The sequence below is a fragment of the Micrasema longulum genome, unplaced genomic scaffold (assembly GCF_059751315.1).
Source record: "Micrasema longulum isolate JH-2025_06_02 unplaced genomic scaffold, ASM5975131v1 h1tg002281l, whole genome shotgun sequence".
Lineage (NCBI taxonomy): Eukaryota > Metazoa > Arthropoda > Insecta > Trichoptera > Brachycentridae > Micrasema > Micrasema longulum.
This window is the reverse complement of record NW_028279437.1, coordinates 153,588-256,066: the sequence shown is the minus strand read 5'-3', so window position 1 is coordinate 256,066 and position 102,479 is coordinate 153,588. Positions and strand designations below refer to the sequence as shown.

General features: G+C 33.4%; 6 protein-coding genes and 1 long non-coding RNA gene across 7 annotated transcripts; 4 read left to right on the top strand and 3 right to left on the bottom strand.

The window, feature by feature from the left end:
* Window positions 1–15,620: 15,620 nt before the first annotated feature.
* On the bottom strand, window positions 15,621–31,857 carry LOC148272593 ((Lyso)-N-acylphosphatidylethanolamine lipase-like). The gene is made up of 7 exons (XM_088239844.1): window positions 31,662–31,857; window positions 31,185–31,264; window positions 25,402–25,608; window positions 23,276–23,450; window positions 22,169–22,441; window positions 18,891–19,080; window positions 15,621–17,906 (listed from the first exon to the last, which is right to left on the bottom strand). Exons 1-7 carry the CDS (start codon window positions 31,697–31,699, stop codon window positions 17,712–17,714), a joined length of 1,158 nt encoding a protein of 385 aa, XP_088095970.1. The 5' UTR covers window positions 31,700–31,857; the 3' UTR covers window positions 15,621–17,711.
* Window positions 31,858–32,476: 619 nt separating this feature from the next.
* LOC148272591 (BBSome complex member BBS2-like) lies at window positions 32,477–42,844 on the top strand. The gene is made up of 11 exons (XM_088239843.1): window positions 32,477–32,538; window positions 32,608–32,791; window positions 33,543–33,772; window positions 35,905–36,087; window positions 36,172–36,394; window positions 36,483–36,742; window positions 37,543–37,725; window positions 37,982–38,389; window positions 41,113–41,276; window positions 41,707–41,855; window positions 42,602–42,844. The coding sequence occupies exons 2-11, from the start codon at window positions 32,656–32,658 to the stop codon at window positions 42,700–42,702; spliced, it is 2,037 nt and encodes a 678-aa protein (XP_088095969.1). The 5' UTR covers window positions 32,477–32,538; window positions 32,608–32,655; the 3' UTR covers window positions 42,703–42,844.
* On the top strand, window positions 38,707–39,246 carry LOC148272592 (uncharacterized). Its single transcript, XR_015824813.1, has 2 exons — window positions 38,707–38,769; window positions 39,099–39,246. It is a non-coding gene; the product is annotated as an uncharacterized LOC148272592 (long non-coding RNA).
* A 2-nt stretch (window positions 42,845–42,846) lies between the features above and the next one.
* Window positions 42,847–53,576, bottom strand: Orc1 (origin recognition complex subunit 1). The gene is made up of 10 exons (XM_088239842.1): window positions 53,352–53,576; window positions 51,455–51,698; window positions 49,235–50,222; window positions 49,019–49,148; window positions 48,735–48,916; window positions 48,543–48,640; window positions 47,675–47,835; window positions 46,267–46,371; window positions 44,926–45,133; window positions 42,847–43,139 (listed from the first exon to the last, which is right to left on the bottom strand). Exons 1-10 carry the CDS (start codon window positions 53,456–53,458, stop codon window positions 42,897–42,899), a joined length of 2,466 nt encoding a protein of 821 aa, XP_088095968.1. The 5' UTR covers window positions 53,459–53,576; the 3' UTR covers window positions 42,847–42,896.
* A 1,089-nt stretch (window positions 53,577–54,665) lies between these two features.
* On the bottom strand, window positions 54,666–62,320 carry LOC148272589 (peptidyl-prolyl cis-trans isomerase 5). Its single transcript, XM_088239852.1, has 4 exons — window positions 61,997–62,320; window positions 56,695–56,902; window positions 55,943–56,127; window positions 54,666–54,965 (listed from the first exon to the last, which is right to left on the bottom strand). The coding sequence occupies exons 1-4, from the start codon at window positions 62,105–62,107 to the stop codon at window positions 54,831–54,833; spliced, it is 639 nt and encodes a 212-aa protein (XP_088095978.1). The 5' UTR covers window positions 62,108–62,320; the 3' UTR covers window positions 54,666–54,830.
* Window positions 62,321–62,421: 101 nt separating this feature from the next.
* On the top strand, window positions 62,422–73,308 carry LOC148272588 (transmembrane protein adipocyte-associated 1-like). The gene is made up of 7 exons (XM_088239851.1): window positions 62,422–62,610; window positions 62,998–63,118; window positions 64,421–64,716; window positions 68,404–68,661; window positions 70,456–70,639; window positions 71,647–71,776; window positions 72,525–73,308. The coding sequence occupies exons 2-7, from the start codon at window positions 63,012–63,014 to the stop codon at window positions 72,693–72,695; spliced, it is 1,146 nt and encodes a 381-aa protein (XP_088095977.1). The 5' UTR covers window positions 62,422–62,610; window positions 62,998–63,011; the 3' UTR covers window positions 72,696–73,308.
* A 10,544-nt stretch (window positions 73,309–83,852) lies between these two features.
* On the top strand, window positions 83,853–96,022 carry LOC148272587 (BOS complex subunit NCLN). The gene is made up of 9 exons (XM_088239850.1): window positions 83,853–84,116; window positions 84,207–84,394; window positions 87,260–87,446; window positions 90,935–91,092; window positions 91,553–91,762; window positions 92,203–92,457; window positions 93,158–93,316; window positions 94,841–95,061; window positions 95,414–96,022. Exons 1-9 carry the CDS (start codon window positions 83,942–83,944, stop codon window positions 95,565–95,567), a joined length of 1,707 nt encoding a protein of 568 aa, XP_088095976.1. The 5' UTR covers window positions 83,853–83,941; the 3' UTR covers window positions 95,568–96,022.
* The last annotated feature ends 6,457 nt before the right edge of the window (window positions 96,023–102,479 follow it).

Below are 102,479 nucleotides of genomic sequence, written 5' to 3'. Positions count from 1 at the left end.
TCTATGTTTCATAGAACGCAAGCGATGTTGGTTTGTTAGTTTGTTTGCTAGCAACCAATTGGTGGCCGTTTTATTTGACAACATAAACATAACGGTTCGACCGGATGCTTTTGTAGCTGTGCTTGGCATTGTTTGTAAATAACTTGGATATTTACGTTATAATAAATAAAAATCGACTATGGTGAATTGCAGTATGTTTGGTTGCAGCAGTAGGAGCGTCAAAGGTGTTAAAGGAGTCAGTTTTCACAGGTAACTGATTCCGAATATTTTCCCATGATTTACATTGATATTTGGCATATGGCATATTGTCCCGACACGTGTATTATGTTGCTTAAAAACTTTCCTTCTATCAACATATTTACTTCAGATACTATTTTTTCTCAATCTGGGAGATAAATTTGTGAATTAAAGTATGGTTACCTTTGGTAATGACAGTTGATTATGGGCAATATGTCAGGGCCGCACTAGGCGTCCATATAAAGTTTTTTTTATCGAGTAAAGGTCGATTAAAATTTTACTCGAAAATAGCAACGTTAACCTTGAAATCGCATCTAAAATGACGTGTCCAAATTTCAGTCCGCTACGACTAGAGATGTAAGGCCGGTAGTATACCATTGGTAGTTTATTGTAAGAAACGTATTCTACCGTAGAATACGGTAGTTTTGGTAGAAAACGCTTTTTTAAATAAAATGGATGTATAATCACTTGATTGGTAATATTTTATTATAAGGCCTGATTTATACCATTGGTATTTTATAATAAAAAAAGTATTTTACCGTGCAATACGGTAGGCAGTATTGGTAGAAAACGTTTTTCTTAATAAAATGGCTGTATAATCATTTGATCAGTAATATTTTATGTAAGGCCTGTATTTACACCATTGGTATTTTATAGTAAGAAACCGTATAATACGGTATTTTTCTGAAGTTTTCATGTTCGGCCTCGCGGTGTAGTGGTCAGCGCGTTTGCCTACCATCCAAGAAGTCTCGGTTTTGATTCCCGACATGGTTGACATGAAATATTTATTTAAAAGGGTATTTTTACACAATAATATTTTTCATAGTCCCTGGACTGGTACCTGAAGCGTAAGACTGATTATCTTACCTACGTATAACAAAAATTATCAAGATACACTGTAGTGTACCAATGCAGTGCCCTATACAACATAAGGTGTGGAAAAGGAATAATGACGATTTCATAGAAAACATTTCATTTTTGTAAATGGCCGTTAAATCACTTTATGGGTAATATTTTATTATTTTCGTCCATAGCGCACCACCTCATTTCAATCCATAGGGCACTATTGAGTTTTTTTTTTCACCCTTCTCACATAAATTTTCCTTTTAGCATCACAGGTCGAAAATTTTGGTCCATAAGGCACTGCCTCATATTTTGAATAAAACAATATTTTCTTATTAAGATATTACTAATTTTTGTTGTAGTTTGTGCTTTTTGTCGTCTCTTAGGTGATTATTTTTCATGCTTTGTAATCAAACTCAATATTTATTACTGCGCTTGGCATGGCGTATATCAACGTTACGTGTGTACGAGGGGGGACAAAAAAACGGGAATTTCATCATAACTTCTTTATTTTTAATATTTTTCACCAAATTTTGATCACTTTCCAAATATTCTCTCCTGACCACAACGCACTCCTGCAAAAGATCCTGCCATTGTTCAAAAAATTTTTTTAATTCACTTATCGGGATGTTCTTTAGGCCTTCCAGCGATTTTTGTTTTACCTCCTTCACAGTGGCAAAACGCTTTCCTCTTATAATAATAATTATTATTGATAACTTATATAGCGTCATTTTCGTAATATAATACCTCAAGGGCGCTATATAAAGGTATAAATTTAATTTTAACTTTTTAATTTAAGAAAAATAATGTGCTTTTTCATATTACTTTTCCACCACATGCTAAGAATTTATTCTAATGATTTAGAGAACAAGTGGGTTTTAAGTTTCTTCCGAAATATCACTTCACTCTCACAGTTTCGGATTTCTGCTGGGAGAGCATTCCATGCCGTAGGGCCTGCGACCGCAAATGCACGTTCGCCGAAGTAAGTGCGCTGTTTGCGTAGAGGTATAATGACTTATGTCCCTTTTGAGTCTGGGGATCAAAAAGAAATCACAGGGGGCTAGATCCGGTGAGCAGGGGGGGCTGAAAAATTGGTGTCATGCCGTTTTTGGTTAAAAACAGCTTTACGGAGAGAGCGGTGTGGGCCGGCGCGTTGTCATGATGGAAGAACCAGTTGCTTGTGCGCCAAAGATCTGCCCTTTTCTTCTGGATACTTTCCCTCAATCTTTTCGAAACCTCTGAATTGAACTCCACGATATTCCAGACATCTCACAGAGTTGATCAATGGTTTGGCGACAGTCTTCACGAACGAGAACATTGATTTTGTCGATGTTTTCGTCAGTTCTTGACGTTGAGGGGCGTCCTAAACGGGGTTGGCCTTCAATTGACATTTCTCTATTTTTAAAATGTAAAAAACCACTCGTAGACTCTGGTTTTACTTGGGGCAGAATCCTCATAAGCAGTCTTAAGCATTAGTTTCCGCGGCCGATTTCCCCAACAGGAAACAAAATTTCACAGCCGCGCGTTGCTCTCGACAATCGGCCATCACGTTTTCGGCAACATGGAAAAAGTTGTTTCAATAAAAAAATTCCCACAGACGAACTGATACACTCACAGCGACAGAACTTCGCACACTAACTAAAAAGACGTGTCCCTAACGGACATCGGATCCAAAAATGGGTATCCTCACTCTCCCTCCCCACCACAACGTTATCATTAGTCATTTCAGTACCTAAATATTTAAAGGAGTTGACATTGTCTATGTGTTTTGACCCAACGTCAAATGCCTGCTGTGCATAGTTAATTTGTGACTTTCTTGCTAACTTCATGCTAAAATCATAACTATAGAATTTCATGACATTATTGAAAAATGCATATATATCTTTGTTTATCTCACGAGGAGAAATGAAAGGAACCTTTCATATAAAAATGATAGAAATGGTTTTTCTTCAGTTATTTATCTATTTAAATTTAGTTGAATCATTTTTTTAAGCAATGTTTTCAGTACTTCAGCAGTTAAAAGTTTTACATTTAAAGAACTTTAAAATATGAATTATTTCTTTGTTTGGCAATTTTGTTTGACAACAAAGTTTGACTGATGATTGTAAAAATGACCAGGACATAGAGAGATAGAGAATCCCATCAATTTCAGGGCCTCTATGCTGCAAGACGCTTCTACCTGCACAAAAAAAAACTATTTATACCGATTCATTGATAGGCTTACAATACACAATACTTGAATTTCCACAGAACGGTATTAATATACATCATTGAATGATGAATCTTTGTGCATAAAAAAAATTGCATACATAGGTGTGATTAGTGTGATTTCATTCATATTTATGCCTTCAACACTTGAAGAGTTTGTATGGTTACACAAAATACAGTATTGTTGAAATATAAATTAAAATATCAACATAACCTCAAAGTAATAAACTAAGATTCACCTGAATTCTGGGCCAGTTTTGCAAGCGGAAATCAATATATTTTGGTGATTCACGAATTGCAGTCCTTTTGGTTTCCATTTATCAAGCGTTTTCGACAATTTAAAGCAACGGCCTTAGGTGAAACGGCGCTTTAATTTTTTTATTTTTTTATTTATTTACAATTTTAAAAAACCCGTTAGGGTTACATTAGAAATTTTATACTGTCTAGTCATTTTATGTCTCGTCTAGTCTAATTAGTTCAGTCATCATGTGCTTTTTCAGATTGATTTTAAATTTGTCTCCATTAAAAGTTTTCAAGTAGTAAGGTAGGTCGTTGTAGTGTTTAAGTCCATTATGTAGTATTTTTGACTGTCCTGTGTTTGTCTTTGCTTTTTCAATATGATAGTGTTTTTGTTGTCTGGTGTTATATTTATGTATGTCAGCATTTTTGACTAATATTATGTCGTCGTCTTGTATGTTTCCCAGTGTTATTTTGTGCACAATTTTTAAGGTCTCAATTTTAGTCAAGTAGTTTATGTCAAACTGGTGTGTTTTTTTGTACAGTTCAGTCGTAGAGGTCAGGTAGGGTAGGTTGTATGTTAGTTTAAGAATTTGAATTTGAACTGTCAAATCCTCCCCCCCCCCTCCTCACCCCCTTGAATCTACCGATTTATTTTTCTGAATATACCTATTTTCGCTTGATCCGAGTCTGGCAACTCTGAATTCCATACATCATTTCTGCGGCCAGCGTTGCCAGATTCTACCGAATTTTCGTTAGATCTACCGATTTTGGGAGCAATCTACCGATCTATCGAATTCGATTGAAATTCTACCGATTTTTATACATTTCCTTGTTTTTTCCACAGAACAAAATTTAAATGCAAATAAAACGAATTCGTATTATAATAATTTATTGCTTGTTTGCTCACTTCTATTGCTATCAGTTGCTTATTTAAAAAAACTGCTTATCTATCGTACATAAGTATACAATGAATGATATATTAATTATAGAATTGGCTATTATTGTTGAATATAATATGGTAAAATAAATCATGGCAGAGAATTACATGACATTATTGAAAAATGTATATATGTCTATTTTATGAAGTGAAATGTAGAGGGATCACTTTTCATATTGAAAATAATATAAATGGTTTTATCTTCAGTTGAATATCTGTTTAAATTTAGTTGATCATTGTTTTAATAATTTGTTCAGTACTTCAGCGGTAAGCAGTTTTTATTAAGTTTTAAGTTGCACTGAAAGAACTTTAAAAGGTTAATTATTTCTATGTTTGACAATAAAAATACTATACATTTTAATAAAATTCATTCAATAAAATAATATTTTGAATTTTAATCTATGTATTATTTTTTATAAGAACCAACTCAAATATTCCTTTTCTTAAATGAATATTTGAGTATTGAAATGAAATAGTGTAATTTACATTTTTTTGTAAGAAAAAGAAGACATTATAAATCACTATATTTTGGTGATTCACATATTGCAGTCCTTTTGGTTTTCAATTGTTCATTTACCAAGCGTTTTCAACTATTTAAAGCAACGGCCTTAGGCAAAACGGCGCTTTAATTTCGAACAACTGTCAAATTTATTTTTGCCTCCCTCCTCCCCTCCTACTCCATCTCCCGAATCTACCGATTTATTTTTCTGAATCTACCTTTTTTCGCTTGATCGGGTCTGGCAACGCTGTCTGCGGCCATCGTTGTGTCTGTGACAGTTGTGTGACTGTGGTGTGAAACAGAGATAATTGAAAGTGTGAAATCTGTGATGTGACCGTTGTTTCGTCTGGTTCACAGACTACAGATATCTTGTCTGGTTAATAGTTTGACGGTTGACGGCGGACTTGCAACTTGTTATTATAGTTCTACATTATCTTTGACTTATAATTGTTGAGTCTTGTGACTTGTGACGGGCGTTTTCGTCGCTGTGCTTGACTTTACTCCTAAAGCGAGTGGAAATTTCCTCATATAAAAAAAACAACAATGGTGAATTGCTGCGTATCGGGCTGCTATAGCAAAAGCGTCAAAGGTGTTAAAGTCACCTTTCACAGGTAAAATTCAAATAAGAGACCCAATTAATTTGCTTTGATTTTACACTAATTTTCGGCATCATAATATGATACCATTATTGGTATCTATTTAAGTAAAAATCTTCATTATGTCAACATGTCTTTTTGATATATGGGCTGGTATTCCGAATGCAATTATAGCGTGGTATAGCGCGTTTTTACGTACTGAATACGCGTTATAGCGCGCTGTAAATGCGTTCAGAATACCAGCCCTGATGTGGGAGGAAGCGAGAGTGCTGGCTAGCTATAGGACCTCTCGGGGTGCTATTCTGAACCACCCGAGGCACGAGAAAACAGTTTTTCTCGTATATTTTGTATGTAAATACACTAAATAATACGGCCGCGAGAGCGTTTGGAATACCAGCCCTGGAGGTGTTTGGTGACGTCCACATGCTCCTCTTTAGTAGCGGATAATCCACATAATCCAGAGAAATTTAATAAAAAAATAGGCAGTAGATTAAAAAAATGTTATGTTTGTTTCTCCTTTAAATATTTAGGTACTGAAATGACTAATGATAACAATTATAGTACCGAGATTAGAGCACGGCTATCGGCAGCAAACAGATGTTATTATGGCTTGTTTAAACATCTGGGATCCAAATTGCTTACAAGAAAAACTAAGACCATAATTTACAAAACTCTCCTCAGACCGGGCATTGCATATGGTGCCGAATGCTAGGTTATGACCAAAAGAGATGAAAACATGGTATTAGTATTTGAAAGAAAAATATTAAGGAAGATATTTGGTGCTGTCAACCAAAACGAAGTGTGGAGGAGACGGTTTAATCGTGAATTAGAGGCGCTGTATGGCAAACCCAACATTGCACAATTCATAAAAATAAGAAGATACAATGGTTGGGCCATGTGCACAGAATGAATGAACCGTACCCCAAAAAAGATTCTTCATACCACTCCGGAAGGCGGACGAAGCAGAGGCAGACCAAAATTAAGATGGCTGGATAATGTGGAAAGTGACATTAGAGCAATTGGCCTGACGAACTGGAGAAGAGCCGCAGGGTGCAGGGAGGAATGGAGGCAGATTCCGGAGGAGGCCAGGCCCCACAACGCTACTGATGATGATTTATTTGTTTATAGACTATCAAACTAAGCCAAAAAAACAATATATTTTTGTGTTTTTTACTATTTTTATATCAAATTTCCCATAGCACTGAATTTCCTCATTTCAAATCAAGTAAAAATAAAATTGTTAATATTTTTTAGTTTTCCCAAAGATGACCATATGCTGCAATTATGGATCAATTTTATTGGCCGAAAAAACTGGTGTCCAACTGCATTCTCGAAGATTTGCTCATTGCACTTTAATCCAGATGACTTTGACAAATCCGGGGCTTTGACTCGCTTGAAAAAATCTACAATACCGTCCAAATGTAATCCCAAGGTAACTATTAAATTAAAATATCGTCAGCCTCGTGGTATAGTGGTCCTCCCGTTTTCCTGCCGTGCAAGAGGTCTCAGATTCGATCCCCAACATCGTTGACATGAAACATTTATTTAAAAAGGTGTTTTTACACCAGAATATTTCATAGTCCCTGGACTGGAATCTGAAGTGCAAGACTGATCATTTTACCTTCATGTAGTAGTACCTACGGTTGATGGATCAATGCAGTGCCCTATGCTTGATCAGATGCGGAAATGGAATTAGTATTATTAGTAAAATAATAATATAGAAAAACTTTTTATGTGTAATATTATTTAATATCTGTTTTTCATTTAACCCTTCCGGGCCTAAGGAGGGTCCCCCAGGTAGCATATTTTTTCAATAACTTTAAAAAAAAATTATGTGGATATTATTTTTTTTGGATAATTCTATCCCACAATGTTAAGAATGTATTAAAATATTTTTCTGCTGAATTCTTTGAATAATAATTTACATTTGTCTTTGCTTTCCCCCCGTGCAAATGGCAAACATTATTCCTCGCTTTACAGTTTAATAATCTTTGATATGTTGGTCAGTTTGCACATGTGCATTTTGTTGTGGAGGGTAACACTAAAGCCGTGAGATTGACAGGTCCTAACGCATAGCGCGATACAACGTCAGACGGACAAGACATTAAACGTCGTGCTTCGGAAGAACATTCACATTTCATCTTGGCATTTCGTGCGAGGATCACTTACGAGTTTATTAATCTATTAGGGGATAGTTATGCTAAAAATCTACTGTGTTATAATTGATTTGTTGTATATAATTGGTATGTTTTTTTACCATTTAAAACAATAAAAAAATATGTAATGTGCAATTATTATTATTATTTTATTATCTTTCAGATGAACAACAGTTTTAAACCTTCGACATCTACGGTGAAAGTCGATAAACCGACTTCTGTAATGAAAGCCACACTGCCAAGAGAAAGTCAATTGATAAGAAAGAATTCTTTACTTCATGCGAAGCTATCCGTATTTAAACAGAAAAATTACCGACAGGCTCGAAAAATCGTCGCTTTGAAGTCCCTTATCAAGGCGTTAAAACAACAAATCATGTGGCTTGGATCTAAAAGAGCCAGTGTCGATAATTGCGATTTAACAGAAGAATAATTTATTAATTTGAATCTATGAGGGATGGTTTGAAAATTCGCAGAATGGAAGGGTTGAAGTGTGACTCATCTCTAGTATATATATACCAAGTAAAGACATAAATAAGTCAATAGTTTCCATGTTACGTAACTTCGCTGCGCCTGTCCTATGTTCCTAAATGTGAAATCAAGAGGTTTCCAACATGGATACTGATGCGTTAGGTAAGTCCTTTAATCAAAAAATATTTATAACATAACAGTTGTACGTAGTACAGATAAAATATACCACACCGCTAGAACTACAGGGCCGTAACCGCAAATAACATTATTTTGAGTAATTTGTGACTTAAGCCCTACGGGAAATTGGATTCACTGAATGTTTTCTTACGTGCGGTAAAAATAAGAGCTTTTAATTGTACAGCAAAGCTTCTAAAAAATGTATGAAAAAAAAAAAAATATATATTTTATGAAAACAAACTACTTCGAACGACATCACTAGTTCATATGAATCAACCAGTGATGAGAGAGCTGTGAAAGATATCCGGTTTACTTACCGTCAACGGACCAATCGGCAGAACTGACTGAAAATAAGCGGAAGAAAACCTCTGACGTCACATGCGGAGTAATTTCAGAAATACAAAGCTTTAAAAAATCATAGCGCTGATAATACGATATATAAAAATATTAAAAAAACATTTTTTGGCTTAGTTTAAAAGTCTATTAACAAATTAATTTAAAAAAACAAACTTCCTCATTCAAATATTTGCTGCAGATAACAAAACTGTTTATTACTAGGATAATTTAGAGTTTTCTGTAAAATAAATAAAAATGCGTTTTTTTAAATTTAAAGTATGGTTTTACGTGAAAATATTTTGAATAGCAATTTTTTTTTCGATGATTGTGTAATTTTAGTAATATCTGAATTATGTATTTTATTAATCAGAATTCTCCTTAAAGCCAAATTGTAAATAATTCAATGTATATTAATTGAATAAAAAAAAAACTGCATAATATGCATTAATAAAAACAACTTACAGCGCAATCACGACAGTCTAGAACAGAAAGTTTTGTTCCACATACAAAATGTTTTTATATCAAAAGGCCAGATTGTGCCATGTAGTTGTAATTTATTTTTCAGATATAAAGTTGCTGATGGAACGATTATTGCCTCCAGAAATCTAGTTTTATTAAATAAATTAAAGTGGATAGATACATAATTATGTTAATTTGATTAATTTATTATTTTAAAAGTACTTGTAATAAAATAAGTATGTTTTTTAATACAGAATGTCACCTTATACATTTTATGTTTGAATGAGGTATCATTCAATATCAGATCTGGCTGTTTTCTGCAAAATCCATATTTTAGGTTGTGTGGGACTTTAAAAAATCGCCAAAAATCTTTTAACACATAATGAAATTATTTTAAAAGTTATTATAACTAATGAATTTAAGTGATTCTTTACAATTGAGAACCCTTATATAAACATAAAATAATACGTTCAATACATAATGACACAACATACTTCAGAGTTTTACTAGGGCTGGCTGTTTTCTGCAAAATGCACATCTTAGTTTGTGCGGTCAGCCAGATTTTAAAAATTGTTAAAACTGGTCAAATACATAATTATTTTTTTTTTGTATTAAAAAAGACAAATGTATGCAATACTTATCATTTGTCAAAGTAAAAAAACTGTTGTGTAGATTTGATTATTCACACTTTTCACAAAAATGCTATTATTCTACAGTTTCACTTTTCTATGGCTGCCTGCTTTCTGCATAACTACGTTCAATTGATGCCACATAGCATTAAAAAAAAAAATCTTTACACACATTTATAAGTCATTTTTGGATTGATTTTTTTAACTTTAGCTAAGGTTACAAAGAGTTCCATGACTTTTGTTTAGTTATTTGAACAAATATCGTATTATAATTTGTATAAAAAAGTAAAAAACATATTAATTTCTTTCCCCTATTGGTTAATGGAGCATGTCGTTCTTTTCAGGTAGCCGCAGCGACTTTACTCCAAAGGAAATTAAGATGAAGAGAAAAACGGTGTATAGTGTCGAAAAATTATTAAAATTAAAAAATGGCAACAGTAATGACAGTTACACAGCGTGAATTTAAAAAAATCTTTTCCATCGCCAGTTGGCCAACTGTCGGAAGATGCAACAGAGGCAGACCACAAAAATTAAGGCAATGAACTCCAGAAAAACACCAATAGTGACATATTTAACCAGATGCTGTTATTCTCGGACCATGCTATCACAAAAAAGCCAAACAAAGTTGTATTACGCATGCTAAGAGGACGTTCTTTAATAGTGATAAGGAGTCTGATGGTGATGTGGATATAGAATAATATTTTAATCAAAATTGTGTAGGTAATTTATTCAAAATACAGAAATCATTTTATAAAATTACTCTTTTTTAAATTAAAATAAGAATTCAAACTAACCTTAATCAAGTATTTTTATGAAATGTAATGAAGAAGTTCAGTGCTATGGGAAATTGGATATAAAACATGTTTTGACGCAATGAAAACACGCATCGACATGTCGATAGATCAAAATTTGCCATACTGAGGAAAATATAGATAGTAGAAAAGTTAAGTATACCATCTCAATATGTACCGATGAAGATATCGTTTGTAATTGCAACCCAGATCAAATAAAAAGACAACATTTATGTTAAGTTTTATTAATTTTATTTATAAAAATATTTTTTGTATGCATACAAATCTTTTCAATATATTTATGATACTCAATATATTTAAACAAATTTTACAATCACATAACAGAAGTATGCAATAGTGAAAACTCACTTATGCACATGGGAAGTCCATAAAAACACAACATCTTTTAACTCTTTAACACTTATAGCAACCGTAGAAACATTCTCAATATACAATTTTAATTTGAAGCACTAACTTTGTGGTTATTCATTATAATAAAATAAATATGTACAAAACAACTTTGTTTACAACCACTTACTTTTTTCCTTCTACTAATAAAATGAATATAAAACAAAGTTGTTTCAATTAAAAAATACACATTTAAACAATTTGTATACACATAAATATGTGGTAGTGTTTTTTACTCTAAATAATTTCAAATACCTCAAACAGTTTATTATAATGTCACAAAATAGCTGTAAAATTATTCTGCCGATATGTTGTGGTTTATGAAATTGGCCCTTTCAGACCCAAGCCACAGAAATAATAAAAATGACGCAGTTCTTAAAGAAGTGCCATAACATTATGTCTCCTTTGCCGCTCCGGAGGTTGGCAACCATCATTCTGCATTCATAACGATCCAGTAGCTCAATCACAAATAAGTATCGACGTGTTAATAAGCGACGTGATAACAATTTCTCACCTTGAACATCCGTAAACACCTAATATGAATTATGGAAAATATTCCAAAAATGCTGTTTTTACTCATTTATTTATTATATATCATGCTCTTCATTGCATTTAGCCAGCGTGGCGGTTGGCAAGCCAAATGTCAGGAAAAGCAGTCGCCATAGTAATTGTAATTTAATTTTCACTTTATATTAGATACTCCTTACTATTTTGCAATTAATTAATTAATTAATTATGGATAACTTATATAGCACCATTTTCGTAATAAAATACCTCAAGGGCGCTTTACATGGTGTTTCTATTGTTAAGTTAATTTAATTGAAGCTTTTAAATTTGTAATTTAATTTAAATAATTTATTTTGTTGTCACGTGCTACGGATTTATTCAAATGATTTAGAGAACAAGTGGGTTTTAAGTTTTTTCCGAAACATCACTTCACTTTCACAGCCTCGCACCTCTGCTGGGAGAGCATTCCATGCCATAGGGCCTGTGACCGCAAATGCGCGTTGACCAAATTTAGTGCGCTGTTTGCGTAGAGGTATAATAACTTTTCCTCTCGCCGTAGACGTAGCTGATCTAAGCGTGAGACGCCTGTCAGCTAGTTCATCTGGAATGCATAGTTCCCTTAGATATTCCGGAGCCGAGTTGTGCAGTGACTTATACATAAGCCAACAGAGTTTGTATTCGACCCTCTGTGGAAAACGTAGCCAGTGTAGTTCCCGAAGTAGTGGAGTGATATGACTGAACTTAGATATTCCGAAAATAAGTCTCGCTGCGGCATTCAATACAGATTGTAGGCGAGTCATTTTGTTCATTGGTAGACCTGCATAGATACTATTACAATAATCGACTCTAGACACTACAAACGCATTTATTAATTGACGGGCGGCATCAACCGGCAAATTTTTGCGTATGCATTTAATTTGTCTCAGCTGGTAGAAGCATGAACTTATCGTTCTACTAATTTGAGCGTCAAGAGATAGGTCAGAATTGAGTAAAACTCCCCGTAGTTTGTATTATTGTATTGTATTTAAGTACTAGTATTGTATTTAATTAGCAAATGCAATATATTGTATTATTTTTTATAGTAAATGCTGATTTTTCACCAGTGAACTGTATTTATTTACGAGGAAAAAAAACAAACTGACACGAGTGATTACACACGCGTTGACTTATGACTATGATAACTTAGGCACGTTCATTGTGATCGCTCAAATGCTTAGCATGTTTTTAAGCACGTCGATAGTTATTTGTGATTGAGCTACTGGGCCAGTCTAATCAGCACACCGAACCACTGTCTGAGATTTCTGAGCCATGATGCTCTTTTCCGTCCCATACCACACCTGCGCTCTATCTTTCCTAACATAATAAGTTGAAGAAGGGCATACTTCTCATTGCGGAATATGTGACCAAAGTATGGGGCTTTTCTTTTGACAGTGGTCAGTAACTCACTCTCTTTGTTCATAGTGCTTAAAACCGCTTCATTATGTAAACATATTAAATATTAAGATAATACTCAGTTTCGAATCCCGATCCTCAGTAATTTATTAAAGCTGTGATCTTATGAATTATTTTTTTTTTTCTAAAATAACAAGAAGTTATTTTTTTACTTAACCTTTACTGTAAAAAAACATTTGTAGATATGTATTTATGAATTAGGGATATATTAATATCCTTGTGTCAAACAACATTGGCTAAAAAAATACAATATTACGGCAAAAAAATGAATTATTCATGTACATATAAGTTATTAATTAAAAAAATACTTAGTACACTTCCACTTATTTATTTTGACCAATAAGCGCTTCCACCCTCTAATGGGCATCTTCAGACTGGTGAAAAATATGCAGTGTAAGGATAATTTATATAAAACTAAATATTATCTTAAGTGTAGGTACATTTAAAAATAAGTTGAAAAACATACAATACGCAATATTTCAATGGAACAGAGTGAGACAAATTATTGAAACATGTGTTAGCGGTGTACTTTAAGAGAATGTTCTATTATATGAAAAATATTTATTGTTTTATTTTATTTCATACAATAGAATATTCTCTTAAAGTACACCGCCAACACATATTTCAATAATTTGTCTCACTCAGTTCCATTGAAATACTCGTATTGCATATTGTATCTTTTTCAACTTATTTTTAAATGTACCTACACTTAAGATAATATTTAGTTTTGTATAAATTATCCTTACTTTGTAGATTATTATTATTCACCAGTCTGAAGATGCCCATTAGAGGGTGAAAGCGCTAATTGGTCAAAATAAATAAGTGGAAGTGTACCAAGTATGTTTTTAATTAATAACTTATATGTAAATATAAGTTATTACATCATTACAATGGAATTCCATCAAGAATTGTCAATAAATAATTTAAATGAAATACATATTTTTTGACATAAAATCATATAGCTCGTAACTGTATGTATTCATATTAATAAAAAATATTTACAAGTGAAGTGTTACTGTTAGTGAAAACATTTTTTTTAAACATTACTCTTTAAGATTTAGTATGGTTTTAAAAAAAACATTTTTAATATTGATTTTGACAATCTTAAATCTAAAAAAATTAACAATGCAATTTGAATGGAAAAATAGTAAAATAAAAGTACGCTTATGTACTTTTATTTTACCGGTCCTTTAAGATACAAGCCAGAGAATTATTATTTTAAAGAAACTATGGTATTGTTTTGTACAAAATGCAATTGGTCATCTCATTAAGCGTTATTCAATTAGTTCAATCGATATCTTTAATTTGTGCTAACAATAATTATATCCTGACTTCCACATTTCATGTTAGTGTCTTTGAGTTGCTCAATCTCATGTTTATTGACGTGGTAATAATCGATAGAATAAAAATTAATCACCGTGATTGATTATCGTTCAAGCGATTCCAATAAAACATTTATTTCCTTCATTTTTATTTAAAATTTATCGATCGGGGGATTATTGTATTTTTTAATATTGCCACACTTCAACCTCATGCGTGGCAACACTAATATTCAATGTCATCACTCGAAATATTTTCATTTTCCAAATTATGTTATTAGGCACTGTTTAATTAATATATTAATTAAAGAATGGAAAATACTGCAAACAAATTTGTTTTATGATGTTGTAATTGTTTGTGAGCAATTTTTCATGCTATATATATTTTTTAAACTCAATTTGAGCAGAAATAAAATGAAACATGGTCATAATATTACGACGACAATGTCGTGTATAACAAAATCGCAAATGAATTAATCAAGACAAAACAAACAAGCTAAACATTTTCGTAATTAAAAACTATATATATATTATATCGGGTTGTAGTCCCGTGGGTAGTATCTCAGACTCACGGACCAAAAGTCCGTGGTTCGAATCCCACTAGAGTGGGATTCCCCAACTTGACTTGGGTAGACCCCAACTTGATTTCATTTTCTAATAGTAAGGCCCTCAAAATTAAATATTTAGGTAAATCATAAGAACGCAAATATTTATTTTTTCTAAAAAAAGAAAAAAAACAGTCGTAATTAAGTTCCTTTAGAAAAAAAACCTTGCAATGCGCAAAAAAAATGACAAACTGAAACTCGCATAGATCAACAATATTTTGAGTTTGTCCAAATTTTTGTAGACAAGGACTGGATTCAACTCCCTGGGGAGCTGTTTATATTAACATATTACAACAGAGATGAAGAGCATTTACCTTCTCTTAAATGCTCTTCATCTCTGTTGTAATATGTTCGCATAGATCATACGAAACTTGACTTGCGTTAACTTTGACGTTTGGTATTAGACCATGATAAACTAATCCACTTTCACTGTGATCAGTCAAGCTGGTGAAGGACTTTTTATCGACATTGTTCACATCTCTAATTGAGCTACAAGAATGACGTTTGGTGTTTGGATAAGGCTTTTTTAGTTAAGGATTACAAAAGCCACACATTCTCTTTTTTAATGTGTTTAGTAAAGAGTAGAACTAATTACTAGCAAATTATTGTCAGTTTTATAATTTTTCACTCAATTTGACTCACATTTCAGTTGTTAACATTTTTGGGAAAATAAAAATACATAATTACAAACGAAGTATAAATAACCCTATAATTAATCTTATAAGTAAATTAATAACTACCATAAGAAGATGTGGAAAAAGGGCTTTAAGTGGTTAATTTTCACCCTAGCTACATCTCTACTAATAATTAAAACAATCCGGCCTGAACATGACGTGTAATTAATGCTACGTGAAATTGGATGTAAAAATGTTTTGGATATAAAAATTTAAGCATTTAATTGTACGGCGAAGTTTCTCGAAAATGTATGAGAAATTAATAAAAATGAACTACTTTGCAATGACAAAGGTTTTAGTGACCACGTGTCAGTGGCGAACGGTGATTTTATTTACAGGTAAGCTGTAAAAAAATATCATTTATTTGAACTTACACAGTAAGTACACATTGGCGGCCTCCGTGGTGTAGTGGTCAAGATGCTTGACTCACACACGGAAGGTTCCGGGTTCGATTCCCGGAGAGAACACAAAAAATTAAATGAGATTTTTCTTAAGCCTGGGTGTTCTGTGATGTAATTCACCACTGTAATTGGGCCCCCTGGCCTGTTGTGGTGAAAAAAAAAACGTATAAGGTAAGTGATATACGAGTATACTATAAATTGATATATTTTGTAGCTATATTATCCATTAATTTAAAAGTTTATAAAAAAAATAGCACAATGAATTCGGTCAGTATTAGGTATTTTCATTACGATTGAAATGTCAACTGGCCGATTTGTTCTAGAGATGAATAATGCCAAAAATGGCCGCGTCGAGCGCCACATGTGTTGAGAGTCATATGTCAAAAGTATTATCTCAAAGAAAATTAGTCTTTAAGAAATAATGTTTGAAATACTGTTTTCCAAATCAAGAATCTTCAAAGAATTTGTGTAATCTGCAAGTTTACTCTAGGAGAAAAATCCCGCTACTGAGTTTAAGATGTTCGAAATATAGTACACTTGTTTGTATGAAGAAATAAGCTGGAGTAATCGATTAGTTCCTTGGCGCATTGCTGGCGCTGGGTGCGCTTTATTAATATTTTCATTTATACTTGGAGAAAAATACAAACGGTGGCCATGATTTATAAGAAATAGTCATTATTTGTTGATAGTCAAATATAATTATGAGCTGCGCATAATCGCTTCCATACACGGTTCGCCCCTACCACGTGTTTATAATAACCTACAAATTATTGCATTGTTATGTTGTTGCGGCAATGGATTTCTGGTTTCCGGGGTAGCCATGTTTTTTATTATTATTCGCTATAAGCAGGCAGCCTGTTTACATTCTTCTTCTTTCAAAAAAGCACCGAAACGGCTTTTGAACTGGTTGACCGAAATGGAACGGACAATAACGGCTTGGCAATTTATTCAAGTCCGAAACCACCCTGCTGGAAAGGAAGTTTTTCTTGGGATACTTAATTTTTAGCTGGCACATTAGTATGGAGATTCAACTTTTAAATGTCAGAAACACTCTAGGCGGTGTAATTTCAACATTTCAGTGGGGATTTTCAAAATTACAAAACCTAAAAATATCATAGCAATGATAATACGATACACAAAAAATATATATATTTTTTGGCTTAGTTGATGGTCTATTAACAAAAAATTTTGTTTTTTAAAAACCACTACTTACTTTCTAACTTTCTCATTCTTTGCCTTCATTCGTTAATGGACTTTTGTCTAGTCAGACATGACAATAAAAGGAAAATGGCATTGAGTGTTGCGGGTGACTCACCCGTGAGTCGCCGTGTACTTGTCCTGCACGCGGGCGACTCATAAGTTTCTCCTGCGATAAATAAGTGAAAGCATATTAAAAGATAACGAAATTTGTATGTAAAAAATCTCCCATATTTACGCTACTGACCATGGAAAAAGAAAGAAAAGAAACTGCCCGTTATCTGTCATGGTATCAAAAACATCTACGTACTGTGCATACTTATGAGGAAATTTCAACCCCAGAAACAGCCTCATGTAAAACAGAGTCCCAAGATTCGGAACAATAATTATTGTGTAAGAAACTGCTCAAGATCTCGTACGATTTTCTGACGCATGTAACACGAGCTTTAGACATTTTTCTCTCAGGTTCTGCAATGAAAATTCAATTTGCTTTTCTTTCTACCCCTTTTTGCACATCTTCTTACAACAATATAACTGAAAATGTAACGAACAGTTTAAGTTTGATGGTGAGGTTAGCTTCTGTGTTGTACACCGCCCGGTGGGCAAGGCTTCTCCCGGTCACACTCCTGATCAGATTCTGTTTCCTCGGCAGCAATAGGAGTGGGGGGTTTGCGCTCGACATCCGAATACTCGCAGGCGTCCCTCACATACCTGTTGAATATGTCCGGCTTGTCGAGGTACACGTGATGGCCGGCGCCGTTGATAATCTGAAAAGAAGGGTGATGCATGAATCCAGATTTGAACACACTTAAAATATTGTTGATAAGTTCAATTCATCTAAAAACTTTCGAGGAAAGTCAATGATTTTTTATTTTACATCGTCGCACTTGACGAATTTTCAAAATATGGTTAAGGATATGCACTTGATATTTTTTTTTTGATTTCTACGCATTTTCGCTTTATTTCCTTTTTCTTTTTTAAAAATAATTATTAACATATTAGTGAAATAATTATGATTCTATTTTATGTCAATTGCTATAATACTTAATGTACTTTTAATTCTCACTAAATATTGCAAGAGCCTTCTGGGCGTTTATAAAAAAATACATATGTATATTTCGGCCTCGTGGTGTAGTGGTCAGCGTGTTTGCCTACCACGCAAGAGGTCTCGGTTTCGATTCTCGACATGGTTAACACGAAACATTTATTTAAAAATGTGTTTTTACACAAAAATATTTCATAGTTCCCTGGACTGGCACCTGAAGCGTAAGACTGATCATCTTACCTTCATGTAACAAAAATGATCAAGATATGCGCGATATCAATACAGTGCCCTATGCACCATTAAGTGCGGAAAGGGAATGACGGTGATAAAAAAAATTATCCATCGATTTGTGTTCTCATAAAATTTAAAAAAAATAAAAATTACTTTAATTTGCCAACTTTGATCAGAAAATGCCCTGCAGTGTACTAACATGGGCTGATTATGATGATCTGCGTGTAAATATTTATAATTACTTTTCAAATATAACATATCTACTTGAATGCATAAATGAGGAAGGTTGTTGGTCTTTAATTACGAATGCAATTTATTTTTTCATATAACCAATGATAACAATACAGATCAAAAGTCAAGACAATGATATGCATTTTTATAGTTCATAAAAACATGCAATAATATTTTTCAATCTATAAATAAATCAAATTATACGAATTATAAATAAAAATTGCAATGATAAATGTCTCGTTACCTGTACACTAACGTATGAGCTATTTGGACGTTGCTTTTTGATAATTTCACCGGTAACATTGTCCACCCACGAGCGTGAACCGAATATAAGTGTGATGGGAATGTCAGACTTGATGCTGTCTATCCTCTTGATGATGGGATTCTTGGCCCAGCCGAAACCGTGCATTAGGGCGTGGAAGGCACTCTCCCCACTGTAAAAAGAGTTTGAATTACCTATTTATTTTATTAGGTAAACCAACAGTATTTACAAAATATATTGTAATTTTTTTCTGTATTATTATAAAATAATTGATAAAATATGTGTTTCTCTAAATATTTCAATGAATTTTGACTTAAATTTACGTTCATTGTCATGAAAAATATCAGCCTCGGTAAATCTATAGTTAAATGGACACTGGCAACATTAAATCCCAGGTCCACAAGGCGCCAGGCGCGGCGAAACGTAAACCGCAAATAAGACGCTCTCCGATCAGCACAGGTACCGGTCGACCGACACGACACACTATGCTAGCGACATTAATTGTAAATGCAAATTCAATTTGTGTTCATTTTAAACACCTAGATTTCATTCGGTATTATCCACACCTATCTTTTATTTGTCATAGTTAGTTATGTAAGTTATAAAATTAGCAAATAAACTCAGCAAAATAAGTAGAGTAATTCCACGGTGAGTCACATTACATTTATCTCCAAAACTGAGTCTTTTTCAATAAGTTTTATCTATACGATGTAAAAAAATATTAATTATTTATTTATTTAAATTTTTATTCCAGTAAAATGGCTATAAAGTGCAGAGCCAATTCTACCATATAAACATGAACATAAATATAAATAAAAATATAACAATAAACATAAATATAACAATAAACATAAATATAAACATAAAATAAAATTTTATATTGTAGCACTTATGGTGGTCTTAACATATCGCGCCATCGCTTGAACAACGGTGATTGGATCCACTCTGCAGTGGCTTGGAGAATTTCGTTATTAGACTTTTTTAGGCGTTCCCATAGGCTCCAGGCTCTTTGGCGAAGCAGGGCAGCGAAGGTGTTTATTCGTCCAGCTGTAAACATTTCAGAGGCACTGCAGTACCTAGGCGATCCGAATAATTGTCGGTATGAGTTGTTATACGTGATCCTTAATTTATTCCACGCTCCTTGCGTATAGTTGTTCCAAAGTTCCGCTGTATACATGGACGTCAAATACGAAGTAAATATGATTTTCTTCACTTCGTTACTGCATTGAAAGAAGCGTCTCGCTAGCATAGAGGCCCTGACATTAATGGCTCTTCCCTGTCTCTCTATGTCCTGATCGTCTATACAATTATCAGTCAGTATGTGCCCTAGATATTTGACTTTTGCAGTTAGCGTTAAACTGTTGTTGTCTAGGAATACAGGTGGTGATGGGTGCACGAACTCAGAAAGTGACGTCTTGTGTTTAAATATAAGTACGGCAGATTTTTTTGCATTGTATATCATATTGTGGTCAATTGCATATTTTTCGCAAATATTGAGCAACAATCTCATACTATTAATAGATGGAGTCAATAATACCATATCATCTGCATAACTAATATTGTTAGCGCAGACGCCGTTAACATGACATCCAACTTTGGTTAAATTAAGAAGCACGGTGAGATCATCCATATATAAATTAAAAAGTGCCGGAGACAGACAACCTCCTTGTCGGACTCCACATTTCAAATAAAAAGGCGAAGATGTAGCATCTCCCCATTTTACAATATTTTCCTGTTGTGTGTGCCAGGCTGCCAACGTATTGATAATACAAGATGGAATTCCTTTCTTCTCCATTTTATTCCATAATATTTTATGATTTACGCGGTCAAATGCTTTACTCAAATCCAGAAAGCATGCGTATGTATTTGTTTTTCTTGATTTATAGTATGTATTATGTATATCACAGAGCATTGAACATTGAACAAGGAAACATTTTCAGTAAAACAATAATTACAGTAAACAATAAAAGTTTTTTATATATTTATTTTGCTTTGGTAATGCACGTTACATTGTGCGACATGAAGTTCTATGCGCAGGTAAATAATGTTCTAATTAAACATCTGAGGAAAAATAAAAATTACCAAAACTTTCACGGATTCTTGTTTATTTCAATAACGATAAACAAATTTCGCTATCCATACAGAAAAGTAATGTACTTTACATGGTGTTGATAACTAATGTTACATTATTTAACAAGTCATATTTTTCAACAAAATGCATAAGGATTCTACAGAATAGTAACATTATTAACATTACAGTCTAAATTTATTGCAACAGAGAGGGAAAACATTTTTGAGAAGGGAATATGGGAGTCAAGGCATTAAGAGGGCTTAAGACCTATCATTGGCTAGTTTTTGGCCACTTTACACACTGTGTAACATTCACAATACTGCCTATGTTTGAACATCCACATTTCCTCAACTCTTCCATCTGTTGACTTCTGTGAAGTAAAAGATCTGAAACCTTTATCATGTGGGTGAGATTCATCCGGCTGAACCCCTGTAAATGCCTAGACTCCCATATTCCCTTCTCAAAAATGTTTTCCCTCTCTGTTGCAACAAATTTAAATATGAATAACTCCTTATGGAGAAAATCCAGCCAGTCTGCAAGCATTTGGACATACTCAAAACATTGTTAAATTAACTACCTGGTAAAAGAAGAAGTATAAGAAATTGGAAAATCGTTTGCAGGCGTTGCCTAGTAGGTGAATTGGTTCAGCCGGATGAATCTCCCCCACATGATAAAGGTTTCAGCTCTTTTACTTCACAAAAGTCAACAGACGAAAGAGTTGAGGAAATGTGGGTGTTCAAACATAGGCAGAATGGTGAATGTTACACAGTGTGTAAAGCGGCCACTTAAACCAGCCAATGACAGGTCATAAACCCTAGACTTCCATATTCTCTTCTCGAAAATGTTTTCCCTCTGTTGCAAAAATTTAAACATGAACAACTCCTTAGGGAGAAAATCCAGCCAGTCTGCAAGCATTTGGACATACTCAAAACATTGTTGAACTTTACAGTTATTTTATTTTCATCCGAGCCTTTACTTTATAATGGAATATTATCTTAGGAATCTTCAGACGAGGAACCATAAACTGAATACTCAAAGGACTTTTTTTATTCCCGATTACTTTTTTTTGCACAATTACAGTCATGAATTACACCACAGAACACCCAGGCTTGAGAAAAATTTAAATTGGTATTTTTGTGTTCTCGTAGAGTATTTACGCACGCACATGAATTTATTTGTCAGTGTGTACCTCGGGGTTTGTGAGTTGCACTGGTGTATGTACTGCGGTATGAGGTCGGGGGCTTCAGGCACAACGGGCTGGAACTTGCGCACGAGGTCGGGGCGGGCACGCTGCACCAGCCACTGGCCGGCGGGGCCCGCGGCCCGCAGCATCCACAGCGGGTTGAGCGGCTGCAGCGCGGCCACGGTGGCGCGCAGCCACAGCGGCAGCTGGTAGCGCTCCGCCACGTTGGCTGGCCGCTCGGGGAAGCCCCACGGGTCCGCCAGTATCAATTGGGCTACCCTGCAATAGAAAGGTAGGTATGTAGGTATGGAGATGGACCTTTCGTACATTCTATTTTTATTGTTTTAGGGATTTTTACAGCTATTACACAGCAATGAGTAAAAATATAATGTCAACAATGTTTTGAGTATGTCCAAATGTTTGTAGACAGGCTGGATATCCTCCTAAGGGAATTATTTGGATCTAAATTTGTTGTAACAAAGAGGTATTTAAAAGATTTAGACTTTGTAACATATGTACAAATGTTCATATTTTCTTGCAGATTTCTGATCTACAGGGTGTTCTTTAAACCCTGTCACATCCGAAACCACGATGATCAGTAAGGGCAAGAAGACATATTAGCATATTAAAAAAATTATTTAGAACGAAGAATTTTTTTAAAAGAAAATAAAAAAAAAACAAATGGTTGCTTACTATTGCAGGGGAGAAGCGAGAGGGGCGCGGCGGCGCGGTTGATGGTGTATCAGACTCCCCCTCCCCCCTCCTCGTTTCTCCCCTGCAGAAGTAAGCAACCATTTGTTTTTTTAAATATTTTATTTTTGTAAATTTTAATAATTCCAAAAAATTATTTTAATGTACCAATATGTCTTCTTGCTCATACTGATCATCGTGGTTTCGGATGTGACAGGGTTTAAAGAACACCCTGTATACTTAACTCATTTTTTTTCAAAACTGGTAGAAATGTGTGTGTTTACCAAGTAAGTGGTTAATATGCAAATATTTACTAACGTTAATTATAACGTTTGACCACAAAGTATTTTTTTAGTATTCAAAACAGTTATTTTTCCATTATCTCTAAGGTTGTTATTTGGAGATGTTTGACTACGTCAGTACCTGTCTGGGTGCTGCATAGAGTAAGAGGCGGCCAGAAAGCCTCCCATACTGTGCCCTAGCAGTATAAACCGGTCAATATTCATCTCCTTTCTCCATTCCTCTACAGAGTTCACTAGCTGCATCTCCACCAGTTTGGCGTCATTGCCAAACGGGGGACGGGAGCTTCGACCGAAGCCTGAAAATATAAATATATTACATAAAACAAACAAAAAAGGCAACAATATATTAAGTGTCAAAATGTTTGTAGACGAGGCTAGATGGCATGAGTAAAACTATTAACATTTTAGATAAGGGAAAATGAAAGTATAGCCAATTATTATTATTTATTATTTTATACAATAAACGCCCTGAGGGCTCTTACAATAAAAAAATATTTACAAAATGAATAAATTAATTTCATGGGTTATAGCAGGTCATTGGCTGGTTTTAATTTTTGCTTCATGACGGTACAAATTTGTCCTGGTGCAAAATAACTCGTAAATGAGACTTATATTGATGAAACTAATCACTGTCGGTACACATTTGGTAGTTTTTGAGTAGTTTTGGCCATTTCAAAGTAATTTATTCCAAAAACTGACTCCTTGTGATCCGTTTTGTGTAGAGCTGTCACCCGTTTGGATGTGTAAAATTACTACTCCTTTACACAATATTATAATTATGATAGTGAGTAAGTTCTTTTTTTTTCAATATTTTTGTTGTTTGATATAATGTTGGGTTATCATTTATTTTTGTAAATATATCATATTAAAAAAATAATAAGTTTTTTATATTGCAATTCCCTGACGGCAGAATTTTGCATGACTATTTTTCTTTATATGTGGAGTTTTCAAAAACAAAACAAGAAAAACACAATTATTTTGAAGCTATAAATAATACAATTCAAAAATAAAAAGTTCAAAAACTCCACTTAATCTATGTTCAGGGATCAAAGCACTTCGCACATTGTGTAATGTGTGTAGCATTTACCATTTTGCGTATATTTGAACATCCATATTATTACATTTTATCCAAGATATCAGGTAGATACTTTTTTTCAAAATTGCAACAGGAAAGAAACATGTTTAAGAAGGGAAAAGTCCAGACATTTAATTAAAAATTAAATTTAAGTAATTTCTGAAGTATTAAAGATATATAAAGAAATACCAATTTTTGTTTTTAATAATTGCTTTAGTACATACAAATATTACAAAAGTATAAAAAATAATGTATCCCTAACTCTGAGGCCAAGAGCCCTGTGTTAAGTTAGGATACAGCATAATGGAAATTGGAAGCATGTACATTATTGAATAATAGCAAAAATTAAAATATAATATATTGCGTATGAAAAAAAGTTAATAATTGTAATACAATGTATACCAGGGCTCAAGTGACCGGCCGTTGTCATGTGAAAATACATACAAAATTATCAACATAAAACTTTAAAAAGGGGGGGTCTATCTCTTACAAGTAAAAAGTTATTAATAAAAATAAAAAGTAAATCATTTTAGTGATAGCTCTTTAACTTTTCTGAGAAATCATTAGATTTTAGTAAATTGTGATAATTAAAAAATCTCCATAACTGTTATTGCATTGTTTTAACTATTAAAAGCATAAGCAACCAAAAATAACATAGACTTTTGGGAAAAAAAGTGGAAGCAGTTGAAGAAATAGTCGACTAAATAATGGAATGACGAACTGACAATGACAATAAGATGGCGTCTTGACAGCAAAATGGCTTCCCCCGAGCACAGCAGTGACTCACTGCACTGAGTATAGTAGTTCCGAATAAAGCACGGGGCCATTTTGATGTTCATATTTCTTGAAATCTATGAAAGATAGATAAAAACATTTTTCTAGTGTATCGAGTGTCTTTAGTAGAATGATTGTCAATAATAACAACATGTACTTAACAGGACACTTTTCCAATTAAATCGATGTTTACGTGTTTTTTTTTTGAAATTACGTAAAAATAATATTTCCATAATTTTATATTTAAAAAATCCATGTTTTTGCTTTTTATTGTTAAAAATGATGCAATAACAGTTAAGTGAGAATTTTTTTACCATTGTTATTTTACTAAAACATAAGATTACTCAAAAAATGAAAGAGCTATCACTGAAATGATTTTCAAATAATGGATTTCTTACCTAGCAGGTCGATAGCATAAACAGGGCGATGTGAGGCAAGTGAATCTAGATTCATCACCCACATGGCGACACCAGCCCCTAATCCGTGTAACATCAGCATCGGAGTCTTGGGAGACTCTTCGTTCAGGGAAATGGTCCATATCTTATCGGCCTTGCCCACCACTGGACCAATGTCTACATACCAGCCGCGATATGATGTCTTGAGGCCTGAAAATTGCAAATTTGGAATAACCAGTGACCCATTTTTCATCGCTTTGGCAAATGTTGAAACCAGTCACTGTACTAATAATCTCATATTCTTTTATTCATATTTTTATATTAATTTATTTTTTCATGTTTTTCTTAGGATCTTTATGTTGTTAACATCTTTATGTCTTTAAAATAAGCTTTTCAGGTGCATACAAAAAAAACAAACCATTACGCCGTTTCCATGTAAGGGTAGGCAGAGAAGATAGAACGTAATATCACTCTGTCCTCGCATGCTGATCTTGCTTTCTTTACATTCATACATCTTTTCATGCAAACACACGGATTATTCCGACTTTTAAAACGTCCATTTTCAAGTACTTGTTAGATTTGGTCATGCCATGTCTTTCTCGGTCTTCCTCGATTTCAACATCTATTAACATTTGCATCGATTATCTTTTTAGCTGTTCTCTCGCTGTCCATTTGCTCTACATGTTCAAACCAACGCAGAACTTCTTTCTCGGTTTTGTCGATAATTCTTATCTCAGCCTTGCATAATATATGGATCTTTAACATTTGTTCACCTATCGTAAACAGTTTTACCATACATTCGCCTGAGAGATCGCATTTCGACAGAATATAAAAAAATAAAATACAATATATCATTTTAATAATTGAACTTTGCACAGCTGATGACAATTTTAAATCATATTCAATTCATTGATACCAAAATGTCATAATAAAGAATACCAATTAAATTATCCGTCATCAAAATGATCAAGACCTTGATAGATAAATACATTTTTATTTTTTTTATTTATTTATTTTTTAAAAGGAAATATTTGCGCTATTATGATTTACCCAAATATTTAATTTTGCGTATTTTTGAGGGCCATTTTCAACGAGTTGTAAATAACTCACTATTAGAAAATGGAAGTCAAGTTGAGGTAGCGTGGGGTTTGAACTTCGGACCTCTGATCCGTGAGTCTGCAACACTAGCCACGGGACTGCAACCCAATTTGCATAGCAAATCATCTTTTTTTTCTCCCTATCCACACCTAATGGTGCATAGGGCACTGCATTGGTACATCAATCGCAGCGTATCTTGATCATTTTTTTGTTACATGAAGGTAAGATGACGAGTCGAAAACGAGAAAAAGAAAACGACGAAAAGTACCAGATATCTATACCAGATGATCAAAGATACCAGGGAAGGATAGCGTACACGGAACTGCCGCATCCAAGCGAGCAAATAGGTGAAATCACCAGTTACCCAGACTCGTACGCAAGAGTCAAATTCCCCGTCGAAGAAATCGATATATACACGGATGGAAGTAAAACTGAAGGAAAAGTGGGAGCAGCTTTCGCCGTGTTTAATAATGACGGAGAAGTACACAGTAAGAAGCTTCCCATGGCTGACTACTGCTCGGTATTCCAAGCCGAACTCTTCGCCATTATGAAAGCCTTAGACTGGGTCTCTAGCAAGACGAGCAACTGGAAGACTGTCAACTTATTGTCAGATTCTAGAAGCTCTGTTCAAGCACTTGAAGACGGGGCTCCCGACAATCCGATGGTTTTCTACATCCAAAACTCATCTCGGAGCTTAAAGTCCAAAGGCATCGATTGCAAATTTATGTGGATTCGAGGCCATAATGGCCTTGCGGGAAATGAAAGAGCTGATGAACTAGCTAAAAGCGCAGCTCTACACGTAAAAACCGCAAAGCTTTACACTGAATTTCCACTTAGTTACGCCAAAAGAGAATTAAGAAGTCTGACTTTAACAGAATGGGAAGAACGATACCAAAGCAGCACCACTGGTTCTGGGACCAAATACTTTTTAAAGACACTAGAAGAGTGCAAAAACTTCAGAAAATCAAACACGCCAACATTCGAGTCAACCCAAATTCTAACGGGCCATGGAGCCACACTCTCTTATCTTCACAGATTTAAATTGAAAGATAATCCGGCTTGTCCTTGCGACGCACAGACGGAGCAAAACGTAGATCATCTGTTGTTTCACTGCCCCATGTTTGCTATAGATCGATTTTCTTTCGAAAAAGAGTGCAATAGATTAAATGTTCCATTTGAAGATTTTACACAGGTACTTCAAAACAGGTTACTCTCCGGGATGTTCGTGAACTTTGCTAAACTAATTATAGATAGAATAAGACCCATGAACAAGTAAAGAGGCTGGCACTCTATACTTGTCATAACAATCTGTGATAATAACAATATTAAAATGTAAACTAATCAAAATTTCTCCACAGATACCTCCCTTTCCTGTTAAGGTTTCTCATGGTTCCCTTAACACTTGGACGAATGTCGGAAAGCGAAACTAGCCCATGAAAACAGAGGTTATAGGTACACAAAACACAAACACGCAAAATGACGCACATAAAAACGAACACAAATAACAAAATACATAACACAAACAAGTATAGTCGCATTCGGGGGCGCTGACACATGTATTTGTGTTAGTGCTTTTGATGTGATTGTAAACTAATTGACAGTACACAAACACTCACACGTAAAATCATACACAAAGCACTAACACTAAAAACAGCACAAATATATCACCTTGATAAATAATAAGCAAGGGAAAAACAATGCAACACAACCAGGAAAAAAAAAAAAAAAAAAAAAAAAGATGACGAGTCTTACGCTTCAGGTACCAGTCCAGGGACTAAGAAATATTCTAGCGTGAAAACACCCATTATAAATCAATATTTCATATCAACCATGTCGTGAATCGAACCCGAGACCTCTTAAATGGTAGGCAAACACGCTGACCACTACACCACGAGGCCGAACATATCGTTACGCCGGCAATATCTGTTGAGTAACACTTTAAAAATGTTTAGGAGATTGATAAAACAACATACTTTTTGATGACCGTTTATTTTTTACCCATTTTTCTGTCGATAACAAAAGGTAAATGTAATTTTATTTTGAAAAAATATTTAAGTATATTTGGTTGAAACAAAACTGTCTAATCTCATGAGAAATTAAAAATACTTTTGAAAAGAAAAGTTCTGCACCATTCTGCACGAAATTCTTGGAGTGGTTTGGAATACCAAATACAGCAATGCTCATCAGAATGGCACAGGATTGAGAGGAGTTTCAAGTGATCCACCGATAGGAGTGAAAACTTTGTAAAGTGAGACTCCTAGAAGGGACATGGATTTGTCTATTAGGGATCTACACTCTTATTCTAGTGTAAAAATTAATCTTGTTAAAAAAATACCAACTGGTTCTAAATTTCATTCTTCAAAAAATATCAATATTATATCTTTGTTAAATTTTCATTTTAAAAGCCTCATTGTTATTTTTTTATAATGGCGAGTCTTAGAGCCTAGACTGCAGCAGCTAAATTAGGCAAGATATAAATAATGATAAAAGTCACATTCAAACAAAGCAAGTTCAAGTGACTCAATAATAAATAATCCATAATATGAGATCTTACAACGCAGTTTGACTCGCAAAATGCGTCAGTGATTTGAGTACTTACAATAATATGCGAGTAAAGTTCAGAGAGATTAGATAATATTGTAACCAAGGTCGAATGTGAGGATTTCCTGATAAATTTGAGCCGAACGATTCAAAATAAATTTGGACACCTTTTGATCTTTCCATATCAATTTGATCAAATCGTCGGCATACTTATAAAACCCTCAAAATGCATTATTGCCTATTCTGAGAAAAATCTATTTGAATGTTTGACTCGACAAAAGTCTTTCCCGGTCTTCCTTATTAATATTTTGGAAACGATACATACCCATGAAACCATCTCAGTAGCTTTAAAAAGTTCAAAAGTTAAGATTTTGAAATGAATATTTGGTAAATGGAATGAATGCTTTTCACCAGAACACATTTTTTCAAAAAGTTCTTTGAGTGGGTTTTTATTAGTGTCCGATCGAAGCTTCAGCTTCGGCCACCTTCCGCCTAAAAAGCACATTTGGCCACACATTCGACTTTGACAATAATCTCCCGAAGTTTTGTATCCAGCTGCCGCACTCAAATCCATGGTTTAAATCAAGTATTTGACAAATGACGAAATTGCAAATACAAAGACTGATTTTTACGTCAAAATTATGCACCAGCAAATGGAAACAGATGTTGAAGAACCAGGGCCCTCCTATCTAACATCAGATTTTAATCCTTAAAATAAATCCCCAAAAGATAATTTATGGGATACCCATGACAAAATGCTTCCAAATATTGTCAAATTGGAAGATTTGGACAACTATCATCTGTCGTTTGAAGAGGAGTTAGCTGAGGACCGCTAACATGTTTTAATATATTGGGCTTCAAGTCCATATATTTATTTATGATCGATAGCGATGAAATATTTATCAGCTCCTCTTACTAGTGTGCCTCGTGAGCAGTTGTTCAGTGCTGCAAGAGAAATCTATGACGATGGAAGAGCTTATTTACACGGCGAAAATGACAATAATTTTTTTATTTTTAGCGTACAACATCAGGCTGTTTAAGCTCCATTATTAAGTTTTTTTTCATTTTTTTACTACTAATTACATGTTTATGATTAATTTTCTACACACTAATGTCTCACATTGTGTCTTTTTTATTTATCTAGGTATAAAATTGAATCTAAATTTGTTGCAACAGAGAGGGAAAACATTTTGAGAAGGGAATGTGGAAGTCTAGGCATTTACTGGGCTTATGCCCTGTTATTGGCTAGTTTAAATGGCCACTTTACACACTGTAACATTCACCATTCTGCCTATGTTTAAACATCCACATTTCCTCAACTCTTCCATTTGTTGTAGCGACAGATGTAAGAGTTGAAATTAAAAATATATTTATTTGTTCTGTTACAATTTTTGGATTACCTTTGTGTGCCGAGGGAGACGTTTTATAAATTTTAAAACATGCCTTATTAAACATAATTAAATTTGTTTTCCACAGAGCGTGGAATACAAACTCTGTTGGCTTATGTATAAGTCACTGCACAACTCTGCTCCAGAATATCTAAGGGAACTCTGCATTCCAGGTGAACTTGCTGACAAACTTCTTACGCTTAGATCAGCTACATCTAAGTCGAAAAGAAAAGTTATTATACCTCCTTACCGGCCTTACGGCATGGAATGCTCTCCCAGCAGAGGTTCAAAACTGTGAGTGAAGCAATGCTTCGGAAGAAACTTAAAACCCACTTGTTCGCTAAATCATTTGAATAAATCCTTAGCATGTGGGGACAAAGTACATTGTTTTTCTTAAATTAAATAAGTAAATATTAAATTTATATCTTTAAATAATCACTTTGTAAAGCGCCCATGAGGTATTATATTACGAAAATGGCGCTATATAAGTATAAGCGCCATAATAATTTATAATTTTTGTAATCTGTTTAATTTTTAAACGAATGATGTTATTTTTTATTTTTTATAATTACTTCCTATTTTGTACTGGTTATATGGCTGGTTGTGTATCGCACTGGTAAATCGAGTTGGAATATTTGAGTTATTTTGAAACCTGATTTGCTGCTCTTACCTTGCTCTAGTGATATATTTTTTGTTTTTAATTAATTGACCCAGGAAAGTGTGTCAATGTGAGACCTACTTTTGTAAAGCTTCACTTACATGACAAAATCTTCTTTTCGGCTGCTCTCAACATTACGGTAGACGACTGAGTCCAGCTCATCCAATCGGGAAACCATCCACTGAAATTAATTTCATGATTCACTATCTTCTGTCACATAACCAATAATTAAAATGACAATTTTACAATTGACAAGCAGTCTGATTCAATAACTTTAGTTTGAACGCGGTTTTTACGTCAAATTTAATATTAAAATGCCACTAATAGTTCAAACAACACACTTATGACGTAATGTAGTTTTTCAAAAATATTCTTTTTTCTAATAATGTATTCGCGGTTTGTTTACGAATAAGATGAATGTGTCAATGTGATCAGTTATAAAAGGATTAATATTGTTGAAATACTTAAAAATGACTCAAAGAGTCAAGTATTAAGAAATCCTCTCGCCAAAACAAGGAATGGAAAAGTAAGATTTTAAACAAGATTTAAGTAAATATTAAATGAAAATATTATTTAACCTGTTGTCAGGGTTTACTATTTCACATTCCTTAGCCATCAGGCAAATATTCCACTTTACAATTAACTTCCAATAACAATTTTAATGATTTTGCTATATACTGCAAACACGCAGTACTTGTCACTTTAGTCTGTGCTTGTCATAAAAACAAAATAAGAGAATTCGCTATCATTTTCATCATTACCGAAAACTTCTCTAAGTTGTCATTTTATGCGATAGAGTTGCCATTTTTTTTCGAACAATAAAAAAGAAAACGTACATAAAGATTTATATTATTTTGTTCTAGGCACATTCTCTGGTACCTACTCACAAAACTTATTTCTCGTGCATTATTTACATACATTTTAATTAGGGTTACGGGATTGTAGATCTGTTATAGATTTTTCGTTATAAGCCTATAAATTTATAAACAATAAATAAATATGTTTGCTTTTAGGTTCCTCTCCTGTACTTATATTTTTCGCAAAAATACTAGTTTCTTTTCTAATGTTTCCATGGCAACTTATTTGAAAACAATATTTCTGTATCTAATGTGTGAAGTAATATTTTCATGGTATTAGTTAGGGGCATAGAATTAAGAATAGTTATATGGTTAGGGGATAATTTAATTGGGAGTAGATTTATATAGAACGGGTTGTTGGGAGTTTTGAGAATTGCGAGATCACAGAATTACTTAAAGCTACAACTGCCAAGTTGAACGTTTTTTTGTATTAACCCTTGAATTTCTTATTAACATTGAAAAGACACATTAAAATCTTAAAATGATTCAACCAGTTTTCATGTTAGAATTAAACCATAAAATTTTGCCAGGAGTTGTAACAATTGGAAAATATGATGGAACTCACGCATGTCTCACAGCAGCAACTACTGCAGACAAGGCTAGTAAAAATATTAAGAATACAATTTTACAAAATGTTTTCGGTAATTAAAATAAATGTTTTTTTCAGGTCCTCATACATAGTCCTCATAAAAGTAACAGTATAAGTTCTGGAAGAATGCAATGGTCCGAAGCCCATAAAGAAGTAGCCGTTTTAAATATGAGTCAATCAGTCACAGCTTTAGAAGCAGGACAACTGCACAACCAAATAGAAAGAGACATTCTTCTAATAGGATCACCAACTCAATTGCTAGGTAGGTGTGAATTAACTCATTCACTGCGGTGCTCACATACGTCTGTGAGCACCAATGACCGCACTACTACGCGTTGCTCACACCATTATGTTTGTTAGTTATTATTGAAAAGTTTCATAGCTTAAGTTTTCATCAGGTATAGCGGTAATAAATTCATGGTCGTCAACAGAATAAGTGTACACTAATAAATAAAATTAATTTATTTTGAACGCAGGGAAGAAATTATGAATAAAAAATGCCAGTGCATGATAATTAAAATATAAGTCATGTTGACTGAGGAATTTAAAGAGGACTATAACATTAGCTTCGTTATTTGATCAACCAATCATATAAGAGAAGTCATATACTCTATGAACCGATTTTGTTTATAAGTTTTCTGATTAATATTATAATGGAGATAGTATTTTCTAAAACGATTTCAAGAGGTTATCTTTAAATTTAAATTGTATTTTCAAGACAAAAGAATATATTTTTTTAACTGATACCGTTTAGTAAAATTATGTCTTCGGATGCCAAATAATACCACCAATTGAAAAAAAAAGTGTTCAAAACCTAGTATTTTATGATTTATTAAAAAAAAAATATTTATCAATATTACTTGAATTTGATTTGTTTTCAAAAGTAATATAAATAAATTTTGTAATTGTAAAAATACAGTTTTTTTGGGTCATAAGAGAAAATCTCATTTTGAATATTGTGGGCAAATTAGTGTTTTCTTTTCTGTTTAATATTTTAATATCATTATTCCTAGCATATGATGTCCAAGAAAACGCAGATATGTTCTTCAAAGATACTCCCAATGGAGTCACAAAAATTGTCATTGGGAGATACGGAAAATTTATTCAGCCATTGGCAATCATAGGAGGACATGGTTCTGTCCATGGATTGGACCACCAAGGAAATGAAATATTTTGGAATGTTGTTGGCGATGATGTCAAGTCAATGGTTCTTATGGATTATGATAAAGATGGAGCTAATGAAGTGAGAATTTTAAAATGAATTATTTATTGTTCATAGCATAATGTTCAGTACCATGACTTTTACTTTACTTTTTAATTAATGATTTTCATTAAATCTTAGAAAATAATTGTATACTACATGATACAAAACTCAGCCCTTTGTAGAGTACATTCAAATGTCACTATATTCAAGTTATTGTCTACATATGAGATTTTTATAAATTTAATATCATCAAATTACATTATCTTTTTTTTCTTAACTTCAATGCCCTTCATACAAGTCACCAAAAAATACTGTAATTAACATAGACTATTGTAACTAAATTTGATACAAGTAAACACAGTTTTTGCTACCGTTGGTGTTTGCAATATGGTCATGAGGAAGAATGACAATATCCGACAAAGGCCCTCCATATAATTTTTCGAATTCACAGTGGAGGGGCAGTGAAAGTAGTAGAGTTAAATTCATTTAAAATCACGATACACGCAATTGAAAATTTTAAAAGAGTAAGTACTTAACTCATTTATTGTCAAAAAAAACTTTTTGCGTTTTTTTGTATTAGCAAAACCCACAGTCTTTAAAATAGTTTTCGGGTATATGGAGGAAGTACTTTCACACTTTAACTGGATTTATGTACTATTTTTTATATTTTATACAACATCTGTTGTTTTTCCTAAATAAATGAGATTAGAAAATGTTCTTTCTGTGGAGAATTGTTTGAAATACTACATCAGTTTATGTTTAGACTTGCTCGCAATTGGTATGTACCTACATAAACATGTACACCTGCATGGGTACATGAGTAAAAAGGGTTAACACATATCGCAAGAAAATTTCAACAACTTTCAAACTTTTCAATTTGTGTTTTAAACATAAACATATTTTTTTAACGGCGACACGAAGTAAGCAAATGCCTTGATTGAAATATGGGATAATACTGGAAGAAATCATACAAAAATGCACTGTTTTTAAAAAAAATGAATTGAAAAGAGGAAGGTAGGAACATGAATTTACCTAGTAAAATATTCCTAGAATAGGCTGTCCATTACAAGGTAACATCGTATAATAGGCTATATTGAAAGGTTATTTGATTATTGGTTAAAGAGTCATTATTTTTCAAAAGCCTTCCTAATGTGAAATACAGTCGAACTTGGTTATTACGTGGAAGATGGGACCACTTGAATTTGCTCGTTATAAGCGTTACTCGTTAAACCAGAGAAAGGTTTTTTTTTTATACAATCGCTATTGCACATTGTCACTAAGTAAACAAGTAAATACATATGTGTAAATATAATTCATACAGAATTTTTTTACAGGGGTTAGGTTTTAACTGATCTGGTCTAGAATTCATTTGATATCACCCACTTGTAATGTTTATTGTGTAATAAAATAAGCCTAGAACATTAAACAATATAAAAAAAACCCCGTAAAAACCCCCGAAACAAGCATGTCATTCATAAACTACAAAAGCAGCTGTATATTGTCGGCGAAAAATCCAATTAGGTACTTAGACACTTACAAAGCTATCATAAACATAATCCGATCCCAACGCCCGGCAGTATTTATCCTTTACGTTAGCCGACCGTTTAGATTTTATTACTTATATTCTTATTTCGAGAATGATGTTTTTAACAATTGAAAATTTTTTGTATAATTTTTGACAATATTTTTGTTCGGTATGTCCGAGAAGTAGCTCATTATAACAGTGAATAATTGTATGGAGAAAACCATGAACTAAAGTGTCAACTAATGTTTCCTCGTTACATCCGAGATCTCGCTATTTCCGTGATCGTTATAACCGAGTTTGACTGTACTTCCATATTATTTACTTTTAATACTTTATTGTTAAATATATATTTTAAAATAAATTAACATTTTTCAATTCAACATTAAAAAAAAATTCTATTGAAATTTCATTACAAGAAATTTTACAAATATTGTTTGTCTTACTATTTCATTAGAATTATTTTTAATTTGCTTTATTCTTTTTATTAAATTTTGGTAAGCCTCAAGTAACTTTTAGATTATGATTTTTAATAACATCCTCAATCTAAAGCATTATAAACTGATATTTAAACCTGCCTGAATATTTTAGAATATTACACTCAATGCCCAGAATTATTTTTTCTCAGCTTAGATTTTGTACATTTCAGTTGCTTGTTGGATGTTCTGATTATACAATAAAAATATTCAAAGAAGATCGAATACTGTTAGAGTTGTCTGAAACTGAAATTGTAATTGGCTTAGCAGTTTTAAAAGAGCAACACTTCTCTTATGGTTTGTCCAATGGTACTGTTGGGATTTATGAAGAAGGGATTCGGCTATGGAGAGTTAAGGTGATAAATTGTTTTGTAGAATAAAAAAAATGTCTTGTAATATGTCTTCTTTTATGATTGATACAATAATTCTAAGTATTTTAGTCTAAGAATACACCAGTACAAATCCGATGTTACGACTTACTGGGAATGGGAACTGGCCAATTGATAACTGGGTGGTCAAATGGGAAAATAGACACCCGAGATATCAAAACAGGAGATGTTCTGTTCAAAGATAACATGGAGCATTCTATAGCAGGAATCATCGAAGGAGATTATAGAGGATTCGGGAAGAATGATCTAATATGTGTGTCAGTTGAAGGAGAAGGTACCTAATTAATTCAATCCAATATAAGAATTTTAGAGTAATTTTCATTAAATATTTAATTTGAATTATTTAAATATTTCTGATGAAGTTAAAGGGTATACAACAGCAGCGGAACAAGCCAGTAACTTAAATTTGAAAATGGAACAAGATTCAATGAGTGAATTATTTACAAGGAAACAGGCACTTCTACTTGAACTAAGGCATTATGAGAGCAACACTAAATACAATGAACAGTATGAGAAAAACCGGGACATTGGAGATTCGATTCCGGAAACTATGGGAATTATTCCCGCCAATACAAGATTACAGATTGGTCTCTCTACTAATCAAGGAGATGAAAGCAAGAAGGTATTTTTTATTTTATTTACAACAATTTTATTTACAGTTATAATTTTTATCAAGTTGTATAAAAAACTTGTATCTTAAACTAGTGAAATTCTGGTGTGTGTTTCTGTATATTTATTTGTTCAGCTCAATTTATTTCCGTTCTCACTGATTGAAGTATTTATAGGAAAAACTATTACATTATTTATTTTATCTAGCCATTTTGTAACATATTTTTCTCTTCTATAATGTTTAGAATGTATCATAGCTATTAAAATATTTTTCTGCAGAATTATTTCAATAATAATATACACTTGTCTTTGCTTTTCTCTGTGCAAACAGCTAACATTACAATTAATCACTCTGCAGTTTAATAATCTTTGATATGTTGGTCAGTTTGCACATGTGCTTTTTGCTATTTGGTCACTTATTTCCAGCCATAACCATAAACATCTGGATTTCGTGATTTGCATTTTACATGTAGTCTCCTCTCAAATCCCCCTTAATGCATAGCGAAACTTTAGATCAATGCTGCTCAAGTTGTAACAGCGAGAACAGTGCAATGTCATATACATCCTCTCGCAACAGTATTTTATGATAAAGTGTATGAATTTTGCAGAAAACTCATAAACATATAAACACTTACATGACAATCATATATATATATATATATTTTTTAATGTTGTATTATGGCTTTTTAGCTGGGGTATTCCTGGTACTCCCCCTCAGGAACTTGCGGATTTTTTTCACTTTTAGGCTCCGAAAGGTTAAAGATAAAATGTTTAATTTCAGTTAAAAAATATAATCTATAAGCACATTTTTAGGCACATGTACATGTTGCTGTATCGACAAATAATTTCACAATAATAAAGGCTGTGATGATATTTGCCGAGGGAATATTTGAAGGAGAAACACTTATTGAACATCCTAGTCAAAATATGCTTAGCAACTCATTGGATATAGCATTGTACCCTCCAAAAGACATGCCTATTGATATTCATATTAAGGTAGGTTTTTCCAAAAAATCCTTGGGATCATTATTTATGTTTTTAAATAAACACTGTCAACGTTAATCAAATTCTTTAATGCCTACCCAAACAATTTTAGTAGGTGCACATGCAACACTTTGATTTTCAAATATGTAACAGTAAGAAAAAAACTTGTTTTGCAAACAAATTAAGTCTCTCAGATTTTTGTTTATGGTTTTTTGTTATATTTTATTTGGATAATTTATTATATTATTTGATATTGCCTCAATTCAAGGCATTTGTAGGATATCCAGACAGCACGCAATTTCATGTTTTTGAGCTTACAAGACAACTTCCTCGATTTTCCATGTACTCGATGCCAGAAACTGACGAAACAAACAATGCATCTCCCGAAAAGCAATCAATAAACGTGCCTTCAAGTTATGTTACATTCACCATAACCGAGCGCATGCAGAGAATTTGCATATGGATAAATCAGAATTTTCTTCTTCCCGATGATATGGACGCCAATCCTAGTGAATCTCAAGAGTTGCACATTTTACTGAATTGTCTCAGAGATGGGACACATCTGCTCATGAACTTTGAAGCGAGCGGTGAAGTGAAGTTCAACACAAGTAATATGGCCCTTGCCGGGGATCTTATTCAAAGTTTAGGAAATTTTCTGAACCTTGAACACCTAGAGGTGAGTGGATTGATTTGTACTACATCCAGTAGTTAGAATGTTTGCTGACCGTGGTCCCATGTTCGATTCACAAGAATTTTTCATTGCAGTACACATTTAATAGCTCAGAGTAATAATGCGTCAACCTATAGAGAAGCCCTATCACCATGTTTCATAGAACGCAAGCGATGTTGGTTAGCAACAAATTGGCGGCCATTTTGTTTTGTTTGACAACATAGGCATAACGGTTCTATCGGATGCTTTTGTTGCTGTTTTATTTTTGTTAGTAAATAACTTGGATATTTTCATTATAATAAATACAAATCGACTATGGTGAATTGCAGTATGTTTGGTTGCAGCAGTAGGAGCGTCAAAGGTGTTAAAGGAGTCAGTTTTCACAGGTAATTCATTTAGAATATTTTCCCATGAATTACGTTGTTTTTTGGCATTTATTGTCTCGACACGTGTATTATGTTGCTAAAAAACTTTCCTTATATCAACATAAATATAACTTCAGATACTGTTTTTTCTCAATTTAGGAGATAAATTTGTGAATTAAAGTATGTTTACTGTTGATAATGACAGTTGATTACGGGCAAAATGTCGGGGCCGCACTAGGCATCCATATAAAGTTTTTAGTCTTTATCAAGTAGAAGTCGATTCAAATTTTACTCGAAAATAGCAACATTAACCTTGAAATCGCATCTTAAATGACGTGTCTAAATTTCAGGCCGCTACGACTCACCGTTTCGGAGATGTGACGGACAAACAAACAAACTCAACACAGGACTTTGGTTCCATGGAGTTGGGATTTATGTCTCAATAAATGTAACATAAGTATATTATGAATAAAATGAATAAATAAATAAACACACGTGTATTTTCAGTTTTATAAAATAAATATAGGCGAATTATAGAAAAATAAATTAGAATTACCCTGCAATAATAAATACACTGGTACACAAGTATTTATAATGTAAATTAATATCCATTTGGCGATTCTCGACCTTCGTACAGCCCATTGTTTTGCTGCGAACTGTAGCTAACTTAATACCCAATAGCCATAGAATGGTTTTCCTACGTTTGGGCTCCTCTATAGCTTGGCGCATTATTACTCTGAGTTTCATAGTGAAGCATAAGATTAATCATCTTGCCTTCACGTAACAAATAAATTAAATAAATAGCGATTATTTATTACTTAATGTGGATAAGATTTAAAATAAGAATATTAAGTACAAAATTGTAAAAAAATATATGTAACAATAACAATATAATTATCCCACTTCCAATGCATTCCTCATCTCACTGTAGTTTTTAAAATGATGAAATATTTCTACTTTAACATAAATATATTAAAAAAACATATTTTTTCTTCTGTTTTTTATTGCGTCTTGAGTGTAAAACCATAGTACGTGAAAACGGTGCAGTTTAGAGATATGGGAGTTTGGAGATTTCACTTTGCTAGAAAAATTGGGTTTTTTAAAAATGTTTTTTTATGCATTAATGTTTTAATTTAAAATGACTTCTCTTTTATAATTTTAAGATTGTGAAAAATTTGATTGTTTTGCATTGAGAAATTTGATTTTACACTCACGGTGTGATATGTATAAGCACTAAATAAACATTGAAAGCCCATTCCCACTTAACTGAATGCATTTTAAAGGTCCTGGGGCCTTTTTTCAGGTCCGCACATTGTAAAAACAATTTTTTCAGCTTTAATGGGTTTTTTTTTTAATAAAACAAATTAAACAACTTTGTTTTTAACCACTAATTTATTTTTTTTCTGCCGACCGGTTTCAAAGCTACACAAGCTTCTTTCTCGAGGTTTATTTAAGTAATTAATTATATCCTATTTTATGTTATCAGTATGCTGCCAATGAATAAAATAAATCTAGTATTTTTTTCTTGAAAGGGTGGTAATATGAAATGCACATGTTCGAAACTAGACAGTAGTGAATAACTACAAAGTTAGTGGTTTAAATATAAAATTTATATAAGGTTTTTTTTTTTTAAATTTACATTTACTGCTTTTTATATCCCTATCGCCATCAGAGGAACCTCAGTACATATAGACAATTTGTCCTCAAACTAATTTTCCAAATTCTGATGGCTATAAGGTATTTATTTATTTATTAATATACACGGCACGCAGTGCTTTTTACCTTGCAAAGATACATATTTAAAAGAAAATAAATGTTTCAATATAATGTGAAAAACATAAAAATCAAATTAAAAAGTATTACGTTACATAAATACAGCAGTATCGTATAAAGAACATATTTAGATATATAAAAAAAATTAAACAATGTGTGCAGAAAATTGTTTAAAAAGAAAATGATTTATATATTTTTTTCTTCAAGAGGTACAAAATATAAGCATATTCAATACAATAAAATTCTTTTGTCTCAAAAAAAATATACCAAAAAGTGTATCATGTTTTCTTAGTAAACCGGGAGCAACGAGTCCGATCAGGAGAACCAGAACCGTCACTCCGTTAATTCAAACCTATTAGCTCAAAAGAATATCATTCTTCATAAATTTATTCTATTCCTAGCACCACCCTATTAAAGACAAATCCTAGCATCAACCTATTCAAAGTCAATAAACAAACAGCTTTAAAATCAGTACAAACCTTGACCAACTAATACCAGTCAGTTTTCGGTTGGTCGGAACATATTGCTTTATAGCAATATGCCTGCTAATGTATATACTATTACACAAGAAGTTCATGAAATAATTTGCAGTCTAAAGGTAATTTTCCTGAAGATGAAGCACGCCTCCGTACGCTGGTGGAGAGTCTCGATGGAATACAAGAAGCCAGAATGAGACTAGACACAGACGTTGCTGAGCAAATGCAGATGATCAAAAGTCTAGTTACGATGGCAGAGGCTAAAAGGCCTCATGATCTGTGAGTAAATTACAATTTGTCTCAATCTTAAGACTGCTAAAAATCCCCCTGCAAACGGCACTGAAAAGTCACACTAAGCAAATGATGAAACATTGAAAAAAAAAAATTCCGGCCGATGTTCAAAATATAGATGGCAATCACTTCTAAATTATAAGGAAAAAAAAAACAAATAATTTTCTTATATCAAATATTTTTCATAACTGTCTGATTTAATTCAGGTTTCTGAGGATTGGGAGGGTCATATTTATTTCACAGAAGGAAATATGTATTTAAATACTTGCTTACATATTAAAAAAAAATTAGAATGTGCATTTCTGAAGAAAGAAAACACTAAAGTTGATGAACAGTTTTGTGAAAGGGTGGGTGTTTCACTGTAAAAAAAATAACCGGTCTTTCTGACCATTGACATTAATATGCAAATTAATTTCAGAGTCGATATGCTGAAGTGTTATTCCGAACTCATGGATATAAACGGAGATTTGATTAGAGGAAATAATATACGGTTCAATAACCATAAAGAAAATACTTCTGTGTTGAAGGAAATTAACACAATAATACAAAGGGCCTCGAGATTACGAAGTAAGAGATTCCGATATTTATAAATTATTTTTTTTCACATTCAGTTACGAATTGAAATATTTGGCCTTTCTATTGAAATTTGAATTTATTGCAACAAAGAGGGAAAACAATCTTGAGAATATGAAAGTCTGGGCATTTACAGGGCTTTAGACCCGCCGTTGGCTGGTTTAAGTACCCACTTTACACACTGTGTAACATTTACCATTCTGCCCATGTTTAAATGATATTTATTATGTGGGTGAGACTTATCTGGCTGAACCGTTTCACCTACTAGGCAACATCTGAAAATGTTTTTTATCAATTAGTCGAATCGAAAATATTCAAGTATGTCCAAATGTTTGGAGACAAGGCAGGATTTTATCCACATAAATTAAGGTTTCAACTCTTTTACTTTACAAAAGTCAACGGGTGGAAGAGTTGAGGAAATGTGGGTGTTCAAACATTGGCAGAATGGTGAATGTTACACAGTGTGTAAAGTGGCCACTTAAACCAGCCAGTGACAGGTCATAAGCCCTGTAAATTTCTAGACTTCCATATTCCCGTCGTTGTTTTCCCTCTCTGTTGCAATAAATTTAAATCTTAATGTCCCTAGGGAGTGAAATTAAACCTTGTCTACAAACATTTGGGCATTTGTTGATTTATTAAAATACTAAATTTTAATTACTGTTTAGCTATTTATTTATTAATTCTGATCAATTTATTTTGTTTATTACACTTGACAATTAAAATGTTCATTTTTATTTCAGTCGGAAAACATTCATCAGCTATGATAAATCACTGCAAAACCGCCATCAAAAATAAAAATGTCGATGCTCTCATAAAAATTATAAGTATCGGTGAAGCTTGAATTCAGTGAAATGGGATCAGTCAAAATAATTTATTGAATACAAAAATATATTTAGCGTAATAATTTATAGTTATTTGTTTTAAAATATATAATAAATTATGTTGTAGGCAAAGTCACATGTTAAAAATAAAATACAAAAAAATATATATTCATTCAATGGAATATTGCATGTATTTTAAATATGCTTGTATTATTTAAAGAACACACAAACTTTGTGTTGCGTAGTGCACATCGTCTGAACTGACATTAAGGAGGAGCTTTTGATGGATGTCGCTACGCGAGTGTTCGGTGATGATCAGTCGACATGAACCGAGTCGGCAACATATGCCAAAGGCATCTGTGATGGAAGGTGTCTTGAGGCCCCCAAAGGCGCAGATAGTTTCAAGTTGCTTGTGGACCATTTGGAAGGTAGTTTCTTCGATACCAGTGCGCTGGACCTAATAAACAGTAATATTATTGTGAATTTGCAAATAGAATTATAACATACTTTACTTTTTAAATATTTTACTGACTGGACTATAAAACAAACCGGTACTTTTATTAGGGAACGTAAAAAAAATAGGAAATAATCATTTATAGTCCTTAAAATATAGCTTGATTAGAATACAGTTGTCAGCAATAGTGACGACATAACTTTGTAGTGACGTCTAAGGAGTGATTTATATTGACACACGAAAAATCATTCGTATCTGGCATGTTAATTAATTTTTTTAATACAATGCTCGACATATAAATCAAAATAATTATATAAAATCAGCTTTAAAACTAAAAAAAAAAAATAAACCTAATTATTAATGACGTTCTTACAAGGTTACATCATTTGGCAAAAACGACAGAGATGGGACAAATTGATCAGTGTAAATTGATTGAATAAAAAACAATTCGTTTGATGTTGTTCATGAAAAAAGTATAAATGTCTTTTTTTTGGTAAATAATTGTTTTAAACACATTATAATAGGCTTGTTATTGCATTCTTATATCAATTTTCTGAAACAGAGTTTCATGTTTGCATGAAAAAATTTATAAAATCGTTTTGATCGGTACATGGTCAGAGATCAGTACTTTACCATCACTAGTCAAATTAGTTTGGCAGCTGTCATTTTAATCAAGCTAAATTTTAAGGACTATAGTTATTAAGTTAAATTAATATAGTTTAATATCATAGTAAGGCTTATTGTTAGAATGTAAGTTTACATATACAATTGTAAAGTTGAGGTGATTTGACGCTATATAAATCAGCCAAATGTAATATTAATAATGGAAAGCAGTTTAAAAATTTGACTACCCTGGCAATACTTACAAAATGTCTACCTTGTTTTATTTAACAATCTGACAGACGGTAAAATAAAAGAATTCTTAAATAATATTATTTATGAACTCGCTAATGAAATGTGATCCCACTTTATTCCCTTTTAATCCCAGCAGTATTTTGACACTTAAAAAAGACAACACGGCTTTATTGAATTTAATTCGGCAGTTACGTACTAAGCAATGTCTACAGAGTAACTAATGGCCAAACCGTAAAACTTAGATAATAGATAACTTAAAAATCAGCATTTTTGAAATACCTACTAAAACAATCAAACTATCAAACGATTAACTGTGAAGTTTTCATTTAAGTAATGCCTTCACAAAATGTAAAACAAATAAAACAAGTTGTATTTTACACCACACATGAGTTTTACATTGATAATCACAGAATTTATTCAGAATTACCTATCATAAGGTGTAAATATAAATGAGTTTATAATTATATTTAACAAGTTATTCCACAAAGTAAATTCTGAAACAATAAAAAATAATTCAGCATCTTCATATCTCAACATTTTTTAGTCAAATAGCTATTAAGTATGAAAGAAAAGTGGCTATATCTTGTAGTAAACACTTTGATGCATTAGTTTAAAATGAAATAAGATAAATTGTTGAGATCCGATAAAAGCAATTAAGTCAAAATAAGTATTTTTACTATATCGAGCATGGCAACCTAGCACACAAGAGTTGATTATAATATCAAACAAATTAAATAAAGAAAGCCAGAAAATAAAACCCACATAAGGAATGAGATGCATTGTCCCATAATAGTGTTTTGGGCACCTGATCAGGAAATCTAAGGTTCCAACACTATTCTGCTACGATTAGTTTTCCATTTTTCTAATACTTATTTACAAGTTACAAATAAAAATTCAAAAACTTTGCAATTCCCATAAAAAAAGTGTATCAAACCTCGGCAGATATCGCCTGCAAGAACAGCTGCTCCATCTTGGATGATGCCTTGATAGCCTGGACCTTGGGACTGGCAATCATCTCAGCGAGAGCCGAGTTGACGTGAGGCAGTCCAACCTGTTCTCCCTTGGAGAGCTCTGCGAGTTCTACAGCGCGGCGACAAATATCTAAAGCCCGCCGCGCGTCCCCTGATACGGCCGCCACTTTCCTATAAATATTATTTTATTACCATCATTTCTCTGGTACTCCAATCTTGATCATCTGAAGGTAAGGTGATCAGTCTTACGCCGCAGGTGCCAGTCCGGAGACTATAAAATATTGTAGTGTAGAAACATTTTTAAAATATAAATATTTCACTTCAACCCTGCCAGGAATCGATTCCATGACCTCAAGCATGGTAGTGATAAACCCACCACTACATCACAAGGCGTACTTATCTCCATTCAATTTCCTTTCTCAGAATTTTTTCCTGAAAGTAGCCATTGAGTTTTCGGTGCCAAAAATACCCGCGCGTTACTGTGCTGTGTACTCATTAAATACGCAAAGAATGAGAGATTTTAATTGGGAAAAATGGAACATTCATAGGCAATTGCTTCAATTATTTATAGTTGTAGTCAAAAGTGATAATATTTAAAATCTAACTGCCAAAAATATGAAAACACCATTAGTTCATGCTTGCAGCGCGAACGAAAGAACCCCCTAGAGAGCTACTAACTAGCGTCTGGCAGAAATACTGGCAACATTGCTGTTTGATACGTGAAAATCTCTCGCTCCCAAATATACCTTTAGTATCGAGAGTGATAAGTAATGAGTGTGAGATAATTATATATTCGGTACTCTTTTACTTTATGGCCTCTCCGGGCTGAGATGGGAGGATGAAGGGAGAAAGGATGCAGCGCAGCTTGTTTAGGTGACGAATTAGAAGACGATGGCTGAGGACAGACGCTCCAGAAGGCTCCGAGATCGATTCCCAGTGAGAAAACAAAATTTGAAAATGTGGTTTTTCTCGAGCCTGGGTGTTATGTGCTTTAATTCACCATTGTAATAGTGTTTTCTAGCCTGTTGTAGTGTAAAAAGAAAAAACAAAACAATCCATGGTACGGTGACAATGTGTATCTCAATTCCTCCTCACAATGCAGTGTGAATAAACCCTCAATACTATGTTAATTATTGCACAAAAAAATTCTAAGTGTTATTTTATTTTATTCACATTTTAAACAATGATGAAAGAAAACAAAATGTAATCTAGATTTGACATTTGTAAGGAGATTGCAAATGTACACAAATTTTAAACGATTGACATTCACCAGTTGGCAATATGAATTTGTTTATAGAACTTACCTCGACACTAACTGCACTGCATCAGAATTGAAAGCACCTGTATCCGCTAATCGGGCAGAAACTATACTTTGCAGTTGTGTAAATGAGTACGGGTGGAACGTTAACCTGAGAACAGAAAGGAAATATTACAGAGATAAATTAAAATAAACGCTGTTAACTGAGTATGACAAAATATTCTGTCAATCAAAAAAGCACTCTAGCAGGTATGACAAATTATTCCGCCAATATCTTTCTAAAAGTACCTTGTCATGGGCGTGATGAGCTATGGCTCATTTTGTTTGAGAATCATATTACATAAAATACATGCGATTATTACAATGGGCGCGATGTAAAAACTCATAATCTTACAAAATAATTACTCTCCTACATACACACTCTTTAAACAAAATTTCGGGATTAATAACAAAAAAAAAGAAGTAAATACATCACATTAAAACAAAAATATAATGTGATTTTAAAATTTCAGACAATCCAACTGTGGCAGTTCTACATATTTATAGTTAATATTAAGAAATATTGCATGGGCTCAGAATCAATAATAGGTTTTAACAAATTGTACAAAGTAAAGAAATATAATACAAAAAAAGTTATAAATATTTTAACATATTACAACAGAGATGAAGAACATTTAAGAGAAGGTAATATAGAAGTCTAGGCGTCTACAGGGCTTATGACCTGTCAATGGCTGGTTTAAGTGGCCACTTTACACACTGTGTAACATTCACCATTCTGCCTATATTTGAACATCTATAGTCCTTCAATTCTTTCACCTGTTGATGTTTGTGAATAAATTTGTAATATGTTAATATAAACAGCTCCCCAGGGAGTCGAATCCAGTCCTTGTCTACAAAAGTTTGGACAAACTCAAAATATTGTTGATAAATCCACCTGGTCCATGAAGAAGTATAGAAATTGAAAAAATAACATTTTCAGGCGTTGCCTAGTATGTAGGTGAAATTAAAATTTAATTAGATGAATCTCACCCGCATAAATAAAGGTTCCAGCTCTTTAACTTCACAAACATCAACAGATGAAAGAATTGAAGGACTATAGATGTTCAAATATAGGCAGAATCGTGAATGTTACACAGTGTGTAAAGTGGCCACTTAAACCAGCCATTGACAGGTCATAAGCCCTGTAGATGCCTAGACTTCTAAATAACCTTCTCTTAAATGTTCTTCATCTCTGTTGTAATATGTTAATTATTTGTATGTGATGTATTGTAGGGGTTATGTCTTTCATTTGAGTAAGAGTAGTTTTTGAATCTGTAAGTGAGTATTGTTTTAGCGTATCATTGTTTTGGTGTCATAGTTGTGATTTGTGGAATATTTCTTCATAAGAGAGAGGTGGTACTGTCTACACACCCTGGCTGGAACATGTACACCGAGTGTTTTGAATTTGAAGTTACCTGGTAAGGCCTAGTCTACTGGCTACACGTCCCATGAGCAATCTCTCCGGAAGGTCCATGGTATTGGCTATGGCCACTACCACGAGATGGGCAGCGGAGTGGGCCGGCCACTCTAGCAAATTATAAAGGACATCCTGACGTCTGTTGCAAAGCACATCCAACTTAAAATATAAAAAAGAACATTTTGATATAGATAACTGATTACAGATTATATATCAATTTGTTTTGAATTTTAACAAAATATTTTATAGCAAATTTTATTAGAATATCCAATTTGAAATATAAAAAAGAACATTTTGATATAGATAACTCGAATTTACCATTAAAAGATTGATTACCGATTATATATCAATTTGTTTTGAATTTTAAGAAAATATTTTATATATAAATATCCTATTTTTTTGTGGGAAATTTGACTTCGTGGATCTAATTTATCCATCAATAGTCACTTATAATGAGGAAGTTTAGTGCTATGGGAAATTGAATATAAAAAATTAACTACTTTGAAAAGTCACAAGTTCATTCAATTAATTATAGCGCTGTTATGTGTTTGATAGATTTCCAGTTTCTGGGTGGCCATATTTTTTACATTTAGTGTATTTTAACAGCTATGGGGTTCTATTTTTAAATGGCAGCATAACTCACTGACGACAATTCTAGAGGGAATAATTTCAAAATAATGAAACTTTAAGAAAAAAAAAACTATTTTTAAAAACCACTGAACTTCCTCATTGCAATGTTTTATACTGTGTAATAGTTATTCTGTGTTAGTTCTATTGAAATATGACTAGTCCATTGAAAAATAAATACATGAATAAGATTCAGTTCAATAATGAATTTTATTGATTTATACCTATTTTGTAATTACCTCATCAATAAGCATGACAGTTGTGTTACGCCTCGGTGCTGGTTTGGTGAAGCGAGCTTCTAGTAAATTACATGCCTGTTCCCACGCCACTGTTTTTCCTATAAAAAAACACAGTTCAAAAACAAAAATATATTGTAGTATGAATTTATGAAGTATAAGTACTGTAAGAGATACTTTGGTAAATAATTCTACCTGTTAACTGCCTGTAAATGTGTACGTAAGCCTGGCGAGGTTCTGTCAATCTCATACCATTTATTTGAATATACTCAAACTTTGGTAATTCTTGCAATTTGACTTGTTTGTTCAAACACCTTACTACTTCGGTCACTGTGGCGGTTTTACCTGTTCCAGGCACTCCAGATATATACATACATCTGAAACAACAAACTAATTACAAGATGTACGTAAAATATGTAATTAATTTTTGGTTGTATCCCATTTTAGAGAAATACAAATACTGTCAATTCACTGCTTACCCTCCGCTATTATCACTAATTTTTCCTTCTATGAAAGTAAAAATGTTGTTAAATTCTTCTTCTCTGCATGGTAGACTCAATGGAACAGCAGAAACATGCAAACTTTCTCTAGCTCGCTGTAATCCACCTTCTACAATACAAAAAATAAACAAACCGTGAAAATTGTTCGCTAGACATTAAAAATGTTTAAAAGAAAATTATATCTGTTAGATTTACCTTTGAGCACAACGGGATTATGTCTGGCATGAATAGAAGGCGTTAATTCACTAGCTTTAACTTTTTTACTTATTGGAGTTTTTACTACTTTTGGAGTTCCTTTTATCCTTTTCGGGGTTTTGATTACAAAATCTTCCCCGCTGTCAGATTCACTAACACGGCTCGCTTTAGTTCTTTTAGGAGTGCTAAGAAGTTCTTTGATCTTTTTTGTTTGTCTAGTCGGTGTTGAAAGAATAGATTTTTTGGGCGTGTTGTATTCTAGATAATCTTCGGTATATTTAACATTTTGTTTGGCTATTCTTGAGGTGCGACGTTTGGAAGGAGTATCGTCAATTTCTCCGTTCGGTACTTTAGATAATTGAGTGGATTTTTTGTTGTCGAAATATAAAACTCTTTTAGCGCTAGAATTAACTTTATCACAGGCATCTGATTCTGAATCAGATTCATCTCCACTTTCGAGGATAAAAGAGATATCTGTATCTGTGATTTTTTTATTGCTACGCATTTTCGTGGGAGATGCATCGTGATTATTAATGGTGGATTTTCTCTTAGAGATTTTTTCTTCTTCATTTCGCACCGGAGACATGTAGTTATTAGTTATGTCTCTCATCAGGACTAGTTTTGAAGGGTCAGAATTTTTCACCATCCACGGCCTCGGGTCATTTAGACTGGATGCCGCAAATTTCTTAATGAGACTGTTGGGAGTTTTACCCGAGGACAGATTCTCTCTGCCTTTAGATTTGGGAGTTTTGAGAACAGACAGAAATTTACAAAACTCGGCTCTTTCTTCTTCCAGTATCGGTTCCAGGAAGTACTTTTTCTTTGAGACTGCGATTAAACGATACCGGCATATAAACTTAGATTTGCTGGTTTGATTTTTAACTATTTCTGAAACAGCTGCAGTTGTTGGTAGTTTGACTATTTCGCAACATTTGAAAAAGGTTTCGATGGAAACATCTTTATCAAAAGGACGGTGGTCTTCAATAACCTGAAAGAAATAATCGTAACTAAAAATATCATCATTTCCCTAGCCACACCCAGAGGCGCATAGGGCGCTGGATATTGCTAATCCAATTGCAGCATATCTGGATAATTTTGTCATTAGTCTCACAACAACAATGAGCAACAATATTAAAGTATAGAAACACCTTTGAAATCAATAGTTCATGTCCACCTTGCCAGGAAATGAACCTGGACATCAATCATGGTAGGCAAAGGACTAACCTACTATCTACGCCGCGGACTTATCCCCCTTAATTTTATTTTCAGGATTTTCATCTGAGCATAGACAACAAGTAAAAAACACTTGTTTGGGATTTGGGTTCTATTGCACACGTGAAAAGACTGAGAAAGATATTGAAAGGAGTGTGAGTGCCGGGAACAGGATTAGCGGTGAACAGATATATTTTTTGGCCAACAAATGTTTGTCGCAGGAGGCAAAACTAGCAGTTCATAATAGAGTTCTAGTGCCAACCCTAATGTATGGGAGTGAAGTATGGAATTGGAAAAATAATGATGAAAGTAGGTTGAATGCTATCGAAATGCGATCTCTCAGGTGAATGTGCGGCAAAATGATGTATAATAGGTGCACAAATATCGAGATCCGAGAACTATGTACGGCTGAGATGAGCATTATCGACAGAATCAAGAAAGGGGTGCTCATTGGTTTGGTCATGTAGAGCGAATGGACAGTGAAAGAACAGCTAAAAGGATATACGATGCGAATGTTGATGGATGTAGAAAATGAGAAAGACCGAAAGAGACATAGCACGATCGAGTCCATCAATTTTTAATTTTTTTGTTTTTTTTCCATACACATATTTACATAGAATTTTAATTACAAAAATAAACTTTAAAAAAATACATTTTAAAATTAAGCTATAACATAATTTGGAAAAAATTCCCACAATGACTTCAGCGTCTAATTACTTGAAGACGGACGTGTCAAGAGTAGGAATAATCGGCATGTGTGCATGAGAGGATGTATGAATGCAGAGGAAGCGAGGCCTGTATGCAAAGACAGAGTGATGTGGTGTTCTATACTCTCTGCCTACCTCTACGGAAAATGGCATGATGGTTTGTTTTGTTAATAGTCTTACTTTTTAATTATCCGCATTAAGTACCTCGTAGCAAATCCAGTCGGTCTCATCTTCCTCGTAATAACCAAGTTCGACCGTAATTATAATTTTTTTTTGATCAAATAAAAATAAAATAAATTACCTCAAATTCCTCATTCAAGACAACATCAGTGTCTTTCAAACAGCTGATGGGTACATCGGGGGCCTTGCAGAACCACTGCACGTGAGCTCGGAATCGATCCTTCAGGTCCATGTCGTGGCTCTCGTAGAGTTTAATAATCTGAGCGACATCACACCCTTCCGTAGTGTCAGGTTCTGCGGCGTCCGCGTTGGATATCAGTATGAAGTCTCCGACACCGGCGACTATATTCTTGAATTTGAACTTCCTGGAAGAAAAATAATTGTATAGCACCTTAATAGATTAAACACATATTGCATTAAAAACAGATTGTCTATTAACATTGAAAAGTGTCAGCAAATTTCTTTTTACCGCATTAGTTCTAAAAAAATAAATTATTCATATAAAATCAACGAGTTACCTATAAATTCTTCTACGGAAATCCATACCTTGGTGTTGTACTTGACAGTGAACTTACATTTAACAAACATATAGAAAATACGGTAGAAAAAGCTTACAAAATGTTAGGGTGTGTCATACGATCAACCAAACGTTTCACAAGAACTGATACATTAAGAAAACTTTTTTTTTCATATGTACGTATGTCCTAGAGTTTGGTTCGCCGATTTGGAATCCTCAATATAATACTTACAAAAATCGTATTGAACATTTTCAAAACTATTTTTTTAGACAATTAGATTTCAAAAATGATGTTTCATTTTCAAGCAGGACTGAGTCCGCTAATTTTCATAAGGTTCAAAATCTCGCAACTCGACGTACCATGTTGGATGTGAGGTTTCTCTACAAAATTGTTAATAACCTAATTGATGGCCCAGAAATTGTTAGAAGCGTTTCATATCGAGTCCCTGTCCGTAGAACTCGTCAATCTGTACTCTTTGACATTCCTAATTCAATGACTAATTATATGTAAAATAGCACTCTTCGAAGAATACGGATTACCTATAATAACAGTTTTAGTGACATCGACATATTACACTGTAAATACCATATTTTTTCAGATCTGTTAAAGACATTTTAAATTTATCTACTGCTTAACTTTTAATTTTGACTTTTAATTTTATGTTTCAATTTTAACTTTTTAATTTTAATTCTTAATTTTTACTTTTAATTTTAACTTTTCATTTCAAGTCTTAATTTTTACTTATTCATATGTAATTAATTATTGTTGTTTGTGAATTTTTACTAAGAAATATAAATGTTCATGGAAGCAGAGAGAGAGGGGAGGAAAGTAGAGTTGGAGCTGTACAATGTCTTCTCCCTTTTATGTACTTTTTATTTAATATTTTTATTTTTTTAGAATGTATTTATTTTTTCCCCTCTCCTGCATTCATAATAAATTCATATGAAATCTGTAATTGGTCTTACTTTTTTAAATTGTTTTTTTGTACCTTGTATTTATATAGACTGTATAATTTCCTTAATAAATAAATTTAGAAATATGAAAGCACAGTACTGCACTTCTCTACATGTCTTTTTAGAACACATTGTAACCAAAAAAAGAAAAAAAAAAATTCCGAGTATTTCCAAGTCATTTTGCCGAAAATTGGTAAAATGTCAGTTAAGTTACTCTGGCTCAATATTCTAATAACTTGAAATTATCATGAATCGTGAAATTTTGATTAAAACTATATTTTCCAAACCAGTGTTAAAGTTATGGTTTAAATAGTACAAAAAAATATTTGATCAAAAAATTTCAAGGCTCGAACGCATGTTATGGGAAGATTTCTTTTGTTTACATTCTTGGATAGCCAGCGACGTAATAAATTAATCATTTCGGAAGTTTCCAACGTAATATATTATAAAGTTCATTCATAACTCAAAGAACATAAATTTTACCAGCAAACTTTCCCTAATTAATTAGTCGTTAATATCACCTATAAATTTCTCTGATTTTACTTACGTGTAAAAATCGGCGATCTTATATCGAAAATCTGGATCATTTGTTTCTTGCCACACAGATTTCCCACTAAGCCATTCAACGGGCTTTGGTCCTGACTTTTTAGGCATGGTTATTATTAATGTTTAGTGTTTTTATTTATAGTAAAATAATTTTGAGCTTTAATTACAAAAGTAACGACTAGCAACTTATCACAAACTCTCCGATTTCCGCGCGAAATTTGACACTGATTTGTAGTGTTGCTAGTTGATAATTCTGAATAAAAATTGCCAGTAAATTATTTTTGTAATAAGAACCTACTTTGGAATAAGGTTGCGGATAAATCGTAAATTCATACAGATTATAAATGGTCGACAAGAGCAAAAACCGCAATAAAGAGTTTAAAAAATAATATTTAGTGTAATTAAAATATTTATTCGTGTCTGGCGCTTTTGAGAATTTTTATATTATTTTTTGTAGTGAATGTATGCACTTACAATTGTTAATTATAAAATATTTTAAAATGGGGCTTGTAATAGAAGTTAATTATCTCAGAGTACTAATTCGCGACCCGCTTATAGAGACGCCCTTCCGCTCTATTGCACAGAACAAAAAGATGTTGCAAATTTTCGTTTTAACAAATGTGTGACAGTTTCAACACTGCGCTTGTAATTCTTGACCTGAAAACCTAAGGTCCGTTATTTTGCTGTAAACTTTAGTTAACTTCGTGATTGATAATCTTAGAATGGTTTTTGTCCATATGAGCAGCTTTATGAGTGGGTCGCGTATTATTACTATTACAGTATAATTTCCAACACATTCATGCTGGTCCACTGCGGGACATAAGCTTTCTCCACTCTTCCCCGCCTTGAGCTGTCTTCCAATAAACCTTCTATCATCTTGGAAATCCTGGGCCTCATATTCCTGTCAACTCAATAATATGTGGAGTCCGTCTTTCAATAGATATTAGAGGAATATCGCCTGCCCGTTTCCGCTTTCAAAAACAATTCATCCACCATACTTAGGTATGGCTGTGGATTCAATCATTTGTCATTACGTCTCTTAATATTACCTATTATTCTAAGCATAACGCACTTTATACTTCTTTGTGCAAATAAAAGGACCGCTTGTTAAGTTTTCGTGGCTTCAGAAATGATAATAATCATGGCCAATTCTTAGTGCACTATTTTTATGATGCAGCATCTCAAGGGCAATGAAGTAAGTTAGCTTTGCAGATGTCAAAAAAATTAATACTTTTCATCTATAAAAATCCATAAATCCGTCTTTTAAGGTAGGTCAGAAACAAAAGGATTGTAATAAAACAAGTCATTTTTAATGTATAAAATTTTATTTCAAATCAGACTTAAACTAATTTGCTATTTTGTACACAAAAATATAAATGCAGGGCACTGTGTGACGATGCGCTCTGACTATTGCTTTATAAAAATAAAAGAAATCAGTCAACATTTAGAAATGAGACAGTTTATATTTTCCTAGTACAGTTTAGTTAGTAGCATCTTCTCGGGAAACTCCAAACGGTTCACTGACAGTCTCGGCACCCGAGTCTACGATCACAACATCTTGAGCGGGCTTATCGCGACCGTCGGTCGAGATGTTCTCGATTTTACGAATCACACTCTGAAAATATGGGAACAAATTTAATTTACATTAACAAACAGTTTTGGTTCATGTCATAAATTAAAACCGTTGACATTTATATAATGTTAACTAATGTTATACACAAAAATTATATTGATTGTAGAAATATTCAAAGTGGCAGATGTTGACAGTATTTTAGGAAAAAGGAGTATGGATATGAGTTGGACAAGAGTAAGAGTAATTTGGAATAAAAGATAACCAATAACTTAAAATACGTACAAAATTGAACTCGGGTTAGAACCGCACTACAATAACATGATTATCTAACTTAGCAATTTACAAATATGCAAAAAAGGGGCCCAAATTCAAAATATTTCTAGTATGAAAAATGAACAAAAAAATCTAATAAAAAAATTATTACTTTTATATTTGAAACACCGATACATATATATATTTTTTTGTGGTTATTCATTATAGTCAAATAACAAAGCTGTTTTATATTTCTTTAAATTTTTATTTTTCAGCTGGTTAAATTAGTTATACAATAAGACAATTTAAACTGAATCCTTTAAAGTAATGGTTTTAATGAATCCACGAGGTGCTCATTACTTGTGAATTGGAAAAAATATTTTGTTTGCGTGCCATGTACAAAATACAAATAATCTTTCTATTCATTATTTTTAACAATCATTTTATACTTTCTCTTCAGCAAGTGAGTGTGATCACTGAACCATATAGAAATGAAACAAATTTGGCTATTGAGCTATAAAAAAGTTTGTCAATCATTTATTATTGTTGCGGTCGAGTTGAGCAAAGTGTATTCTTAACTCTCTCCTTAGAGAAAAAAGAAAGTTTTAAATAATAAGGTAGAGTTAACAATAATTCTGTGTCTATCCGATTTTCTTTCCCCGTGCATTATGTGATTGTACCATATCTAACTTGCTTCTTCATGTGAAAATGTTGCATTACGGCGTTGAATTATAAAAATTTATATAAAATAATATTTATGTTTTTACCATTCCACTGAGGATTTTGCCAAAGACAACGTGCCTGCCGTCGAGCCATGAAGTAGCCTTGACAGTGATGAAGAACTGGGAACCGTTAGTGTCTTTGCCGGCATTGGCCATTGACAGCCATCCAGCTCCAAAGTGCTTCAGCTTGAAGTTTTCATCTTCAAAACGTTCGCCGTAAATGCTACGTCCTGGGGATGAAAAAATACATTCTTATCACATCACAGATTTGTCTTAGTGCTAAATGCAATGGAACGTAAAAACACATAATCTGCGTCTAAATAAACGAACGTTTTTTCTAGTAAATATGTACGTAAATGATTTTTTAAAAGGAATAACCCGCTAAAAAATAAAAAAAAAAAAAAAGGTGATTTATTTCAAATTTTTGATAAATTGCTTTTTCTGTTCCCGATAAGCATTGATTATTTCATAACAAAATATTTTAACCGATTTGTAGATGTAAAACGGAGGAATGGAGAGTTAATAATGGTTTTCAGGAGATTATTGAACAATCTCGGAATAAGGCAATGCGGAGGTTCAGTGGTTTGAAAAAATTTTTTTTATGCATCGTATTATCATCGCAATGGTTTATTTAAGTTTTGTAATTTTGAAATAACTCCGCTTGTGGCATTCATTTTACAAAATTTCTACCCGTTTTAATTTGTAATTTTAGTAGTAGTGGAGTGATATAAAACATTTTTTTTAAATGTATCGCCGCAAAGTTTAATACAGGTTGTAGGTGAATCATACGAGCATACCTCCGGTACCATCTCCCTTGGTGAAGTCTCCCCCCTGGATCATAAAGTCCTTGATGACTCGGTGGAACTTGCTTCCCTTGTAGCCTTCACCCTTGGGCTTCATCGCCAGCTGCTTGAAGTTCTCCGCAGTCTTGGGAACGGTCTTTCCAAACAGTCCAATCTCTACCCTCTCGGCCGGAGCATCTCCGATGGAAATGTCGAACCATACCTGAAATAAAAACAGAGACATAAATATAGAACTGAGGTGAGAGCGAGTGCATAATGAATGAGAACAACGAATGTCTTGAACTAGTATTTGTGTATCTGGGAAGCATGTTTTCAAGAGATTGAAGCGTAGAAAAAATGTCAAAAGGAGAGTGAATGCGGGCAACAATATGAATTGCTAATAAAAATATGTCTTATTTATGTTTAAAGCATTAACTTTGTGGTAAAACATTTTAACTAATGTTAGTAAATATTAGTATATAACCACTTACCGACTTTTTTAAGTACACCGGTTTTGGTGGTTTTACATAATATAATTAGTTAAATTGTTTAACATGGAAAATCACAAAGTTAGTGCTTTAAATATTGATTTTATCTTATTTTAGTTTAACTTTTACCAAATTAATTAACTCTTTATATATCAAACCACAAGTGTTGATTCATTAAAATGTCAATCGGTTGAAAATCATAATCAGTACCCCAAAATATAAGCCCAAGGAACTTTGCAGGTGAGATAAAGGACATGGGTAGGTGGTCTAAGGATCATCATACGAAGAAAAGATTATAATAGAGGATTTCACCATACACTAAGATATTAAAGATGGATGGACCCTTTATGAACAACAATGTATTATGATTTCATTTGAGGCAATCAGGTTTATAGATACGACTCTTCAATTGGCTATTTAGATTCACATTCACATTTATTTAGGCACAATGGCCGACCTTAATTCGACAAGATGAAAACACGAAGGGACCCAGCCAAGGTTATCAAATCTTAATCCATTTCCCCATCTCTGCACTTATACCATTATTGCTTGTTAGCGACTCCAAACCTCAAGATGATGCTTAGCGATAGAACGTCTAGAGCTGTGCCCTCCCGGAAGATTTAGATAGATTATATTTGCAGACATTACAGCTAGACCGATCGCAAAAACATGATTTTAAAAACTGCGTCCTCCTAGCAAAATGTGTGTCCTACTGGTGGGTCACAAAGTCCTGCTGGTAGGACTCTGGACGTACTATCATTAGTGATCTGACACAGGAATACTAAGAGATTATTTTAACAAGCTAATTTTATCACTCAATTTCGTCAACAAAAGGACGTAAAGCTAGTTTCTGGCGCATCCAAACCAGAACCAACCAGCTAAGGGAAGGTAACCCGACAGAAAAATCGCCAGAGAAGGTAGCGGGAAACCACTCTGGTTATCTTTTCTGAGGAATCACGTACATCCAATAAGTAGTGGAATATAAGAGTAGCGCAGGACCAAGATGCTTTCGGAGGGACCTGACAAGGCGCTGCAAGAAGAAGAAACAACTATCTCCTTTCGTATGTTTCAGGAGATGGTTGTTGATCTGCCTATGTGTGTACCTACACGTGGGTATATGGATATTTGTTGTCATGAGATTTGAAATATTATTGTTCCTGTTTTAAGTCTGTCAAAAGGTACATAGTATTGTGTGGCTAAATTTCTAAATTTAGATTAGATTCATTTATTTATGACAAAATACATCGTTTTTAACTTTACATATTATATTACATATTTTATTTGTACGAAATATTCCCAATCAGCATTGTGTGGCTAAATTTCTAAATTTAGATTAGATTCATTTATTTATGACAAAATACATCGTTTTTAACTTTGCATATTACATTACATATTTTATTTGTACGAAATATTCCCAATCAGCAAAAGTGCTGGTATGAGGGGATATTATATATTATGACACAATAATTTTATTAAAAAGTAGATAAAATAACATCACATATCACTCGCCACACGGGCTGTAAGAACGGTTTTATTTAGGTGTTTTTTAAGTACGTATACGTTATGTATATTTTTTAGGTCATTAGAATGTAAATTGTAGAACTTTATTGCTGTATACACAAAACTGTTTCTTTTTCTGTTAGTCCTAGGTTGTTCGCAAGTTAAATTGTTTGACGCTTTATTTTATGTATATTGTAGTTGAAATTAAATTTGTTATTTGTCTGTATTTTATTCTTTTTCATCTTAAATATCATCTTTACCTTTTCTGTGTCAATTGATTCATCTAAATTGAGCATTTTAGTTATTCTATATAAATATAATTCTATATAATCAAAAGAGTAACATTTAGTATAAATTCAGAGTAATTCGAGATATTTAAAAAAAAAAACATTATTACTTACAAATAATTTGCTACAGATAAAGATTATCAGCAAAATTTTCTATGAACTTGATTTTTTGTGAAGGTCATTCGAATTGTATTCCAGCCACATAATACGAGGTCTGTTCAAAAAGTATCCGACCATAATTTTTATTGGCAAAACAAATAACGCTTCGACTAGGAATACCTAGTGCGCATGCTCAATTTTTATCACGACCACAGCGCCACTCAGTCGCTGCCACGCCGTTGAAGAGTGAGCACGTGTACGCTACTGTCGTCGGATTTTAGTTTTAACAAAATGAAAGAATAAGTTGAACAACGTTACTGCATTAAATTTTGTTTTAAGCTTGGGGATTCTCAAGTGGAAACTATCCGCAAAATTAAAAGTGTTTGGGGACGAAGCAATGGGCACTACACAGATAAAGGAGTTGTATAACCGCTTCAAAGATGGCCGCTCATCAGTGGAGAGTGAAGCACGATCCAGTAGGCCCTCAACATCCGAAACTGATGTTGTCATTGATCAAGTAAGGGCCCTAATCATGCAGGATCGTCGAATAATGATTAGAGAACTTGCTGATGGAGTGAGCATTAGTGTTTGATCCATTCATTCCATTTTAACTGAAGATTTGGCCCTCAGAAGGGTCTCAGCAAAATTTGTGCCAAAGTTGCTGACAATTAAGCAGAAGCAACTTCGTGTAGAGATCGCAAAGCACATGCTGGAGACTGTGATCTCCGTGATGCTCCCTGTGATTTCTGGCTTTTTCCCCAGCTGAAAATGCCTTTGAAAGGGACCAGATTTCAGAACAGGGAAGACATCATGAACATTGCGACGGACCACCTGCGCGCCATACCAAAAGAGTCTTTTCAGCGTTGCTTCCGGCAGTGGCAGAACCGTCGGGAGAAGTGTGTAGCAGCTCAAGGGGACTACTTTGAAAGGGATTAGTGTCATTTAATTGTATCTCAATAAATGTTGTTTTTATGAATAAAAGTCAGATCCTTTTTGAACCGACCTCGTATACATAAGGAAATTCAGTGCTAAGGGAAATTGGACATAAAAATGTTTTCTCTCATGCGGTAAAAGTTAGAGCATTTAAAAAAATAATCAAATTGAACTACTTTGAACCAAGTCACAAGTTCTTCCGAATCAACGAATTATAGTGTTGTGATAGATTTCTGGTTTTCGAGACGCCAACTCACCAGTCAGCAGAAATTACCGACGAGAACTTGTGACGTCACAGACGGAGATTTCAAAACATAAAAAATCATAGCGCTAATAATATGATACATAAAAAATATATAAAAACCAGTCAACTTCTTTATTTCCATCACATTACTCGCCTGTTATCCCTTTATGCCGTATGCCAATATTAATATTACATTATGTGATAAATGAGAAAAATATTTAGGCACCTACTAAATGTATCCATGTATCAACATAATGAAAATTTTATTCATACATTTAAATTTGCATAAAAATTCTAGTATAAATACTTTAAGGTGATAAAAATTAACATTTTAAACGAGTATTCAATGTAATACAAATAGGTGTTGATATGAAACACTAAGGTTAGTTTGTAGATAAGAAAATGATTTATACTTTTAACAAATTGGTCGTGACACGGGTCAGAGATGTTTATTGCTAAAATAATATGAAAAACGGTTTAGTGTATGTATTTTGACTATACAAAGAATTTTTCTTTTCATTGTTAACTGAGTACTTTGTAAATTATCAGTTCAAACCTCAGAGTAATAACTTTCTAGAGAAGCCCTTAAGCTCTATTGTATAGAACAAATGCGTTCCAAATTTTTGGTTTAGTTCTTAGTTTAACAACAAACAGGGACTCTATTAGGTTGTTACTCTAAGGTTCCAACTTATTTAATTTTTATTTTATTAGCGTACACGGCACAAATGCCATTTATAAACAACAAAACAGTGTTCAATTACAAAATTATGAAATAATACAAAAACAACATAGTTATCCATATTACAAAGTTGTTTTATGCATTGTACTATATTACAATACTATGCGATTCATTATACTCAATATACTTAGATAAAAAGAAATAAAAAAAGACAATGCAATAAATTAGAAATAGTAAAAAAAATCAATTCTTTATTTGTTCGTATTGTTGCAATGTATATTGAATGCCCTAGGTATAATACAAACAGTCTTGTGCTAAGAGCATAGGGGTTCTTAACAATTAAAAAATAAATAAAATAAACCTCTTTAAAATTCAGTATAAAAAATATTTTCAAAAAATCTAGTCTATTGAATGTGTATTTATGTATACATTTCTTTTTCTCTTTTTACAAATTACAATAAATATTTAAACTTGTGGACAAATGACAAAAACTGGTTATACAGGTCTCCATATTGGTGTCAAAATGAGATTTATTTAATTTATTGACTGGTTATATGTAAATATTACGACATATTTCAGGTTTGAGAAAAATATTGATGAAATTAATCGGGAATAAAAACAATTATTAGACATAGATTATAAACAAAATAAATTATAAGTCAAGAGTTATTAAATTAGTAATTATTATGAAAATTTTGTCATAGCTTTAATTTTCTTTATTTGTATTTTATTCAATTGTGCCTGTATGTATTATAAAGATTTTTGTTTGCCATTTTTTTAATTGACCGAGTCCATTTATAAATAAATAAAAAAAACTCTAATGTGTACATATTACACTTATTCATGAACATTTTGAATGTTCAGTAGTTTCACTTAAGTTTACGTGAAAAAGCTTTTTTACAAATATTTACAAAGACAAAATGTATAATTAAATTAAGATTGTATAAATTATCCAAAAAAAACTTAAACATTAACAATCTTAAGTTTACAAAAGGAACCGGTGAACAATAAATCAAAGTGCTTAATTCAAAAACTGCCAACAAAGCATAACTATTATTGAAGGTTATCAACCTATATATTTTTTTACCTTGTCTGTTACTTTCGGGCCTTTGGATTCTTCAGAACCTGAACACGAAACTGCCGCAACCAAGCAGGCAATTACTAGGAATGATAACCGATTCATTCTCATTAATTTCATATAACAATCGGTCGCGAGTCAACAATGAGGAGCTCCGCCGGCCAATGGACGGCTCGAGACGAGATGAAATTGAATAATGAAAAGAGCCGATGCCGAGAGCCGGAGAACCGCGAAGAGAAAAATTGCTGAAACTGAAAAGATGACTAATTTCTACGGAAGTGACAGAATAAAATGAACCATAAACAATCGTTAATTCATAGACGTTTACGTTCTACCTACAAATCTATCCTAATTTTAGCATGGAAGTTTTACAAGTATTATTGCCGCTGTATTTATATAATATTAATATTATGAATAAATACGCATCTGTTTCTGATTCTCTCTATGGTTATGATCTGACGTATAAGCAGATGAAGGATGGATTAAATTCTAAAAAAGAAACGTAAATGGTGAATTCGCAATTGTCTGTTTTATAATTTGCAATGTTATTTTGAATAAGTATCAACATGCGCCGTAATATTGAAGGATTATAATCGAGCATGGGATTATTTATTATATTTAAGGTATGTATTCAATTAAATATTTCAATATTTACATACATAATCAATTCTCTACGCAGGTAATTAGATTACAATTTGATGTTAATGTCATTAAGAAAAATAAATTTAAAATTGTGTTTACATTATTGACTTCGTATACTCCTCAAGCTAATGATGTAACCGAGTTGAGTTGGAAAAATCGAACTACCATATTTTCCATGTAAATCATTTTACTAATGTGAGCACGGTATTTTTTTTCTCCTCATATGCATCCTCTTTTATTGGCATGTTCTAGAATACATAAGATTATCTTGGCAACTTATTGAAATCCATAACATTCTAATTTCTTTCCTTTTCCCAATAATATTCGTAAAGGTATATTTTGTTTACTTATCATCGCTCGTATTGCAGATAAATTGAACACAATGCCGGAAGACGGGGCATCTGTTTGGAGCAGTAATACAACTCTTCCACCCGTGCAAGAAGAGTCATTTTGTAAACATATTCTTTATGTGGAAGTTGCAAATTCTAGGTAATATTTCATTATCCAATTAAAAAATTAGACAACCACAGTTAGTTTCCTCATTAAACCCGAAATATCGCTATTTCCGTGATCGTTATAACCGAGTTCCACTGTAATTTATTATTTACACTTATCTAACAATCATTTTGAGTTATAACTGAGACCCGGACGGTTTGTAGCCAAAGTATTAGCGTAGTGTGGTGTTACTCATGTAGTGAGTAGTGAGGTGGTGCTCTGTACAATATTATCTTCTTCTTATCAGCCCGTTTCTCTCCACTGCTGGATCGGCCTCTTCCAAATTTTTTCATGTGTTTCTGTCCTGGGCACTGGGTGTATTATTCTATTTTAATCTACTACAGTACCTCCACACCGGGGGTGCCCAAACGGTCGACCGCGAGTGCTTATTGAGTCGATCTAGAGAAAAATAACCCGAAATTACAAAAAAAAACTATTCACAGATTTAGTTTTAGTAGTTAGGTTACTAAAACTTAATTTAATAAATAAAAAACTAAAATTTATTCGATCTACAATTAGGCCAGAATCGTAGTCTCACAATATTGAGGTAGATCGCCAGCAGTTCAAGTTTGAGCACCCCTGCTCTACACATTTGTATCTACCTATTAACTTGATTTAAAATGAAAAATCACACTTTTATTCCAGATTTTAAAAGGTTTCTAAAATTATATTTGAACAACCCTAGTAATTCCCAAAGTTATTGTCTAATTAAAAACCGACTGACTTCTGCAAAGATTTATTTAAATCCGGTTTAAAATATGACAATTTACAAATGGCAAGTATTATGTCACCGAGCCATGCTTGTATGCAATGTTTGTTAGAAGCTAACAACAAACTCGGCAGGCATGACGTGACTTAAACTGCAAGCAGTTTTATATGTGCTCGTTTTTAACCCGAAAGTTTATAAATGAGAACTTGTTTTTTCATACATTGATCATTAGAATTGTAAAAATCGACTCTAAAATTTAATATATTTTCAACATTGTTCTTGATTTGTGAAAATACCCTATTCCTAATTCAAAATATTACTAAATAAATTTATTGCAACAGAAAGGGAAAACAGGCATTTACAGAGCTTATAAGGTGGCCACTTTACGCACTGTGTAACATTCACCAGAATTTTGTAAAGTAAAATGGCTTTATTAATGTGGGTGAAAATCATCTAACTGAATTATTTCACCTATAAAATATTATCATTATGGATAACTTATATAGCTCCATTTTTGTGATCGTCGAGGATGCTTTATTTACACGGAGTTGAATGGATGAGTGCAAAACTGTGTTTTTATTTTTCAGAGTCCGAATATGGGATCTAATAATAGTGATTCCCAATGTCCTCTTCATGTTTTTCCTGGCCATTCGCTTCAACAAGGCTCAGTTGAAGTTGCGAGCTACCAGCAGTCCTATATTCTTGACTTTTTACGGCCTGGTGTGGGGGAACGTCATCGTCAGTGTGATCCGGTGCGTTGTCTCCATGACAGTGAACGCGGCTCTTCCGCTCGGTGGATTGGCCGATAAAGTCCTGTGGGTCACTGTAAGATTTTTCTTACTTGCTACAGAAATGAGCGTAGTCATTTTTGGATTGGCTTTTGGTGAGTACGAAAACATAATATTATAGTTTAAGTTCAAGGTAAAAGGGGGTCAGATTTTTCAGTAATATTCCACTGTATCAAGGGGTTAAATGTTATTTCAACAAATGTCAACACATATTTAACCTCTTTTTCATGCCCGCATTTGAGACACACGAGGTGTGTTCAGAAAATAACAGGAATTTTCAAATTTCACGGGATTGTAATTTTTTTTATTGTGTGGTATACATGCCCCTGAAGTATGCTCAAATTTTCAGCTGTATTCATTGTTTACTTTGTGGCAGCCGCTAAGGTTAGACATGTTCGGCGTGCTCGGTGATTTTCGTCTTGGCGATCCAGAGTGCCACCTCTGGAACTATTGATCCTTAGTTCCAACGTCATATCCGTAAACCCACGTTTCGTCACCTGTTATAACACGTTTCAGTAATTCTGCATCGTCGTTGACTTCATTTAGTGACACCTGAGCAACTTCCATTCGCGGCTGTTTTTGTTCGAAATTCAAAAATTTTGGAACAAATATTGCTGCCACGCGTTTCATGACCAAAACATTTGAAAAAATTTCTACATCTCTCGATTCTGAGCCAACTGTATTTAACCACTTCGTGCAACCCGTCTTCTGTCATCAGACCAGGTCTGCCAACACTTCTTCTGCTTATTCTGGGTTGCCATTCCAGGATTTTTTTCGTCCATCCAGACATCTAGAGTCTGTGGTTCTGGCTATTTGACTCCATATGACCACAAATTTAATGACTTAATTATTTTCAAATACTTTTGTAAACAAAGATTATAAACAAATTAAACTATTTTATGATAATTATTTATATTGTACGTTATAGATAAAACCTAACAATAAAAATGATAATTGTGTTGTTTTTCATATTGTGAATCATTATTCGACATTGTACTTTATTTGCATGTCTGTTGCTGTGCCGAATACAGCTATACAAACAACTATTCTTTTTGTAAAACAGCTTTACATTTATAAATTGTTTCATTGTTTTGAAAGTAAAATAATAATTTATTACAATATTCTTATTTTATTCTATTGCTGTTTTATATGATTCTTTTCATAATTTATTTTCACAATATTTCAAATGTAATTTTACAACAATCATGCCCTTAAGGTGATTTTCACAAAAATGGCGCTGTATAAATCATCCACAATAATAATTAGTATTATATTTGTATATATTTCATAATAAAACTCCTTAAATTAATAGTTTTGATACAAGGTATCTATTAATTTAAAAAATCTGTTAACTGATGAAAGTAGGTAAAATGCTGTCAAAATGCGATCCCTCAGGCGAATGTGTGGTAAAACGATGTATGATAGGTGCACAAATGTCGAGATCCGTGAACTGTGTAAGGCTGAGACTTGCATTATCGACAGAATCAAGAAGGGAAGGCTGCGTTGGTTTGGACATGTAGAGCGAATGGACAGCGAAAGAACGGTTAAAAGGATCTATGATGCGAATGTTAATGGATGCAAAAAACGGGAAAGACCGAGAAAGACATGGCACGATCAAGTCCATCAAATACTTGAAGATGGACATGTCAAGAATAAGAATGATCGGTGTGCGTGCATGAGAAGATGTATGAATGTACCGGAAGCGAGGTCTGTATGCAAAGACAGAGTGATATGGCGTTCTATCCTCTCTGCCTACCCCTACGGAGAAACGGTGTGATGGTTTGTTGTTGAACTTGTATTTTATGCATGTAAAATTTCAAATAAAATAATTTTATTAGGCATATTAAAATTCGTCCTCATGGTGTAATAATGGTCAGCGCGTTTGCCTACCATGCGAGAGGTCTCGGGTTCGATTCCCGATATTAAGTAATTTAAAAGGGTGCTTTCACACCAGAATATTTCATAGTTCCTGGACTGGTACCTGAATCATAAGCCTGACCATCTCACCTTCATGTAACACAAAATTTTTCAGGATACCCTGCAATTGATGTACCAATGCAGTGCCCTATGCACCATTAGGTGCGGAAAGGGAATGATGATTTTGATATTAAAAATAAAAATTAATGTACCCTCTATGAAGACATGTCAATTTTTTTTTAATAACATGTCATCTTGATGCAGTAAAACTCTTATCCAGATTAATGAGTGACAGATTTTATTGCTTTTGAAATAATACTACAAATTGGAATCTCATTAAATACTTACTTAAACATGTCCGGCAAAGTAACTTGCCCAATAAAAGTAAGATTAAAAACTTTATTTTTTATTTCCTAATAGCAATCTGGATATTTGGAAATCCAGATGACTGGAGTTCTGCTGCATAAGTTTATGGAAATAGATACATTTAATTATTACATTCAGAAGACTTAATTTTTCTGGCCAAATAGAAAAAGTGTAATGATTAGTTGTTTGTATAAATTAATGATTAGTAATATCATTTAAAAAAAGGAAACTTACTAAGTACATAGATAGATGTGATAAATATTATTATTTGTAGAACAAATAATTTCATACATTGTATGTATGTATTTATGGGTACAGAGAGTCTTAAAAAAATACAACAATTTTATAAAAAAACATTCTGGATATGTCACACCCCACCTCACCCCTGCGGGGTAGTGGGGTAGTATGATTATTAAAGCCCAAGTAAAAATGACTTGTCCTGCAGACAAAATAATTATATTATCTATGATAACCTCGGAACTTATGACATTCATGTGCTCAAGTTTGTTTATGAAAATGTTTTCTTTTTATTCTGTTGTCCGTAGAATACACATATCATATTGCACATTTATATGTTTTCATATTTTGATAAATAATGTTTCTTTGTTTCACCAACAAAACTATTTATATAAATACTTTTCTTTCAAAGTCATTTACCTAATAATATTATTTCATTATGTGGTCAATTTTCTGAACAATCAAACCATATTATTTTGAGTCAGATTTGTAGGCTCTCATTCCATAGGCTGGGGATAGAGTGTGGGATATACAGAGCGGTTTTATGAATGGAAGAGGATGTGTGGATCAAATATTTGCTTTAGAAAAAAATCTTGCTAAAAACTAGTGATGAAACGGATAGTGGTTTGGGCAAATAGCGTATATTCGGTGAGTCCCCAAGCCGGATAGCCGGATTCCGGCTGTCAGATATCGAATTTCTCTCATAGTTAAATCAAAACTTTAGAAGGGCAAATTAGTCAACAAATCTACAGTTCTTCTCATCAGCTTGAAAAACCTCAAACTTATATACAGTCTAAACATTAGACGTACCTGTAAAAATCATAATGGACTCAGTATTGATGTAGACATTTTTAACTGCCCGTTGCATTTGTACAGAAAATTTCTTCATAGAGTTGATTATTTGGGATAGTTGCTGAATGTACAGTGAGTGGTTTGTGCTATGCATATGTGCCGCATGTAATGTACATGTTTGTGTATGTTTTATATGTGCGTTCATGTGTGTGTGCGTGGATGGCTCGGGGTGTGCATTCGGTATTTTTATTTATTACCAATTAAAACCTCCATGGAAAACGCAAATGTTAACAATTATTATTTTCTCACTTGAGTTTCTTATTTATTTTTTTTGTCACATTTAGTGTTTTAATCTTTTGCATAATTTATGAAAACTTAATTGGTCTTTTTATCTTAGAAAATCGTTGTTTTTAATACTTTTTATGTACGACTGTATGTTTTTGAGTTTAAATAACTTCTTGTTGTTGCAGGTCATTTGGACAGCAGAAGCAGCATCCGCCATGTGTTGGTGGCCACTTCCCTCATATCTCTGGCCTTCACAATAACTCAGGGCACCCTGGAGATCGTGCTGCCAGACGATTGCTTCCACATAGACTCGAGGGACTTTGATCTCTTCGGCCACGGAGGGATGCTGTTCTGGCTCTGCTCGTCGACCATCTTCACCCTGATATACTTCTGTATCCTGGTGCTGCCGTGGACGAGGTTACGGGAAAGATTGGCTCTGCCAAGTAAATACCACATTTTGCATATGTTTCCACGGGCATCTTAGAGAGTGGAATAAAAAAAAGGTGGATAGAGAGAGGAGGCCGGTTGTCATTTTTCCAGATTTTTATCTTGCGCCTTTATATCTTGTGTTTTGTTCCACTCTCTACCAAACACCGTACATATTTGACTTGATATACTTCATTATTAAATAAAATAATATGCCAACCAGTTTTCAAACTTTACAGGCTCCTTTGTCAAGGCTGAATTAAAATATGTAGATAAAAATGTTTTTAAGCTATAAAAAAATATAGTGAGTCAAAATAATTTAAGCTGAAATGATTTTAAAGGAAAAAACCACAGGCAAAATGTGTATGACCATCACGCCGTTTTTCCATAGGGGTAGACAGAGAGAATAGAACGCCATATCACTCTGTCTTTGCATACAGACCTCACTTCCTCTACATTCATACATCTTCTGATGCACGCATGCCGATTATTCTTATTCTTGACATGTCCATCTTCAAGTATTTGATGGACTTGATCGTGCTATGTCTTTCTCGGTCTTGCCCGTTTTCCGCATCTATCAACATTCGCATCGTAGATCCTTTTAGCCGTTCTTTCGCTGTCCATTCGCTCTACATGTCCAAATCAACGCAGCACCCCTTTCTTGATTCTGTCGATAATGCATGACTCAGCCTTACACAGTTCACGGATCTCGACATTTGTGCACCTATCATACATCGTTTTACCACACATTCGCCTGAGGGATCGCATTTAACCTACTTTCATCATTATTTTTCCAATTCCACACTTCGCTCACACACATTAGAGTTGGCACTAGAACTCCTATTATGAACTGCTAGTTTTGCCTCTTGCGATAAACATTTTTTTGCCAAAGTAGATTTCATTGCACCGTTCATCCTGTTCCCGGCACTCATCCTCCTTTCAATATCTTTCTCAGTCTTTCCGTCCCTAATAATTTATAAAACATATGTTTGTCCACTCCTGGAGTATGCCTACCAAATCTGGAGTCCCTATTTTAAAAAAGACATAAGAGTTGTCGGAGAAAGTCCAGAGAAGAGCAACTAAAATGGTAGTTTCTCTAAGAAATAAATCATACGAGGACCGCTTAAGGGAGCTCGGGTTAAGTTCACTGGAAGCAGCGTGGTGACTTGATTGAAACGTTCAAAATCTTAACTGAGCAATATAATGTACCCAAGTTGAAATCAATGTTCACTATGAATGAAAACTGCCATCTCAGAGGTAATTCATTGAAACTCAACACTACCTCCTTCTCATCCAACCCCAGGAAAAACTTCCTGACAAACCGAGTTGTGGAGAAATGGAATGGCCTTCCCGAGAAAGTGATTGGTGCTAGTTCAGTTAATGTTAACTAGATGCACACATCAATTTATAATGTTTAATAACCATGTACACTTGATATACACGCATCAGCTTAATAGCCTCTAGTGTATTGTTAATATTAATAATAATAGTAAACATACTTCCCAGATACACAAATTCTTCTACCTGATTCAGAATATCTCTGTTCACATTGATCTCACATTTAGTTATATTTTCATTCCTTTCAAAAACCATCTCTTTTGATTTATCAACATTCATAAGCAAATTGCTTTTCTTGCGTACATTGTAGACTTTTGTTACCAAGAATTGCAGGTCTTCTTTGCTGCTAGCAAGAAGCGCGGCATCTTCAGCATACAGAAGACAGTCAGTGTATGAGCCTTTCCCAATATGAATAATTCCACTGATAAATGTCAGTAGATAACCCCTATCTATGAACGTGTATGTCGTTTCAGCCAAGCTGTCTTTCTACATCTATATCCTGCTTCTGGTTCTGCTGGACGGGACGCAGGCAGTGGGGGCGGGACTCATGAACTGGGGTATCGAAGTGGGACTGTGTATGGTGGATGTAACAACCTGTCTGTACTTTACTCTCTTCACTCCGCTGGTATACCACACGTTCCTCAGTGAATTCTTCAGGTGAATATTTCTGAATTTGAATGACTTATTCAATTCTTGATTAAATTCGGTAACTTATTATTAAATTGTACTTAAATTATCCTCGCTTAAAAGATAAGAGAGATAAGATTTTATTTTCGGCATGCATAGTTTTCCATACTACTGTTCATAATTTCATCATTCTATGTCCGCTCCTTAGTTGGAGCATATGGTGTCCACAGAGAGCCTCCAGGCATCTCTGTCAGCTGCCAGCTCATGTGTGTCCTCTCATGTCAGGTTCTCATCTCGTAGTTCTGACATAAACTTCCGACAAACAGTCAGCACCGGACGTCGAGAACCCGAAGCCTTGTAAAGTAGGCGAGCGTGGTTAAAGCTCTCAGGAGGCATCCTCAGTATATAGCCAAGCCAACCGTATCGTCTCCGCTCGATGACAGTTGTCACCGGAATTTGCTGCATCCTTTCTCTAATTACTTCATTTCTTACAAAGTCAAACCACACACCTGAGATTTTTCTGGGACATCAATTCTCAAAACTCAGTATTTTGCTGTTTTGGAGGAGAATAGGTGTTCTCCAGGTGTTATATAGGCAGCATTTGGTTTTTACTGAGTATCCGATCTCCAGACAGCTTTCATACTGTTGAATGTGGCGCCTGCTATTCCTGGCCGCATTTCGATTTCTTTTTGAAAGCTGCCATTTTCCGTAACATATACTCTCAGTTTGATATATACTATATATACACTCTTGACCCTTTCAGTTGATTGGTGGGTTTGACAGTCACGGGATCAGACTACATGGGTTTTTGTAATATTGGTTTTGCATATTACTGTTACTTGTGTAATATGGCAAAACCTTGCGTGCCGCCTTTTTGGCGCCATTTGACTACAATGGGTTAAAATATAAGGGTTAAATATAACATGCTCAATGTGTTTTTATAGGTTATCACGCCATGTGTTATTCGCAATCTTTCCGGTGTGCGTTAGAGCGTCCATCATCAGATTAATGTGATGTCTTTAACATTCTTTTTACAGCGTATCGCAGCCGAGCATAATGTTTTCATACAAAGCTCAGATGGATGAAGTGATGGATGATGACCAGGTATCGTTGCCGCACCAACAAAGCTTCAGCTCGCTAAAAACAGATTCTGATTATATTTATCAGGTAACTTTGAATATTCCACAGTTTGCAATTTAAAAAAAATTAATTTAAGTGAATTTTTTAAATCATCGCATACGGAGATTGCCATGGACCTATTAAAGCACATAGTTAGTTTTATGTGTTTCGAAATGATATAAAATGTCTTCTAGGCACGGGACACCCCAGTGTAAATATAAATTGGAAAAGAACAAATAAACATACTCCCTATATAGTAAAATATTTAAAAAAGATTGTTTAAACATAACATCATAAAAGTGTGAAACAGTTTTGCCACGATGTAAATGACAGTTGAAATTCTGTGGTGCCATACTAAAAAAAGTGATACCATAAACAAAATTTCCCAATAATTCGGGAAAAAATCATTGTATGCATAAAATGTATATATGTATGTTATAAAATTATGCAAATTAAAATTTTTATTTTCGTGTTTTTAAGGTACCTACCTACATAAAATTATTTAAACGTACATTTTTAAAAATTCAATAAAAAAAAAACATTGTGGTATTAATTGAAAAAATACAAAATATTTTTAATGAAATCATAGGTAAATATGAGTAATACCCAATTATGACTGTTTTTACAATTCATCTGCAGTTTTTCATTTCCTCACTTTAGCGTCTCCCTCAGTTTAACACTTTTTTGCTGCTCCCTTGAAAAACGTAAAACGGGGGTTTTACTGTATTCAGTTGAAAAATGTCTAAAAGGTATTTTTTCTTAGAGAAAACTTATGATAAATTATTACCAATTCCAGAGCAACAGCGTGTATGACAGTACTGTGTTTGAGACAGGTGGGACGACTCCCATTAACCCTCTGTACAGCGCTTCCCTCCAGAGCCCCGACAGTGTAGCGTCCGGCCAATCCCTCGACATCGGGGGCCCCACTAAAGGCTACGCCCCGCAACCTAACTTCGCTGTGCAGTAGGCCCGCCCAGGGCACTAACTATTTTACTCTGATAGCTGTGACAAAGATAGAACATAGGACTTAGATATAAGTTATTCACTACAAATTTTTATCACCAGAGTTATTGGTCGACCGTCGTAAGATGCGAGGAAAGAGACGAAAGAGTGGTCACAGTGGATTGTGCACAGATTATGCTGTCCTTACTAATATTATAAATGCGAAAGTGTGTTTGTTTGTTTGTGTTTTACGTCTCAACAGAGCGGCCGATTGACATATTTTTTTGCATTGGGATAGCCGGAGAAGTGAGAAGTAAAATAGGATACTTATTTTTCATCTTGAATTAAATAAATACGATTAAAAAATATAGATATAAATATAAACAATGAGCAAAATTATTTGAAAATGAGTAGGGGGTAAAGTGGAATGTCAAAAAGAATCGATTTGAATCTAACTGTTTAAATTTGAAAAATTGTCTTTATTTATCTATGGTTAGTTTGTTTTTCTTTTTGTTCTGGTTTTGTAGTAGGATTTTGTATTTGTGAACAGAATAATGGTGCTGCGTCGCCATATTTTTTTCATAGCGATAGTTGGAGGAACGGCGTACAAGCTACATTCTATTTCAACAAAAATAAAATATTTATCAGTAAAAATCTTATTGATAAACGACAACATTAATTAATTACCAAACTAATTTCTCCCTAATACCACGCGAGCGAAGCCATGGGTAAAAGCCAGTCAATAATAAAATAACCTTAATATTGAATTGAACACTGATTTAAGTCGTTAGTTTGTTTAAAAACATTAGTTTTTTTTTTAAATAGACTTTAATCAGTGTTTGATTTAATACTAAGATTCTAATATGGTGTTGTGCAAAATAAAAGCTAGCTCAATAAATTAACTTATATTGGAGACAAATTTGAAATTAACTTTGAAAAGCTCATGATGACTATGCTAATCAGAGGAGACCTAACATGACTTGACCTTATAATATGCTTATGTAGCCCTAACAGGTTTTTAAAATGAGGAAATATTTTCTTACACATGGTAAAAATTACAGCATTAAATTGTACAGCTTCTTGAAAATGTATGAAAAAATATTTTAATAATAATGAGCTACTTTGAACGACGTCACTAGTTCTTATCAATCAACCAATGATGACAGAGTTGTGAAAGATTTTTTATTTACCGTCATCGGATCAATCGGCAGAATCGACCGAGAACAAGCGGAAGAGAGCTTGAGATGTTACGTGCGTAGTAATTTCAGAAACACAAAACATAAAAATGAAAAAAAATGTTTTGGCTTAACAAACAAAAAAGAATTTTAAAACTACTGAACTTTCTCATTTTAAACAACCCTTTTAATACCAGCCTATTTTGCGTTGGTGCGAAAAATCCCAAGTCATTTCTAGCAAAAAAACAATAGTTTATGAAGTAAAATCGGGTTGTGGTCTCGTGGCTAGTATCTCGGACTCACGACTCAAAGGTCCGTGGTTCGATTCCCACTCTACCCTAACGTGATTCCCATTTTCTAATAGTGAGTTATTTACAACAAAAACCTGTAATTTTAGATAATGCCCTTCAAAAATTCAGTAAATTTGAACCAACATCTATAAATGAGGTTAAAAAAATTGTTGCGGCATTACCCAACAAACAATGTATATTAGATCCGATGCCAACATGGCTTTTGAAAAAATGCATTAACGTATTAGCTCCATTTTTAACAGATTTATTTAATACATCCATGGAGCGCAGCATTGTTCCGAGAGCCATAAAAAAAAGCAAATGTAACTCCACTTTTAAAAAATTCCCAACTAGATGTGGAAGATCTTTCCAGTTTTCGCCCTATTTCAAATCTTCCCATCGTATCAAAAATACTAGAAAAAATAGTTTCTCACAGGCTCGTTAACTATATCGAGCGGAATTCTTTATTTTCGGTAAGGCAATCGGCATACCGACGTTTTCATTCCACGGAGACGGGAGTGATAAGAGTACTGTCTGACATTATAACGTCGGTGGACTCTGGTAATCTGGTGTTGATGGCTCTTCTGGACATGAGTGCTGCATTTGATACTGTAGACCATAATATTTTGCTTGAACGTCTGGAGAAAACTTATGGTATCCGTGATCAGGCACATATGTGGTTCAGTTCATATCTTAATAAAAGAGAATATGCAGTCGTGTTCCAGGGTAAAAGCTCAACCAACTTTCGGGTGTCTACAGGAGTGCCTCAAGGGTCAGTACTCGGACCACTTCTCTATCTCCTTTACACTAAAGATATAGAGAACATTATCAAAGAATGTGGATTGTGGTCGCACTGCTATGCAGATGATACGCAGATTTATTTTTATTGCAAACCAGGCGAGAGAAGTGTGCTTGTCAATTTAATTGATGGATGCATCAAGAAAATAGGAAACTGGATGGCTGAAAACAGACTAACATTAAACCCATCAAAAACTGAACAACTGTGGGTGGCTTCAGCCAGACGACAGAATTTGATCCAGGATACGGCTCTACCCAATGTAGGGAGTGCCGTTTTACCCACCGTTAAACTACTGGGAGTTTTACTCAATTCTGACCTATCTCTTGACGCTCAAATTAGTAGAACGATAAGTTCATGCTTCTACCAGCTGAGACAAATTAAATGCATACGCAAAAATTTGCCGGTTGATGCCGCCCGTCAATTAATAAATGCGTTTGTAGTGTCTAGAGTCGATTATTGTAATGGTATCTATGCAGGTCTACCAATGAACAAAATGACTCGCCTACAATCTGTATTGAATGCCGCAGCGAGACTTATTTTCGGAATCTCTAAGTTCAGTCATATCACTCCACTACTTCGGGAACTACACTGGCTACGTTTTCCACAGAGGGTCGAATACAAACTCTGTTGGCTTATGTATAAGTCACTGCACAACTCGGCTCCGGAATATCTAAGGGAACTATGCATTCCAGATGAACTAGCTGACAGGCGTCTCACGCTTAGATCAGCTACGTCTACGGCGAGAGGAAAAGTTATTATACCTCTACGCAAACAGCGCACTAAATTTGGTGAGCGCGCATTTGCGGTCGCAGGCCCTATGGCATGGAATGCTCTCCCAGCAGAGGTGCGAGGCTGTGAAAGTGAAGTGATGTTTCGGAAAAAACTTAAAACCCACTTGTTCTCTAAATCATTTGAATAAATCCGTAGCACGTGACAACAAAATAAATTATTTTAATCAAATTACAAATTTAAAGCTTCAATTAAATTAACTTAACAGTAGAATCACCATGTAAAGCGCCCTTGAGGTATTTTATTACGAAAATGGCGCTATATAAGTTATCCACAATAAATAAACTCGTTGAAAATGTTAAATTGAAATATTTAGGTAAATCATAAGAACGCAAATATTACTCTTTAAAAAAAATCTGTGGTACTGTTTTTTTTATTTACCTCCAATCAAAAATTGTGTTTTATTTTCTTACGTTAGTTTTTCTTTCGTTTTAGTATACAAAGTAATATTTACACCATTTACATAAATATACAATATCTATACTTAAATTAAACTACTAATTATTATTATAATATGATAGGCCTCGCATTCTAACCTTCTCAGGATTTTTTATCCAAATTTTCAGAGTTTGGTTGGTTGAAATAAATTTCTAAATACTCACGATGTGCTCTGCACAAAAGCTCAAATAAATTAATACCTCGATGAGTTCCAAAAAGTTAAGAGATATTGATAGTACAAACGTAGTGGAATGATAAATGTTACAATATACATGGTGTGTGAAATGACTACATGACAGGTTTTAAACCTTATTGAGTGTGACCACCTTCCTCTACGCTTTACATCTTAAGACTTTTGACCTAAAGATGTGTAAGTTAACCACTTGATAGTTTTGCTAAGTGTGACCCAGGCACTGATGTATAATAAATAGACCCGTTACTCCTATACTCGCTACATCTAATACACAGTAGGGCTTCGCTAGTCCGGACCCCCGCTTATCCGATGATCGTGGTAATCCGCACGGATGGGGCGGGGGAGGCGGGAGGCATTTCACCTGCGTCGAGCGCCGCGCTAAGCCGTCTATTGTCAATCATCGAGACAGCTACTTAAATTTATTTATTTTTAGCTTCATTGCAAACGCAGCCTTACTTCGTGTTTATTATTCACTATTGTCAATATTGTCGAGGTTGTCTTGATAATTTAAAGAAATTTTCTAAAGTTAAACATACATATTACCATTAAGTATTGCAGACCAAAATCCGGACACCTTGGTAATCTGCCAAGGTCCTGTTTTTTGCCTGTCCGAATTGTCAAGGCCCTACTGAATAGCAAATATGGTATTGCCCTCAACAATTTTAAAATAAAATAGATACCAAATTTGGCATATTTCTGCACGACGAAAGTCCCTTTAAGAATAAAAGTACGAAGGGCAATTATCTACTAATTGAAATGGCATTTTCTTTGCGCTAGTTACTTGTATATTTAATTGGACTTGAACAAAACTATACTGATGACCCCGAGGCTTGTTCAGGCAAATCTTGATTCCACATGTTGAGTGTTTTTCTTGAGGGTCATTTGGCTACATCTTGTTTTTTTTTCAAGGTAAAATATATTCCGGTTGGAAACTATTTGAAACCAGAAATATTTTTTATAAAATTCAACTGGTAAGTGATCAAAAATGGGTAAAATTTACCGAGCTAATTTCTTGCTTTGACACTTTAAAATTGTTTATTTATTTCAAAATCTATGACAATTTTATGAATTTACAAACATTTACATATATTTGGTATGAAAATAGGGCCAATAATTATAATATGCAATTCCACTATATAACATTTTTTTTATTTAAGAGTGACTGGTGGACCTCAATAATACTATTTTATTGATTAAATCGGCATTCACTCTGTAACACTTCATGATAAATTGTTATTCTGATTTAAAAAAACCTTTTTATCTATCATTGCTACTTTTTTGTTTATTTTAGTTGTAGAATCGAAATCTCATTCAATGTTATTTTTATTAATTTTTAAAAAGATTACTGTGTTATTATTTTAGTGAATAAGAGCTTACACAATGATCTATAACTTTTTTAAGATTTCTGTTTTGAATATTTGATGTATGGTTTTGGCTTCACATCATAATATCAAAACAATTGTTAATATTATGTATAGCTGTGTATTTATCTTGAATTTTTGGTGCTGTATTTATTTTATAAGATACTTGTTTAACTTTATGTATTACTAAAATGTAACAAGATAAAATCAGTATTATTTTTTTATTTTGTTTTCTCAGCTATAACATACGTTTTTATTTTGTATACATATTTGGTTTCAATCGTTTTTCGTGCACTCAAGTTTTGGAGCAATAATTTGTTAATATTTATGTTTTATTAAAATGCTTTAAAGCAGTACTGTAGCATCGACCTTATTTGTAAAACTCGTAAGTTCCAAACTGACTTTTGTTCAGGGGAGAATACAAACAGTTTTTACTTCAGTAGTAAATTATAGCAAAGGGTTTTTTTTTAAAGTAATGCATCACTATACGGATATGCAAGTTTTACACATATTACAAAGGGATTTTGAGTATTATTCAATTAAAATCTTTAATCTACTTCCACTATCTATTAAAACAATTAATAACGAGAACATGCTTAAAAAGGCTATAAAAAAATGGATAGTGGAGCTAGGTAAAATGGATTGTCTCATTCGCCCAAACCAATATTGAATCAACTGCTCCACAAGTGTATAGCTTATGTTAGGTTTTTGTTATTTTCATTGTGCGTTTTGTAATATAAACAATATAGATGTACATATATACCCAGTTTTTAAAACTGTAAATATTTTGTTTATTATCTCTGTTTATTAAGTTAGTCTTCTTTGTTTATTCTCAAATGTAAAAACATTTCAAAAAAGTATATTGTTAAGTGTCCTCGGCACGGGTAACCCCAGTGAGGTCACATTATTTTTATTATTAATTATAGTTTGTAAGAGAAAAATATGAATAAATAAATAAATATATGGATTATTTAAAGTCTTGAGACAGAAAACGCCAAAATATCATTTTTTACCATTTGTGGACAAAAGAGTTTCACAAGTTAGGGCGACCATACATTATCTGGTTTATTTTGAGTAATATCATTATAATTCCTTTATCCGCACTGAATAGTGAATAGGGCACTGAATTGGTGCTCCAAATGCAGGCTATCAATAATGAATTGTAATATACACGGTAGCAAGATCAGTCTCACGTTTCAGGTGCCAGTCCAGCGGCCATGAAATATTGCGGTGAAAAACTACCTATTGTCTACCTTGCCGGGAATCGAAATCAGGACCTTAGAAAAAGTAGTTAAGCGCGCTAACCAATAGACCACAAGACGGACTAATTTCCTCTCGATTTTATTTTTAAGGATTTTAATATGTGAATAGCATGCGCGGTCCATAGATTGGATAGAACTATGGGCATGCACTCACGCTGCATTTTTACAGCTAACAACACCGTGTAAGGCACACCGGAACTGCTCGACGTCGACACAATAAAATCTCAACAGAATCTCCGTGTCCCGTGCCGGCTTCGGTTCAGTTAGCTTTTTGCTCTCTCTCTCTCTCTAAGACTTTCAAATACCTATATAATATAAATTCGTGTCATGGTTAATTCTTTCAGTGTCGTATTTGATCTGAAATTGGTTTGATGTTAATTTATTAAGAACTTCTAAACAATTACATCAACCCCCACACAACCTTTTTGCCCGTCCAGTTATGTGCGAACTAAAGTAAAATTCAATTTGTTTGTCTAATTCTGGAACGAGGAACTGCAAAGTTCTATTGGTTCCTATAAGGCAGTCGCCCAGTACTGAATTTACAATTTAAAAGTTATAATTAAAAATAACCATAAATTTAATGTTTCAATTATAAATTTTATAAAAAAATCATTCCCTAAAATAATTATTTGTTTATAACTTGAGTTTTGATGTTATAAATTAATTTTATGTACAAAATTATGAAGCTACATGCGATATGAGAAATATCACAATTAATATAAACATTTTTTGTAATATTATGTGTATTCAAAAATATATAAACATTAGTAAAAAACACGCAGTTAATTCTAATTTTAAGCAATAAAACAACTGCTTTCATATACTTAAACTTGATTGATTTTGATCTCATTTAGAAATGGCGTAAATATTATAAAGCATTATCGACAAAATCAAGAAAGGAGCTCTGCGCTGGTTTGGACATGTAGAACAAATGGACAGCGAGAGAACGGCTAAGAATATTTACAATGCGAATGATGATGGATGCAGAATTAGAGGAAGACCGAGAAAGACATGGCATGACCAAATCCAACAAATACTTAAACATGGACATGTCAAAAGTCGGAATAATCGGCGCGCGTGCATGAGAAGATGTATGAATGTAGAGGAAGCGAGATCTATATGCAAAGATAGAGTGTTGTGGCGTTCTATCCTCTCTGCCTACCCTTACGCAGAAACGGCGTGATGGTTTGTTTGTTTAGTTCTAGATGGCAGGTACACGAAATGACATTTAAATGTTACGAATTAATGAATTCTGTTTAAATAAAAAGTAATTTTAAATTTATTATGAAAACATTTTAATCATCATGCTTATTTTAGCTTGTCATACCTATTGTTAAAAATAATTCCACTGATTATGTGTTTATGATTGTCACATTATTGCTCCAATCTTTGCGCATGAATACATAGTTCAAGTATCCCAAAAATGTTACATCTTATTTTAACAGTACGAAATATATATTGGCCTGGAAAATTATGATTGTGTAAAAAAAGTAATAAGTAATAGTTCTGCCGGCGATAGCCGTCAAAATCGTTTATCTTATTTAGGAGATGACGACTATAACCGCTAGTCCAAAAGACATTGGTAGTGAAATGACATGAGAAGATATGATGATGAGAATGATAGGAGGTATTGTGTCCTTGTAAAAAACAGTCGGAAACAAAAATGTCCCAGTATGTTAGTCAAATAAGATTTACTTCAAACCATTTACTACGGTCCAATGGGAAGTGAAATATTCCAAAATATAAGAAAATTATATGAATCCTATGAGAAAAAAGTTTTAAATTTATTAACATGATCTTATTTGTCGGTGTAAAAAAAATGTTTTTCAAAAATATAAGTACCTAAATAAACACGGTATATGCCCAAATATCTTACACATCTAAGAAAATTGTAAAAATTATGAATTTAAATTAAATATTTATATTTTTTGTATGCATTATATTGTGATTTGAAATTAATTATATGCACTTCAAAAGAATTATAATCCTTAGAACTTATTGTAAAAAGATTATGGTACAAATGTGTGTATTTACGAATAAAAATATTATATATAATTAATTAGAAATAAAAAGACATTTCCATGCCAATTCAAATAAAATTTTATAACTTAATGATGTATTGAAATTTAGATGTAGCAACATCTCAACTATTCTAGCAACGCGATTCTCTTTATTAAATAAACAGACTGTTAAGTAACTACACTAAATATTACTTTACAAATATTTTCAACTCCAACGATAGTTTATATTACATATTATATATGCTGCAATTAGACTTATGTATTGTAGACTAGAGTTGAATGTCCATTACTATTTAGTAACAAATTGAATCTAAGTTGTGAAATAGCCTGCTTTCGCAGTGGTCAATTATTTTCATTGATCGTCATCTGTGATAAGTCATCTCGCTACTTCTCTAGTAAGCTAAACAAATTAATAAGATACTAGCAATATAGATGAAACATTTGATATGCCTTATTTTAACACATTTGTAGTAAATTCAGTAAACATATAGGTATTGTATAGATCACAATAAAAGAGCATTAGAGAATGAAGAAAAGGAGGCAAAATACCCACGAATTGAAATTCCATCTACTGAGCATTTGTGACTTGTCTATTTTATTATATGTTATTGGATTAAATAAATGTTTTTTTATTTTATTTAAACCAATTAATTTATTCACTCTTAATACTAAGCTTAAATAGTTCCGAAATTTGGTACATCTTTTATTAATAATCTAACAAATAAACATTTGTTGCATCATATTTTCTCATTAAATAATGTGGGTACGAATCAAACCAAATTAATATGAAAATCATTAATATTGCTAGAATCTAGTTAGGTTACCATTAATATTACTATCAAATGAGTAATAACGACATTTTTACTTATATAATATAATGAATTTGTTACCTGTGATTATACTTTTTCCTCATTATTTCATTTTAAGTTCTATCGAATTTGATTACATTTTATTTGGTTATGTAATTGCTGCAATGGTTGTCAAATTTTAAAAAAAGCTGTACATATTTAAATGTATATATCTTAGGTACATCAATAAATAGGTACTTATTACAAATTTTGCATTTTAATTTGGATTATTCAGGCTTTTTTTCTAATCGCGTAATTAAAAGGCAATTTGGTTTTAAAAACTGCAGCTTTTACTTATATTTATTTTTTGTTTATTAATGCCAAACACAAGAAGTATTTTTAAATGCTAATGTATTTTATATTTGCACGTAAGAAAACATCTTATTTTGTTTCTATTGTGATACTCTATTTGCCTATGTTTTTTTTTATTACATAAAGGTACTAATGTAAACGTGATTAATAAATATATTAATTCAAACAAAGAGTTTTATTTGTTTTGGTAAACAGTGCTGGGCTAACAGGATCTAGCGCTCCGTCACTTGCGTACAATGAGGCCCGACCCTGGATGAACCGGGATATAGGGGCAGGGAGAAAAATTTACAAATGTGTATGCTGTCCCTTTTTGGTATGTGACCGAGCGCTAAGATCCCGTTAAATCCAGTGCTGCCTCCCTTGTGCGCAAGTGTCTGGTTCTTTGTACCAAGTGAACCTATGGTAGGTTCCGCTCTATTGGTAAATGAGAAAAGGTACATAACTATTTCAATTTCAATTTGTTTTGATGCTATTTTACAGAATGTAAAAGCTTTAAAAAAAATTGCGACCCAGCAGTGTTCTAAATTGTATTAGTTATAGGCTGGGGAGAAAAGCATTCATTTTACGTTTTTTAGGTGCTATGATACCTAAACATAAGTCCAGAAACCGCATACGAGCATCAAACAGAAGGCGACTAAACTAGTCTAAAAATAATGTTTTTACGTTTTGACCCATTAGTTTCTTTGTAGACGCCGCTCAGTACGCAACTCTTGATTTGAATTCAAGTATGCCGTGTTGTGTCGTTTTAAAATGTAGAAATACTACTGGGATCTTAAAGGAACAGGATGGGATCACATTTCATGTGTAATTAGCAAATGCACGTGTTAGTAGCAAATGCATTACTTAAAAATTTAATTACTTTTTCATCTGTCAGATTGTCGAAAAAAACAAAAAGGGACATTTCGTTAGAGTTGCTAGGGTAGTAATTTTTTTTACCCTACTTTGCTAATGAAAGAACTAATGAAAATTGGACCTCGGATACATCAACGCCGTAGTAGACATTTGACCGACATTATCTTTAAAAAATGAAATATACACGTCAAATCAAATCAAATATATTTTAATACGGCATAAAAATATCTCTTATATGTTAAATAAAATTTGTTTTGTATTTTAAGTATAAAGTTCATTAATTCAATTACTTTTATTAATGAGCCTTTACTTATCTACTCGGTTGTGTTAATCAATTTTTCCGCGTACACAATAACATTTTAGAGAAATTAACAAATTATTTTTTTTACCTTATATTTGTGTTGTGATTATATTTTTTCCCATCTGACAGCATTACGCGGTGACTTTACGAATGCGCGCGGTGAAAGTGGAGCAAAATGGGGGGATTTTTGGACACAGTCCGATGTATTCTACGCTCCTTCTGGACTATTCTTAATTCTATGACTACGCTTTTTGATTTCCAAATTATTTAAAAATAAAACCCGAAACTGAGAAATAAAAAAATGTATGGGAGTAGAAGTTTACAATAATCATGTCATTCGAATTACATAATTTGACTCTGAAAACACAGATTATAAAAATAGTTGAAACCTAATCAGTATAATATATTTCCCACCCAACAGTTTTTCGTGGAAATATTAAGGAAGTACCTAACTGGTTATTTTGTGACAGCTCATCGGATACTTGATGACATTTTATTTTCTATGGTCAAATTATTTGAGAATTTCTATACGGAAATCTTTGATTTTGCTCTGAAATCTCATGTCCGCCGCGGTAGGTTGTCAAGTGGTATTATAGTTTGTTCAATTTGAAAGCAATATTTTCAATTAAAATGTGGTTGGAAGAAGCGGACAGCTTTGCGGAACTTTTTCGCGGTTATCTTCCTTATTATTTGCTTGTAGCGTTGCCCATATTTATAATTATTTCTCCCGCAAATCCTGTCGCGGCTTCCCATGAGTTTCCCGTTTATCGGATGCAGCAATATGACTTGCACGGAGTCATGCACGGTAATTGAATTATCGCGTTTGATGGACTTTCTTATAAACGGGTTTCGATTTGTGTTGTGGTAAATGTTGCGTGTTTAATTTGTGTTGTAGGTTGTAGAAGCGCTTCTGTAAATTTGGAAGCCCGATCTCTGGCAGGATGGAGCACCTCTCGCCACTGCGTTGTAGCCAGGCTTCAGGACTTATCCGTCGACCAATTTCTAGAGATACGCTCCAAGGCGGGAGCCCTACTTCTGCTGCTGCCGGGAGACTTAAATAGCTTATCAGAATTGGAACGGGAGGTGAGATAAAAATAACATGAATTATTTAATTGACCAGCGCTTCCCGTATCCATAAAAACTTACTAACAATCATGTCGTTATATTAGTTCATTTATCATCAGTCAGGAAATAACACTTTATGAAAGTGGTTTAATTTTTTTGAGTTGAAGCAACTTTTCCCTGATTATTTTGAATATCAATATGCTACTGTAGCCTCAAGGAATCAGATTTGAAGAATGTAGCCTAAATATTTTTCTGTTATTATTTATTATTATTGTTTTCACAACGGGTTCAATAATTTAGCAGTGAATTATAGTCGACCTCGTAGTGTAATGGTCAGTGCGTTTGCCTACCATGCAAGAGGTCTCGGGTTCGATTCCCGATATGGTAGATATGAAATATTTATTTGAAAAGGTGTTTTTATACTAGAATATTTGAACGTAGTTATGAGGAAAGCAGCCAGCCATAGGAAAGTGAATTTGAGATAATAGCACTTTTGTAAAAAGACTTAATAATCAAATCTACACAATAGTTGGAATGTTTTTGACTTTAACAAATGAATAAATTAGTTTTAAAAAAAATTAAAAACAAGAATCTTATTATGTAATTGACCAGTTTTAATGATTTTTAAAGTACCGTGAGATTTTTTAGTGCTGTGAGTGTTTACTGCAAATTGAGAAATGCCGTTTTTGCAATCGACACCATTTTCAGATGGTGATTAATACAGTTTTTTGTATGAAAGCAGTCTGGCTGTTATAAGCAGAACATAGGATTTACCTTACTGCACCCGATAACATCAATATCTAATTTTTTCAAATTTGTGGACTTGCTGCTTTCTGCATGACTACGTTCATTTCATAGTCCCTGGACTGGTACCTGAGGCGTAAGACTGATCGGCTTACCTTCATGTAACAAAATTGATCAAGATACGCTGCAATTGGTGTACCGATGCAGTGCCCTATGCACCATTAGGAGCGGAAAGGGAAAATGAAAGGGAAAGGAAATTGAAAATAATGCCAACACTTTCATGTGAGAATCCAGTGTCCATCATCACATAACTAAGATAGTACTGTCGTTCTTTAGCCTGTTTTTTCTCTAACTTTCCAATCTTGTACGCTGTTAATCTCATATTATTATTCATTGTTTCTGCATTTACTTTGTGGGAAAACATTTTGAATTTATTTAAAATGAAACACTGTGTTTATATAAACAGTCCCAAAGCACAGGCAGCGTACGATCCTCCGAGTTAGTCCACTATTTAGATTTGCAACTTACTTAGATTTTGGGTATCTTAAAAGAATCCATTACCAAGTCACCATTTCCTGAACATTGTGTATTAATGATAGGTTTTTACGAATAGTTACCTTTAATGTTTATTTTACAATACTATGGAATTCGTTTAAACTATTAGATATTTTTTTCTATCGGAATTTAACAATGTATTGATCATTAGATTAGTTATTATTAAGATGAAATCAATAAAAGCCGTGTAATAACAGAGAATCCCTAAAAGTGTATTACTTACATCAGCAAGTAGGTTATATACTCTGAATGTAGGTAGATTATTAATAATTGGATTATTCTTACTTATCTTATTAATTTACAAATATTGATTTTATTTAAAAAGTATTGTATAAAATATTTTTTTTTATTCGATTAGTAATTTTTTTTCAAAAAAATTATTTTAACATAGAATTATTATAAAATAAAAACTTTGTTATAAATGTTATATATTTATTTTATTAAAATAAAAAATAAATAAAACCACTGTCCTTCCTGATTAGGTATTTCACTTTTGCTCAGGTACTATTGCTTTGGGAATTTGTTAGGGTTTTAATCAACTGTGCCTCGATTATGAACGTTATCTTCATTGTCTATATCGAGACAGTATACTTAACTTCTGTACTATCTGCATCTTACCTCGGTATGTTCTACCTACTTCATATCGACATCATATGATCGAAACAAGCCAATGAATGGCCGCAAATAAATAGTCCGCGTTCCTTACGTCATTAACATTTAAAATAGTTCTCATTTATATTTTAAATAAGCTTCTGTAATAAAAAGTGGTCACTTCAAAGCGATTATAAACTTCAATAAATCCCAATTCAAGCAAAAGATGCTAGCTTGAACAAGCATTTTGTATGACTTTTGGAAATCACCTTTACGGTACGCTAACAATTGTCTGTATGTATCTACCGATTGACTACAAAGCTGGCTCCTTTAACGTCTCGATATATACACTCGGAAAGATAGTAAAATAGATGGAAAAAATATAATAACTAAATGTATTTTTTACAGTGGTAACTTCCTAACGCCTAGATACTCATATGTTAATAGGACAGAACCTAGCGACATTATTTTCACATCTAGGCGTTCGTTTTATTGACTTCAAAATTTACTTATTTCTCTCTCATATTTTTAATAGGCTGTTAAGAAAAAAAGTGCCAACCTCAAAACGATTAAAAATTTTAATGAATCATAATTAAAGGAAAAATTGCTCGGTGGAACAAAATTTTTGACACTTTTGATGCGTAGATAAATGTATCGAGGGGTTCTAGACCCGTCGGTATAAACCGATGTACTTACATCAAAACTTGATGGTGGGGGTGTCGGTAGTATACCTTTGTAGTCAGTCGGGAGACATTTATCTTCAACTATGACGTCATACTGAAGCTATGTCATTTTAGAGCGTAGATATGTGTTTCATATCGATGTACCTACCCAAAACTTGAAGGTGGGAGGTCGGTAGTATATCTTTGTAATCGCTAGAGGGAATTTATCTTCAACTATACCGCCAAGGTGAAGGTATGACGTCTTTATTTTCCCATCATAATCGAGGCCCTGGTCTGGAGTTATGTTATAATTTATTAATTTTGTTTTCAGCACATGCTTTTGTTAGAGAATGCAATGGGAGCGCAGGAAATTTCTGTACCTGTTTATTTCGTTCCGTGGTCTACCGAGATGAATGGAATAGTGAATGACTTGGCAGCTAGTTTCACTAAAGACGATAAGTCGGGAAGTGCAACAGATGCCATGTTCAATATGGCTTCAGCTAATGGGTATCAAATAGGTAAACAATATTATAATCAGTGCATATCGAATTTCCACATATGTATTTTATTTGATTGATTCTGTTAAACTATGAGCAACCCCGAACAAAAAATATGTACATATGAAATGAATGTAAAACAAGTAAAAATCAAACGTTTAACAAATAGTCTAGTCTACAATGTGGTCCCCTGGTGCTTCACACATGGAGGGTTCTGGGTTTCATTTTCAAATGTGAGATTCTCAATTTTTCTCGAGCCTGGGTATCCTGCGCTGTAATTGGCCATTATAATCGGCCCTACTGGCCTGCTGCGGTTAGGGTTTCCATATGAAGGGTGTTTGCGGCATTTGACAGGCATTTTAAGGTTTAGACAGGCGTGCGACCGGCAATGCTCTGAGACAGGCATTTTAAAATTTCTCACCTGATGATTAATCGCTACTCTCAGGCTGGCAATGCTGGTCAACCCCTCCCCCTGTTCCATTTGTGTGGAGGATGATGAATCTATCGATTTATTTTTCAGAGTTTACCACTTTTTACTTTAGACAGACATTATGTCTGAAAAATCATGCATTTTAGGCATCCCTTGCATTTTTGAAATGGGAAAGCCTAGTTCTGGAAATACAAATTAAAAAATTGACTTACTTAAATATTGTTTTTTAGTTTATTTTTTAAAAACGATCTTGTAAAATATAAATAAAATAAATGTAATATAAACCTGTCATAAAAAAAAAATGTGTCCCACCGAAAAGTCTTTAGACTTAGTGGGTAACAAATTATTATATGTATTTTTTAATTATAAAATAAACGCTGCTCTGCAGCACTGAAACTGAAATATTGAAAAATGTGCACACTCAGTTAATTTATTGCAATTAATATGATTATGTTAATTCTTAAAACCTAAAAATCAACAAATCTAACTTTTTTATAGTGAACAAAATTTATTAAAAAGAAAAAACATATTTTTAGTGACACATCTATAGTTTCATTTTCCACAAACTTCAAATGCATTAATCTTATAAAAGGGAACAAATAAAATATTTTTTTGTATTTTTACTAAACATTAACAAAATGACACACAATATCCAGTTATATATTTTGCTTGAACATCTGGAAAAACTTATGGTATCCGTGATCAGGCACATATGTGGTTCAGTTCATATCTCAATGAAAGAGAATATGCAGTTGTGTTCCAGGGTAATAGCTCATCCAACTTAAGGTGTCTACTGGAGTACCCCAAGGATCAGTACTCGGACCACTCCTCTATCTCCTGTACACCAAAGATATAGAGAATATTATCAAAGAATGTGGATTGTGGTCTCACTGCTATGCAGATGATACGCAGATTTATTTTTATTGTAAACCGAGCGAGAGAAATGTGCTTGTTGATTTGATTAATGGATGCATTGAGAAAATAGGAAACTGGATGGCTGAAAATAGACTAACACTTAATCCATCTAAAACGGAACAACTATGGATGGCTTCAGCTAGACGACAGAATTTGATTCAGGATACGGCACTACCTGATGTAAGGAGTACCGCTTTACCCACCGTTAAACTACTGGGAGTCATCCTTAATTTTGACCTTTCTCTTGACGCTCAAATTAGTAGAACGATAAGTTCGTGCTTTTACCAGCTGAGACAGATTAAATGCATATGCAAAAATTTGCCAGTTGATGCCGCCCGTCAATTAATAAATGCGTTTGTAGTGTCTAGAGTCGATTATTGTAATGGTATCTACGCAGGTTTACCAATGAATAAAATGACTCGCCTACAGGCTGAATTAAATGCTGCAGCGAGACTTATTTTTGGAATCTCTAAATTCAGTCATATCACTCCACTACTTCGGGAATTGCACTGGCTACGTTTCCACAGAGGGTGGAATACAAACTCTGTTGGCTTATGTATAAGTCACAGCACAACTCTGCTCCAGAATATCTAAGGGAACTCTGCATTCCAGATTAAGTAGCTGACAGACGTCTTACGCTTAGATCAGCTACATCTACGTCGAAAGGAAAGTTATTATACCTCTACGCAAACAGCGCACTAAATTCGGCGAACGTGCATTTGCGGTCGCAGGCCTACGGCATGGAATGCTCTCCCAGCAGAAATCCGAAACTGTGAGAGTGAAGTGATTTTTCTGAAAAACTTAAAACCCACTTGTTCTCTAAATCATTTGAATAAATTCATAGCATGTGGTGGAAAAGTAATATGAAAAAGTACATTATTTTTCTTAAATTAAAAAGTTAAAATTAAATTTATGTCTTTATATAATCACTTTGTAAAGCGCCCTTGAGGTATTATATTACGAAAATGGCGCTGTATAAGTTATGCATAATTATTATTATTATTGTTATATTATAGAAAAAATATCATGTTGACCGAGAAAAATTTTGGAAGGTGTTATCGTAGTATGGAGTAAAAATCTGACACCAGCTGTTATTTCTCTGTATAAAGACAGCACAGCATGTGTTAGGGTATAATGGATCATACACATCGTGGTTTGACATTCATAAAGGTGTCAAACAGGGATGTGTGATGTCATCATGGCTGTTCAACTGAAAGGTTAAGAATGGGAGGAAAAATGGGTGGTTTAACTGTCAATTGTCTTTTGAATGCTGATGATGCTGTGCTTCTTAGCAAGAAGAGGAACTCCAATTCTCGGTAACAAAGGTCTACACGATGTATGCAAGGGAAGCGATTTGCCGATGAATGTTGATAAATCGAATGTGATGGTTTTTTAAAGAAATGAAAGTATGACTAAATGCGAAATGGAGTTATACTAAAACAGGTAGAGGAATTTGCGTATCTGGGAAGTATGTTTACTAGGGATGGAATGACTGAGAAAGATATTGAAAGGAGGGTGAGTGCCGGGAACAGAGTGAATGGTACATTTAAATCAATCTTGGCAAATAAACGGTTGTCGCAAGAAGCAAAATTAGCAGTTCACAATCGGCTCCTGGTCCCAACCCTGATGTATGGGAGCGAAGTATAAACTTGGAAAAATAGGGATGAAAGTAGGCTGAATGCTGTCAAAATGCGATCTCTCAGGCGAATGAGTGGTAAAACTATGTACGATAGATGCACAAATGTAGAGATCCATACATTATGTAAGGCTGAGATAAGCATTATCGACAAAATCAAGAAAGGAGCTCTGCGCTGGTTTAGACATGTAGAGCAAATGGACAGCGAAAGAACGACTAAGAATATTTACAATGCAAATGTTGATGGATGCAGAAATAGAGGAAGACCTAGAAATACATGGCACGACCAAATCCAACAAATACTTGAAGATGCACATGTCAAAAGTCGGAATAATCGGCGCGCGTGCATGAGAAGATACATGAATGTAGAGGAAGCGAGATCTGTATGCAAAGATAGAGTGATGTGGCGTTCTAACCTCTCTGCCCACCCTTACGGGAAAACGGCGTGATGGTTTTTTGCTGTTCTTGTATATCGTGTTTTATTTATTTACAATCTAAGCTAATATGAAGATGTGAATAATTTTTCAGTTGTATCAAGTTCTGCAAATCAAAAGCAGGAGTCAAAGGTTGTTACTCTCCACGGGCAATTAATGGGACAAGAACACGCAGGGAAAGTTACTAAAGATAGTAATAAAATCCCCACCATAGCCATAGTGGCACATTACGACTCCTCAGCAGCTGCTCCGGTAAGTTCTAGAACCAATTTTTAGTATTTTTCTTTTGGAATATAGTCAAAATCATGTAAATATCTGCCGAAACATTCTGGGCGTGTAAAAATCAAAATTACATTTTCAATATTTCAATTATTTTAATTTGCTATAATAACATTTTATAAAATTGTATTTTTTAGTTTTGACCACATTTAATTTATTTTTTTTTGTTTTGGGAAAAAAGAAATATAAATTGTTCTTTTGATTTACCCAAATATTTAAATTTCGGTGGCCATTTTCATCATTCGACTAGTTAAACTCACTATTAAGTTTTGGAAATTAATTGTGGTATCGAGAGTGGGGTTTCGAACCTCGGACCTCTGATCTGTGAGTCCGCGACACTAGCCACTAGACTACAGCCCATTTTTTAAGTTCCCCCGAGAAATGCCAGTAGGAAAATTCAATCTACATAATGGTTCTTGTTTGTGTTTGGTAGGAGTTGGCTTACGGCGCAGACTCTAATGCGTCGGGCGTCGCTGTGCTGTTAGAGTTGGTCAGGATATTCTCCCAGCTGTACTCTTTACCCAGCACTCGTGGTCCAGCCAACCTGGTGTTCCTGCTGACCGGAGCTGCGAGGATGAACTACTACTCCACCAAGAAGTGGATCGAAGACCAAGTGGATTCCTTGGATGGATCTTTGATTGCCGTACGGTTATTTTCCCCAAAATTCCTTTTTTAATCTCCTTTATTTACTTACTCCAATCCCATCTAGAGTTTGTTTATTTATTTTATTTTATTTGACACTTTATATACATATACAATATGAATACATATAAGGGCGGGCATATTGCCTTAAGGCAATTTCTTCCTACCTACCCAAACCGTTCAGTTTGAGAAAATTATAAATACATGTTGAGTTACAAGGCCCTTGCACTGTCAGCGCAGTGTCTTTACTGTATATGTACTAAACATTCATACTTCTGAGGACACAATCAACAATTTTCCACCTAAATAGGCTTTTAACAATCAACATATGTAAATACAATTTTTTCGCCTCAATATCCTGACTTTCTAAAAGAAATAATTATAACAAACTACATATTAAAAAACTGACTACATATTAAATAAGTAATGTTTGTTTTTAAGGATGCAGCCTTCGTAGTGTGTCTGGACTCCCTATCCTCTGGCAGTTCCATGATAATGCACGTGTCCAAGCCTCCCAAAGAGGGCGGCCCCACCAATCTGTTCTACAAGCAGCTGAAGCAGGCCGCCCTCATGAAGGAGGCGGCCGGCGTCGAAGGGATGCATAAGAAGATCAACCTCGCTGATGAAAACCTGGCTTGGGAGCACGAGAGGTTCAGCATTCGCCGGCTGCCCGCCTTTACACTGAGCTCATTGAAGGTCGCGCATTTAAATAAAATTTTGTTCCAAAATCTATGTAGGGGAGTGTAATACAGCGGAACTCCGTTTATCCGAACTCTAGTCGTCCGGGTTGACAAATATCAGGATACAAAAAATTAAGGAGATGTTGTAATAGCAAAAAAAGGGTGCAGGCGGCTGACGGGCTTCTTCGCCGATGCAATTAACTTTACTGGACATAATGTTTGAATATCTTTTTATGTGATAACGTCTGGCACTCATTTTTCCGGATAATCGGAGTTTTACTGTATTTGTTTTTAACACATTTGCGGACACTTTTTTTCTGGTAGGATTCATTCATATGGCCACATATAACTTTTTATTTTATTTTTATATTTCACCTCCGATTGGGTTGTTGGTTTGAAGTAAATCTTATTTGACTAACATACTGGGACATAGTTTGTTTATAAAATAATTCAACTTGACACTGACGAAAGCATTAAAAAAAAAACATGCTGTCACTATTTCGGCGGACTGTTTTTTATAGGGAAACAATATCTCCTACTATATAATTATTTCAGTGTTAAATTTCTTCCTACTATTTTTTAAATTATATTTATTTCTAAAATTTCTCTAATTAAGTATTTTAATGCATAGCTTACATGTATTAAAATATAAGTTACTTCCTAAATAATAATCAGTATCTGAACTTATTTTCTTAAATTAATATTATCTTTTGCAGAGTCACAAGACCAACATTCGGAGTTCTCTTCTGGATACAGGGGATAGTGTTGACTTGAAGAGTTTGACCGTGAACACACATGTCATTACCGAAGCACTTGCGGGATACTTGTACAATATGTCTGTTTCCGATTACAGTGCCATTTTCAGTGAATCATTGGTAAGAAATTGTTTGATTTTTATTATTTGTTTTTTACAATATACATAAGAGGTAAAACAGAGTATAAAAAAAATAAAGGATAATTAAATAGCAATGAAATTCATATTAATGAAATACATATCAACAGTAAAAATAGTAAACAAAAAATCCCACAAAAGTGTTCATGGATATACAAGAAATGTTTGAGAAAAGAAAATATTCTGTAAAAGATTACAAAGACACCCAAATAACGTAAACAAAGATGACAGGCTTAAATTAAACTCAACATGGTTCCCAGCACTACATACTACAAAAATTAATAGAAATATGCCTACTGCCGACTGCGACACAGTACAAATTACTAGTACTTAAACACAATTTTTTCTCTACAAAATACTCTGTTTACCCTGAAGATGTCTCCTGCAATGGTAGCCGAAACGTCGGAACAAATCCAACACACACAGTATCACCCAAAAAATAAACATATTAATTATAAGGTACTTTTTTATTTTATAGTAATTAAAAAAGGAAATAAAAAATACAAAAAAAAAAAACACAAAAATATTCCTTATTATTAAAGTGCAACAAAATATATCATATAATAAAATAGTTAATATCTTTAGTTTGAATCCAGGATAGTGCGTGTTTCTTAAAAGAAGGAAAATTTTGGGATCAACGAAATTATTATCAGTAAAAAAAGAATTAAACATTTTTGGGCCTATAAAATATGCATGTCTCTGTGCTAGCCTTGTTTTCCAATGTGGTATTTCTAACACACGATTCCTTCTTTGACTTGGTCTATTTGAATTACTTGGAAATATATTATTTTTTTTACATTCATTCTTAGTTCGGATCAGGTTGTGGTTCCTTGGCTAGTGTTGCGGACTCACAGATCAGAGATCCAAGGCTCGAATTTTTTGAAATTTCAAATTGAAATATTTGGGTAAATTATAGTAAATTAGAACCTTGATATTACTTTTTTCACAGAAGCAAAAAAAAAGAAAACTATGCATATTTCCCTGTAACAAACCCGTTACAGGGGGAGGTGGCGGCTTCGTCTCCCTGGTAAACGGGAAGCCTAGGAGCCCGGAGCGCCGAGAGAGCACTGACCGCTAAGTTAACCTCAATAGTCCTGAAAAGGACTTTTCAACGTGTCCTGTTGGTACAGAGAGGCGATCGCAGTTAGGGCAATCAAGGCGGAAGCCAGCAGCGAAGAGCGAAGTCCTGCAGGAGGTGGAGAGGGCGGAGGCATCGAATGAAACACACAACTCGAGTGTCTGGAGCGAACTGAATGTTTATTAAAAAACATACCCTTTAAAAAGTGCCGGAGCACGATGCCCTCACGCGTGTAAGTGAGCCGCCGCCAGGGAGGGGGGGTACGGTATTATGCTCGCTCGCCCTTTATGATTTTTAAACAAGGAAACCTATCCATCATTGCTCTTTTGTTAGTATACTTTTTAACGTTCCCCCTGTGTAAAAAGAGGTTCCGGTGTGTATTTTTTTAAAAACTTGTTTATTTTATCACATTGAAATTCTCTAACACAGAAAGTTGACAGTACGTCTTTGGAGTCGTGGATGAAGTTCCTGACTTCGCAGTCGCGCGCCACTCAGTTTGTGTCTCAGCCCAGCAGTCCCGTGATCGCGGCGCTAACGGACGCACTGGGAAGGTTCTTGCCCGAAGTCATCACATCACACTACACTCCGGACAAGAGAGATCCCGAGTTCTCCACCTACACACCGACATCTGCCATGCTTAATGTTTACAAGTAAGTTTAAAAAAAATAGACTCTTGCACTATTGAGAATATCTTATTTGCACTTTTTTATGCTAAATTTGTATTATGATGTATAGGCATACTGAATTACTCATAAAAGATTGACATGATTAAATGCATAGATTTACAAGAACTTTATTTGCTTTTAGCAAACTTATTTTTTTACACTAATTTTACTCACAGAAAGGGCTATTAATAATAACCGCTTCCGTATTGTATTCTGAACAACCAACCTATTTTTGATTGTACAGTTCCACATACTAAGTAATGTGACACATTTATGTTTATTATTTAGATGATGTTAAAATCTTGAGTTATTAATTCATTTGATTGATTGTTTTCAGCGTGAAGCCAGCTATATTTGATCTCATCTTGACAGTCGGAATACTGCTGTACATCGAATTAGTCTATTTATTCATAGTTTACTTCCCAAAAATATATTCCCAAGTTTGTAAACTTTCCGTGGAAAACAGCATAAAATCTTACAAGATGCAATGAGAACTGATTTATATGTATTTAATCGTTAAAATCACCCCTAGCGTGAGTTTGGACCAACCAAATGTGAATGAAATGGCAGTTTCCTAGTTTTGAATTTGAAGCATTTGTCACTCGCATCACCCTGAATTGGAAATATTTGCTTTTAATGGTTGTGTTATCTTACATGGATTAAAATCCTTTTTTGTTTATATGAAAACATCAAGTTTTGCATATTGTCTTTAATATTTTAACTTTTTAGTTGAAAATGCATTTTTGTTTTTTTTTTTATCTAACTCAATTTTGATGTTAAACTTTCTATATTTTATTATATTTTTAAACAGGATGCCGAGCTTTTATTTATTCATCTTCATATTCTTATTTATTTTGTACTCATTCCTTGTATAGTGTACTTGCAAATATCTACCTACTTAAACTCCGTAAAAAACAATAAAAGGCTGTAAAATATTTGTACTCAATTTATTTTGTATTTTTTCTGCAGTGCTTTTACTATGTTGTCGTTATAAATAAAAATATATGGGAATTAATTATGTTATAATATTGCAGTGCTACAATTAGGTAAAACACATTTTTTTTATTCTGAATGAATGTTACAAATAGGCAAGTCATGCATTTAAATACATAATCATAATATAATTTCAATGAATTACGACTGGCCTTTTACTAGCATTTATGCAGGAAGATACAAATGTGTATTTTTGGTGGGTTATTAAAAAATGCTGATTTCAAAGTTACCTTGTTGTAGTAATTAGCCCACAATATGGTTTGTAAGTTATGCAATAGGTTCTTTTCATGTTTTTTTTATTATTATTTTTAGTTTTAAATATGCAAAAAAATTACAATGGTAACGGTATTACTATTTTTTTCATGCAACATCGGATAAAATTTTAAGCAAGGTTTAATTAAAATAAGCCTATTTTGAATTACCCGAAAATGAGATGTTTCGCGCCTTGTAGGACAAACAGCATGTTAAATGTCTCAGTGCCAAACTTGTACGCAATATTTATTAGAAGCGCATTCAGCGGTCGTATCGCGTGGCGTCAAAATGACGTGATGCCAACTGCCAGCCGTTTAGTATGTCCTCATTTTTGAACCCGAAAATTATAAATTAAAACTTGTTTTGAATACATTGATAGGTATATCATTAGAATTGTAAAAATCCATTCCAAATATATTTTTACGTTATTCCCGACTTGTGAAAATACCCTATTGCAGCATTGATAGTTTACTGAATCAATGAAATTACAAAATATGTACATACATGTATAAAAAAGGAATTCAATTCAACAAAATTAACAAAGATAAAATCATAAATTTTTTGAAGTTCTCATTTTTCAATTTTGACAAATGTCTGGGTCTCTCGAAGGTCGAAAGTTTATAAGTCCCCTTCTGTACTATCCAATATGGTTTATCACTTATTGATTAATGCATATATCTGTACCTCGGAGGCAGACGGATGCAAATCCAGAATTTGATGAAATGACATTTCGATTTTCGTATCCAGTTTGTTAACATGTCCATTGATTTTGAAGAAATGTAAGTCTTAAAATGAAAGAACCAATGCATCAATATTCTGAAAATACTAATTAATGTCCTGAATTATTTGAAATCACTTAGAGAATGTAGATTCTTTAGGCTATTGTTGAACATTTGACGTTTGGATTTGCATCTGTCTGCCTCCGAGGCACAGATATATACATATATGTAGATATTTTGTCTGTATGTGTTATATTGGAAAGAATAAGTTTCCTTCGTGGATTTAAACAATCACAATATTCTGAAATATTAATAATTAAACTAACACACATTGTGTTAAGTAACATTCAATGATTATCTTTCACCAATTGTAATATTTTATAAATAATGTACTGTCATATTGTATAAACACATTCTCACGTATTTATATCAATCTTTTAAAAATGTTTCTGATCATTGTTTTTCCTTTTACTTTAGCCAAAGTCATAGCAACTAGTTGAGCACTAGAATATTTAAAACTGAAAATTGGTAATATTATCATCCATATACGTGAAGTTGATGGTGAAGAGCCGTCCTTGCTGGAAATCATGGTAGGCAAATGCCAGTACACCATGAGATGCCCTAATCTTGACTCTTTTTAAAGGAGTTTTATGATATTTTTTATCGCTCTGTATTTTTTTAATTTCTCCCATGTAGCCAACTTTATAGAAGAGCCAATTAAAGTTTTTTCTTTAATTAATAAAAAAACTCATATATTAAAAGTTTATTTTAATTATGTAGGAATCACGCCAAAATGATAGGTATATACCAGGGGCGAACCGTGTATGGAAGCGATTATGCACAGCTTACCATTATATTTGACTAACCATAATAATGTTTTATTGTTACTTTATTTACAGAAAAACAAATAAATAGTTACCATTTATTTTAAATCATTTCCACCGTTTGTATTTTTATCCTAATATAAATTTTAATTTTAATAAAGCGCGCCCAGCGCCTGCGGTGAGCCAAGAAACTAGCCGATTTATTCCAGCTTATTTTTCATACAAATAAGTATACCATATTTTGAATTTATTAACCCCAGTGCGGGTTTTTTCTCCTAGATTAAACTTGCAGATTACACAAATTATTTGAAGATTCTTGAATTGGAATACAGTATTTCAAACGTTGTTTCTTAAGGACTATTTTTTTTGAGATGGTACTTTTGACATAAGACCATAATTACTTTCATGCGTCATATTGCAGAACATATAGCACTCCACGCGGCCGTTTTTAGCACTAGTAATTACTAGAACAATGCGGCCAGTTGACATTTCAATTGAATACCTAATATCGACTGAATTCATAGTGGTATTTTTTAATGAATTATATATTAAATTAATGGATAATATATCTATATAATATAATATATCACGAAGTTACATCGTTTGAGTTGATTTCATGGATGAGAGTTGTTGTATCACACAGAACCACAGAAAAATATCAATTTATAGTATATATTACTTACATTATATTATGTACCTCCTATGTAGGTACAAATATATGATATTTTTTATAGCTTACCTGTAAATAAAATCACCATTCGCCACTGGTATATACCGTCAGTGATACTTCTGTAAATTCATTATAGGGATTAAAAGCCAATAGCCAATACTCTAAATGATGATAGTTTTTCTAATACTCCAGCAGTATTTTTGGCTGATTAAAATCGTAAGTAATATATTAACGGAACGCTTTTGAGGTTCCTTTGCCAAAAATTCAATTGGTAGTTACGCAATATTGCAGTATCGCCGACGATATGAGATTTTTTATTGATAAAAAAAAAAACAAATTGGCTCTTTTAAAGCTGGACCATGTCGCTTATGAAATTTTTCCTTTCCACCATCGACATATAAGCAATAAAATAGGCCTTACACGTGTAATGATAAAAAGGTTATTTATTTTTTTATTGAGCTTGAGTATATTTTAAGTTGTTCCAAATAAATGGGTGTGGGTTAAATGTGGTTTGGCAATTAGTTAAGAACACGTAGAAGTAATATTTATCTAGTCTTAGTTTTGAGAACACCATATAAAATGTATAAATTCACTTTTGATATGTTTATCATCTTCACAGTACGGACTATAGTTGGGCCAACGCCGAAACTGCAAATCTGCATTTTGTCCAGTTTTGATTACATACAATGAAAATTTGTTTAAAACAGAGTGTACGCAACCAATAAAGCGATTACTATTTTGTTTTAGTTGGTTTAATACAGTTTTTTATATATTTATTTTATTTTTATGCATTTAACGCCCAGAGGGCTATACCATAGGTGCCTGTTACGCATAATGTAAATAAATAATTCATTAAAAGGTTACTAAAGATATGTTTAAAAAGATACAATAAAAGGTATTAAAGTGTGCAATTCACTAAATATATTATTGTATATTTATTTAATTTACAATTTAAACTTTGATCTCTCAAAATGGTGCCTTTGCAGATTTTGGGATTTTCACGTTGACCCAACAAATGTATGTAAATTGATACTCCATGCAAATTAAGTACTATCTTCATAATGTCATACGTTTTTAAAAGAAATATTTGAATTTTTATGGTTTATCCAAATATTTCAATTTTGGGACTGTTTCCTTTTATTTGTAAATAACTGTTCGAAACAATTGACTCTTATTGCAACAGGAACGGAGAACAATTTTAAGAGGGGAATATGGAAGTATAGGCGGTTACAGAGCTGACGACCTGTCATTGGTTGGTTTAAGTGATCACATTACAGAATGGAAAACAAGTTGTGGTAGAGCAAAGTTCGAACACCGCCTTCTGTTACTAAATATTTGACTGTCTTTGTGTATACAGCCCCTGTTCGGACCCGGACCAGCTCTCAACCAAATCCACATCTACCCACCCATTCTTCTCATTTCCTTGCGCACTCCACGCAACAATAATTCTACGTGTGAGTGCCAGTAACAACATTAAAATTGCAGTACTAATCTAAAATCAAACAAGTGAAGAGCTTCACAAATCTTTCATCAAGCGAGCTGTGCCAGCGTCTCACGACCGCCGGCTTCAGCAGCCAGGTTCCAGCACTCGTCGCGCCTCATCATCAGCAGGTCAGTGGAGTTGCGCAACCTTCCTTCCCAACAATACAGTCCACTATCTAAATTTTCTTCCTCCTAGGGCGAGGTATTCTTCACACCTCGTCCACTCCTCAACAGTGTCACTGACAGGTAATTATAACCTATTGGGCTTCCGGTTTTCAGTAAATCTTTAGGTTTAATATCAAGTCATAATCGGCAGAAGAACGTAAGGAACAAATAGTAAATTGTGCAGAATGTTTTTTTAAATTTTTGTTCCATAAAAAACTAATTTGGTAAATGGGATTTATAATGGTTGGTTACTGCCAATACTGAAATGACAGCCAAATTGTTGAAATACCTTCCGCTTTTAAGATATTGGCGGTAACACTGTTTTGCCTATAACTCTGACAGGTTTATTTATTGGTGGCGAGCTAGCATAACCGCCTACATAGTCGTCGGTTACGTTGTTTTGCTTAGCTTAAAAATAATATGTCAATAAGTTTAAACGCTAAAAGCCACATATTTAATTTTTTTATGAGTGGAATGATGCGGAGTAATATATAGAAAACTATAATTGGCCTATAATTTTGGTTTATTTGTAAATATTGTATTTTTTTTTGTTGTTAAAATTGGCTGTTGTTTTCTTTTAGTAAATGAAATAAATAAAAATGAATATTAACAAATTACAACAGGGATGGAGAATACCTTAAATATGGAAGTCAAGGCATTTACAGGGCTTATGACCTGTCATTGGCTGGTTTAAGTGGCCACTTTACACACTGTGTAACATTCACCATTTCCTTAAATGTGGCAGGTGAATTTTATAAAGCTATGATGTTTTTAACACTTGTGCAGGGGGCAATAAGGAACACTTTTCCTTAAAAAAACGCAATTTGCCAAATGTGTCGCTTATGTTGTTCTGCCGATTATGGCTGGATATTTTCTGGCTCAAATTTCTAATAAAGTTAACATTTTGTAGTTTTTCCAGTCAACTTCATATAAGACTTTACAAATTAAACAGTTTGGCTTCTATCAATGAAGTTTACATAATAAAGGTGACTTTTAGATAGTACTTTTATTAGTAAGGAGTATTTGTATGTATATAAACATTCATCATTCATGTATTTTTGAATTAATGTAGTTCTAATGATTTTTTTTTCCCTGTCGTATTGTTGACTAGCTATAATGTCATTATCGATAAGATTGCCACATACATATTATGTGAAATAATGCAGTTAGCTTGACCAAACTAAGAAGCAGATTAGCTTACAAAAAATGGTCATTAAAAACATCATTTGATACTTTTTTTAATGAAATTTTCAAAGAAAAAATAGCCTATAATATACTTCTTTTCTAACTTATAGCTGTAGAAATATGTATTTTCAATTGAAAATATTTTAGTTTCAACTGAACAGACCACTGTGTACCATAGAGATTTTATTGTAGAAAACAATGAAATATTATATGATTTAAAAAAAAATTGCATCTTACAATTGCCTGTATATTACGAAAAAAGTTTGTTTTTTTTTTACTGTGAATCTAAGATGATTGATCATATTTAATAGCTAGGTAAGATGATAAAATCAACACATTGCAAACAAAAAATATGTACTTTAACAGAATATAACAAGTTTCTCAGACCTTATAGTTTTGTATAAGTTAGCAATATAAATTAATATAATAAGCAATATTATTTATGTTAAAAATTCTGTTTTTAAATTTATTTATTAAGTAAAAAAATATTTGTTACCTTTAAAAATTAAAGAGTGGTTTTATTTCTATAAACCCTTATTTAGTATAGAGTTTATGCAAATATTTACAGTTTATTTGTTTTTAACACAATAAGCCGGGAGACCCAACATGGCACAGAACGCCCAGGCTTGAGGAAACTAAATTTTATATAATTTTGCTATCACCGGGTATCAAATCTAAAACCCTAGGATGTGAGCGTTATATCACGGGGGTTATCATACATAATCTGTTCATTATTTAAAATGATAATAATGTAACAATTGAGTTATGTCCACGTAGAAGTGCATAATACCATACTTAAAAAAACAGTTTTATTTCAACGTAGAATGATATATATATATATAGCACTGAGGTATTGACAATCATTGAATTTTGTGAAAAAAACATTGTTTGTTAAAAAAAAACAATTAAATTGAATCAATTACATCTTTGCTTAAGTTTTTTTTTTTATAAAAATAAATATTTGCATTCTCACGATTTACCCAAATATTCAATTTTGAGGGCCATTTTCACCGAGTTGTAAATAACTCCCTATTAGAAAATGGGAATCAATTTGGGGTAGAGTGGGATTCGAACCACGGACCTTTGATCCGTTAGTCCGAGATACTAGCCACG

Excerpts from the sequence above, each read along its gene's own strand:
- LOC148272591 (XM_088239843.1), top strand. The coding sequence starts at position 32,656 with ATGCAATGGTCCGAAGCCCATAAAGAAGTAGCCGTTTTAAATATGAGT. Across the intron at positions 33,773-35,904 it reads ATAAAGATGGAGCTAATGAA|TTGCTTGTTGGATGTTCTGA; the intron begins GTGAGAATTTTA and ends TGTACATTTCAG. Across the intron at positions 36,088-36,171 it reads TTCGGCTATGGAGAGTTAAG|TCTAAGAATACACCAGTACA; the intron begins GTGATAAATTGT and ends TAAGTATTTTAG.
- Orc1 (XM_088239842.1), bottom strand. The coding sequence starts at position 53,458 with ATGCCTAAAAAGTCAGGACCAAAGCCCGTTGAATGGCTTAGTGGGAAA. Across the intron at positions 51,699-53,351 it reads AAGATCGCCGATTTTTACAC|GAAGTTCAAATTCAAGAATA; the intron begins GTAAGTAAAATC and ends TTTTTCTTCCAG. Across the intron at positions 45,134-46,266 it reads GCAGTGCAGTTAGTGTCGAG|GAAAGTGGCGGCCGTATCAG; the intron begins GTAAGTTCTATA and ends TAATATTTATAG.
- LOC148272588 (XM_088239851.1), top strand. The coding sequence starts at position 63,012 with ATGCCGGAAGACGGGGCATCTGTTTGGAGCAGTAATACAACTCTTCCA. Across the intron at positions 63,119-64,420 it reads GTGGAAGTTGCAAATTCTAG|AGTCCGAATATGGGATCTAA; the intron begins GTAATATTTCAT and ends TTTATTTTTCAG. Across the intron at positions 64,717-68,403 it reads CATTTTTGGATTGGCTTTTG|GTCATTTGGACAGCAGAAGC; the intron begins GTGAGTACGAAA and ends TTGTTGTTGCAG.
- LOC148272593 (XM_088239844.1), bottom strand. The coding sequence starts at position 31,699 with ATGGCTAAGGAATGTGAAATAGTAAACCCTGACAACAG. Across the intron at positions 23,451-25,401 it reads TTATGCTATCGACCTGCTAG|GCTTCGGTCGAAGCTCCCGT; the intron begins GTAAGAAATCCA and ends TTATATTTTCAG. Across the intron at positions 17,907-18,890 it reads GCTCATACGTTAGTGTACAG|ATTATCAACGGCGCCGGCCA; the intron begins GTAACGAGACAT and ends CCTTCTTTTCAG.
- LOC148272587 (XM_088239850.1), top strand. The coding sequence starts at position 83,942 with ATGTGGTTGGAAGAAGCGGACAGCTTTGCGGAACTTTTTCGCGGTTAT. Across the intron at positions 84,395-87,259 it reads TATCAGAATTGGAACGGGAG|CACATGCTTTTGTTAGAGAA; the intron begins GTGAGATAAAAA and ends TTTTGTTTTCAG. Across the intron at positions 93,317-94,840 it reads CCATTTTCAGTGAATCATTG|AAAGTTGACAGTACGTCTTT; the intron begins GTAAGAAATTGT and ends TCTCTAACACAG.
- LOC148272589 (XM_088239852.1), bottom strand. The coding sequence starts at position 62,107 with ATGAAATTAATGAGAATGAATCGGTTATCATTCCTAGTAATTGCCTGC. Across the intron at positions 56,128-56,694 it reads CAAGGGAGATGGTACCGGAG|GACGTAGCATTTACGGCGAA; the intron begins GTATGCTCGTAT and ends TTTCATCCCCAG. Across the intron at positions 54,966-55,942 it reads GCAAAATCCTCAGTGGAATG|AGTGTGATTCGTAAAATCGA; the intron begins GTAAAAACATAA and ends CCATATTTTCAG.